This window comes from Myiozetetes cayanensis, unplaced genomic scaffold (genome assembly GCF_022539395.1).
Source record: "Myiozetetes cayanensis isolate MyiCay16 unplaced genomic scaffold, myiCay2020 scf24, whole genome shotgun sequence".
NCBI classification, from domain to species: Eukaryota; Metazoa; Chordata; class Aves; order Passeriformes; family Tyrannidae; genus Myiozetetes; species Myiozetetes cayanensis.
Window position 1 is genome coordinate 881,319 of NW_026087456.1, and position 144,179 is coordinate 1,025,497.

General features: G+C 39.9%; 1 protein-coding gene across 4 annotated transcripts; it reads left to right on the forward strand.

Annotated features, from left to right (window-relative positions):
- The first annotated feature begins 27,740 nt into the window (after window positions 1-27,740).
- SLC7A11 (solute carrier family 7 member 11) lies at window positions 27,741-93,139 on the forward strand. Of its 4 annotated transcripts, none has more exons than XM_050320513.1 (13): window positions 27,741-27,923; window positions 31,619-31,844; window positions 34,480-34,606; window positions 38,491-38,606; window positions 46,510-46,635; window positions 48,708-48,807; window positions 52,065-52,109; window positions 77,230-77,353; window positions 78,492-78,595; window positions 79,073-79,169; window positions 82,455-82,604; window positions 84,044-84,221; window positions 89,199-93,139. In XM_050320513.1, the coding sequence occupies exons 1-13, from the start codon at window positions 27,903-27,905 to the stop codon at window positions 89,264-89,266; spliced, it is 1,482 nt and encodes a 493-aa protein (XP_050176470.1). In that variant the 5' UTR covers window positions 27,741-27,902; the 3' UTR covers window positions 89,267-93,139. The 4 variants fall into 4 exon arrangements, with proteins under 4 accessions (XP_050176470.1, XP_050176472.1, XP_050176471.1 ...); XM_050320515.1 differs by having other exon boundaries at window positions 27,744-27,923; window positions 31,770-31,844; XM_050320514.1 differs by having other exon boundaries at window positions 27,822-27,923; window positions 31,654-31,844.
- Window positions 93,140-144,179: the final 51,040 nt, after the last annotated feature.

Sequence of the window (144,179 nt, forward strand, 5' to 3'; positions counted from 1 at the left end):
GGGAGAGTGTATGCACTCCTGCCAAGCATGGTAATACAGATGTAGCTCAAACTTCTTCTGTTTCTGCTTATGATGACAAAAATAACATTGCTAAATAGTACTGCCTGTCCTCCTGGTATGAAATCCATTAAAAAGAAAAGACAGATGCTTATTCTAGTCTTTTATGCTGAAGAAGCTAGTTGTACTGAAAGTGGAGCTAAAAGAACCTTGCTGTAGGATGTTGTGGCAGTACATGCTCAGCAAACATGAATAATGAGGAAGAACGTCAGAAAATGGAGGAGATATGGGTAAGTGGGACAAACCATATTGTGAAAGGTTTCATCAGAAACTGAAATTTTTCTCCTTGGTTCTCTTTGTGTTTTTTTTTTTTTTTTTTTTTTTTTTTAAAATTGTTTTCCAGCCACTGCATCTTATTTTCATGTATTAGCGAGTGAGAAGCGCAGAGATAGTACTGCTGATACTCAACTCCTGCTAGAGAGTAAAATCTGGAGTGGAGCTCTTCTCAACTCCCAGTCACTCTGAGCAGTGGAAAAATAAAGATGCAGGTGGCCACAATGGTGCATGGTGGGCGTGGGGGTGGGGAAATAGCAGCAGTTCCAGTGAAGCATATCTTTATACTTTAAAACTTTATTCTGTCAAAATCCCCATGCTTTTCTTATAGCTAATTCATATCCCAATGTTTTTGAAGTTACGAGATTATTATTCTTCTAAGATGGCAAATCAGATATACCTTGGCATAGAAAAGCGTTAGCCCTGATGTGTCTCTTCACTAATTTTTAGTCTGCCGATTATCAGCCAAGTAGAAGTACAGGGGTAAATTCAGATTAATTATGCACTAAGTATACTTGCACAATAGTTTGGAAAAATCTGTTCAAATCCCCCTTGAAGAACTTGATAACCTCTGAAATAAAATGTTCCACTTCTCTATTTGGATCTGCTCATTTTCACTTCTTTCTTTTGTAAAACCCCCTAAATGAATAAGTGGTTGTTTGTTGTCAGTTAATTTAAACTATTAGCTAGATTATTTCATTATCCCAGATTTATTGAATCACTTGGCTTCTAGCGTAAGAAATGTTTGATCAGGTTAGTATGCGTAACTCAGGCAGGTCTCCATTTAATGTAGGAGTTGGCATGGGTTTGGGCCAAATTTTATTTTAGATTGGGGTGGTTTTTTTAGTATAAAAAGATGTGAATAAAGGTCATCAGATATTCAATCTGTTTCTATCTCTGAATTGAGTGCTAGGCACTGCATTAGTCAGGTGTGGTGTTGGGGTGCTTACTCCTTCAAGTGCTTTCCTTGTTCCTGTCCTTCCAAGTAGGGTGTCTCTTTCTTGTTCTGCCTAAGATTAATGGATGAAGATAACCAAAACACCTGCCAAACCTCCCATGGGCTTGCATGGAGTTTAGGGTGCAAAAGGCACCACAGCCATGGACAGGCTTGCACTAGACTCCCAGCAGACTCCTCCAAACTTCTTTTCCATAAAACCCTTGGTACACAGCGAGTCCCAGCATGTCTAATTACACTGTACCAAGGGATTACAATCCACAATAATGACCTGCCTTGGAAGGAGAGCGAGGAAGAGAGAAGGCATTGCTATTCCCAAGTCCTGAACTGCCCAGCAATTCTAACTCGTTCTGTCCTATCAGTCTTCCCCAACTTTTGTTTTCATACATTCAACTTTATGTTTTTTCAGCTTCTTCTCTAAGAACTATTGCTGGGGGGCTGCAAGTGAAGTTGTCAACTAAATGTTTTCTTTATCATCTCTGAAGCTTTTTTTATTTCTTATGCTCCATTCTTTTCCCCATTCAGATCTGTTATTCTGAGCATGTGCCTCAGGGAAGTGTTACAATAACATACCGATTTCTGCAGTTCCTGCCTCTCTCCTCTCTCTAACAAGCACCTACATGAGTGTGAGACCCAGAGCTGTCAAACTTTTGGCTTTAAACTGAAAGAGGGCAGGTTTTGATTAGATACTGGGAAGAGGGTGGTAAAACACTGGCACAGGTTGCCCAGAGAAGTTGTGGATGACCCATCTCTGGAAGTGTTCAAGTCCAGGTTGGATGGGGCTTTGAGCAACCTTATATATTTGAAGATACCCCAGCTCATTACAGGGGAGTTGGACTAGATGACCTTTAAACCCACCTTTCTAACCCAGACTGTTCTGTGATTCTGAGGTGATTAAGCAGGAGGAATTTGGATTGTTTTTGTCTTATTCAGGAAAGAAGTTGTGAGTGCAGTGCCTTCAAAAGTCATGAAGGAACAATTATATCCTGTGCAGGCAGAATAGCAAAACTGTTCAGTCTCTGATGGTTTAGACTCTGTTGTGGTGTCTTGGAAATAGTATGGGTATTTCTGCTAAGCACTTTGCATCATTAAATACTGTAAGCTCTTTGCGTTATTAATTGTCCTCACATTCTGTGAAGCAGGAAAACAGCCAAAGGTGCATAATCTTAATTCCCAGTCCCTTTATATAATTTAAATAGTATTCAGTGACCTTTAGCTGGAGCATGATTTTTCAAAAGCCTTTTCAAAGTCTATTTTTACATGACATCCATACTTTCAGTCGAGATTTTGCCAAGCTTAGGGGAAGGACAGGACATTATATTAAAGAGATCATCTTGCTTCTAGGTGCACTCCAATAAAGAAATAAAATAGATCAATAAAGCATGTTGAAACCATTATAATCCAGATTTTGGAAATTCCTGTTAGCAGAGCACTTGTGGGTATTAACAGAAAATATGTTTTCTTTAAGGATGAGTGGCTGCAATATCTGCTTGTCACTCAGTGACTGAGAGCTTTCTCAGAATGCAGATATCTTGCCCAACTCAAAAATGTGTTGTCCAGGTGGCAGTCTTGATATGTGCCTTATTATGGACACACTGGTAAAAGGAGAAGTATGTCAAAACTCCAATTGCCCTTCAACTAAGCTAACCCTGTTTTGGAAGCTTGGAAATTTTTCACTCAGGTGTTTGTGTCTATGTAGTCCTGATTAGAAAAAGCCATTTCCCCGTCTATTAAGATAAAATGCCAAATTATTTAAACTCTGTTTGCTTGAACATACTGATGGACAATAGGGGATACATAAATAATAACAAAATTATCAAATTTGGTAATATGTTTTCAGTGATCCAAACAGCAAAATTAACTTCTCAATAAAACCAAAATTCAGAGCAAGGGAATTACCCAGGGAAAAAGAAAATCCTGAAAGTGCTTAATGCTTGACTTGTTGTGGCATATTTCCTATTATAATAATTAAAATTATAATAATTATAAAAATTCCAATTTTCATCTGAAGTATGTTCTAGCTGTTTACCTTTTATAGACATAAATCTTCAAGAGTAACTTCAGGAAATTGATAGAACCAACAAAAAGACATCAGTATTTGCTTGTTGGTTTTTTTTTTTGTTTTACTGTGTTTGAATGGATCCTGTATAAAATATAGACCATAAGTTGACCATATTGAACTACATCCTAGGCTGACCATCCATATTTCAAAGAAATGGAGAAGAGCATAGAAATGTGGTTAAAAGTAACTGATTTACTATTTTTTAGGAAAACTATTCTATCATGCATTACTCAGGTAAGAAAGAAAATCCTAGGTGTGAAACAGCTGCAACACAGTGAAATTCCTTAGCTAAAATAATTTTCAGGTATTAAATGAGCTTAATTTTTCCTATAGAAGGTGTTCTTTAAATTCCTCCCCTTGTGATGCTCACAGAAGCAAAACAAATGACTAATATCTGGTGAATTCTAAAGTAGGCAGACAAAGCTGTTATAACACTACACATGTATTTGTTTACTCTGTTACTAGCCAAAAGTGTTTTGCTGAGCAGTGGCATGTTGGGTACCTGGTGTGGTAGGGCTGGTGTTAGTTTTCTATAGCTCTGATAATTATAAGGGAATGAGGTCTATAGAACAATAAAATTACTTCTCCTGCAAGGTGGGGATGTTTTCTCCTGAGCAGATGTTACAGTTTGTTTTGGTATTTAATAGCTGAAGGATTGAAGCTTCCAGAAGAGACCATGGAAGTCTGAGTAGGGTCACCCCCAGTTTGTCTGTGAGAACAGAAGGAACTAAGCAAAGTGAAGTCAGCCAGCCCCACTTGAGCACATGGGCTATGGGCAGGAAGTTTAATGTATTTTTCTGTTCTCCAATTCATCCCATTATTCTCTCTCATTTTTCATTACTTTTTGAATTTAGTCATTACACAGAGGAGTAGTTAATCCTAGTGGACATCTGAAGGGTCAGGCATTATATGACGTGTGATGTCAGACCTTGACAAGTATGATTCTGTCCTTCCTCAGGAGACAAGAAGCACATGCATTCCTTTTCTTTTTGGTGGTGTGCTGGGAGCAAAATACATGACTTGTATGTTTGAGTTCTAATGCTAAATTTACAGGACTGACAGTTGTTGTAGAAGCAGTGCTGTTTGCAGAGTGATCAGACTTGTTCTGGAAACTATTGTCATGGATCTCTAGCTCAACAGTTTCTGAAGTTAATTTTCTGAGTGAAGTCTCAACATAACTGCAGGAGCCATTAACTTACGAAGGGATTTTAACTGCCAATGAATTTGTTACAGCTTGGAGACATTCCTAAAGTAAATGCAGTCTGATTTCACATGATGTCACATCCAAAGCATATTCCCTGAAAATAATCAGACTCTAAGCAGAGGAAACAAATACAGATAACTGGTTTTTGTTCACCAGTTATTAATAATTTTAACCTCAAATCTCAGATACTTTAAAAAAAAATCTGATGAAGATCTCCAATGAAGATCCTCAAATAAATATTTCTTAATAACTATTGTTCCTACCCCCATAAGCACCTAAAGAAGATAGAAATGAAACTCATAAATGCCACAGAGAGAAGATCAGCAAAACCTTTCCTGTTTAAGTCACCAGCTGCAAAATATTTCGCTTTGAAATCGTATCCAAACATGACAGCAGTTCCTTTCTCAATGGTTTAAGTAATCTTTTTTTATTTGAAAGACTTTATTTAATTCTGTACTGTTAGAGGGTGATTTGTTACTTTTCACTATTTGTTTATAGGGACTTCTGTTGCAGGAAAGTTTTTAGTTGGATTTTTTTGGGGTAGGATTTTTTTTTTTTATTTTTGTTTTAATTCATTTCCAGAAATCTTTAAGTGTGCGGTCTTGTAAATTAACCTGTGTTTTCATAAAGTGATATGTAGGATTGCAGACCTCCTTTTTAGAAGTGAGGTATAATGATCTATACCTGTAAAGTTAACAAGCTGTCCAGCTTGTTAAAAAAAATGAAACAATTATTTACCTTTAACTATCCAGTGATACTGAAATACAAGCTTTGCACCAGGTTTTTAAAAATCCAGTTCTGCAGTCCAAGGGGCATTTATCTACTTTTTATTGTTGAATATTTTTTACCATTATGAAAAAATCTTTTTTTCCCTAGGCATTTAAAATATAATTGAAACTCAAATATATGCCTGAAGGCATTCTGACAGCAATTAGTCACTATAAATAGTACATTTGTGGGCCTCACTTGAAGTTGAATAGTATGAGATTATTTATACTCAACAAGTAGGAATAAGATGTTATTTTTTTTTATCTGGAGGAGCATTCCTTGGGAAGGTGGCTTTGTGAGCAGAGATGTCTGGAAAGGAGAGTTTACTGTCCTGAGTGCAGCACTTTGCTGCTCCTGGGTTCCAGGCTATTTTTGCTCTGTCTCTCTCTGTCCATCTTGGTCACCACTGGCTCAGGGACCTCCACCCAGTCCTCCATGGGACAATGCAAGTTTGCCCTTTGCCTCTTTGGCTGAGGTTGATTTGCTCAAACATACAGCTTGGTGATGTGTACCTGAGTAAACTCCATTTGCAAGCACCAAAAAAAAGGATGAATGTCTGGGGCACAGCTGGTCTCATTCTAAAGATAGATATGTGAAAAAGATCAAATGACCAATGGCCCTAAAAATGTCTCTTTTTCTCTGTGGTCTGTTTAACAGAGCCTATGATGCAATCTACAGTTGAATATTATGAAGCCTACCTTTTGTGACCTGCCAAAGCGTAGTCATCTAAACTGAAATGTTGACAGATAAATATATGTTTTGGGGAAATTCAGAATGGTCATGGACCTGGGAGAAGTAGTAACCTGAGGAGCCAAAAGATGTGAGTATGAACATTCACCTACTGGATGTCCAGGCTTGCTTGAAAACGCTGGCCTTTCTTGGTTTGTCGTATTGCAAACAATTTCTGCTCTCCGTAAGAAAAACCACGTCTACAGCCACAGTCATGTAAGAAGCAAACATGAAGGTATGGAATTAAAAATAATTTGATACAAAACCTGACACATCCTGATTTTCCTGTGTCTTACTGTCTATGCCTACAAGACAAGTGAATATTAATGTCGTAATATAATTACTACATTAGCTATTTCTGAATATACACTATTCTTTAAAACGAATATTTGGTCCCTCTTTCCCTTCACTCTCTTTGAAAGCATGTGTGTGTATGGGTCATAAATAGCTCCAACTAAAGAAAAAGGCTGTGCGTTGCTTCTGTTTCGGGATGCATCTGTGGAATAAGACGTCTGTGTGTTATTTGTGTTATAATGCAGCTCCAATGTATTGACCTTTTGGCTCTAGGCAAGGTTAAAGATGTCTAAGAGTCCGAAATAAAAGAGGCATAAAAATGTCTAGGAGGCTGAATTGCCTCTTAGGTGCAAAACAGCAGCAGTGTCTCAAGCTGAAAGCACATCACTAATAAATGATCAACTGTTCTCTGTTAATAGAAGCAGTTTGAAGCCCTTCATCCAATTTGATACCTGTAATAGAAGTTCTCAGTTTGGCCATTGGTATCTAGATCATGCAGGATGAAAACATGTTAAAAAATAGTGAACTAATGCAGCTGCTTGGGTTGGTGAGAAGGAAAAATTAATAAGAGACTATGGGATCAAGGCTGCCTCACCATGATTGAAAATTAGAAGTGTTGAGCACTGTGATTTCTTTGGTGGAGATGGAACAAAAGCAATTTTGAAAGCTTAACAAATCTGTCTCCCTGGTGCTCTTTGTAATTCAAAGCAAGTGTCTTTGCTGGCAATATCTGCCAGAGTCTCCTGAAACCCCAGTGGTTAGGGAGAATAATTCTGTTTGTTTTCTAAATTCTAATCTTTCTTTCTTCTCACTTCTTCCGAACACAGGAGTCAGGGATAATATTAGGCAGGAAATGCACTTTGAATGTTATAAGCAATGGCATCTAGGTAACTTTCAGAGGAACTCTGCAGTGTGCCTTGGAGTCATGGATCCCTTTCCAGATGCCTAGGGGAACATACCACAGCTGCTGTCTAGTCCAGGTGCCTGGATTTCCTTCTTGTTGGACAAGGGATGCAGTTGGAACACCGCTATGGAAGCTGCAGTACGGTTCTTTAAATTACGCCTTGTTCTGAAGCACTTTGCAATGAGATCTGTCCTTTTGATACATAAATTTGAGGAACAAACACACCTCAAGGACACTGCTGAAATGCTGTGTGCCCTTTTGGTAATACTGCATTATACAAGTGGAAGAAGAGGAAATGTCACATTTTTCTAAGACAAAATATTGAGTGTCCCAGTGCCAGTTGACTGTGATGGATGATGCAGTATCAGGAGTAGTACTGCCACAAGGAATGTTTTTACAAGCTTGCAGTTTGCAGGCAGTGAAAGAGATAAAAGGGAAGTGATTCAGGTACTTAACTGTAGTGGACACCTATATTTGCTGATAAAACCTCTGTATGGTTGGCAGATGTGATACAGGATCTATGGGATACCCATGCACATCTGGAACATCAGCTGAGGCAGGAAGATACCTGAAAGCACTGCATATGGATGAGACATCAGTGTCTAGGCCCATGAATTCCTCTTAAAGCTGTGAGAGTTTAACAGTGACCTCCTGGCCCTTCTTCTGCTTTATTAAGATCTTTTGTATGACAGGTTCTGATATCCTCTTCCCTTACTGACAGAGTAGTACTTTACATCTGCCAGCACTTTTAAAAAAGTCTTAAAACATCAGCAAGGCCAAATTTGGGGATAAAATTTTGGATACCAGCATTATAAGAGAAGAATACCTCGGTTAACACATTTTAACTGTAGCCTACTTCAAACTCAGAACTCATAATTTCTCTAATAAATAGAAGATATTCAGTTTGTATGGGTTTTTAGTTCATAAAGAAGGGGCTATGTGTTCTTTAAATTGTTCTGTGTTTTTTCTTAAGATGATCCTAACTGAATACATAGGAAAAAATTGCAGTAAGGTTTTGAGAAGTTGTTTAAATGGGCACCTCTTTGGTTCCATGTTGTATCAAAACTGTCTTAAAATATGACAGCTGCTACAGCTGATAAAAATAGCAATAGCTATGGTACAGAAAAAAAGATCATAAGTTACCTAAGTACCTATGCAGTAGTTAACTGCTGACCAAGAACTATTGTCTGCCACAGGTGAGTAATAGGTTAAATGCATGGCCAACACAATCATTTATGGCTTTGTATAGTCAAAGCAAATAAGTCCATTTTATTTTCAGAGAAAGAAATGCATAAATATGTGCCCGTTTTCAAATTAATTGTTTCACATTGAAACAAAAACTAATGTATTGCTTCCCTGTATACAATATTATTTTCCCTCATAGGACATAAGGACTCAACCTTGCAAGACTCTGTAAAGCTGGGTGACATTTTTCCATGAAAATCGGGGAATAAAGGCAATATGTGACATAAATAATTCCTGGTTTTGAACAAACTCTTTGTGTGAGGACTCCTGTTAGGCACTGATGTGACCTAAAGTTATCACACGGGAAATTTAGATGTGTGAGGGCCTCATCAGAACACAGTTAGAACTCTCTTCCAGACCAAGTCAGGAAAGGCAGAATTACTCAGGTAAGCGAATACTGCTTGGAATAATACCTCAATAACTCTGTTTGCTGATGAGGTATGAGTTTATTGGCAATTATTGTTGTTGTGCTCTCAGCCCCCCCATTTCGAACCTTCTTTGTACTTCCCAGTTTTTCTTTTTAATTAATTCTCTTCTTTGGTCCTAACATGTAGAAGAATTAAACAAGGCTCTCCAGGCTGCTAGTAAGATCAAAATCTCTAAAATGAACTGGAAGATGGAAACAAAACTCAGTTTGAACAATAAACAAAGAAAAATAATTATGAAGAAGATCATAAGAAGAAGATGAATCCTCAATTACCACAGCAGTCTGGCCATGAAACTATAATAAGGGGGAGGGAATCCACCCTAGCATCTCTCATTTTAATTAAATTGTGCCATAAATTTTACAACAAGATTTGTAAATCCTGACTTTGTGCCTAAGTCTGATTCCAGATTAGGTCATGCTATGTCCCCACAAGTTTCTGTGGATTTATTCAGAATAATTCTGATGTAGGAAAGGACTTTTGTCTCCTGTGCAGACCAAACCAAATACAATACAAAAAGCCCTGCAGTTGAAAGAAAGCAACTGTGGAACAACAGAATATCAGTGAGTATGGTAGGTGTTACAATTAGACTTTTTCATTGTATGCACCTTTCCTTAGTGTGTCTGTGGTGATGTTTTGTTGGTAGATACGAGGATGTATGTAGACATGAATAATTTGTGCAGCCCCCCGGAACTGGGATGTGCTAGAAGCTCATGAGCTCTTCTGTCTGGAGCTCAAGAAAGACTATTTGTAAAATTAGAATATTAGAAAAAAATACACAGTAAAAATTTATGCAAGTTATCCTATTGGGAAATTGTCTTCTTTTATTGAAAGCTTTGATTTTAGGAAGAGTTGTCCACAGGACAGTCTGAAGATAATAAAGGGCCTTCTGAGAGAAAAAAACCTCATATTGGTGTGCTTGCTTTAACTTAACGAGTCTCCTCAGCACATAGAAAAACTGAACTGTACAAAGTCAACTTTGCCCTCCCCTGAAATGCAATAGTCTCTTAAGTGTGTGTTAAGAAACTTGCAAGTTTTGGCAAGTTTCACAAAAGAAATGGAGAAGGGAGGGAGGAAGGTGGGGTAGCAGGGGGCCTGCAGGAGCTGCTGGTCATTGAGATGCGATTACCTTAGTAGAAATTTAATTATGATGCTGTCAATGACACAGTTAATTTTATGAAGTGGCTATGATCTTTATTGATCTTAACTGGACTTTGAATTTGTTTTTTATTTGAAAGAATCATAGAATCATTTAGGTTGGAAAAAACCTTTAAGATCATAGAATTCAACCATTAACCTAATGCTGCCATTTGCACTATTAAACCACACTGTTTTACCCTGAGGTCTGCTTTCAGGATGGCAGAACACGAATAATCAAGATTTCTAGAGGGCATCAAGAATAACTTCTTGCTCCAAGCACTGGAATGATCAGCCAGGGTGATGCACTGATGATCTACTGATCATTAACAGGGCTTTGGCACCTGTTTAATCAATCATAGAATGGTTTGGATTGGAAGGGACCTTAAAGATCATGTAGTTCCAACCCCCCCTGCCATGGGCAGGGACACCCTCTACTAGACCAGGTTGCTTAAAGCCCCATCCAAGCTGGTCTTGAACAGTTCCAGGGGTGGGGCATGCATAACTTCTCTGGACCATGGCTGTGGGGTCCACAAAACAGTGGCGTTCAAGATCCTGAAAAGAGGGAGGGAGGAAAGCATCAGAGAACAGATCTTGGACTCTGCATTTTCATCAGTGACTTAGATGAGGGGGTAAATGCCTTCTCAGCAAGTTTGCTGATGACAAAAAGGTGAGAGGAGTGGCCAATACCCCAGAGAGCTGTGCAGCCCTTCAGAAGGACCTAGAGAGGTTGGAGACATGGGCAGAGAAATGTCTGTATTTCAGCAAAGGTAAATGCAAGGTCCTGCACCTGAGGAAGAATAAATTCATTACTAGGACAGGCTAGGGGTGGGCCTGCTGGAAAGCAGCTCTGTGGAGAAGGACCTGGGGGTCCTGGTGGACAAGAAGCCGTCTATGAGCCATCAGTGTGCCCCTGTGGCCAAGGAAGCCAGTGGTATCCTGGGGTGCAGTAGGAAGAGCATTGCCAGCAGGTCGAGGCTGGTGATTCTGCCCCTCTGCTCAGCTCTAGTGAGGTGCACCTGGAGTGTTGTGTCCAGTCCTGGGCTCCTCAGTACAAGAGAGACATGGAGATCCTGGAGCAGGTCCAGCAGAGGACAACAAAGATGATTAAGGGACTAGAGCATCTCTCTTATAAGGAAAGGTTGAGGGAGTTGGGCCTGTTCAGCCTTGAAAAGAGATGACTGAGAGGGGACCTCATCAATGTCTGTAAGTATCTGAAGGGAGGGTGCCAATAAGATGGAGCCAGGTTAATCTCAGGGGTTCCAAGCAGTAGGAAAGAGGCAATGGGCAGAAACTGATGCACAGGAAATTTCACCTGAATATGAAAAAGAATGTTTTTACTGTGCAGGTGACCACACACTGGAACAGATTGCCCAGACAAGTTGTGGAGTCTCCCTCGCTGGAGATATTTAAGGACAGTCTGGATACAAGCCTGTGCCCACTGTGGTCACTTCCAACCTTACCCATTCTGTGATGGTGTGACTTCAGGAAAGCACCCAGCTTCTTCAGCAAAGGGACAGCTGAGATACCTTTGGGAAGTAGCTAGAGGGGCAGAGGAAGTCAGGAAGAGAAGCAGAACCTATCAGGAGATGTCTGTGTGTGGAGAGATGCAACACAACATTAGTTCTCTTACGTTTTTGCTTACAGATGAATACATTGAGTTGATACAGAGCAAGCAGAGCTGGATGTCTGTAGCAATAATAGATGTTCAGTCTGTTCCTCTGGAGATTTGAAAAGGACATGATATCCCAACAACTGTCCCGGGACTGGGATCTAGATGTTTCCATAGCAGACAGGGTGGTACATGTCTCTTCCAAAGTGGTGCCTTGCCTGGGCGAGAGAGGCAGAACAGCAGACAGGTTGAGGGCAGGCAGCTGGAGCCAGAATCCTGAACCCCAGAGTATGCCCAGGGCTGGATTTGTGGTGATTCAAGTCTTTGCAGGGCCATGCTTGCTGTGGCTCCCAAAGCAACTAGCTGTATAGGGTGGAAATTTTTCCATCTTTCTCTGTTGGATTTGAAAAGTGGCACCATCTCTCTCTTGCATCAGTGATGAAAAAGCCTGTTATAACTGAAGTGCAGATGCAGACTTGAGCAATGACTTAATACCCACCCTCATCTCCTGTTATATTACCAGAAGAATAATGTAATTGAACTATAACATAATTTTGGAAACTTATCAGTGGGATTAAAGGGAGACCAGAAATATTTTGGCTACTGTGTGGCTTTCAGAGATACTCCACACGTTGCAGAAAGTTCTTCACAGGTTATAGCTACGGAATGCATTTTGAAGGAAAGGTAACTGCATAATTACTTGGCTTTCATGAAACTGCTGCTGCTGTGAACTGTCTCACAGTAATCTCAACACTGCATTGAAGCAGAATGTAGATGGCTTTACAGTCCTACAACTTGAAATAGTGGTGCAGTCATTGCTTGATATGGCTCTTAACACAAAAAAATTACTGCCTAACATAGTGGGGGAAAAAAAAAAAAGGCCAAATGTGTTAGAAACACAAAAGCTATCCACGGGATACAAGATAACAAGTGCTTATTGGCATGCCCTCATTGCAAGGGTCATGCCTTAGCAGTTTCCTGTTCAGCAAAAAAACTAGCCTTGGCATCGCCTGCCAGAGCAGCAAGGTGACTGCACAGCTTAGCCTTTACTCTGGTCGTTCATATGTAGCTATTCCCTTGTATGGTGGATTTTTCTATATCTTTTCTTACTGTAGTTATTACACTTTTAGAAGTTGCTGAATGTTTTGACCTCAGTTGCAGCCTAAGCTGATCCTCTTTCTTTACATTCTATTCTGGTAATATTTACTCTTCTTTAGGTATACTACTGGGCTGGGGGAGACAATTTTAAGTACCAAAGGATCAAGCACTGGGAATGTGACAGTGACAATTAAATGTTCTTTAGGTTTTTTTATTCTGCTATTCTTTAAACTATCAAAGAGGCTTCTGTGAAATTGCAAATATTAATCTTAACATGACATGGATGTAAAACTAAAAAATGTATGTACAATATTGTTTTGTTATCCATAAAGTTGATTAATAACTCTTTAATATCTTCATTTTGAGATGATTTTGAGTGTGTGATGGACAAAGCACTGCTAGAAGCAAAACTGGAACAGATAGAAATGCTTGCTCATGGACCTGAAATTCATGACATGCAGTGATATGCAATTTCCAGAAAGAGGACCCAAGTATGAGGCAGTTAGGCAAAAGTGAGGAATGTATCGTGTTATTCTCCAACCTTACAAATTGTCCGTCTCCCACACTTATTCATATATAGAGTTTCAGCAGAGGAGCAGTGCAGAAGCTATGCAGTGAAAAGTAGACTTTAAAAGGGAAATGTTAACTGCTCGCCTGTTTTATGTGTATTTTTGAAAGCAGGCTCTAAAAACAGGATGAACCAAGCTTTAAGCAGAAGATCTGTTCTGCAAAGTCATTCTTTAAAATCCTGAGGAATACGGGGCTAAGTTGTCTCAGTTTCTGTTAGTGTGTGATTGCGTATACAAGATCAAAAGCAGATGTGGAGTAGATGTGGAGCTCCACATCTTCATAAAGCTGCAAATGGTAATAAAAAGTGTATTTTTGGAGATGTTCAGGAATGACATTCTAAAGTATGTTATTGAATATTCTTCCTCTGACCTCTTTTATGCACTGAGTAGAAGTTCCCACTGCTACTTATCTGCAGTAACAGCATAATTTTTCTCATGTATTTTGTCCTGAGGAGTTGAAAACAGTAATTCATAAGAGAGCTCTGTTCATAGATGGCTTTCACTTAGATAGGTTTCTCTGGCACTGCAATGCCTCCTAGTTTAGTACTACTGTGACTTTGGAATTTGTTTTTTCTTATCATTTGTACTGCTTCAGGGCTGTCAGTAATTTCTCCATTTTACTCCATTTCTCACTTCACGAGTAAACAGAGCAAGGAGCATTAGTGTTATTACAACTTCATTGAGTTTATTGTAACTCAGTGATCTTCTGCCTTAAAAAGTACTCTTTTTCAATTTTTAATCTGTAACAGAACTTTCCTTTTATTTTTCTTAATTACTGAACTTTATCTCATTGAATGGACAAAATCTGTAAAAATCTTTTGGAAACTTTGAATCTATATTCCAGCTTCTGCTTCTGTTTTAGGAATTTCTTGCAGTTATCTAGTGGAGGAGGACAAATCTCATGCTCAGAAATTTCTAGTGAGATTTCTCACACAGGAATTTTCATACTGTCTACAGCTCAAATGGTTGTCATCCTACCAGTCTTAAGTAGTATAGAGTTGTGTTTTTATGTGTAGAGTTATGTTTTTATTTATATATCCTATATAAAATACCAAGGATTGAGAGTTTGGATAGAATTCTGTGCACAAGCTGGGTTGATACTCTGAAAAGAAAACACAGAGGATTCATTGCAACAAATTAGTTATCTCAGCATCCACCCACAGGTGAAAACACTGCAGTTTTCTGATACATTACAACTTTTCTCACTGTCACCTCTCCTCTTGTTTTTCTGAATACATCTATGGTGTTGTGAAACTAAGCAGTGCTTATATGGGTAATGATGTTTTGGGTTTTTTTGCCACCGAGAGTAGCTTCTTGCATTTTTCTTCCTTCAACTTAAGATCTTCTGCCAAATTTTGTCCATCACTGTGTCATAATGATACACAGTGATACTTATGTGTAGCTAGAGGAGCTTGTCATAGACTTGATTTAGCTTAACAGTGTCTCGACATACTTTACTTTTACCCTCCTTGAAGTGTTAAGGGGTAGTTCATCTGGCAAAAACCTCATTCTGCTGCCTCTTCTTCTGGAGCTTGCAATTTACTCCTCCCCTTGATGCACATGCTCGAGTCTTAAATGCGTTACTAGCCAGTCATTATCTTGAAGTGGCAGGTGGTAATTGCTATACTAAAATTCTGTGTAACTTATTTGCCATGCAGGACTGCAGCAGAATTATATGTACCTCACCATTAAGTTGATTAGAGATGCCTTAGGCATCATCTTTTCCAAGTTTTAAAAAATTAATCACACATAGTTTTCATATTAACTTAGAACAGGGCAAAGGTTGAAAATGAGACAGTTCTTGCAGCACGCTCTACAAGTTCTGCCTCTTTTTTTGAGCCCAGTCTAACCTCTGTCTGCCTCTGGTGACCCATACCTGAAAGAAGAAAAGGAGAAACATTGTAATGAATCCACTTTCACCACTTTCTCCAGGCAGGGTTTCTATTTCTTGTAAAAAGATGCAAATGAAAGAAAAAAAAAATACTGGAGTTGCTGAGCATTCCTGCTGACCTTGCCAGCACTGGAATGGCTAAGGTAACATATGTTGCCGTGTGTCATGGTTTGAACACGGTGGAGGTGGCAATGCTGTCTAGCAGAGGTGCAGGGTATCAGCGTAGTCCAAAAAATGACAAATGACATAACCTAAGCTTGCAAAAGTACTTGGCTGTTAGTGAATCTCTTTCTACACCAGAGATTTTGCTATCTGTATTTGGGCTGACAAAGTCATATATTCTCCCCTCCACTGCCAGTGGGTGTGGTTGTGATGGAAAAAGCATTTTGTATAGACAGTGTCCTCTCAAAAGAACAGGAATTCCTCTCAGAAGTACACGAATTACAGTGGTCTGAAGAGCTGCTTTTGCACATTAGTAATCATTACTCTTTACATAGCTGATTGCACTAATTTTAGTGAAGAAGTGGTGGTGTGCTCAGCTTCCCATGTTGTTGAGGAAGTCTTTGGTTAGGTCCCTCAGTAGAGCTGGACAAGCAAGTGTGTTGTACCTTGTGGCTTTATTTTCCACTGTGTTGTGTCCAGCTGGGTTTTGAGAACTGACCAAGTCTTGTTGATGTGCTTACATTATAGGTGGGAAAGATGCTTTCCACATCAGCAAAGAGCTATGATGGACACTGGCACTGTAGCAGCCACAGCAGCATGCGTATCCAGCATGAGAAGATGCCTGGGTGTGCCCATGTACAGAGCGCTCTGAGGAATCTCTGTTGTGTTGGTTGATTTTTATTTGTAAATTAAAGACCTGATCTGTCCTTTAAAAGGCTTTGCAGCCTCAACTTCTGTGTTCAATTTTGGGCCCTTCACTACAAGAAAGACGTTGAAGTGCTGGAGCATGTCCAGAGAAGGGCAGCAAAGATGGTGAAGGGCACGAATCTGATGAGGAGCAGCTGAGGGAGCTGGGAATACTTAGTCTGGAGAAAAGGAGGCTGAGAGGGGAGACCTTCTCTCTCTCTAGAACTACCTTAAAGGAGGCTGTAGCCTGATGGGAGTTGGTCTCTCCTCCCAGGTGACGAGAGGAAACTGACTCAAGTTGCACCAGGGGAGGTTTATATTGGATATTTGGAAATATTTAGGAAAAATGATTCTATGATTCTTAATGCTGCTGAAATAGATGGGACTAGCTAGGGGATTAAAGTTAAGCATAGGAGTGAATAGCTGTGAATACAAGAAAGGGGATGTGAGAGGTAGGTGAAAACAGAAGTTGCAGGATCCTCCTATGGTCCATAGTTATTTGAAGGCTAATAATTGTTTTCCTCATTTCAAAAGCAGAATGAAAAAAATCCTTTTTTTTTCTTTGTTACTTACATGGGGAAGGTTTTGGGAAAATTAAAAAAAAATTTGCATTAGAAAACCTGACATAATCTAAAATAAACCCCTTTTGCTGTTTATAATTCACTAATATGCAATGATTTTCACAGCAAACAGTGATACCACAAGCACAAGGTTATGATGAAAGTTATGAGAAAAGCAATTAATTTAAACAAATTACTTATTAATAATGAGTATACTGAATCCAACAGACAAAGGAGGGTGGACTGCTTTCTGTTTAAAACAAAATAAATTGCTTGATAGTCATGTAAAAACTGTGATCAGTGCCATCAGTGTCTCTGCAGCTACATGCTGAGATTAGTCAATGACTTTCACAGGCTGAGATTTTGGAGTAATCATAGTTAAATCACATAGACTCAGACATGCATTTCTTTCTGCACTGCTGTGCAGAAAGTAAATGTAGTGATTGCTTCCCTTTTCTTCCAGGCAGCTTGTGTAGTATGATAAATAAATTTATGGTGTTCCTGATTACTGCTGCCAACTGGTAGAGTCACTTTTGCTGTGGAGGTGGTTTATATTTTCGGGTTCAGCATTTCCTTGATGGTTCATGACAGAGGTTGTCATGCAGCCAGCACATATTTCTTTTGAGCAACTCGATGCAAGAAGCTGCTTATGGACCTTCATCCCTTCCTCCTTCCAAGAGAACATGAAGCTGAATTTTACTTCCCCTTTATTTGGTTTCCATCTCTTTTTCCCGTGTAGCCTGCATACTGGGAGTAATAGTAGATTTAGGTATTTCAATGTATAAACATAATTAGCTTCAAAATGAGGAACTGCCTGATTTGCTTTGATCCATAAAATCTGTCTGATTTCTTTTTGTTGTTTAATTTGCTATTGGATATATATTGAAAAAGTTCATGGATGATAATCTGCTGAAGTGGTGCTTCTTTTATGTAGAAAACTCTACCTGAATAAGGAGTTTATGATCTCTGTGAGAACTGAATAGCATTCAAATAGTTAAGGCTTTAAACACAGCAAAAAAGTATCTTTTGAAGGATATTGTATGCTCATCAAGGTCTGAAACATAGATAGGCTCTCTGATGTAAGGTAATTGAACGAAGAATATATTAATTATAGGAAATGGAGAAAAATCCTGCTTATTTTATTATGACATCCAAATTACTCCAGTTTTGGAGCCATATCTGAGAGCAGAGTTGGCCCATATAAAGTTCACTTGCAGAAAGAAGGGCAAGAGAGGAAGATATTGCACCAAAGCATTAATCTGTTGATTTACAAGTATAATGAAATCAGTCTCTCACTGTACTAATGTACCACTTTCTCCTATCTGAGCTCAGATTGGCTCAGCCAAACTTTATACTTTGGTAGAGATTTACCAAAAAAAGCCAAATACTACTTATTTGAGGCTTTTCTGGTGGAATTAGTTTGAAATATTTAAGCACTACAAAGGTTTCTGACCTAAATGAACAGTGTAAGAGACCCAGGGGTCTCCTTTACCTTTGGCACTTTTTTTCACCTGGAGAAAACTTAATGTAATAGATAAAATGTGCTATAATCTGCCTCTCAGAAGTCCCATTCAGAAATTTATCTTCCTCATCTTTAGCATTTAAGCCTGACTGCTACTTCCTGAGAAATTTGAAGGGGAAATGTTGAAACGTTCTTAGTTTAAGTGTGTACAGATGTCAAATTGCTTTGTGAATGATATTCAACTACGTTAATGGGGGGAAAGCATCCTATGATAAAAATTAGTGAAGATCAAGATGTGGGGGGTTTTTTCTTCTTTCTTTTTTCACGTATTTCCTTAAAGTGGTTGAAAAATACATCTAAGAAAACTTCCCTCTAAACTGAAAAGAAGCAATTTAAAGAGCAGCACAGTGTGGACTTTTAATGTGAGTTGATGGTCTAACATAAATGTTAAGCAAAAATAAAGAAAACACTTTTTTTTTTTTTTTTTTTTTTTCCTCTAGGGTTGAAGTGTGTCTCAAAAGGTCTTATGCAAATTCATGGTGGAGGTGTGTTCTGGCAATTAAAATAGTGGTAATTCAGATGCAATTTTTGCATCAAGAACTCTTGGGACTGCAGCTGGAGCCAAGTCTTTCTATCCAGCAGGTGAATGGTGTTTGCTGCAGATCCACTTTGCCAGGCTGTGAAAAACTGCTGTGATAGTGGCATTGAGCTGGTGTACAGCAGTTAATGAAGGAACTAGATATTACTTCTTTGTTATGAAAAGAGATGTTCCTAGATGGGAAAGGTGAATTATACCAACTCAGCATTAAACTCAGACCTCTGGTCTCACTTTTTCCACCAGAAAATAAACCTTGGTATTTTTTCTTTCTTTTAACTTTTAGTTGAGAGGTGCACCAAGAGGACACCAGGTTATCATGGAAAGGCTTCAACATGAAGAAGTATGAGACTAATTGATTAAACTACTCAAACCTGGAAAAAATGGTGAGATCTGCTAGTTACAATGTTTGTTTCTCCGATTTTCTTGCCATACTCAGACAACCTACTGTGTGTGAATAATACTTGTAGAACTGGGCCAAACCGTGATGTCATTAATTTTTTGGAGATGTAGATGCAGGTGAAAGCTGGCCAGCTGATGGAATGAAGCTGCAGTGTCCAAAAGCAGCGGTGCTGCATTCTGCCTTGATGAAGGTGTCACTTTGAAGGCTGCATTTTAGTGTGATTTATCCAAATCCAATTGTATTTCATTTCTGTCTGCAGTGGCTTTGGATGCTAACCCAAAGGTGTTTTTAAGACTGAACAGGTTTTGTTGATATACAGACTGGGGATAGGAGAGAATGGAGAGATAAGCATGCCACAGCTGAATTGTGTAAATGAGCAGTTGAGAGCCTGAGTTGTTCCAGTGGTTATGCGATTTAATACTCTCTGATTCGAGTGAGATTCACTTCACTGTCTGCATCCTCAGAGTCTTGTTGTGCTAGGTGCATCTGTTAAATGACTTGCAGCTTCCTTTGTGTGCTATTCCAAAAGGGAGAAAATGTATAGAATAGAAGGGGGGGGAGGGGAAATTATATTTCAGGATAGAAAGAAAGGAGGATTAAAAAAAAGGAAAGAAAAAACCTTGGCATTTGTTAGTTGGCTGTTCATGCTAATCCTCTTTCACACACACGTGACTTCAGCTGGAAAACCTCTCGCATTTTTCAGTCTGTTGTGAAGCGGTGAGCTTAGTGACAGTCATAAGAACCTTTAAAAATCTCTAAGCAGTTTCTAGACCTTCTCAGTGTCACTCTCTGACTCCCTAGGCTGGCAGAGAGGCTCTGCTCAGAGACCTAGGACTAAATGATGAATACTAACCCCGCTTCTATATATTTCAAGTACTGTGACTACTGGTTCAAAATGACATGCCAGAAATTGATGTGTGGATTTTAATGCCATTTTTGAAAAGAGACTTGAGCAGAATTTTTATTTTTGAAGTGGAATTTAATAATTTGTAGCATGTGCCGTAGTAAACATACCCTGAAATTCCTTGATTTCCGCTGCTAAGGTACTTCAGGGCAGTTACTACAAATCCTGAAAGGACAAAGCAGACCATAACGATGCAAACTTTTCCTTTTGACTGACCATAGAGATAACAAATAAAAGAAAAAAAAGTAGTACAGTGGAACTTTTTGTCTCTTACATTGTCAAAGTTGGAGTAGTACATTGTCATTTTGCAGTGTTTATCCAGATTAATTTTAGATGTCTTGATGAGCTGGATTTTACTGCCATATATGCCCAGAGCTACAGACATGGGCTTATTTCAGTTATTTTTTTCTGTAACTGTGGGCTGACTGGGAACACTTTCATAAATAATTATGGCTGATATGGTCTAACAGTATGGACAAACTATATGACAAGGGTTTTAGATCTTAAAATGAAACTATTTCGTTTTATAATTCAGAAGAAACCTAGAAAAGGAAGAAAATGGTCAGGTTTGGCTTTTTTATTCCACCATTACTTTTCCAGTATTATCTAAGCATAAGAGCTGAAGAGAACAACTGCCTGCATGAAATTATACTTTATGCTGAGCTCAAGCAAAATTTACTTTTATCTCTTTGGTGGAATCATACTGTCTTTATTTTGCCTAAATTTTTAAAACAGTGGTACTGATGAATTTTCATTTTGTATGATTCCTTTCATGTTATAAGAAAGGAGATATGTAGCTGTCTGGAAACACCAAAAAAATAATTTAGCTCTTTACAGATCTCATCAAGTATGAGAACTTGGGTTTTGCTGTGTATAAACAGTTCAGTTAGATTGGTTGGGAGTAAGCGTAGTAAACCTATAGAAATTGAATGAAGGGTAAAACATGGAAAATATATCTGAAATGATCTATTTTGTGAGATAGTTTTGAGATAAGATGTCATGAATTAAGTAAGATGTTGTATTTTGTTATGCCAAGGTATTGTCTTAAATCAAACTGATTAATTCATGCTGACAGACTCTTCTTGCTACTTGATTTCCAAGTCCTAGACAGTATTAATAAATTCAGTGGCAATTTTAAGACTGTGCTTTATAAATGTAAGTGTGTCATCTGTGGTTTCATGCACTGCTTCTTTATCAGCTCAAAGGTCATCTTTAAAAATCACATGTGCATATAAATTTAAAAGAAATTTAGTTTTTCCATTAAAATGATGCAGTGGGAGTGATTAAAAAGCATCCTGGCAAGTGAGACATCATAAACAGAGGAAAAACACTTTGGGAATGTGACCTTGAGAAGTCTGGGAATCTGGTCCACAAATCCTACTGCCACTAAATTTCTGATGGCAGGTAGTAAAACTCAGTGCAAATGTTGAATTGTATTTGAAGTTATTTTTTTAAAATAAAGTAACAGTAAAGCAGTCTATGACTGCACTGAGATAAACCTTCAACTAGGTGATATTTGAAAGATAAACCTTACGAAGGGACAATATATGAATGAAAGCAGCCAGGCAGGCTGGGGGAGTGGCCATCAATTTATGCACACAACTGCATTTTCAGCATAATTAGCTGTCTAATTGAGCATTATAATTTAACTGACACATTTAAACATGTAATTTATTTGAATGCACACTGCTTGTAATCTATTTATAATGTTTACTCTTCAGAATGGCATCAGACTTTAGAAGATGAAATTATCCTTCTGAAAAACAGAGAAAGAACCAAAAGGAGTATGTTAAGGAGCCCTGAATGCAAATAAATTTCTATAATTTCAAATCAGAAGAGGAGCATGGAAGCAGAAAAGCCATGCAGAGAAAGTTAAGTACTGAGCATGACTGTAAAGACATGACTTAATTTTAAATACAGTATAGAGATGTACTGCCCTTCATATTATCAGGTTATTGTGCAAATCTGACTGGTTCAGCTGGCAGCTGGGTAAGAAGGAGATTTTGGTCACTGAGAGGTTTTAAACTGCACATCTGTCTTGTCCTGAGGAAAGAAGCATCCTTTTCTCAACATGATGGATATTGCTGTATGGATATGGCTGGCTCTTTTCATACCTGAAAAGGAACAAGGGCATGTCATCCCTAGACTCTGTCAATATAGAGAGATAGTAGCCTGTCAACTACTTGCAGAGAAAGAAGCCTAAGTCCCTTCATTCACGGTTGTACACTCCCTGGTGAGACAAGATTTCATTCTCTGGGTGATAGACCTTTATTATAATCAGCATTATTAACTAATGCATAGTTGGTTTTCTTCCCAGATATTTTTTCTAATTTTTTATTTCTTTTTACTTTCAGGCAACTATTTTCTGAACAAAATAGTTGTAGGTTTCCTTTTAACCCAGTAAACTTTTGTAGTTACACCTCATTATGTATTTTATGGTGCTGAGTTTGAATCTGCTGCTTCAGTTACAGAAACTGCCAATAGACATATGAAAATCCAGAACACAGAGGCTGGAGCGTTCCTGCTTTTTAGCTTTGGAATTACTTCTGCATACTCTAACAGTTTCCCCTTAAAAAATGAAGCATAGTAATACCTACGGTTATGGAATGCCAGACAACTAATGCAAAATTTTGCTGCCAAACTAGAGAAGAAAACTACTTTTTAAAACCTGAGGTTGGCACAGTTCCTGGCTTGTCTCCTCACCTTTCCCTCTGTGCTCTGCCCTCCCAACTCAGTGATTACCAGAAAGGAAAAAGAGGAATTAAATGCAAGGCCATGCAAGAGGAAATAAAAATGTATGAGTCTTTTACCCCAAGATGAGTTCACTTACTAGGAGATCCTGAAGTTGCTTGTGCATGCCATGGAGAAGACAAGAGGAAAGAGAACTCTTCCAGGAAAACTTCATTTACCCTTCATGGGGAAATGAAAGTAGAGTAAGGAAGATGGACTGTGACTCAGAGCATCGTTTCTCATTTCCAGTTCTCTGATAGACAGTTGTCGGGACATTGAATTTCTATTTTGTTGCCCAGTGTGTTCAGAATAGCTCTTGTCAGGAGAAGCAATATTAGAAATATGATGCTGAATACATTATAGAAAATAAAATTCTTTACTACTTAAACCTTTCAGTCCTTTACACTGTGCTTCGTGGTGATATCCTCCATTCTGTGAAGATTAGCAAGGCTGGCCATACATAGAGGAGAGTGCTTTGAAAAGCTCTCTACTCTGGTTATGGGATTTGTTGGAACTTTTGTTTTAGTGCCTCTTTTATTCTTCCTTGATGATAAAGCCTTTCCCACTAGGAAGGTGAGGACCAGTGGAAGGGGAGAATCAATGGAATTACTCCCTAGTTACCTGTAATAGAGTAATGACATTGCTCGTTCTTACTGTGCTTAGAGCAAAACGAGAATTCCTGCCTTGTACTTCAAGTCAAGTTGACTCTGTGCTGGTGGGAAGGAGATGTGGCATCCCCCAGAATAGGTTAAGGAATGGCACCAATACCAGAAGTCAACCTGGAAACTGCTGTTGGCTCACCAAGATTTCTGCTTGTCTACTTGACACACAGAACTGGCTCAACTGACTGATCATGTCCTCCTCCAGAGTGTAAAACTGGCCCGAGGGGCAGGCAGGACAGGAAAGGCTCTGAATTGAGCAGCTTGGCTTGGTGTATAGGCTTAGTTGAGCTATGTAGGATAATGATAGGGATCTGGATCAAACAGTGAATTCTATATTATTCCTGAAGATTCACTGAGACTTGAGCATTTATTGCCTCTGGAAAGGGATGTGGAAGTATGTGGAAAAATAAGAAGAAATTTGGAATGGCTCCTACTTTAGTTTAGGCTTTAGAGAGTGTGCTTTAAGTTGGAGAAAAGGTGAGAAAGATCAAAAACTAAAATAGAGAACTAATGGCAGGATATCCTTTATGTACCAGATTCACTGCTGCCATGTCTGAGGAGATGCCTTTAAATCTATGTTGTCTTCAGGAAGCTGAATTGGGCTGTTTTCCCTAGTTTCTCTGAAAGGGTTTTATAAATTGAAGTTGTTAATAAAAAGTATACTCAGATGATTAGCATGATCTCTCTGCTTAGCCTATTCTCCTCTTCAAGTAAATATTTTGTTATAATAGCCTATGTTGGGTAACCTGAAGAGAAATTGATACAGGAGCAGCTCAAGTTTCCCCTGATTTAAATGTCTGTGGTACTTTGACCTATTCTCCAGTAAGTGTTCACATGATTTACAGTGCAGCATCTTTCTATACTCTCTCTCTTCAAGCCTTCTGTATGCCACAGGAGTACCTGTTACAGGGAGATATTGTGCTACTTGGAAATGACCTCAGTTAACTTCATGTGCTGTTTTGACTTGAGAGGAGTGGGTTTCTTTTGTTCTGTTGGATCCCTCTCTGCCACCATCCCTATGAGGGGACAGTGAGGGCCTGGACCCCCTGGAAAAGTGTGAGCAATTCTGATTATATCCATTTGTCTTAAGGCAAGAGAATCCAAAGTGTGTTCTTTTAGTCTTCTCAACTCTTCTCTTTGAAGTGCAAACAAAGTGCTAAAAGGAATGAAACTGAGGTCAGTGTCCATTTTGTTGTAAAAGAGCCTTTGGTAAGAGTAGAGGCATATGGTAGAAAAGCTTTCTGTCTTAATCTTTGAACTAGATTAAATGTGTGAGGGATGGTAAAGTGCTGGAACTGGTGCGTTATGAACAGAGGAGTTGAGCTGTTGGCTATTTTTAAGCTTATACGTGAAGAATGGGTTACAAATATACTTACAAATTCATGGCACTACTTCTTCTTGTCCTAGAGACTGGACTTCTCAGACTCTGGGTAGACTGGATCATCCTACTGGAGAGGGGACTCCTCACGGGGGAGGGGAAAGAGGGCAATTTCTGACATAGTAGTTGTTTTGGACAACATTTTAAAGTCCAGAGTAGACAAATCAGAAATACCCCCATCAAGACTACACACAGTGTGCATCTGCTGTACATTGTCTTCAAGATTTTCTTACTAAATATCACAAAACATGGTAAAATTGCTATGCTTGAGTAGACAGTGTCTCTGAAGAACAGATTGTGAACGTGGAAAAACAGGAACTTCGCTTTCAAAGAAGAAACAGAGGCTGACCTCAGCACTAAGATACTCCTCTCTATTGAAATGTGAGAATAATATATGGAACTGCACTAGTACAAACTGCTGAAGCACCTTGGCAGCGCTCCAAGCAAGTGCTTTTTCTGAAGGAGTTCTTAATACTTCAAGAAGACATAGTATGGGCATTTAGATGCCAATGAAATGATTCCCTGTAGGATCCATAGGCTGCATTTCAGTGCTAAATTATGACGGCAGTGTGAATGATTGACTGCCAATCATTGCTGTGCACACACGGGCTTTTGCTTATCTGCAGTTTAAATCCCTTCTTGTGGTAAACTCTGTCACTGCTTCAACCCTTAATTGAGATGCTTCTGTCCATCTTTATCGATGAAGATGTTGTGCCATTGCTCCTGATGCTAAAGAAGCCCTGACCTGATGCTTAAGAAGGAGCTTATTGACTGGAACCTGACCTTATTGCATTCATGACCTACACAAGGCCCAAGCCAAGACTTGTTTAGTTTCCAGACATAAAAAAAATCTACATTACATGAATAAAAAAGAAATCCATAGGTGCAACTATTGCTGCATATGGCAATTGTGAGAGGAATGAGAACTAAATGGGACCTAAAAGTCTCATTACAATTATTCTTGGGTAAGAGTGTAGTTTTCTGTTTAGGGAAAATCAAATAACTTTGAATATATTCTCCATCTAATCTAAGCTGTATGCAACAGAAGCGGAATGATCTTGCTTAATACAATGGGAAAGGCAGGTGACCTTCTGTTAAGGGTGGGCATAAGGAACTGCACTTCAGATCCAAGGGATCTGAAAGATTTTCCCGTTGAGTGCTCAGTGAATTAAAACTTCGCTTAAGTTCTTGAATTCTCTTCTCCAAAATTTTGCATGCATTATTTTCGTAGCAGAACTCAGTGGCTGAATCTACCTGCCACATCTGTGAATTGGGATAAGGTAACTCTTTTAAAAAAATAAAGGTTTGATTTATAGTGACAAAAACATGACTCACAGAAAGTTCAGTGCTTGGATAAACAGAAGAGTAATGCAAATGGATAGATGGCACTGTGTAAATTGTATGAAAAATACAGTAAGAGTGAATAGGAATTGGTTAAAGAGCCAAGTTAAAATGGGATAATCTATGTAGCTGTTGTATGTTTTCTTCACACTATAAGCTTTCCATCTATTGTGAAGAATTCTCACATGAAAAACAGGGAAATGGGTTAAAAAACATGTTCAGTGCTAATTCTGTCTCTATCTTGATTTTTTTCAAAGGCAATTTTTCTCTGAAGTGCCAATTAATTCTGTTCGCATGCCCAGCCTAGCCTGAGTCAGCTCAAGTAAAATCCTGATTCCCTGAAGCTGCCAGCAATCTTGTCATCGTGCCAGGTATCCAGCACATGCAGTTTTGGTGGAAATTTACCCTGAGGTCTTGGTTTCTTGAGTGTCATGAGGTATCTGAGTGTTTTCATCCAAAAGCTGAGGAACAATAACATAGGGACTCTGAAAGTTGTTGTCTTATTCTGCTGATGAGAAATGCAAACACAGAAAACTCAAGAATAATATTTATGTACAGCATTGCTTAGGTTATGATTACATATGCCCTGAATATGAAAAATGAGGTGGTACAAAACACACTCATGTTTTCACACATACAGGGCCTCAGTAAGAATTGGCTTTCTCTCATGAGGACTTTTCTTGCTTGGTACCAGGTACTAATGATTCCTGTCTGCTTAAAAAAGATCCATTAAACTGTCAAACCATCAGGGAAAATCATCATGTCTTTTGAAATAGAGCTTTAACAGTGAGAAAAATGGGAAGGATTTCTGAAATACCTTTTTTTCTTCTTTTCTATTCCAGCTGAAAATTGACTGGCAGCTATCAGCAAATTGAAGACAGGGAAACTTTCAAAAGTATTTGCCTTCTAGACTGCTGTTGTTGTCTGCAGTCTTCTTGGTACCAGATTTCTATTTGCGTCCTGCATTTTATTGGAAGTTTTTACTGAAAATATAAGAAATAATGTTTGAATTGCTTTTGGATTTCTTATAGGGGTTTTATCTTACTTTTTAAGCCTGTGAGCTGGATGTGTATTTTATTCCTTCTCAGTTTTTGTTTTGCTGCTAAATATCATCTTTTTATCCAGCACAAAGTGGAATGCAAAATAATTAAGCGAGTAATTTGTAAGTCTGTGACTACAAAATAACACTCCCCCTAACGTTCTCAGTAATTCCTTTGTAACTAAAGCCTTGACCTGTAGTAGAGATAATGACAAATTGTTTTAATCTTCTCACAGTTCTGTCTGCATTATAACTTTAAAAACCCATCCCAGTCTGCGGAGATTTTTGTTACTTCATGATGATTTATCCTCACTTAATTCCCAATGACACCTTAGTTCTAAAATGCTTACAGATTATTTTCCCCCCCTAAAGCTAGTTAAACTCCTTCTGAACACTACAGAGGGAGCAAAAATCTCCAGTCAAAACTTTTTGATGCTAGATTATCTACATGAAACAAATACTTTTAGATTTTTTGCCATCCTTTGACATTTGAAACCAGACTGCCGCCTTCCTACAGGGTTGCTTTCCGAGGCTCACAAACAACTCGGCATTATACAGAGAAGACTCAGATCAGTTTTCTAAACAACATTTTTCATGCCACACCACCCACATAAAAGAGTTTGGGGCTTTCCTTGCCTCTTCAGTCTTGCTGTACTTCCTCTTATTCCCGTGTCTCCAGTCAGCGTGGCAGTGTGTGGCCTGGAGGCTTGACTTGTGACTCCTTGGATTTGTTGGATGCAATAAGCTGATATACAAATGCCTGGAAGGATTGTCAAGGTATGCTCTCTGCACCGAGAAATTACAGTTTTTGTGGGCTTGAGAAGTGGGAACTCAAGTTCAGGCTTGAATTTTAGGTCCTTCCCTTTGCTGCATTTCTTGTAGCTTTACCATAAAGGGGAATGCTGTGTGTGTGTGTGTGTGTGTGTGTGTTCTTTGCGTTTCCCGGGGGAGACATCAAAATCATAGCTTCTTTTGAAGGATAGAGCTGTGTCCAGGTGTTGGCACAAGCTCTACTAGTGTGGTAAATGGGGGTGACCCTGTGTCAGGACCGCTGGGTCTGTGAAACACTGTAGTACCATTATTCCATGTGATGCCCAAGCATTGAGTAGCGAGGTGCAGCTGACAGGTTGTTCACACCGTGACAGGTGTGTTGTTCACCACAGCCCACCTACGGCGGCAGGCAACCAGCCTGGGGAGATGAACCTTTCTGCTGGTGGTTTAGCTCTTTGCTGGGTATAGCTGTAGGAGGACTTGTATGAATTGGGGGGAAAAAAAAACAAACGGAGAGAAACAATAAAAGGCTGTGCAGGATGCCAGCTGCTATTAGAGGCTGAAGGTTTATTTTCAGAGAATCATTTTCAGACACATTGCTTCAAGTAATTTCAGTCTAGAGAAAATGGCACCTTATACCTTTTCCTGTCTTTAGAGTGAGTTCTTATGGAAGAATGGGGCTATTCTGGGTGTTGGACAGGTTAAGCCCTGCATTTTCAGAAGAGCTCTCTGAAAAGACACTGAGCCTTGTCTGTTGTGTTTGCATAGTAGTTCTTACTCTGTGATGAATAATTCAAATAAAACTGATGGTGGGGTACAAATAATCAGAAGAGACTTTTGTGAGTATACTGTGTAATGGGGGCAGCAGACAGTTATGAGCCTCTTCCAGCTTCATGCCCTCCTCAGGACTGGGCTCAGGTGATGGAAAATTCTCATGAAATTTCCAGAATATAACAAATAATCCCCCAGCACGAAATAAACATTCTCTACCCTGGGTGGAACCGATAATTGGAAGTAAAACTGGAACTCAAAGGAGAAAAACTGCTCCTATTTTTCTTATTTTTAGTGGACAGCATTGAGAAGCAGTGTGCACAACAGTACTCGTGGGGAAGGCTACAAATAGCAAGGTCGACTAGTGAGCTACTAGTAGTTAGGAAAAAGAGTCTTCTGCATCCAGCCTTCCTCAGGTCCCACCTTATAAATTTCTCTGGGAATTTCATGTGGTCCTAAGCTTTGCATGCATGCCATCCTGATACCACACAAGGAGCAGACACCCTTTTTGCTGCGTGGGAGAGTGTTAATTGATATGTCCAAAGGGCTAACATGTATTTTTCTGGCTAGTGATCAAATGATACTTGAAAGCCCTTATACTGCCCAGTACTTGTACTGGATGGCTCTTGCAGACAACTGGATTGCTGGGAGCTACCTCAGGATTGTCTGGTTACTGAGCTTTTAGTTTGATCTTGGAACCATCTTCCTGTGTAAATAAAGGATAAACACTAGTTAGAAATGATTACCTTAAAGTATTAGATGTTTGAAGATGTCATGTGTTTCTTCATTAAAGAGCCTTTGAAAATTAGAGGTCGTCAGCCCGGTCCATGTCTGTAGTTAATGCTTTTTGCTGGTTTGATTTGATGTAGTTGCCTAATCTCATTGGGGGCAGTGTGTGGAATGTGCATCAGGGGAAAACAGCTTGCCTTAGCATGCCACCTGGTCCTGGCTTTGCATGTAACTACTTCCTCGAAAATTGGCTGTGGGGTGGCCAGAGAAGATCCTGCCTGCAGTTGGTCTGTGCAGTCACCTATGGCACATACCAGAGGGACAGTCACTTCCCAAAAAGGTTGGGCACTCAGAGCAGTGACAGCAAGAGTGTGGGCTGTACAAGGAAATGAGGGATCAGCTGCTGAGCACATCAGTAGATGAGGGAGAAGTAGATATGTTCAGAAAATAGGCAAGCACTACTTGACTGCTATGCAGTCAAAATCTACAGCCACTTTACTTTTTACCTGTGTGCATTTAAACCAGATAAGCTTTTTTTTTTTTTTTTAATGCCTTCTTTTATCTCAGTGCCAACTATTACAGGTGAGTTATAACTGAAAATACGAGGCTTTAAAAACACTGAAGTTTTACAGCTGCAGCATGTTGATAGTCCTGGATTTCCTCTTTCTCACATGAATTTGAAAGCACAGTTGTGCTCTGAGCTCAGTGCCTGCTTTTTGAATGATAAAATGGTTTAACTTAGCTTATTTTCCCCCCTCAAACCTAGGTACTAATTAAGAAATACCTGTAAGAGCAGTAACTGCAGCAATAATTTCTCACTTCACTGATCTAATCTGAAGCCATGAGCAGCTGCAATAGCTATGCCACGAAGGATCTTTCCCCTTTGACATATATTGCACAGGCTGTCCCTTGATTAGGTCACAAGTGTTTGAAGGCTGTAGATCTTTGCTTTCTTTTACGGAAATGCACCTCTTTTTAACAGTTTAATTGCTCAGGTTTGAATTTGAATGATCAGGTCTTGAAAGAAATGTACGTATGCATCTGATTACTTGTTTATGGGCTCAGGGAAGCTCTGCGATAACAAAAAAATCCCATGCTGATTCCTGAGCTGCTGGAGATCCTGTGCTCTAGGGTGTTGCCCTCCTCCTGCCGGATCCCACACTCCAGTCGGCTGTAAACTTTAACAGTCTTTTTTTAAGGAGAAGTGGTGTTGCTTACCGACATCCTGGAAACAAGCTGCGCATATGAAAATCACTGTTCTGTGGAAGTAACCCCTGGCAGTTCATTAGGCTGACTGGGGGGTGTTGCTAAGCAACTCGGGGTAACACGGGGGCTGTATGTATCCTTTGGTGGGTCCTGGTCCCTACACAGATTCCCAAAGCAGTAACATAAACGTGAGGAGAGACTGATCAAGGATGACCAAGAAGTTTAGCCCCTGCAAACTAACTTTTTTGTTAAGAGTTTTTCGAGAATGAAATTGGATTAGACCCAGCGATGACGTATCCTGTTTGATTTCTTTTCCCCTTGCGCTCTGACGAGCTTTGTGTTTAAGCAGGCTTTTGTTTCTGGCTGTGAGTTGCTTTAAAAAAAAAAATTGGGAGTGTGTCTCGGGGTGTCGAGGGTGATGTGCTTAGCTTGATTGGCTAGGTTTGGCTCGGTCTGCTTGCGAGTCCTTTGTTCTTCCCACCACCCTCAGGTCAGTTGTGCAACATGCCCTTATGGTTTAAGGAGGAAAAAAAAAAGGGGAAAAAAAAAAAGTGAAATGCTGAGTAATGCCAGAGTTTTCTCAAATGGCTGATGCAAACCTGGAGAATTTGCATCATCATTCAGCTGGAGTAACTTGGTATGACAACAGCTTAAATACAAGTCCACACGGAAGCTGAGCTGGTTTCCAATGATAGGGCAGTACCAGCTCGCAGTGTGAAAGCGCAGGTACTCCTGAGCCAGGCTCAGATCGCAGGAAGGGCTCACATACTCTTTAGGAGCTTGTTACCTGTGTGTAGGAGCAGCTGGAAAGATAAGAGAGGAGAGAGGAAGAGACAGAGTAGTTGGCTGCACAGAAAGGGGGGAAAAAAAAAAAAAAAGCCTTGAGTTCCTGCTGAAAACTTTTCTGCCTGTGCTTGCCGTCAGTGTGCTGGTGGCACTGTAGCATGCCTAGGAAAGCTGCTGTGCCCACGGTCTCTAATGGAAGCTACTTACAGGGGCAAGCTAATGGCAGGTTGTCCTCTCTGGACAGTGGACAGCCAGCCCTGGAGGGAAAAGTTGTGCTGAAGAAGAAAGTGACGCTTTTGAGGGGGATATCCATCATAATTGGCACTATCATTGGAGCTGGCATCTTCATCTCTCCCAAAGGCATCCTGAAGAACACAGGCAGCGTGGGCATGTCCTTGACTGTCTGGACAGCATGCGGTATCCTTTCACTTTTTGGTAAGTCCCTGAAAAGTTTCTAATTGGTCCGGAGGGGCGGCCGGTGGATTATCATGATTATTTGTCTGATTTCACTATTGGATAGCAAGCCACAGAGCAGAACTTGAGGGCCAATGGAGCTACAGGAGGTTTGTGCTGCGGAATGGGTTTTGTGAAGGGTGCAAAGATCTGCAACCCCTGCCCACCTCACCCCTAGTACCTGGCTGGTGAAAGTTGGAAGTAAATTATTGTTTCTTTTGGGTCTCTAAAGGAACAGGAAAAGCAAATGTCCATTTTATTCCCTAGAATGTGCTGTATGTATAATATTTTTGTCCTGTCCTACTTGTAAGAGGTAGTTTACGATTTGCTTGTAAGGCCCCTGACATCTGGAGATACAGGTCATGTGGCTTGAACACCACTGAAATGTTTAGACAGGTCGACTTAGTTCCCTAGAGGCTAGAGCAAGGTCTGAGAGGAATAATTCCCAGCTGTATTGACATGAAAGGGAGCAAAACAATAACACTAACAACCCCTCTCCCCACTGTTTTACTTCATTCCTCCCTCACGATGTTGCTTTCAACGATTGGGCTACCAAAAACAGTGTGATGGAAGTGAATTTGTCATGGGAGTTTTATTGCTGGCCTGCTTATTGTGAGAGTTTTTACTAATTCTCTGTATTCTTGAAGAGTGTTAAATTCTGAAGAAGTCCAGTTTAGTTGTTCAGTACACAAAACCCCCATTCAGAGTGGAAAACCCCACCCTGGCCTCTGTGGAACAGACGGTTCATTGACCTATTTAATGAGTTAATCTCAAAGAAGCTGAAGAACTAACATGAATATTGGCTTTATTTAAAACAGAAATGACTTGTTTACTGACAGGAGGTAAAGAGGACAAATAAGGACTAACATGTGCCTGCTTAATAGGTGGAACAGGCAAATGCCACCTTGTGTAAGTTGGCTCTGAGTTTTAGGGAAACACAGGCAGTTTACAGGCTGAGCCCACCCAGGCCAAATAGACAGTCTGAGTGAGTTAGGAGCCATTTGGGTCAGATGTTAAACGTGTTGTTTTAATGTGCAGCATAATCTGTTGTACAAACATGGAAGTCCTGCCTGTAATCAAAATTCTCTTACCAAGAAAAACCTCAGAATCAATCTGAAACCTGTCAGAAGACCTTGGTCTTTTGATTTAGTCAACACAGAGTTTGCTTAAGCACTGCATTTTTGGCTGTAACTGTAGTAATAGTGATTTTCTGGCTGTGAAGTAAAGTCTGTGCAAAAAAAAAAAAAAAAAATAAAGAAGAAGAAAAGAAAATCTCTTTTATCAGACAGAATTTGTAGCTCATTTTCCAGACCTCTAGATATGAAGAACTGTAATTTGGTCCAACAAAAGATACTTTCTCCTTCTCTGTGTGGATCTGTTACAACTGGGTTTTTTGCTGTCTTTTTCTTTTTGTTTTCTCCATGATTGTTTTTAATTCCTGCATGACTGAATTATAGTTAAATCACACATTAAGGTCACTTAAGGTCTTGCTGAGGCTGTGTGTGTAACAGGTATTGAAAAAATTAAATTTCATTCATGAACTTCCGCAGAGGAGGGTGGCAAAAGAAAACCCAGCAATAGCTTTTTTCAATGTGGTTGTAGGGATTCCTTTAAGTACACTTTCAGGTAAACTGGAGAATAGATAAAAGCTGCCATGTTTTTGCATAGCCCCAAACAAAGCAAATGAACTGGGATGGAATTTGTCACAATGTGGTTCAGCTTTATTGGGCTTGTACACGTGATGTGGCTTTGACAACTCTAGTTTGTATCTAAAAGTGTTGTGGCATAAAAGCATGCAAGGAACAGAGCTGAAATGAGTTTGTATATGTTGCTGAGCTTAACTCTATGTTGTGCAGTGCTTACAAACCTTATCTACTGTTTTCATCTGGCTTCTCAGACTCTTCTAAAAGGGCTACCTGTGTTTGTCACCTGTGGTATTGATGCATCCCACCCATGGAGCTGAGAATCCCCTGGCTTGGTGACTGCATGGTGTGTCCTGAGCTTTCACTGCATTTGGAGCACACAAAAACACTCCACCAGTGTTGAAAAGCCAGGGCTAAGCCATCTCCTGAATTTTGTATATAATATATAAGGAGTGCTCTTGAGGAAAATTCTTAATTTGCAGTTCCTGCTTCCGACTTTTTGCCAGTTGGTTGCTTTTGCCCATGGCTGAGGAGAGGTAATAAAGTCCTTCAGGATTTTCTTCAGAGGTTGAGTCAGGCATCTCTAAGACTGAAAGGAGCTGAGCAGACTTTGACAACAAGCAAATGTGTCAGAAAACTTTCACTTAGTGGTGCAGTTTGACTGTCTGGGAAGTAGGGTAGCTGGTGTGACACCCTGCTTTGTTGTCCCTCTTCACAAGATGAAGATGAGTAACAACACTCGTTGATAGTAAACAGCTTGTCCAGTGGCTTTACAAATAAATGTAACTGTATATATGTACAGTTTAGTTAACTGCATGTCTAGCTGAATGAATTAAAACTTACAAAATTGATTGGAAAAAAAAATATATATAAAAAGTAGGTACGATACCACGGCAGCTCTGTTGTTTAGCCTATAAATGTTTTGAAAGGTATTTCTGGATGCCTCCCGTGATACCGCAGTTTAATTCTCACAGGTGCCCTCTGCTATGCTGAACTAGGAACATGCATTAAGAAATCTGGTGGTCACTACACCTATATCCTGGAGGCCTTTGGTCCATTACCTGCTTTTGTGAGAGTCTGGGTTGAACTACTCATTATTCGGTAAGTGTAATGTGAGTTTTTTTGTTTCTCTTCTGATGGCAATATGCTTTTCAGTCATAAAGAAAAATGTCCAATATAAGACGGGCAAAACAAATAAAATATATCTTGATCAATTAACTGTGTTCTTTTGGTATCCATTTAGCATCTTTTACAGTTCTTTACTGTATCCATTAATGCCACTAATAATACCCATGCCTACATATAGTATAGTGGAAGAGGGAAGTCACCTTTACATTTTCTCAGTCTTAGCAGTAGCTTTTAGAGCAGTTGCTGTTTTCTGTGGATAGAGGAATAACTCCTGCTGAAGCTATTGCCCAGGAGTGTTCAGAGTTAGGAGCACCATGCGTGCTTTATATGTAAGCCTGGGTCCCCATTTTTTGCTTTTGTGGGGTGTTAGAGAACTTAACTCTTACTATGAAAAGCACTAGCTGACCAAATAAAGCAACATTAAGTCTTCACATATCTAAAATGGCCAAAGTACTGTTTTGGTGTGTAAGCCTTTGATATGCAGCCCTTGACATTGTATAAATGAACTACAACAGAAAGATGCCAGATCATATCAAATAAACTTCCATAGTGCAAATGGATCTTTATATCAAACTCACATGTGGCCCTTTGAATTTTTCCTTTTATTTTTACAGTATTGCTGAGGTTGGAGACCTTGATACATGTAGAACAGAGCAACTCACTTATGCATAATGACTTTGGGAATGCTCCATCCCCACCTCAGGCTGGTTAGCACTCCTTTCCCCTCTCTTCCGCAATCAGCAGATTAGTCATGAAAGCACAAGCCTCATTTCAGATCACAACTATGTTTACATAACATTGACAAGTTCTAACATAGACTATTGAGTTTAAAAGTGCTGACAGTGCTGAGTCATTATGAATACATAAATCCTTATGTTGTTTCCGGAGGAAATAATTTTGTATGTCAGATGGTCCCTCACATCCTCCCCACCCACACATAACCTTTGAATTAACTGCGTAATTTCCATCAAACGTGATGAAAGGGCAGATGTCTCAACTGTATTAACTTTTTGCCAAAAATGAAAATCAGGCAGAGGAATGAGACCTATGTTTTCACAGTGCAGTGAACAGCTATACTATTTCATGTCACAGAATCAACAAAAGAGAGCAGTGTTACAAATATCCCTCTTAACCTGCACCTTGTTAAGCAGAGGGACCTTATTAACCTAGGCAGAAATACCCACAAGAAACTAGGCTTCATAAATTCCTCTCCTCACAAAATAATTATTTTTTTACATATGACAGTGTCCCAGGAATGTCATGAAAATGCTCTTAGTCATCGTGATCTGCCCCACACCCAGAAAATAATCATCTTGCATGGGAACGAACATCAGTGGACTCTTTAATCACCTGGAGAGGCAGCAAGGTGTACATGTTATAACTTGTGATGATCAGAGCAGCGCTGCTGAACCTCTGTGTAGAGTTTTATATCTGACTCCTGCATCAGGAAACTAATTGGCTGCTGCTATCAAAGAAATTGAGACCAAATATGTGTCTGTGTTTGTTTTCGGCAGATGAAGTTGCACAGACACTTCTCAGCTAAGCTGTTTTTCCCTCTGAAGGATTGCAGGATTATCACACTCACAGGCTGGTGGAGCAGTTGCAACCAAAATAAACACTTCCTACATGTATCTCTGCAGACACTACTTTGCAGAGTAGTGAAACTCTGCCTGTATGCTGATTAAACTGTACCAGCATCACCTACTGTTTAGTTATGCCTTGCACTGCGCTGCTCCTCATCCAGTGCAAGTGGGAACTTTTTTCTCCCGAAAAGTCAGGTTGGGAGTATTTTATAAATATACATACCTTTAAAAAAACCCCAAACAACTAATTTTCAAACAAGAGAAGACTGTGTGACTGCACTATCTGTAGTCTGTGGTGGTTATTAAATGCAGGCTGGGTGGAAGTGCGCTGCCAGGTGCCTGACTCACCTGTGGTATAGGTTGGGGCGCTGACCTGCTCCTCACCTGATGGCTTTTTGTGTCCTTCACCCTTAGTGAAAGCTGCTCATGTGCTTTCCATCTGCTCCTGAACACAGAGCTGTTGAGGGCTGCCAGCCTGCCTGTAGGATTGTAGTCAGAAGGAAAAGCACAGAATCATTGAAGTTGAAAAAGACCTCTAAGATCATTGAGTCCAACCATTAACTCAGCACCACTGAATCCACCCTAGGCTGTGTCCCTAAACACCCCATCTGCACAAGTTTTGAACACTGCTCCGTTCTTTGAACTTCCACATCCACTGATTGACTGCACTGCCAGAAACATCTCCTCCCAGACATGAGAATGCCAGAGACAGAGCTATTTATTAGAGCTGTAATTTAGGAGCTATGATTTTAGAAACAGAGTGGTGCAGATAGCAGTGACTGCTTCTTTAAAAAGGCTTTTCTTTAAAGTGGGAGGGGGAAATCCAAGTTCTGGGAAAAGAAGCTGAGACTGAGGAAAAAAGTCTGCGACATCTCCAAAGATCTGATCTTTCATCGCATCTAGGGCACTTCAAGCTACTTTTGGCAGGCTGCAGTATTTAAAAACTGGAAGCCTGGTGATTTTCTTATGTGAGTTAGAAATATTGCACTGAGGTAAAGTCTGTAAATGTCTGTAAAAATCCAGGCAAAATTTGCAAAGCCATTTGCTGGCCAGTGAGAGGAACATCCTTGTGCATGGGAGATGCACGTGCAGCAGCCCTTGCTTGTCCGTGCAGAGACTTTCTGAGAAAGATACTTCCGCCCTTTGCTGCTCTGCAGCTTGGTCCAGCACTGTGTGTGACTTCTGGGTTGAGTCATAACACGAAGAAAGTGGGTTTTGTTTCCAGGGTGAAATTCCCTTGTGGAAAATTCCTTTGTTGTTCAATGGAGAATAACAACTTCTCTGCAGAATTTTTACCCTCCTCCATAGCATTTTTATCAAAGTTCTGTGAAGTGAGGTTTTATTTTATTAAATGCTGTATATCTTTTCACAAGAAATTTGCATGGACTCTGGTTTAACTCAGAAATCCTTTGAGACAGAATCATATACCCTATTGTCCTTACAGTCTGTGAGGTGTGTGATAAAGCACAGATACCACTAGCTGTCCTAAGAAGGGTGAAAGTGTCCTCCCAAATGGAACGTGAATAGATCACTGGAAATATAATATGGAGACCGTGTCTGATTCAAGGCTAATTTGCTATTAATGTGTGTCAGTGCTAAGGCTTCTGGCAAACAATTAGCTTGTCTCAAAGAGAAAGGCTGTATGAATATTATGAGCATTTTGAATTTGTAAATGCAACAACTGTTTGCCTTTCTTCACATTTCTTGATTTTATGGTAAGTGCTTTCTGTGCTCTATGGGTTTTTGCTCTCACTTGCAGTGCTAGGAAGTTGTTAGTCAATAAAAGGAACAAATTCTGTTTGCATTTTAGGAAATCCAATTTTAATTAATTGTTTTGCATTTTCTCAGAATTTAATAACAGACTTGGGTAGGTTTTTGGTACTTATTTCAGTAAACCAGAATTCTTGGCTTGATTGAAACTAATTTCCCTGTGTCTCTGAGGGGTGAGATATACTTGGCCACTAAAATTCAAACTGACTTTTATTCAGGGTTTTGCCCATGTAAGTCAATTCTGGCTATGTTCACTTCATGCGAGTGAATGAAGATTTCTATTGATACTTTTGCTTTCTGATTATGGCTGCTTTGCAACGTGGATGTAAGGAGTGGTAAAAGTTGTTGCTGTCAAGATCAGAACCACTGGGCAATGCTGCATCCAGAAACCATGTCAGCATAGTTACCAACAGGCTTACGTGATAGTGAAGTTACAGCATGATCCCACATAACATCAATGTACTATTGCGGATTAATTTTGTGACTTTGTTGTTTTTACTCTAGCCCTGCTGCCACAGCAGTGATATCGTTGGCATTTGGACGTTACATTTTGGAACCTTTCTTTATGCAGTGTGAAATCCCAGAACTTGCGATTAAACTTATTACAGCTGTTGGCATCAGTAAGTATCAAAATTTTAGGTTTCAGGAAAGGGTAAAGATTACAGAAATTAAAAAAAAAAAAAAAAAGACTAATCACTCGCTGAACAGGTAGTTGTTTGATGTGAATCACTAATGACTGGGCATCCAATGCCAAGGGCATCCACATGACATTTTGCCTGGGTAGGTGTGTTTGTGAACAAACGCATTAGTAGGAAGAACAGCAGACTTTATTAATGGCAGGGAAGATCTATTGCCAAGGTTGATTCTGTTGCCACTGGAATTAATGGCTGAAGTCTCATTACTTTTGTGGAAGCAATTTCAGTCCCTAAAAGATGGTGAGCTGGTGCCAGAGATATGGAAGAATGATTACCTGCGTTTAAGTGCTTTGCTGTACCTCTGTTTTAGGAGGAAATTGAGTGCCAAGTATGATGCCATGAAGAAATGTAGTTCTCTTGAGTGCAGACAGGCGACATGAGATCATCTTCCCTAGTCCCACTCTTTCTGCCATGGCACTAATCCTTGTTGAGGCACCTGTGATTCAGGAGGCAGCAACCCAGCTGTGGGAACAGAACATACAGCTTGGAGCAGGGTTGTTACCAGCAAGTTGTCCTGCTCTTGCTAATTTTGCAGTTAGTGTAAAAGGGACCTACTTAGGTGACAGAAAGCTAATATTTGCAGTGCGAAGAGGGAGGCTACCCTGAGTGCAAGAACTTTACAGTGTACCTGGGATGGTGTGGAGGGGGCATGAAATGGGAAGGCGCAAAGGGTGAATGGGAATGGGACTCTGGAGCCTGCACCTGTAGCTTTAGAGGCTTGTTTCCAGTTCTGCCTGGTCACTGGTGAGGATGCTTCTTGTGGGCACATATTGGCATTCAGCTGTGCTGGGAGGGGAGTGCAGAGTAGACCTGAGTAATTAGTAACAGATTGTTCCTTTCAATTTGCTCAGTGCACATAACAGAAACAAAAGGACTGGAAAAAAGAATTAAGACATGCAAAATGATCAAAGGCCCACAGGAGACCCTTTCAGTTTTGCACAATAATAGGTTCAGATGACTTTTTCTTTCTTTGGGGTAAGGAGTTCAATTGACATTGAAATTTCCAGTCTCCAGGTTACTGTGGCTTTTTGTAGGAGCTCTCTTGATAAGTTTTCCCTTCTGCTGGGAGTATTAAAAAATCAGTATGTGACTGCATTTCTTTCTAGCTTAATTATGCACAAACTATAGGTTTCATAGGAATAATTGAATTAAGGTCTTGAATTTTGAGGTCACTGACTTTTGGAGCTACATCTGTCTAAAACATTTCAGTGCAAGATAAAGGTGAAACAGATGTTCAGTAATAGTCAAGGTCAATGAGACAGAAGGAATGTTAAGTGAGGACTCCATCAAAGCATTTTGTTAAGTGCGTGTGATTCAAGCACAATAGGTGAACAGTTTGAAATATGTTTTTATTGCTTTGAATTTAAGTGAAAATCTGTGTGATAAGCCAGGACTTGACAAAATAATTAAACAAAAAAGTAGCACTGCAGGGGAGGTGGAGTTAGGCTGAAATAATTACAGCCTAAAGGGAGAGAGGGGGTCATAGCAGACTACTCCTGTACAGAGTAGGTCTGTACAGTACAGGTAAGTTGAGCTGGCACTTTACTGAAAGAAGGGATTCTTGTAGAAAGCTTGTAATGGTGAGTGGGACAAAGCTAAGGAAAACGGTGACATGATAGACTGAGGTTTTATCTTTGTCCTTTGCAGTATTCTCTACAGTGGAGTTTCATTTGCAGTAGTTTTAGAACTTCTGCTACGCTTAATCTCAGTGTCTGACTGCTATCCTTGTATGGTAAGAATCAGCTGTTGTGGTAATTGTTATGAATGTTTGGTATTGTGCATGTAGGCAGAGTGATAGGTAAGATTAAGGTGGTGAGCTGAATAGACACTTTGGAGCCCTGAAGATCTCATAATCCAATTTAATGGTGCCAAAAGTAGTGTTTGCTTCCACTGCAAATTTTAAGTTAATCAGAAAGTGAAATGACATGCCTTTTGTACTCTTATCCGTGCCTGGTCCCTCCTCTCTCCTTGTCTGATGAGCAGTCCTTGTGTATCTGTCTTTATTGTATGGGGAAAAGGCAGTGGGAAGCACCATTAAATTCTGTCCTTGGGTGAGACTTTGTTCTAATGTTTTAGTTTGTCATTTCTCATTATACTGGAAAGGGCATGGAGAGATTTTGAAAAATCTTGAGGTGATCCCCTGATCCCAAACACAATCAGTGCTATCTAAACAATTTCTTACAGCTATTTGTATAAACTGGTCTTAAAATCTGCAGTGTGGGAGTTTTTAAAGGCTCACATATTATTGCAGCCCAGTTTTTTCTATTTTATCACAAGACAGCTTTTCTCTTTCCTTCTCCCCCCCTCCACCTAAACCTCCTTTTATGCATCATAAGCCTATTATTAAAAGGTTGCCTGAGGTGGATGTGGCAGGATTGTGCTGGGGAGTGGCAAATACTATTGCTCCTCTACCAGCTGTGAAAAAGTATTTCTTGTAGTGGGGCTACAGCCCATTCTCCTCCCCACTATTCCCCCTCTGTGCCTCTCCAGTGAAAAAGGAATGGTGATGCAGGTAACATGTAGATCAGATGAGAGTTAAAATGGAACTACTGGAAATGATGACCTTTAAAAAATTCCTTATTCTTACTTTATTATTTATAGCAAAAAGCATATGCTGGGCACAGAACACCCCTGAAAACCATACCTGTTCAGAGCAATCTCGAACAATCTGTAGAGGCAAATTTTCTGTTCTACAGTATGCTGCTTTCATTTCTAGTTGTCATTATTACAATTTTTTAAAGTCACAGCTTTTTGGACCTCTAAAGCAAAACCTGCCTGTTCTTTTCAAACTTAGAAATCACTTAAATTCACTTCATGCTTCTTAAGCGAGTCTTCATGAGGAGGAAAACTTAGACAAATACTGGATATGCATATCACAGTCTGTCGGTCCGACAGAAACATTTTCTAAATTCAGTCAATTTTAACTGTACCTGAAAGAAGAGAAGACATCTCTAAGACTTTTATTACATCATGCATTTCATAGACTATCAGAGTCATAGAATGGTTTAGGTTGTAAGGGTCATTAAAGATCACCTTGTCACAGGCAGGGACACCTTCCACTGGACCGGATTGTGCAAAAAGCATCCAACCTGACCTTGAACACTTTCAGAGACAGGATATCTAATTACTACAATTTTTATGAAAATAAATGACCAGAGAAGCTGGATGTGCCCCAGCACAGGGAAGGACAACTGAAGAAAATGCAAACAGGAGACCAGCCCTTCTAACTGCCCAGTTTTGCTCAAGTAGGACAAAACAGCCCCAGGACACAAAGCAAAAGGGATGTTGTCCACCTTTGTTCTGATGCTGTCCTAAAAAGATAGTCTTTTTCGGAGAAAGAGTTTAAAATTAATTTTTCTCTTTCAGTGAAAACTGGTAGACTTCTACATATTTATTGTTTCTTCCAATGAAGAAACATCCTATCACCGTGCCTATCATTACAAAGCATTGTGGCAGTGCAAAAATGCCCTGTATTCATATGTTGCTTTATTTGTATCTTTGAATTCTTTTCTTAATGCTAAACTTAAATATAATGATAGCAGGAAGGGACAATTGTACTGTGAAAGGTATTAAACTCTTCTGTTGATATGTAACTTGACTAGAAACACAATGTTAACTGAGCCTGTTCCAGTCTTTCCACTCCTCTGTATCAGAAAGTAGATAAAGAGGTTTCAGCTATTAAAATGAAATGAGAATGAAAGCTGGTTGCCAACTCACACATGTTTTTACACTCATTTATGTGTATTTTAGGCATTTTCTGTAGCAATAATGTGTAATTTCCCACTTTTTAATTTTTTTTTGGGGGGTCTGCCAAGGAACTCAAATATCCCTATCTTTGGCTGTTGGTGGTAAAGTTATGCTTGAAAACTGAGGCCACCTATACAGATCTTTCAGCACTTACTGGCAAATGGTCCAGCCCCCAAACTTTATAGGCAAGTATGTGAGTCTATAGTTAGTTGCCTTTTTTTTTACCCCATCATGGCAGATGTTACAGATGCCACTCTCTACTGCTGAAAATTTTCAGACAAGCAGTTTAAGTTAAAACATCTCTTGGCTTGCAGAGATAGCAAAAGCTGCTCTGATAGGTGCTTTTGTGCCTCCTGTGACCTTTAATTGCTGCATTAGGATCTGCAAATTGAAGGTATTATTTGCGTTTTAAAAATGCCTTGACCCTCAAAGTCTGACAAGTTAAGGCAGGGCAGTTTTCTTGGTCTCCTGCTGAGGTAATGGTTCATATATTCTTGAAAAGTAGGCCAGGATGTAATGCTTACTGCTGCTTCTCCCATCAGATTTTATCTGTCTACCGCTGTGGCTGTGGGAGGGAAAGAGATTGTGAAAAGCAACATGATTGGTGTTACCATTTTGTTTGATTGTTCATGAACCCCATTTTGTTCTCTTTCCATACTCCCCTTGGTTTTCATCCATCTGGTTTTTAGCTAGTTGCTTATTTTAAGGTAATTTTTTATGCTCCTCATACAGTTGGTGGAGAAAGAGGGAAAGAGACATTTCCTGAAGGCATCTCATCTTATCTGGGATAGGCATCTCAAAGAGGTATTGATATTCATCCTCTGGAGCTAACTCTTTCTTCACTGAGGGTGCAGCCACACTAGATGCCTGACTTCTAGTTAGCAAAGTTAGACCTGAGTCCTCCTTTCACTGCCCTTTTCCTGGGAAACTGCTTCTTCCTTCTGATCTTTGCTGTGATCCTGTATCAAAGCGTCTACAACCAGTTTCTTTAAATATCTCCATCAGGCTTTGTTCATAGATGAGAGATGTTGAATGATGGTCATAGTCCCAAGATATAATGGGACTATATATGAGTCCTAGCACAGTTGTCATATTCTTTTCCTGCTTTAGCTGCTTTCTTCGTGACTCTGTTTCCCTGTTGCCTTTCACTACTCAGTTGCTAACACAGCTAGTCTGGTGTTGGTATATGATAGCAGTGTAAGCCCCACATTTCTAGACAGCTGTTATGCAGATAGAACCTTAAGACTAAATATTATATTATAGAATACTAAAATTATTATTAATAGTATACAATGAAATTGTGTCTATATACTATATTTTTATAGAAGACTGTAAATTCTTATACCATAATAGGTACAATAAGATGAAATTCCAAAAAAATATAAAACTGATCTCAGATATTCTACTCACTTAAGTCTCAGCCCTGCAACCTGGAGTAATACTGGTGCAGTCCTCCAACTCTGCAAGGGACTTACTCCTGTGGAGGACCATCAAAGGACATTTGCATCAAGGGACTTTTAGTGATAGGACAAAGGGAAATGGTTTTCAGACTGAAAAGGGGCAGGTTTAGGTTAGATATTAGGAAGAAATTTTTATGATGAGAGTAGTAATATACTGGCACAGGTTGCCCAGAGAAGTTGTGGCTGACTCATCCATGGAAGTGTTCAGGGCCAGGTTGGATGGAGCTCTGAGCAGCCCGGTCTAGTGAAAGGTGCCCTTGCCCATGGCACAAGGCTTGGAACTATGTGATCTTTAAGGTCCCTTCCAAACCAAACCATTCTATGTTTCTGTGCAAACTAACAGCACGTGCACAGGACTGACTGCAGATGTAGCATCTCTTCAGTTTCCCAGTTAATGAAGGTCCTTGCAGTGTCCCTTTTGCTTGCACTATCTTATTAGAAAGCCTCAGATGAAATGTTTGACTGACTTGAACATGTGGTTGGGGATGGAAGAGGTTTTAACACAGACTGCTCACAAGGTTCTTTTTCTTTCAAGCCTGTGTAGCTCTTACACAGATTTGGTGTTTGTGATCTGTGCATGGCTGGCCATCAAGGAAGGTTATCAGTTTCCCTGTGAGTTGACATTACTGTTCCTGCTGGTTCACCATCCAGTGACGTTTTCATGTGTTTCAGGAAGGTGAAACCAATGCATTAGAAAGCCTGGAGGAGGTCTCTCTGAGGGCTGGATGCTCATGTTACCTACTCTGACCTGTGTAAGGTAACAGACTGATTGCTGCAGTCAGCTTGAACTCCGAGTAAGCTGGATATCAAATTGCAGATACTCTTACACAATAAACTCCTCCTTGACATTTTTTTGTGTCTGGTCCATGCCTGGACTTCTCCTTCTGGGCAAGAAGAATATAATATCCTGAGTCTTCTAGGAAAATTAAAATTAGCCAGTACTTGACTATTGATCAAATGAATATTTTAAATATATTTTGCTTGAATTACAGTTGTTAGTCTTGCTGGTAGTCAAGCCCCAGGAAAAGAGGAGGAACCTCAAAGAACACTACTATTCAGCAGCAATCTAAAGGGATCTTTCAGCATTTAAATTAGTCAGGATATGTTAGTGTACTATTAGAACAATAGAGTAATGAATCAGGCCCCTCAGATCTTCTGTTGCCTGCCAGGTGTAGGTATACACGGAAGAAAAAAGAAAAAAAAAAAGTATTGGGATCTCTAGTGATAATTTGCAGAAATTTGAGTGATTTCTCTGTGACTTAGGAAACAACACCTCAGCTCTGAAATATGGTGAGATACAGAACTGATTAAAGGTTTTGATCTTTAAGATCTTTGTTTTGTGGAAAATATCATGCTAAATGATGTTGTGAGTTCATGTTGGGTTGTAAATTCTTTGTTTGAGAGTGGGACTCTCTCTTTCCCAAATATAATTCCAGAAAAATATTTTTTTCCTTTCCTGGAAGTTTTATTTTATTAAAAATGTCAAAAAACCCACACTGGTATCTAGATTACTTGGAATTTTCTCCCTTTCCCATTGAACCAAAACTACTTTAAACTGAGAAGATTTTTTTTTATTCTATATTTTTAGCTTTGCCAGTGAACAGAAACTGTATAAAATACTTGGGATAAATCAGTGGGGTTTGCTTCCAGAAAGCCTGTACTGTGCCAGGTCTACAATGCTAGCTAGTACAAAGTAGCAGCTTGTGCTTTTATGCATCCTGAGATGTGTGATATGGCTGATGACAAACTTGTGCTCTTGAGAGAGCTTGAAGTGGGGGAGGATTGAGATGAGGAGCTACTTCATTAGCTCCATATGATGGCAAGAAAGAGAAGATGAGTGAACAGGCTTGACTACATTTCCCTTTCCCTGAAGCAGAAGGAGAAGGGGGCTTTTTATCTAGTGAAATGGCTCACATTTTACATTCTTTAGGGAAACTTTGTTGATTCTGTTTTGTCAGGGTAACTGTTTAAATAAACTAGAATAATTGGCCCTCAAATGATAAGACCTACTACCTTTCTCATTTCTTCATCAATTCCCGACAATTATGGGTACATCTTCTGCACTCTGGCCCTCCTGCATCTCTGGTGGTACAGCAAAAAAGGGAGGAGAAAGTGTGGAAAAGAAGAGCAGGAGTAAATAAGGTAGCAAGTAACAAATTTATGCAGGGTCTAAAAAAGGCTGATAAAATTTAATATGGTTATTAATTACTACCATTTTGTGAAAAATGCAAATGTCTACTCAAACCAGCACAGACAAAGAAATCTGGAGTGACAAGGGTTGGGCAATTAATTTCTTTCATCCAAGGCAGGGTCCTGCCAGCCCATTGTCTACCAGAAGTTGACAGTTCTGAGTCAATGAAGCTGTAATTTGGTGTGGAGGGAGCCAGGCAGAGAAGGGACAAAGGGATGGGCCACGCAGTGGGTCAGGCAGAGGGGCTCAGCTCAGGCCTTTCGTGTGGCACCGTGAAGCGGAATGGGAGAAGTAGGAGGATGACAGCTGGAGAAGGTTATTGGGGTGTATTTCCTTTAATGCATTAGGATCTACTGGGTGTGTGACCTCTCTGCTGGCAAAGAGTTTTGTGACAATTATTTCTTTCTGACTTTTCTTTTTCCCCTCACAGCGCTGGTGATGGTCCTGAATAGCACAAGTGTCAGCTGGAGTGCCCGCATTCAGATGTTCCTTACCTTTTGCAAGCTTGTAGCAATTCTGATAATTATAGTCCCTGGAGTTATCCAGCTAATTAAAGGTATGAAATGAAAAGTAAATGCTTTTAAAGAGCTTTTATCTTTACCCTCCCCAGTCTTTCCCCACCTGCCTTTGCCAAATAATGCTTGTAGCAGCAAAGTCTCTTAATTAGTCTGTGCTTGCTTAACTGAGGCTCTGTCATGTAATTGATTAGAAGTGGAACTACACTGGGATGAACTGGTGCTTCCTTCAGCATGCCAATGAGTCTGTTTCAATCAGATTCACTCTCAAATGAGCAAGTGGACTGTGCTTCTCTGTAATTTGCCTTTGGCATGAACTTTGTGAAAGGAGCAGGATGGGTTTTAATGACAGATGGACATACATGCCTAGTCCAAGCAGAATGTCTCCTTTAACTGTGCTAGTCCCTAGTCATGGTACAGGGTATGTGGTGGGAGAAGGGCTCTGATTTCACAGAATCACACAGTCATAGCCACACCTTCCATTTGGGTTGGAAGGGACATTAGAGACCATCTAGTTTTATCTCCTCCTTCCATGGGCAGAGATACCTTCTGCTACACCAGGTTTCTTAAAGCCCCATCCAGCCTCGCCTTGAACACTTCCAGGACACCCACTGCTTCTCTGGACAAGCTGTTCCAGTGCCTCATGACCCTCACAGAGAAGAATTTCTTCCTAATATCTAACTTAAACCTGCCCTTTTACAGTTTAAAGCCATTCCCCCTTTTCCCGTCACTACATGCCCTAATAAAGGCACTCTTTTCACTGACAGATGCTCAGCTACCTGCAGAGACTTTTCCATTACAGCCCTCTCAGCAGTTGGTGAGAGATGGTGACAAACCCCAGCTCACTCTCCTTACAAGTACACAGCACAAGCAGCCATTCAGTGCAGAGGGGCAGAATAGGGAGCACTCTTTAATGAACTGGTGGCAGATTTTATCTAACAAAAACTATCACAGTTGTTGGCTCTGTCCCTGGGGATGCTCTTCTCTGATGACTCACAAACCCTCCCATCCTAGTGAACAGCACAGCGTTGGTCTGTGCAGTGAGCTCGAATTCTCAGGGACAGGCAGCTGTGGTTAATAAAGACTCTGAAATAAAGGTTTTCCTGTGTGGCATTCTGCTGGTTCACTGTTTTTGTTTTCTTGTTTTCCACTTTCTCTCTGGCAGTTGCAACACCATTTCCCACTGCACATTACACATGAAATGGGCAAAATTTCTTTCCATTCCCATCCACACCAGTTTTCCTTTGGAGCAGGTCAGGCCCAGGTTTGTTTGGGGTTACTGCCCTGAAGTAGCACAGATAGGGTCCCTTATTCCCCAGTGGGACCCTTCTGTGGTCACAGCTTTTCCCTTAACCAAAAAGCCTCTGTTTCAATGGGAAATTTTGACTGGGAGCTCAGTAAAAACAGAGGAAAAGGGTAGAGAATTTGACCCACTGCTGGTCTGAATGAATTCTGCTCCATATCTGTGGAGAGTCACTGCTACAGAGGAAATTTGAGATATTGTTGGGATGTCTTACAAACCATAGAACAACTTACAAATGAATAAGAGCATAGCAGTAGTCTTACATATTTGCATTTTATATATATATATAGGTAATTCTTATGTGGTGAAATATTAGTACAATATTAATTATTGTGATAGAGAGTAACTAACTTCATTTTTCAGTGGTAGAAATGTTTAATATTTTGGGTTAATTTATCTTATAAATGTTGCTTCTGAATGAAATGCCAGTAAAGTTACTTCTGATTAAAATGCTGAACGAGTGAAATTTTCCACATCAAAAACTACAGAGCTTGTTTTGCTCTCTCATGTTGATGTAAGTCGTTGCTGGAAATGACAGAGTAGTGAATGTCATCAAACTCAGAATGCTTTGAAACAAAACTAATAGGTCAAATTCTGCTATTACATGGCTATGGACAGCACAAAGCCTTCTACAATTGCTGTCAGATTATGACTTCAAGGGTTGGGTCAGAAATTAAGGTCAAGGGCAGAACTTGAAGTCAGTGAACTGTAGGGCAATTAAATGTTCCATGGTGTGATATATTTATTTGTTTGAATGTAGTAGGTGACCAAAGAGCTTATTTTTCAATATTCTTTTTGTTGATGTTGCAGGAGAAACACAGCACTTTAAAAATGCCTTTGCGGGGAACGATGCCAGTGTTTTGGGACTACCACTTGCTTTTTATTCAGGAATGTATGCCTATTCAGGCTGGTAAGTGGATGAAACTTATAAGTATTTGTCCTGAAAACAAATACTAATGTGGTCTAAGAAAAAAATTTATTTATATGAAGTGAGTAGCACATTCTACGTATTTGTAAGTGTAATTCTCACCACTGTTATATGTGCTCAGTGATTATTGTGCAAGCAGCTCTACAAAGGAAAGATTTTTCTTCTCCTTTGGATAAAAATGCACTGAACACTAGAAAAATGAGACCACGAAATTAAATTTTCATTAAGTATTTTGATAGAAGGATAAAAGAAATAACAAAGCTGTAATTTTTGTTGAACAAGTCAGTAATTACATGAAAACCAAATCTATGATTCTATTAGTTGTGTGGCCCTTAGCTTTGCTAGGTAAAAGCAGTATTTGAAGAATAAGAAGCAAACTATGATAAGATCAGTGTGGACCAAAAAACAGGGTAAAAAACTAGATTCTTATGCTTCTTGCTCTGAGAGAATTGGACCTCACTTGACAAGAAGCGCAACTGGCTTCCACAGAAGTCAAGTGAGATTGACTGTGAACAAAGGCATGAGAATCTGCCTTCAGGTATCCTGTTCAGAACTTTCAAGTTATTTCTCTCTTTCCCCAGCAAAGCACACAGCAGCTGGTTTGAAAGGTGCTGCTGCTCTTCGAATCTGCCTTTACCATTTATTCATGCTTGTGAGGGCTCCACATTGTGCAGTGCCAAAGGGCTTTTACAGCAGCAGTGTGGGGGGAAAAAGGAGACTACAATGCACAGAGTGGGCTTATGTTGAGATAGCTTTGTCTGCAGGCCTTCCCTTTGCTTTCCATAGCCTCACAGGCAGCCAAGTTCTTTACCTCACACAAAAGGAGAGGGCTGAGAGATAAGGGGTTTATTTATTTAATTCGGAGGGACAATGGGCCGAGAATTGAAGTTCTCTGCCCCTCTGTAACTCCCTGGTTCCAGGAGGATTATAAACATGCACACTGAAGTATGAACAGAACTTTTATATTAAATAGCAGGAGGGGAGGAAACCCAAGAGAGTCCAAAGCCTTTATCTCGGATAGATATGTAAGAAAAGAGCCTGTCATTTTGAAGCCTCAAAGAAAAGGAACTTATTATGTGGACAATCTCTACTTTCTTCCCTCTCTCCCCTATAACTGCCTATGTCCTCTCATATCTATACATGTGATGGTTTCTCACGTTTAAAATATTAACCTAACTACATGTTTTTGTATGAAAGCAACTTTAAAAGCTCTTTAATATTATTCAGAGTTCAATTGCTGTAAAATGTTGCAACATAATAATAGTATTTTTGATGTTTCTTTCCCATTTCTTTCCATTTTCCACATAATGTTCCAAACCCCTACAATAAAAATAATCTTTTTTTTTTTTTTTAGCTTTACACCTTCTGACTTTCATTTCAAGGTCCTTATTTGCCACTTCTAAAAGAAATTAGCAGGAAAAAGACCTAATTTGGCTAGTGGTTCTTCCCAACTGCCTATTTGTCTTTGTCACCAGCTCAAATTGATTGCCTTGGAGCACAGAGGAGCAGACCATTAAGTGGAGTGTCAATACCCTTGCACTATCAGTTTCATGGGGCTAAATCAATACAATAAGCTGAATGTGAAGGAGTGTTGCAAGTGTTGGTGGCGTGTCCCAGGATGCAGGCAGAATTTTATGCATAACCTACAAGACTGTTAACTTTTAATGATACAGCTTTGAAGAAGAAAACAAAGGCAGCATCTCTTCTATTTGTTGGTTCATCCTGCCAAGAGCAAGTGTAGACTGTTGGGTATATAAAATGCTGGGTGAAAAAGGACAAGTGAAAGTAAAGGGACTGGTGCTGGGCTGTCATAGAATCATAAAATCACAGAATGGTTTGGTTTGGAAGGGACCTTAAAGATCATCTAGTCTCACCCCTTTGCCATGGGCAGGGACCCTTTCCACTAGACCAGGCTGCTCAAAGCCCCATCCAATCTGGCCTTGAACATTGCCGAGGATGGGGCATCCACAACTTCTTTGGGCAACCTGTTCCAGTGCCTCACCACCTTCACTGTAAAGATGTTCTTCCATATTTCTATTCTAAATTTCCCTTCTTTCAGTTTGAACCCGTTTCTCCTTGTCCTTTCACTACAGTTGCTGATCAAAGTCACTTCTGTCTAGAAGCAGGACAAAGACCAGAAAGAAGCAGTTGAACATCTTACTTGTCAGAAGCCATCTCTCTTTTCAAGTATCCCAACCTCTTCTTTTGTGCTTTGTGCACTAGAAAGTTTAAAAACAAGTACTGAGGTTGTTGTATAAGATGGCAACTCTGGCTTTACAGAAGTTCATGTACAGTCACAAAATCAGCCAGCGCTCAGATCTGCTCCAAGACTTGTGATGGAGCAAAGCTTTCTGCCAGATCAGTTACCATTTGTTTATTCACTGTAGCACTGTTGGCTCAGATATCATTTGTCTTTCTGTACAAGAGCAGAAAGCCAGCATAAGCACTGTATTGACTGCCCTGTTTAATTAGCCAGGATCTGACTTGGTGCCTGTCTCCAAGCCAGGCACAACTGTGATCCAGCGATGCACGGACCTAGTGCTAATAAATGCAGAACAGAGGGTTCAGTGACCTTGAGGCTTATGTTTGCTGTGTATGCAGGGCTGTGCCCAGTGAGTAGTTCCTATGATTTTCCATACAGAGCTGTCATTTGAATGCTGAGGGAATACAGCTGGAGTGCAACCTGTGCTGGAGGTTGTGCAAGAGCATGAAGGGTTAGCAGCCTGGGTTTGTGATTCTATACAACAAACTAGTGTCAAAGTTCTTGTTTTAGAAGGGTGTCTTCCATGGTTTTGTTTATTTTTATTGTTAAGAAGTCCTTACTGAGTACTCTGATGAGACTTTTTTCCAATGTAACTTGAAATTGTAAAAGGCTACAACCACAAATGAAATATGAGGCTTCGGGGTGCATATGTGTGTATGTGTGTGTGTATGGAATTAGGGTAAACAATAATCTGTCTAATATGTCACGGGAAAGCAAATAATTTAGTTCCACACTGACTTTACATTGCTTTTGTCTTTTTTTTCTGCTTTGCTGTCTTTTCTGAAAATTCCCTTCCTGACTGTGGGGATGAAGGAAGGTTAAATCTCACATTCTCCTTAATCCAAACATGGCTCTGCACAGTCTGCTGTGATTAATAGCTGTGCTTAACTAAAAGCATCTTCTTGATTCTTTGTGAAAGAAATATAGAATAAAAATGTACCAAGTCCTTATAATATGTCTTATAATTCTTTTCTAGGTTTTACCTCAATTTTGTTACTGAAGAAGTGGAAAACCCTGAAAAGTATGTACCTAATGTTTTGCTTGACTTTTGAAAAACAGTCATAAAATTTAAAATGTTACAAAAGTAGTGATCTTCAGAAATTCTGCATGCTGGTCAAGCTGCTTGCTTTCCAGCAGATCTGGTATCTATTTGAATTGCAACTGCTTGAAGATTTAGTGATTTTGGTCTGTTGTGACCTCCTTATGTATTCTGCTTTCATGTGCGAAGAAAGCAGCAAACTAAGTAGATCTCCAGGGCTCCGGTTCTCCCCCTCAGGATACAACTAACTATCAGTGGCTTCTTTCAGTGGAAGTTACTGGTATCCTGTCACAGAAATCTTGCCCAAGAAACTTATCTGCTGCAGTATTTGTCAGTTTTGCTATGTTTAAATATTAATCAAATACTTAGTTGTACTTGTTTTAGATGTCTCAGAGATGCAGGATCTTGAATACACGTAGCACAGCATCCGATCCAATTAAATCGAACAGAGGATATGGGTTGGAGCCTGCATCAAACTAAAGATGAATAATCTCACAGCACCTGTCTGTAAAATGTTGAAAGAAAAGTTGTCCTGTTGGGTAGAATTTTGATTTATCCCAACTATTTTGGTAGATATGTTTTGGTACATGGGAACAGTAATAAAAAAAATCTATTAACCTTTTCTAAAAATTACAGAAAATATGCCTTGTCAAATAAATTTGTTTTCCTTAAGGAAATGAACAATTTACTTGATCAAAAATTAATGGCTAAATATAATTTTCTTAGGTTTTTAAAATAAGACAGCTGGCTGGGTACCAAATAACTTATTGTTTAGAAGCACCCCCAGTACTGTACACTCAGATAATATGAATCTGAGACATGTAGAGAAAGAAAACCCCAAACAGCCATTGACTGGGAGCATGCAGAAGGTTCTTTGTTTGTTTCTTCAAAGTCTGAACCAAACTTGGTGCTGTTTCATTACAAGGAAATTGATGACAAAACATGAGGATGGCAGAAAAACTGGCAGATTTCCATTGTTTCAGTGTCTTTGAGGTGTCTTAGGTGTTAGCAGGTTCTTTATTATGATCAGGATATGTAGACTGAGGACTGTATGTATGACTGGAAGCTGAAACCAGACAAATGCAGGTAGAAAATAGAGCATTAGTATTTATGACTAATCATTAGTACAGATAGCTACAGGTGCCAATGGGTTTTTCAGTGTTAGTCTTCAGTTCTGACAAAACATGTTTTTAGGAGTTGTGCTTTAGTGAAATGTGAGTCCACAACCCTGGATGTGTTTAAAAGATGTGTAGAGGTGGCACTTAGGGACGTGGTTGAACAGTGGACACAGACTCAGCAGTGCTGGGTTAATGGTTGAACTCTACTGTCTTAGAGATATTTTCAAACCTAAATGATTCTGTGATTCTAAGTCATTTGTCTCAGTGAGAGCAGCTGGCTAAATCTTTCCAGACCTGGTACGGACAGGAATGCAAGATGGATGACCAAGTAGCAAATCTGAGTTTAATAATCAAGGAGCTGTGTGCTTTATAAAATCAGGATAAGAAGACATTTAAGATTAAAAAAAACCAAACTTTTTTTTTTTAAAATTTTGAAAACTTGTTCTGTGGCAGACTGACTTGAAAAGTGAAACTAAACCAAGGAATGAAAGGATTCTGATGCAAGACATCTACTGCTTCAGGAAATTCTGGGGAGATAGGTTAGGAGCCAGAATCTTGGTGATGTGATCAAAAGCATTTGCTAGAAGCAACATAATTTGTAAATTATCATGTGGTTATCATCAATACCATGTGATGTTTCTAAGCACTCAGATGGCTACCGTCCTTCAGGACTTTTCATACACTTTTCGTACACTCTCTCTGTAGTTCTCTTAACTGAAACTACTGTTAATTTTCATTACAGCTATATTATTTATGTTGACTTTTTATTTTTCTTGTGGTTTGAGTCAGAGAAATGCCTGTTTTTGAACATTTTGCTCTCTGTTGCATGGGACAGAAAGGCATAGTTCCTCTTTTTTTTTTATAACTAAGCACCCTTTGAAGCATAATGTATCACAGCTAAGAAAAGTCATGTGGGTTCAATTTTAAGGTTTTTTTTTTTTTTTTTATTGCAACTGGAATGTGAGAGGTCTTTTCTGCCTCTCTTTCAGGAGAGCTTTCAGGTTACTCCAAGTTACTCTTGAAGTTATTTGTGCTGCAAGTGAGGAGGTAGTACTGGAGGACAAACCACATAACCTGGCTGGTTTGGTGTATTCCAGGATGGCTCTGGAAAAAAACCCATCAATATTACATGTGCAATGTTATCTCAAAGCTGTTAAAACTTCCCTTTATCACTCTTCTTCTTGGAGTTGCACTTGGAGAGGATAAGGAAAATGCCCAGTGTTCACAATCTCCATGCAAAGGTACAATATAGAATAGAAAAGAGCAGGATTTTAAACACTGCTAAGTAGGTGGCAGGTGATACCAGGGAAAGTCGATTGGTACAGGCTGTGCTGACAGAGATCTCTGCACCACCTGTAAATGGGGATTTTGGACTCCCTTAATCTGAAACAAGCAATTAAATGACAGTTGGAACAGTTTTTTTATCAGACTACCACCTGTGTACTACCTGGCTCTGTTGGAAAGATGTCTTGCTGAGCCGAGGCCTTCTCCACCACTGTTCCCAAAGCTACAGGGCAAGGGAATAGTGTGGATTAATCCCGGAGGCAACTGTCTCAGCTCCCACGAAACTCAGTGCAAATGTTAGGTGAGCCACTAATCACACTGCTGTTGTAGGCATTTATTAGGACTCAGGTGCTTTTTTTTTTTAAATTTATCTTTTTAACCTAAAATGCTGTCTTTCCTTTCATTCTTGCTGTGTTAAAGGTTGCACTTAGCAGCCTGGTCTAATGTAATGTGATCCTGCACGTGGCAGGGGGCTTGGAAATACTACTTCAAGGTGCCTTCCAACCCAAACCAATCTATGATTCTCTTGTATAGCACTGCTGTGGGGGTATGATGTAGCTGTTTTTAAAAGAGAAAAGGGAAATACAGGCTTGAACCACTTAGAGCCTGTAACAGCCCCAGGTGTGCAATTTGCAATGTTTGTCAGTGGTTAGGGATGCAGATTACTTACAGGAACAGAGGTGAGCATGGTGATGTCTTCTGCCCTGCACCTGCCAAAGTAAATATTTGACTGAGAATCAATCAGAGCTGTGTACTTTCAGGTGTGTGACAGCTTTGGAAGTCACTGAGATGAATGATCAGCTCCATCCCCATGTCAACCAGCCTGCTTCAAAACCTGCAGTGAATGTACCAGAGGAGTTGTGGGGAGGACAGCACAGCTTACAGCAGAAGGAAGGCAGGAATGCTGTAGCAGAGAGCGGGGATGAGGCTTTGCACAACCTGGTCTAGTGGAAGGTGTCCCTACCCGTGGCAGGGAGATTGGAATCAGGTGGTCTTTAAGGTCCCTTCCAACCCAAATCATTCTATGATTCTATGGAGCTGGGCCCTAGAATATATCTTGAAATAATAGGAAGATGGAAACATTTACTTTTAGACGTTGATGTTTTCCAGCTAAGGATTGCATTTCTTCCTGTGGTGTTCTGCACCATGACAACCTGCTGGCATACGTAGGGAATGCAGAAGAGGGGCAGGGAAGGGGGGATGCTTGTGCCCTTGACCAACTGACAGCCCCCTTTATCCTCCAACATAGTGTCTGTTTGCAGGGGCAGAAAGGGCTTTGAAGGCTGTGGAGTTCTGGAGGTGCACCAGCCTGTCCCAGGTGCAGTAAATTGTGGACTTAGGTCTATAAGTAGGATAAATACCATGGCCCTGAGGCACTGGGATGGGGATAGGAAACCCTAGATAGAGAGAGCTGGCACAGAGACACTGGAAATGAGGCAAGCGGGGAGGAAGCGCCCTTTAAATTATAGAAGGGAGAATAGAAAGACCTGAAAAAAAATCTCAAAGTGAATGCCATTACTTTTTGACTAGAGTTTTGGAAGTAGTGTTGAATTCTCACTTCGAAAATGCCACAGTTCCTTCTTTTGTATAAGGACATTATTATAACCCCATTATCATAAGATGTAAAAATAGCTGTTTCCGTCTCCTGCTAAACCCCCTTTTGATGTCTCATTTCTAAGCCTGAACTCCTCTCTTTATTCCTCTTTGTTCAAGTGCTCCCCTCATGCAGCATTAGTAGGACCTGAAGCAACATGAAGTTAATGTTTATTTTACAAGGAGCTGGGGTTGCAGTGTTCACTGCTTTAATGTTCAATTTTTTAAAAGAACCTCTAATAATTTTATTATCAAGAATATGTGGAACAACACTGATGTGTAACAAGAAATTTCTTTTGCTTTTTTTGAAAATTATGCTTTGAATATATGTGCTGGCTCAATAGCAATTGTTGTTTGAAATGAAAATAACTAAATCATCCTTGGAGCAGGACTTCACTAAAAGAAACTTGTGCAGCCATATCACGTGCACCTTTGATCTTTTTGATTTGCTTACATTATAAGGATCAGTCCTATACAAACTGAGATCTTATTGTATTGTCTAAATAATAAGTGAATGAAGGAACAGCTGGGTCTCTGAGAGAGAATTTGTCACCTGAAAATTGACAGGAGCTGTGTTGTCTGGAGCAGTAAATTTAGAGGACAGGAAATCAAGCATGTTGAACTTTCAGACTCATTTCTTATACATAGTCTTTGAGCTCATCTGTATTCTTGAGCACCCACTATGTACTCTCAAGAAACAGGCCCAAGTTTTTTCAATCAAGACCCTAAAAGCAGCTCCTGCCCAAACAGCACTTCCCTTCTCCCTTCCCAGGCTGAGCAGAGTCCAGGATCAGTTGCTGTAGTTAATCAAGAATTTTGACTGTCTCCAGATGAGAAAATAGCAGAGGAGTGTTTTTATATTATAACAACATCTTCAGAGCCTTGTCAGAGCCAGGGCCAGATTGTGGCAGATGCTGGCCAAAGAGAATCCGGCTTTAAAGAAATAGTGCTGCATTCTCACTGTGAGCAGATGATCAGCCTGCACACTTCAAGCTATGAAGATTAGGCTCTTGTTGAAAGAGAGAGAAAAAAATGTTTCACTTTAAGGGAAAGGAAACTAAGACTCAAATTCCTTAATGACTTCAAGGCAATATGTGATCAAGTGAGCAACTAGAGAGAGGTATTAATTTACAAGCTTCGTTTAGCTCAATCACATTATTTCTTTGGCAGTGTAAGTTTCTGTTAGTGTTGTTGAACTTAGGAAATATTTTTCATTCAGTGGTCTTCAATGTCAGTGGCACAAAATGATAGACTTTCAGAGGATGTGGATTCTGAAAACATTTTACAGCACAGATCACTTTGCAGTTGCAGTTAAGTATAGCTGCTATTATGGCATAATCCTTTCTTTTTACTCTGTTTTTTCCATTTTCCCCCTCTCTGTTATTGAACCATTTCATTTCCAAATATTCTATTTCTGTTTGTAAAATAACTTGGGTCCAGCCCAGGCAATCTATCATTGTTTAAAAATTTACACAGTGCAAAGAACATATTATTGAGATGTATAGTGTTTATAAGTCTGGTCTCAGATTGATAAATCATGTCTGTGCTGTTGAAAAGCCAAGAAATTAATTGCTTTGCTATGACCTTGGGGGTCTAAGATTAGTCAGTTTGTCTATTAGATTTTTTTCCAGTGTTCTTCTCACTTCATTTATTCCTTCTTTTCTAAGGAACTGAGAAACACCAGATGTATAGCAAGTCACCAAGGCTTGATATCATCAGACATTTTGGTAAAATCAGGATATCAAAATGTTTTATATAATCTTCTTTTATATTGGTTTTAAATAATGTGAATGTCATTTCTAATTAATCTAATGCATACCACCCATTTGTTCTAATTATAGTTTAAAGTTAGCTTTGCATCTATGAGGACCAAGTTAGAGAAATGTGGTATTTGAAGTGTTTCTTTCAGGGTATCTAAGCATTATAGAGATGCAGATGGATGGGAGGGGAATGGTGGCTATGATGCTACAAGTCTTCCAGCTCCCTTGTTTCTTGTAGCATCTGATGTTTGGTACTTCATGTAAGAATGCAACCCCCTTCCAAAATCAATCAGAAACTCGAATTGCACTTGTCACTCACTGCCAATCTAGTCCCGCATTTGGGGTCAGATTCCCAGTAATCAAAAACCAGTAAAAAATATTTTCAGTGTTAATTGAGAGGATGCAAACCTTTTCCATTTCTGCCTCTTTACTTCTTTCTTTTTTTTTTATTCTTTTTTTTTGTTATTTTCTAATTTAATGACAAGATTTACTCTGAAGAGGAATATTAGTATTGATATCAGTAACTTTAGACACTAGAAAGGTCTATCTGCCTGGAGCTTGAAATCTTTCTTGCATTATTATACTCCACTTATTCATAAAAGGTACATTTGACTCCAGTTCATTTTCTTCATGCCTACAGTGCAAAATATTCAGTGCAGAAGTTACAGAATTACATTTTGATATTTTATCTGAAGATAATCAAAAGAAACAAATGCAAATCTTTCTAGTATTTTTCAAAGCCCATTTGCTCATGTGAATTCATCAGATTACCTTAAAGGGAAAGCCAGGTCAGTTAAGTGAGAGTCAAGTGAATTGAGTTTTTCCTCCATATATTATTTGTGTCTTGGGTTATTTTTCTATTTGAATACTTATTCTTCATCATAAAATGATGATAGTCTAATCAGTCTCCTCCCAACTATTTTTATGTTGCTTTAATAAGAAGTCTTATTCCTTCTAAATTTTACTGTATCTTAACAGCATAACAGTCTGCCTAAATTCCCTCAGTTATTTGTGAAGTATCTCAGATGAGGTGTTCAAACACTGGTGAATTCAACATCACTTTCTACAGTTTATTTGTGCCCTGTGTAAGGGATAAAATAATTTTTTTCAGATCTATAAAATCCTTTAATGGGGAGATGAATCTGCCAAGTAAAGAACACAAATTAATTTACTAGCTCAAATGTACTTACACAAAAACCAAGCATGGGGTTTGCTATTTGTAAAATGTATGAAAAGCATTTAATTGGGAATGTAATTCAGTAGTATTTGTGTGTGTTTGAGAGGGACAAATAGACAATTACTGACTCAGGGGAGCTGACTCACCAGCATGAAACTGTTCTTGATAAAAACGAACTTTACTTTTGCTCTCTTGCTGACCTTATTAACTCCTTGATGTTTGCATACCTCACATCTTCTGCTCATTCATTACTGTTTTTTTAGAAATGGCTAATAATTAATTTCTGAAACTAAGTATATCAGTCTTGGTTGCATGTTTTTGATGGGTTCAGATTTCTGAAATCTCAGTATGGGAACTAATTTTTTTTGCCCTTCCTAAATTTATTTTTTTTTTTTAGTTCTTGATGGAAGTTGGAAATTCTCTTATGAGTGGGAGGACACGAATGTTCTTAGTTGCTTTGCCTTTATTTATATTCTCTTTTCACTCCTAGTTTGGGAGATTTTAATTGTTGTATAGTTTGGTACGCAGGGGTTTTCCAAACTGTGTCACTTGAAGACCGTGGGTATAACTTCAGACTGAGAATTGCTTGACAAAACATTATGTGGGAGGCAATGCAAGGTGTTAGCTATGAAATGATATGCCTCATAAACATAACTTGCTCGTAAGAAAAAGTAATTATTGCTTAATTTTGCACCTGATCTCAGCTAATCTCTGATGATGGTTTGAGGCAGCTTGGATTCAAAATCTGTTGCAAAACTGGGGAACAGGAGCAGGTAGTGGTGGAGAGAGGAGAAACACTAAAAACAGAGTCATACAATGATTTGGGTTTGAAGGGACATAAAAGATCATCTACTTTCGACCCCCCTACCACATGCAGGAACACATTCCCCTAGACCAAGCTTCTCAGGGCCCCAGTGGAACCTGGCCTTGACCACTGGAGTTCTGGCTCCAACTTCTTCTCTCATCACTCTCCATCCCATCCACCATCAGATGTGCCATAAATACCCTAACCTTGACAATGTGTTGGTTCTGCCAAGAAATGATACGTTAAAGTGAGCCACATTTGAGACATTCAGACGATTCAAGGGTTTCAGCTTGCTTGTGAGCCGTAACTGAAGTCTGTCCATGTTAGGATTCAGTGAAGGTCATTGAATCCACAAAATATTTCCAGTCAGATGGAGCAAAGAAGGGAAACTGTGTTATCAGCTTGAGTTAAAATGGGAAAAGGGTCAGAATGGAATTGAAAGTGGTGACCCAAGTTAAAACCCAAGTAATTTGATGTGGTTTTTTCGTGGTTTTTTTACTAACTTAAATTCCATTGAACTGGATTTTTGGATTTAATAATGTGGATTATCCTGTACTCTTCTAGTGCAGACTTTTCTTCGTCTCTTCAATTTTTAAGAGTTCCAACGTTGTAGCTACCATATGTAATATCTCATAATTAACTAAGGGTGCGGATTCAGTCCTTCTGTTCTTGTTTTTGTCACTCTTTGTTGAACTCTCAGGCAGTTGAACACAGATTCCTCCTACCACACCTGGGTGTCCTTTGCTCCGCAGGTGCAGTGGGTCCTGCTCAACAGCAGTGCTGTGTCACAAGAGAGAGAAAACAGAGAGAGCACAGCTGGAAAGCACAGCAGTTTGAGACTGGAGTGATCCAGAGGTATGCAGAAAGACACTCTGCAAACCTGAATCCCCTGCCTCGTCTTTGACAGATGCACTTTGTGTCTGAGCAGTGCTCTGAATTCACCAGAGCAATAGATGCAGACAGCAGAGGGGCTGGGAAGATGACTCACTGCATGAATTCACCTGTCATCTGGAATAGGGATCACAGAGCAAAGGCTTTGGCAGCAGGGAGAACAAAAAGGCTGCAGATTTCACTGGGCACTATTCCTTTTCCTTACCTCCACAGAGTCAGAGGCAGCTCCTGTGTGTGCTTACTGCTTTCCAGAGGCTGCATGTTTTACTTACGCGTTTAGTTAGGGACTGACTTAGTGGATACAATCTGTGATGTTCAGGAATGTGTATGTGACACACATTCATCATATATTATTATTTCTTTTTCCTTTCCCTTGTGCAGTTACCTTTTCTTCCTTTCTCCTACCCCATGTTTTTTTTGTGCTTGTATCAGTGCTGAGTCCTGTGGTGCAATTCTACACCATGAGAGAGACAGAGATGACCCTTGGGTGCAGTTTTCAGGCACTGGTATCTTTGTCATTGGCAGCTGCTTTCTAAACACCAATTTAGCATTTGAATTGGTTCACCTGCCTCCCAGTCTTTCTATCTCCTGCTTTCACTTTATTATCTTTCAATTTCAATGTAAAAAAAAAAAAAAAGTGATCTGTTTAGAAATTGACTGTTATGAAGCGCTACCTGTGACAGGGTTTAAACTGATATGTCAGTCAAAATGTGTAAATTAGAAAAGAGACTGATGTAATCTGTAGTGTCTGTAAAGATTTCAAAGATGTACCTTGATCATTAATTAAGACAATAAGGATGTCTTATAAAATTGCAGTTGAGAAGACTAATAATTCACTATCAAATGAAGCAAGGCAAGGTCACTTGTATAATTACCTGTTCTAACATTTATATTCCTTGTATAAAATGCTCCTACTCACATAAAAGTCAAGCTGATGGCCACAGAAATATTCAGGACTAGGAAATGCAGATTTCATTGCTAAGCTTTGAGGGTGTATTAAAGAAATGCTGTAGTTTCTTTTCTATGCATTTGTTTGATTTTTGTAGACTGAATTATTATTTCATACAGTCGAAGTTAACTTATAGCACATGCCTGGTAGGGGTGCTTGAGAAGAGTAGAAAAAATGGAAGAACAAAAATGAATGCTATAGATGTTGGGTTAGATACAATCTTGCTGTGCTGGATTTTAACTATGGATATGGGAATTGAAATTACAGTGCTGTCTTCACCCCTTTTTTCCTAATTTTCTGATATCAAATCTGATTCTAATTCCTTTTATGTCTCATAAATGTAATAAGGATGCCACCAAGACATTAGTACAGAAATCAGGAAGGTAGTCAGCTACCTGAAAAATCAAAGATATTCAGGAAACACAGGTGGAGGATGGAAGGAAAAAGATAAATTGCAAGGGCAGAGACTGTAATACCGTAGTGATATATGCCAGGACACAGGGTTAGTAGTGGTTCTGTGCCTGTATGTGCTGTTGGGAGGACAGTAAGGCAGGATGGGAGGGCAGGCTGCCTGCATGCTTGTCTCCCCACTAAAGCAGCACCTATTTTAGGGTAATACTTCAGAAGCTATTGCTTTGACATGTTAGTTTCTGTTTATGTAGACTCTGAGGTTAAGATAAAAAGGACCAACTTGAAATGAAAATGACTGAATGAATTCCTTCAGAATTCTGGAGACACTTGAAACTTTTTGAAGATTATTTGTTAGAACTATTAGATAGTTGCAAAAATGCATCATTTGGGCAGGATCCCACTGCAGGAGAGATGGGTAGGAGAGGTTCCTGCAGGCCCACTGGACATGCAGGCTGCAGGTGCTTGACCTTCTTTCTTCTTTTATCCAAGGACAGTGGTTAAGGGGGATCCGGGCTAATCTCTTCTGCAGGGGACGAGAATTGAAGAACTTGGTCTAGGGAAAGGTGTCCTTGCCCAGAGCAGGGGTTTGGAACTAGGTGGTCTTTAAGGTTCTTTCCAACCCAAACCATTCTATGGTTCTATAATTTCAGTGTTTTGATTTGTATAAGTGACTCCTTGTGTCAATTTAGCAGTGACAATGGAAGGCGTCATAGCCAGGTATGGGGGAAGTTGTTGCTTGCAGTGTACATGGAAGGCAAGTATCTACATGAAAGTGGGCACTTAAGAGACAATCCCTCAAACAGGTTTTCCTCTGTCAAGCCTGTGGCACCTCCTTTGAGGAAGCAAAGTCCAGGGAACTCAGCTGAAGCATCCTGCCCTCCCCTAGAGCAGTGAAGATGTCTCCCCAGGGTGCCAGGACTCCCACAGGTTTGCAGGAGCTGTGACTGGCTGCCACAGAGAGTCCTGGAGGACCCCTGTCTCAGAGTTTCACAGAGCTTTGGTGGCTCTGAGGTGTAAGGATGTGATAAACCCACGTGCTGGCCCCATCTGTCCCTGTGGTGGCTATTTGGTTTGCGGTGCACAGCACTGCGTCACCACAGAACTGGTTGCTCCTTTCCAGCCCTCAGTGCTCAGTTTGTTTGCTGATGTGATAACCTGCTGAGTGTAAGGTGTGTTTGCTTTCCTTTTGCTGGTGTGTATTTTTGTTTGTTTGTTTGTTTTTGTTTCGTTTTTTATTTATTTTTTTTTAAATTATTATTTTATTTTATTTTTTATCATTTGCTGTTTGTTTATGTGAATCATGGTTACTATGAATCAGCTCCGCTAAGGAAGTAAAACAAATGTTTATCCACGGTCTCCCCTGGGGCTGCTGGCAAAATCCTAATCTGCTTTACCAGCAGGGTAATGTAATGTAACACAGAACAGTATAACCTTTGAAGTTTCCATTGCCCTGCGTTTTCCTTCATTTTCACCAGCTGAAACATATGCAAGACTTTTATAACATATATTTCTGTTGCACTGAGGGACATAGCAGTACCTGTACAGAAGGGTGACAGTAACCTCTTTATGGGTAGCCTAAGCAGCTCAGCAGAATATTCATTGCAGGAATAAAAATCTCTGGCAAGACTGATGTACTGCTGAAGGTCCAGAGCTGTAAAACAGCCTATATTTTACTGGAGAGATGATGGGTCTCTCAGGGCTAAGCAGCTCTTCTGTTGGCCACAGTGAAGGTCCCATTTGACATTTTCGTTCTCTTTTGGTGGTTCATAAGGAGGTGGCCTGGCTGAAATTACTAGAAGAGAGGTGAGACAGCAGTGTATTACTGGTAGATAGAAAGATGAGTAAATTCACTGTATCAGTTATAACCAGATGCGGCAAACCCAAAATTGTCTCGGTAGAGGTCAGATGAATGTGTATCTATGTGCTTAGAATGTTAGTCACCACGCTGAGTCCTTCGGGCCAGACGTACCAGGCCAAAACAGCAAACATTTTGTCTGCATAGGAATTACTGGCTCAGGAAGCAGTTTTTCATGTAACTATGGTGCATTGCCTCTTTGCATGCTGATGCAATGCCTGGAAGCCTTGCTTGTACTCGCTGGTAACTGGCGTCAGACCGTTCTTTGGGCTGACAGCTGGATAAAGGTGACAAGCCCACGTGAGGTGGTTCAGAGCAGTCACTGCAGCTCCCCCACAGCCTCTGCATCTATCACCTTGGATCCTGGGGGTGTTACACTCCTTATGAAAGCAAGCAAGTGTGGTTTATACAGCTTCTAGTGTGGGTGCAGACAAACCTCTCCTGGGTTTTCTCTTTCCCACGTTAAAACTGGAACCTGGTTTCCTCTGACGTATGTGCTTTGATTTCCGTATTTACCCAACAGCATTAGCTCTTGTGGAGGTGACTCAAAGCACTCACCCTAATGTTTTGGTCTGAGATTTAAATCTGTGTCTCAAATAGCATCAAAATCTCACTGTAAAACCCAGTCAAAGCCAAGAAATCCCTTATGGAGTTGTTGGGGTGTAGATCAGCCTTTGCTTATAGCAAAGCCAGCTGTTACTGTTGGCTTCAGCCTGTGTATAGAAAAAGAGGTCTCTCAGACATTTCTCCTGTTAATTTTATAAGCAAGCCAACTCCCACTACCTATGGGTATATATATGGCAGAGATGACTAGTTTAATTCACTGTGTGATGTTCGGATCTGTACTGAGATGCATCCTTTCCCGGATCCAGAAGGGGATGAGCCTACTTTTCCACCTTTTATTTCCTCTTCCCTTTAATGCTGAGCCTCAAAAATGAGAAAGGCCAGGGTGCTAAGGTTGTGTTACGTTAGCATGATGTTAGATCAGAGCAGGTAGCAGTGTCTCGCTTGCCATTAACAGCAGCCTTTTATTACAGCACCATCTAAAACTTCTATAGGCTGATTCTGGCACCATCTGACAGAGGTGGTGAGACAGCAGACAGAAAGTAATGCAGCATTTTTTAGTGATTTAATATACAGAATGGGAGAATAAAATACAAATAAAGCAATGTGCAACCAAAATTGCAAGGGTAGTATGCTCTTTATTGCACTCCTGCTCATCAGATTGGAGTTTTATAAATGCACAACAGTTGCTAACACGTACCATGTCATCATTAATACTTATTCTTTAGAACAGCAAGATCAAAATACTAATACCAATGGTATTATCATACACAAGAAAATAATATCTTCCACTTGGTTCATCCAACAGAATAACTTACTCAACTCTGACACAGTCTTTTTGGATGAGACATTCAGTGGGGTTGTCTTATTTGATTGTTCAGCTTTAATAGGTAGTGAAATTGCTGGCTTGTATTTAAGATACGTAATAGTCGTATCAAACCAAGACAATTTGGCTTTGTACATCTTTCCTGTAGATGAGTACATCCTTTTCTGTGTGACAGCAGAATTTCCATCAGAGGAGGATGTTTCTTAGCTAATGAGTGCTGAGATTCTTATTCGCCTGCACATCCCTTCCCTACTTGGTGGCTGTTTTATATGAGTGCTTATGGGTGTACAGATGTTCTGGGAGCAGGTTCTGGTTGCTTTCGGTGTAGCTTATACTTTGGTATTTGGCCATGAGTATGCTGGAATTTTCAACACATAGTGACAGTGATATTGTATTTAAGGAAAGACTATTGTTAACTAACAACCTGTAAGAGTTTTCAATCATTTAAATTACAGTACAGCCTATATTCATGAACTGTAAACTAAGAGGATTTATATAAGATTATAATGGCTCCAGAGGAGCTGTGAAGTGAATAATCTGCATTTCACAAGTTGCACTGCTGTGGTCTATTATGTCAATCCTCATTCACTTGTAACACTTGCTGTTGAGCAAGTGCTGTTATTTGCATATTCACCTTGTCATTATGTTTTTTCATTGTGAAAAAATGGACCATATTATAACAGTATTTAATTATTTAAAATATGATGGAATGTAAAATCCCTTGTAAGAGTAGTTTTGATAGTATTACTTGAAAAGATCTAACAGCAATTGAGAGATCTCCTCCATATATCATGAGAATGGAGAGTGGAGTACTCTGGTATGACAAGAGGTTCAACATCTGTGTAGGGCTATTTTGGAAAAAAGAAGAATTAGTTTCATACTATGGTGTAAAAGAATGACAGGCACTTTTATTTTTTCATGTTTGTTTATAACAGGGAAAAAACCAGTTGCGAAACAAAACCAAATAAAAGTAAAGAAGGTCATGACATTCCTTCTCCTTAGGCAAAACTCCCATTAGAGAATAACCTGCTTGTGTATCTAAGAATGAAATATTTCAATAGGAGTGAAAAGTAAGCAGAATTGCTTTAGGATTCTTGCTTAGTGATTGTAAAGGCCATGAGAAGACGCCCTTTTTTTGTGTCAGGCTATCCCAGACATGAATAGGGTTAAGCATTGTCACAGTTAGAGTCACGATGCTGTGCTAGAAGAATGACCCTGGAGTGTAATGAATTACATATTTTCTCTGCTTCTAAGAACATAATTTTGCCCACAGTGGCACAAATCCTACCATCTGCTTTGTGCTTATTTTTGTTACTGAAAAAAAAAAAGCCTTGCAAGCATTGTTGCTAAACTGACACAAAAATTTGTCCTGTTCCCCAGAGCTGGTGTTTTTAAAGGGGGCCTATAAGAAAAACAGGGACAGAATTTTTAGCAGAGTCTGTAGCAATAAATAGAGCAAGGGGTTTTAAACTGAAGGAGGGTGGATTTAGATTAGATACATGGAAGAAGTGTTTTACAGTGAGGATTGTAAAACGCTGGAACAGGCTGCCCAGAGAGGCGGTAGATGCATCATCCCTGGAAACACTGAAGGCCAGGTTGGATGGGGCTCTGAGCAACCTGATCTGGCAGAAGGTGACCCCGCTCTTTGCAGGGAACTAGGACTGGATGACCTTTGAGGTCCCTTCCAACCCAAACCATCCTATGATTCTCCAGGTTTACTTTCAGATTCAGATGTCAGGGAGGCTGGTGCTGGGCAGGGTAATTTGGAGTGCCAAGTTGTAGGGCTTTTTTGATGGCACAAGTACATGTTCTTTTCTGAAGTTGATTCTGTGGGTCAGGATAAGGGGTAGTGCGGTAAATTCTGTATAAACCCTTGTTATTACTTTCATTTTGAGATTTTAGCATGGAAGAGTAGTGCTTTCAGGGTGCATTGAACAGTGTGCAATTGGAAAGATGAGTCAGCCTTAAAATCCCGAGTCTCATTGATTGTAGTGTCCAAGATAATTGAAATAGACTGATAATTCTGGCTGTCTCATGTTGCTATCCAAACTGCGAGGAATTTGATTTGCAGAAGGGTTTCAGGATTAACTCCCTAAGGTTATGTTTAAGGTTGTATTTGAGAATTCTCAATTTTGACACAGAAGAAGGAAAATCCAACCTTACTGGTGATTTTGAAAATTGTGCATATTTCACTTCATGACATCACCTCATCACTTCTTAAAAAAAAAAAAAAGATAAGCTCTTCTCATGTGCATATGATTGTAGTTCAAGCATTATGAAGGCTTAGTGGGAGAGGATTTCGACTTACTGATATTCCCTTTCTCAAAGCACTGAAGCTATACAATAGAAAAAGTTGATATTCTCATTTGAATTCCATTCAAGTACTTGCAGTTACTGCATGCTGCAAAGGCATATTTCAGCTCACATTTGGAGCTTTATGGATTTCTCTTCTGTGTTGGAGGTCCTATGGAATTATTTCAGTGTGCTATATGGGCTGTCCCACATCCATAGGCACTCTGCTGAGCTCTCCTTAGCAAAAGCCTCATTTCCCTGCGTTCTGCAGAGAAAACAATTCTGCCAGATGGCCTCCTTCATGGCAGCGTAGTATTGTTAAGACATCTTCTAATTTCATTTACACCTTTTTATATTTTTTAAAATGCTAATGCTTCAAGGCACTTGCAGTTACCATTTTTCTCATTTTGAATTCCTTCAGAAGAAGAGTCCATCTTGGTAAATGATATTTCAGTTTTCATGGTGCTCTTTATTATAAGTAGCTGCTCTTTTTTCATCACCGAATGGTGCGATTTTCATTCATGCTGAAATATCAATGGTAACATACAGCAGCAAATTGTTCCTGTATGATCCTTGGCATTGTGGAAACTCTCCTGCTCATAATTAAATGTCAGGGAATTTAATAAGTATGAGAAATCTAGCTCTTTTTATGCGCACACACAGAGATACATACGTTTCTCCTTCCATTTCTCTGAGCACCTAAGCATTTGTCTTCCTTTATTAGCGTAAGGAGTCATTAGTATGCTATCAACATGCTTCCTAAAAAGTTTGGTTTGGGGGCGGCATTCCCTCCCCTACCTTCCACTGGGGTCGACTGAGGTGTTTTGTACTCAGGCTGCTTGTTCCCAGACTCTGAACTTGTAGGGGCTCATTTTGGGAATGATAGCAGCCTTGCCAGCCTGCTCCCCTGCATTACTCAAAGTGTTGCTTTGTCATTTGCAGATGACCTAAAATCAGTCCTCAGTACAGACAGTAGAAATACACACAGATCAAGGCAGGACTCTGTTTCCACCCCAGCCCGGCTTCCTGAAAACGTGCAGGTACTTGCAGGAGTGTGGGGAGGGCGCTGTGACAGGCAACATAGTTTTTGGTGGGATTTCTTTCATAACCACCATAATCTCTTTCTCTGTCCATGATATTATTATTTTGTAGCTGGTGGCTTAGGTTTCTCAGCTCTGTGGCCTGATCAACACATTTCCCTTGTTTATGATTCTAAATATCCCTCCCCTCACCCTGCCAACTACTGCCAGTGCTCAGTCTTCCCTAAGAAAATGATTCTGCCTGGAGAAAGTAGGCCCTGTTCATAAATCACGTGCTCAGGGAACTAATAATTTCAAATTCCCAGGAGAACCCCCTGCAATAAATAAAACTACTTTTAATAAACAATTACATCACTCCTTTCTTTTTACATTTATTTTGTGTCTGGCAGTGAGTACCTGTTGGTGTGAAGCAGTTAGGAGGAAATTAGACTCACTATCCCATGCTAAATAAAGCAACTTGTAGGAAGTGCTTTGAATTGAGCCTCTGCCCCATTCCCCTTCATATCCACACAGGAGCTTGGTGCAGGCAGGTGTTTTGTTTTTACAGCCCTGTGTCAGGTTTGTGGTTATGGCTTCCTTGCCTTCAAGCAAGCACCGTGATTTATGAGTGCTTCTCGCTGTGATCTACGCCACTGGCAGTGCTGCGAGCGCTTCCAACAAATAGACCTAGGAAGAAAATAAAATGCTGGAGCTTGTGAAAGAGCAGAGGTGCTCCTTTCATCTCCTGGTTGCAAGGGAGCTGGGCAATAAATGTTAAACCTGAGGTTTTGCCTCTCTGGTGGAAAAGGTCACAAACTTCCTCGAGTACATGAAAGTTTCCCACAAGTGAAATACAGTGAGGGTGATGTGAAACAGTGATGTTAGGTAGACACATGGAAGTCGTTCATCAGACTCAAGAGTGATGATATATTTGTATTTGAATCCTCTGAATTTAGGCTGTGTTGCTTTTTAACAGGAATGCTTTTGTGCAGAGACACCCTTTTAATTACAGGTCCAGCCTAAGCCTCACCTTTATTGTAATATCCTAGATAAATAAACATTGTCTTCTGAGCATCTTCACTGACATTTCAGGTTCGGAAAAGTTCAATGCAAATCTTTTGATAGAAATCCTGCTGAGCTGGTGCCCAAATATCCAGGCACCTGGCTGTTCTCTGGATAAGCTTCCCAGACTCTCATAATAAGCATACCTGAGTTCCAAGGATAAGCCTAGCTCCATTCAGATATGACTATTGCAAAAGGAAAGAAAAACCAGAAAAGACTTTTAGGTTCTTGGGAGGAATGTAATTTTGGGTGAAGTTACCGTACAAAATAAAAGCTGGGTTTGATTTTTCACATCTTTTGGAAGTAGTTGTAAACCTTGTACTGTAAGTTTTGCAACAGAGTTAACATGAAGATGTTGAATGCTGGCACTTGATGGGCATATGGAAGTAGATTTGACTGAGAAATCACAGGGGATGATTGATATTTTATGTTTCAAGTCTGTATTCCATTTCTTTCTTTTTAAGAGATTTTAAAAATTAGCCCCCATAGTTGCTCTGTGTGCTGCCTCCTGCACTCAGTTTGTGGCTCCTAACAGTGCTCACAGGCTTGCTAAACAAGAAGAAATGGCTAAGCAGAGACAGCATGACTAATATTTAGTGCTGTAACCTTGGAAGTTCTTTGTGGATTTAGCTGTCATCCTTGATATCTTCTGTGTTGGCTTAGTTTTCTTTGGGAATGCCAGAAATGCGGTCTACTCCATGTGAAAAAATTCAGGATCCTGCATGAACATGAGGAGTGTCTCTGGCTGGTAGTCCAAGTTTTAGAGGAATGCATTCTGCTCTTCAAAGAAGGGTGTTTCATAAGAGGTATTGGCTTGACAAGGTGGGGCTTGGGCAATTACGTAAATGAGTGGGGCACTCTGGTGGCATCTGGCTTGCCAACCTGATTTTGTACACAAAGAGATCACAGCCAAGTTTAAATCTCTGTTAAAATAAAACAAATCCCTTTGTGAGTGTAACAACTGTTCTCAGTTTCTCAGGGGCTGTGGGCAGATCTACTTGAGACTTCAGCTGGGAGGGTTTGCCTGGAAGAGATGTTATGGAGAAGAGATTACCTTGTGCAATTAATACCTTTCTAAGTCTTAAGTTTTAGACAAGGGAGTATTTATGCTAATTCATTTTTGAGGAAAGACTGCTGGAAGTAGTACTGAAAACATTTGAGAAATTGATAAAATTTCCTGCCCTTCACAGCACACTGGCAATGCTGTTTGACCCTTTAAAATCAGTGGGTCATGGAAGGCCCTATTTATGAACTGTAAGCAATTATAATCTGAACCAGTGAAGTCAAACAGAGGGTAGAAAACCAGTAATTAGCACAGCAGAAACTCTTTTCTTCTCTTGGTAAAGGCAAGAAGGTTTTTAAATGCAAACTGCAGCCTGATTCATCACTCTATTATCCTGGCATAATCCTGCTGTGTCTCTGCAGAAGTCAGGAGTGTGGAACCAAAGCATGGAAATGAAGAAGGAAGCCCTTTAACACTCACTCCGGCAGTAACATCCATGGAGCATGTGATGGTGCAAATGAGAGTGCAGCTTAATAGCTAGGCTTTCCTTTTTATCATTTCTCCCCTCAAAATCAAGAAGATCAAAAGATGATGAAGAGAAGTTATGTAATTGAATAGTGTCTGAGCTGCAAGCCCACAGACAGCAGCTCTGATGTGGAATGTAAGGATGGAACACATTGGGAGGCAGTGAAGGGGGAAGAGGGGTGATCTGCTGAAGGGAAGCTTCACTACAATAAACAAAATAATAATAATAGCTTATTGTTGAAGTCAGCTGTTGCTGAGACACTTATTAGCATTTATAATTACATGGACTTGAGAGGTGCTGTGGATGATTCCCATACCTTTTGCCTCTCTGTTCCTGGCTTTGATTCAATCCTGGGAGGTGGCCTCCTTTGAAGTTTTGCATTCTCCTTTTGTCCTAACAGATGGATGAGACTGTAGTTTTTTCATCTGTTGACCTGGTGAGAACTATTTGATGCCTTTAGTGTTGTGTTGTCTTGTAGGCTGCTTTTTGCATGAAAACACGTGTCAGGGAAAAGTAAGTTTATACCAAAATGTACTGCTTTACTGTCCAGAATTTGCAATTGCCACAGCTCACAGAATAACTACCTGGCAACAGTGAGAGATATGGGTTGGACTCTGGAACACAGTCCTTATTAAGGCAAGCCTATACGTCTTCTAGCCTTGCACTGAAGTACTGGGAATATTGAGTAACCGGGGTTCTCTTGCCACTGTCTGTATTTGGTTACTTTCTTCCAGTGTCAGGTTATTAGGATAAATTTGCTCTTGTGACTTCTTCTGCCAAGATTTGGCCTTATGGCCAGGGCAGTGCATGATTAGAATCTTTTAAGAGTGCCAGAATCTAGAAAGAGTTCATTTGCAAATTTGCTTAGCAGATTGCAAATGGTGAATAAATTATTGCACGAGGGAACTATTGAAACTCCTCTGGGGGTAAATTTTCAGCTAAAGAGATATAGCATATACAGCATCATGCTCATGAAAACCAAGTAAATGCTTGCCTGGAATTAGGACTTCTCTCCCTTTTTACTGTTTTCTTTTAACATTTATGTGTAACAGAAAGTGTCTTCCACAATTTCCCTGATACAGTAAAGATATAGTTTCATCTACCTTTATCAGTAATTAAGTGCTTTATTTAGACCTTCTCATTTATGTTTCCTGGCTAGGTCCCACCCATGTAGCTTTGTCCAGAACAGTTGACTGGGACTGAGCATCTGTAAAAACCTGGCTTTGAAAACGATGCAAGGAAAATATTTTGGAATGGCCTCTAAACAACAAAGGATGTGGCAACAATGTGTTTCATCCTTGTGAACTCAGCTGGCTTGGTGGGGTGTATTTGACTGTGTGGTTGTCATTTCATAGAAAGAACAGCCCTCAGTGGTCACAGCTCTTAGTGCTCACTGTTGTTATAAAAGTTGTCATTAAACTGGGATATGTGCTGTAGATTTCTGGGAATGTTCAACTGATTTATTGACACTGTTGCTCTTATCCCTGTGTTCTTGCTCTGACTTTCTTTCTCTTTTTCCTTTTATCTTTTTTTTTTTTTTTCTCTTTTCCCCTTCTCTTACTTGCTTTGCTTTGTGTCTTTTTCTTTCAAGAATATTTGTAGGAGGTAGAGACGTACTAGAGCTGATTATCAGCAGATCTGTGATTCTGCAGCACTGAAGGTTAATCCAAAATCCAGTGGTTATCCCGATTAACTGAACCGTATTCCGTAGCTCTTGGGCCCCTTACAGGCTCTAGAGGAAGGAAATTTGCTTCCAAGCCATATACAGCATTGCTTGGCAATGCATTTCAGCCCTGTATAGCACAGGATGGGCTAGGTATATGCCCACTGCTGAATTTTTCTGTGATGGTAGGCTCCTTGGTGACTCTTTCTCTGGGAATCATAAGGTAGATGTGCTCTTTGTTCAAACTGTTGCAATTATTCATTACAGTTGCTCTGTATACAGAGGAAATGGGGAAGATTTAGCTTTGAATAGTAGCTAGGGATAGCTACTAAGTCTTAAAAGGTGTAGAGATTCAATTCAATTTTAGCCAACATTCAGATGCATGGAAATTATCCTAATTGTCTCTTATCTGCTTTTATAAAGACTTTTTAACTATATTGTCAATATTTGCCTGATTCAGGTTTCCTTGGATTCATTTTGGTACTGGTTTTCTTCAAAGGTTTGGGAGAAGAGAGGAATATTGCTAAAAGACTTTCTTGGCAGCAGCTTCCCCTTCTAACCAAGGAGCAGTGTGCTTGAATATCATTTTGAAAATAATGCTCAAGAAATTTCCAAATGATTGTATTATTTGGAATAGAGTTTTTCCAATAAGTTTGGAGATAATGTTAAGTAGCCGGGTTGGATGGGGCCCTGAGCAACCTGGTCTAGTGCAAGGTGTCCCTGTCAATGACAGGGGGACTAGAACTAGATGATCTTTGAGGTCTGTTCCACCACTACTATTCTATGATTCTGTGACGATTCTCTGATCAGCACCTCAAGGTCTATTCAGACAAATAGCTGTTTTGAAAAGAATTGTTCTTGATTTTGAAATCTGTTGAGATTTAACTCTCAGAGGAGTGCAAAAGGAAAGCACTGCCCTATAGTAGCCAGTAGCCACTTCAATGCAAGTTCAGGTCCTGGGCATGTTTTAAGTAAATGAGGTATTGCAGTCTCCTGTATCTGAGCACACACAGTGCAATGATTTTTAAGCCATTGACCATTCTGAGTTCTTTATCAGTTGGATAAGATTTCTGTTTTGTTCTTAGATGTTTTTTCCTAAGAAATGTCTTACTGATGTACTCAAGTTGCCCATCAGAAGTTTTAACTTGGATGAATCAAAATCTCAAAATAATCTTAAAGTGAAAAATGTGTTTTTCTTGAATTTTCTATCTCCCTCTAGTGCAAATATCTCAGCTGTGAGGCAGTTGTGAATTTGCATTATATCAGAAACGTGGCTTATCAGTGTTCTGACACCCTGTGTTGTGTGTGATTCATAGGATGTAGAAGTGAAAAGGTGAAACCTGCATCAGTAGAGGCAATTCAATGGAGAGTAGAACTTAGGTATGGTTTTTCTTATTTACAGAGAAGGTTTGGATGTCTTGGAAAATATCTAAAATATTCCAAGAAAATTGGTACAGTGATCCTCCAAGGAAAGGAGGTAATCTTTATTGATAATGGCATTATAGTTTTTATTCCAGCACAGTGACTGCAGTGCATAGCAGAGAGTCTGATAATGGGATCCTGTTGCAAATTGGGAACTGCCTCTTAAACTGGATGGATAGAAAACACACAATTAAAGCTCTCACTTAGTGGTTTTACATATGGTTTGTGCCTGTCTGTCTGTGCTCTCAGGTGACTCAAGGACCAAGTGCAAATATGAGTGGAGGTGTCAGTGAGAAGTGAACCGTACTGTATTGCTCATCCCTGAAATCTTGAAACTGGCCTTTTATTTTTGTCTAAGTCTGTCACTGAAAGCAGGGGCTAATAAGCAGCACTTGGAAGGGTTGTGCGGGCGTACGACAGCCCTCTGAAGGCTCGCTTCTACCAGGAGACAAAAGGAGGCGCAGCCCGGGAGCTCACTTCCCTCAAAAACAAGGACTCAGGAGCTTAGAAGTCACAGCATCCCTTGTGCTGCTCCAGGCACTGAGTTATGATTTGCAGGCTTTTTAATGAATAGTGCTTGCTGACTAGTTCTAGCTTGTTTAGGGGTTTTATTCTTCTCCTGAGTGTGTTTTTTATTGTTGGTATTACTATCCAAGGGGGTTAGCGCTCTTCAGCATAGCAAGGTAGGACCTTCAGTGCTAAGAAAATGGTCATGTTTGGAAGCATGATTTTCTTTTTCTCCTTAGTTTTGAACTGCTGTTTTGTTTCATCAGAAATTAAGACTGGAATTTAAATTAGATGTGAATGTGTTTGGTAAGAGTTAGAATGAACAAAAATAGTTTGTTAAGTTTAACAATGTGGTTTCACTCATTTGAATGGCTTGTGAAAATAGCCTAGATTTGCTATCTTTGGCTGGAAACATTCTTTTTAAGGTTGGAGTAAGTGCTGATTTATCCAATAGCTTGGTGGTTGAAGCATTTATTTGTGATGCAGAAGATATAGTTAAAATCCCTGTTCTGAGAGGCTTTGCATTGATGTATCCCTACCTTGAATCAGATGCTAAGAGGATTGAATTCAATTTACACCCAGGTCAGGTAAGAAGCTTAACCTAGCTGGTTGCAAAATATCTGGCAACCGACCTACAAAACCTGTTTTTGCACATAGTATCAACACAGAGAGCTGCAGTACTCCTTGAGTCTGTAGCTTTGTGGGTTTTCCAGCAGTACAGCACCTGTATTCTGGGCTCTTTGCTGTCACCATCATCATTGACAAGTACATTCTACAAGCTGACTGGCTTCCCTTTTTCCAGTTTCTTCACTCGAGGACGTGTGCATCAGGTAGCCATGGGTTAATGCAGTATCATGATATCTACCCAGATTCGGTGTTACATTACACCATGATACTCTTACCTACCTGTGTGTCTGGGTTAATGGGAGTATTTGACACCGTGGTTTCTAAGGTGGGCAAGATGTGCAACAGTTGATACTGCCCTGCTTTAGTTATTTATAAATAAATGCATTTATTTAGTTAGTTTCAGTTCAGAGCTTCTTTTCAGCTCTGTACAGGCATACTGATGTAAAGGATTTATTTGAGAAACAAGGACTGGTGGCAAAGAGGATCCTTAAATTCTGACGAGGCTGTGTTTCTTTGAGATCAGAAAAGAATGGATCTTTGTGTTGGTTTTCAAAACACCTTTTCCTTTGATGTGATTACAACAGTCCTTTAGGACTGTGCTTGTGATCTCTTCTGGAACACCAGAATTCCTAGTACTCTCCTAGTGTCTCTGCTTTCTTCAGTCTGATGGGGTGACCTTCACAAGGAAGTTCTCTAGATATGGCAACCTCTCCATCCCTTCAAAAGCAGACAACTGGAGGGAATCAGATGTGAAGCAGTGAGGGAGTTTGCATAATGCAACTCCCAACCTTGGCATTAAAGCACCAAACATGAGTTTCAGATCTGAATCTTTTTTTGGTGTAATGCAGACATCAATAATATTAAGTAGAAAGAGACAAGAGCAATACTTGAAGCATCTGGTTTTTTCTCCTGACTTGAACATATGTCTGCAGTGTGGCTTTGGACAAATTCACTGTGCCTCTGTCCCTGTTTTTTAAAATTGATATAATTCTGCTCTTCTTGACTTGAAGGACATGCTCTATAAAATTTTGGCATTGTTATTTGTTTTTTATTGTTCTGTCTTTTAGCTGTCCGGGGGTTTGTGCTATTCAAGACTGTTTGTGCTGTGATAACAGTAAAAATTTGTGCTGTTTCTGTGTCATATTCTGCTCTCATGTTCCTCTGAACATGAGAGAGAGAACTGGGATACGGTAAGGTGCACGAGGGAAGAAATGCACAGAGGAGAAAAGGGCAGCATTTCACATGCTGATATTTTGGCATCCAGGGGAAGATGTCAAACACCTCCAGGTGGTCAGTGGCCATGGAGTGCCAGTAGGTATGTTGGAGATGCCACTGTGATTGCTCTCCTGATAGAGAGCTGGATCACCTGCATCTGTCATCTCAGCCTTACTGCTGGTTCAGCCGCTGACACCTTCTGCCTTCCTATTGGTTTGCAAGTCAATCTGAGTAGGCAGCTCAAATGGGCCATATTTCTTGTATGGAAAGCACAGAGACCACAGCCTCTTCGTGTCCCCAAACGACTCCTCCCTCAAACATTTTCTCACCTCTTCATTATAAACCTATTTACTTTATCTAGGTAGCTTTGTTTATTTATTTTTTTTTTTTACTGGTGGTTTCTAATTATGATATTTTGGGATCACCAAATGTGCGTTTTCACCATCATTAGTGGCTTCTTCTCATGTCATTTTTTTCATGTTCAGGGACTAGCAACCAGATTGCAAAATAATGAGCTACCTTGTGTATTTCAGAAACATACCCCTCGCAATATGCATTTCAATGATTATCGTCACAGTTGGCTATGTGTTAACAAACGTGGCTTATTTCACTACAATCAGTGCTGGGGAATTGCTGCTTTCAAAAGCTGTAGCAGTGGTAAGTTACAGAAGAAAAATACAAAGCTGTATCCCTGCTGCAGTTGTGTTTGTTGATATATTCTTATCTTTCAGGGGAAAAAAACTGGGTGGACACATCCAATGAGGTTTTTGTGTGGCACCACTTATTACCATCCTGATGAAATAAGTCTGGTTTTTGACTGATGGCTGGGATTGCATTTAAGGCCATCGACAGCATTTATAATGTAACATTGGACTATATTTATTTAACTCTTATAATAAAGTCAGCAGGACTTAAATTTTATAGACGAGTACATGCTTGAAAAGTTCAGTGCTAAATTGTAAGCTTGGCTCCTGGGAAGTGGGAATCACAGATATTTGTGGAAGTGGGAGCTCTGAACTATCTTGTGTAGCAAGAGACAGTCACGCTGTCTCTGCACAATACGTGTCCTGAGTATTTAGGAAGGGGGTTGCTGTGAATATGGGAGTTCATTTGGGAAGGAGTTACAAGGCAACCTGGCTAGGCAGTACTGCTTTGGTTGTTCTTTATGAATTGTGGCGATGATACCGATTTTTATATTTATGGTATCTGAGTCACAATGAGGAAATAAAAAAAATTCCATTTCCTTTCCAGTAGTTGACACTGCCTGTGGCTATTTTGATTGATGTGGCTTTTGAAAAATGGCCAAATTCTGTAGCTAATGGGAGATTTAGAAAGAAAACATTTTCTAAACATGAAGAAAATTGTGCGTGTCTCCTGTGGTGTCCCAAACTCCAGTTAAGGCTCTTCTACTAATGAATTGATGGACTATACCACTGGGTAGCATCAGCTGAGTACAATGAAGGCTGTAGAAAAACAAAAATTAGGTATGCAGATCAGACCTTGATCCATTCAGACTGGGTCTTCTTTGAGTTATAAGGGTCTAAAAAGACGTAAGTTAGGGCCTGATTCCAGCTCCTCAGCGTTGCTTCGCCCAGTGATCTTCCAGACACCGTCAAGAAGTAAGGGTGGGAGAGCTCAGCTGGTGACACAAAAGAAGAGGCAACAGCACAGCTTTCAGTGAGGCAGTGCAGAAAAGGAGTATAACTAACACCATTAATAATTTAATTTGCTAATATAGTACAATTACTTTTCTGTTTTATGAAAAATCACTGTATGTTTCTCTCTCCTCTGACAGACCTTTGCTGAACGGCTAATGGGAAACTTTTCTTTAGCTGTACCAGTATTTGTTGCTCTCTCCTGTTTTGGATCTATGAATGGTGGTATTTTTGCGGTCTCCAGGTGAGCATTGCTGATATTCCTGGGGATGAGGGCTTGGGATACACACAAGAAAGAAAGCAAGGGGAAGGGGGAATAGGGTTCATTCCTTTGGCAGGATATGCAAGATGACTTCATTGCTTACTAGGTGTGGGGTTTTTTCTCATTTTGTTCCAGTTGACTTTAGTGTATTTTTGTTAAAATCCTTTGACTGGTTTGGAAATGAATCGCTCTGAGGATACCCCTTAATTAATGGCTGATTTTTTACTTGTGAAGGAGGGAAACTGGAGGAAAATATGAACTAATTCCAAACGCCAGTCAAGGGACACATTCAGAGATCACTTTGATTTCTGTATATGGGTTTCTCCTGGTAGTGTTTTCATTCAGAATACCTCAAACAAGACCAAGAAGTGCTTCTGTGCTCTGTGACTTTCATGAGCCACTTCGCGTAGTCACAGTAATGAGCACATTTAAAGTCTGTCCACATTTATTTCCCACCAGGATGTTCTTCGTTGCATCCCGTGAGGGTCACCTTCCGGAAATTCTCTCCATGATTCATGTCCGCAAGCACACTCCTCTGCCAGCTGTCATTGTTTTGGTAAATCATACAAACAAATATTCCTGCACTAGAATTCATATTACAGACTTGCTCTGGAGAATTCGAACAGAATTTGGGCACTGCATGACTCTCATTTATTAATGTGTACATGGGCTTTTGGGCAGGACAGAGGACAGGGAAGAGGAATGAGAATTGGGTGTTGTTCTTATTCTATCATCTCCTTCTTGCTTTCTTGTCCGAGCACTTGACTGCCTATCCTTGCAACCTAATTCATGTCTTATTGCTCCTTATTTCTAAGGAGCTGCTAGTGATGAGCTGTTTCCTTTTTTTCAGAGAAACAAATTCCAGTTAAACAAACAAAAATGGGTTCAGTTAACTGAAAGTGCAGCTAAATACCAGCATCTGGGAACAACACCCTTAAGGCTCTTTTTACTACCTTGTAGTGAAAAATGCAAACAATTATGTACTAAGATAATGGAGGGGGAACTCTCAGCAGTGCAGTGTAGTGGTGATTAAAAAATGAGAGAACATGTGCCTGGGAAATAGTCTGTGAATTGTCTCAGGAAAACTACTGGTGTTTTAGTGGAAATCCTAATACTGATTTCTAAAACAGCAGCAGAGGTAAATGTTGGCTGTGTGTTTGCATTGCAGACTAATTTGTATGGTAAAATGTTAGGACTAAATGTCAAAATACCAACCTCAAAGTTCAGTTTGAGTAGTGCCAGGAAGATTTTCACTTATCATGCAGTTTTCATAAGCCTGGATGTTTAGTCCCTCTTTTGGGTTCAGTGACTGTAATGAATCTGGATAGACCTCTGCCCCTTTAGGAAGTTCCAGCCACAGCAAAAGATGCATCTATGAATTCATGCTAGTAAGATCATATGCTTATACTGGGAGTTTAAATCATATTTTGCCTATAAGCTCACTTCTGAAGTATCAGCTGAAGTGTTGAATTTTATATGTGCCCATACAACCATAGCCTTCCAAATTTTGAAAATTAGGCAATATGATTATGGTGAAAAGTTTTAATGAAATTCATTTTCCATAAGTGTTCAGTTTGCATTTTATTTCTTTAGGTGAAGTAGTTACACCTTTTGGGTAAAAAACTCTGACTGTTTTCTGTGGAATGAAATGCTCTAATGTATTAATATATGATTTTTTTTTTTTTTCTGAGAGACATTTTCTGGTATTGTGTATGGTCCTGTTTCACTAGTGTATTGATTTCCTTTGAAAAAGTCAGATTTTCATATGAAGAGGGCTTTCCTTCAAAAATTTCTATTTTTTATCTTGCCTTGTTGCAAATAGAGCAGTTGCAGGACATATTCTGCATCAGTAGTCTTCTAGCATTTCCCTATTTAATTTTTCCTGCCAAGGTCTACACACTGTAAGAAAGGAAAGAGCTCTTGAGGGTAAACTGAGAAAGTGAGCATGTGTTTCAGGCTTGTTAAATAAAACACCCCACATTTTTAGGAATTAAGAAATCTGTTAATGTACGTATGTTGTTGTTAAAAAAACTTCCCAGTTTGACCATTCACGGGACTCTCTGGCAGTCACACTCCACACCAGAGACTTTAACTGCTGGAACCGAAGTCCACTCAGTCAGAACAGGGATCGATCCCAGGTTTCCCGTAGCAGAGTCTCAGATGTCTCATTCTGTAAAGCCATTCACGGCGCAGCAGCACAGAAATAGCTCGAGCTGGTGCCTCCGAGGAGGACTCCAACAAAGGAACCCCCTCACAGTCAACTCCCTTCCTTCCGAGTCTTCCGTTCCTGCCCCCCTCTCCGAGTTCATCCACTTCACTGGCGTCCCCCGTCTTCATCTCCTTTGTTATCCAGAAGGTCGACAGTTCCTGGCTCCTGCTGAGTCTCACAGTGTTCATTCACCTGGCCGGCATCACCCCTCTTCGTGCCCTTTGTTATCCCAAAAGTTGGCAATTCACGGCCTCTTGTCTCGGACTCCCACCCGGAGCTCAATCTGCATTTCAATCTGCATCTCAACCCGCGTCTTGCAAACCGAGCTACCTGGACCAAACGTATTCCTCAGCAATGCCCTGGTGTCCGATAGACGTGTGTGTAGCAACTCCAAGAAGTCATGCAGTCTGATTGTAAACGTACTTTATTATATTTTTTTATTGGTAGCTCTCCTTCACTTACTTTATCATTAAAACTTGCATTATAATTATAACTGAGATTTTAAACTTTTAGGGGCTGAGTCTATAGAGAAGAAATCTTGCCCAATATAATTCAGTGGTAAAATTTCCTTTGACATTTACATAGAAGCAGTTTGCTTAATGTCTGTGTGTAAAGAACCAAGTACTTTATAAGTCGTTAGAGGTTGGAAGCCAGAGACCCACATTTGAAATATTGATTCTTCTGGTTCAAATCTATGTTGTCTTCACTTCTTTGAAAACAGGAAAGAGAGAGAGGCTGTGAATCTAGATAATTAATACAAATTAATTTTCCTTATGTGAAGATTAAGCCCAGTGTTTTACTGCATCTGCAGTTGATTTCACCTGTTGCCTTGTTATAAACCTAAATGCTCTCCCTGTGGGCATCTTCCCTCTTGCTGAAGAATAAGGGCTGTGGGGATTTTGACTCATTCCTTCATCCCCAAATGCAAGGACATTTTTTTGTCCAGATATTACTTTGAAATAGATTCTAGTAGGCTACACTAATCTCCTAACTCAAGACACATCTCTCATTCTCTCATTTATACATAAGCTTTTGCCTGCCTCACAGAAGCCTTGTATCTTAGAACAGCTTTCTAATGAGAAAACTTATTTATTCTGGTGTCCCTCTCCTTGTTCTTCAGTTGCTGCCTGAGTGACAGCTAAATGCTTCTTTCTGCTTAGAAATGTTTGCATTTAAAATGTGTAAAAAGTCACCTTTTTCCTTCCACAAAACACCTACAAACCTCTGCTTTCATATGATCATATGTGACCAGAATTTAACTGCTCTTATTTGCATTGGTGATGAGCGAATAAAGCTGCAGTGGGCTAATACACTTGTCAGGTCCCATGAGAATGCTGCCCAGGATGCTCAAGCATTTTGGTGATGCAGTGGGCTGTGTGCCTGTGTATTTGTCTGGGTCACAGGGGACACATTTGTATTGACCATGTGTGGCCACCCAGGACAGATATATATTGATTGAACGTGGTCTCAGGGGACAGCTGAGCATCGATTGCACGACTAAGGCAAGCCTGAAGTCTGTGGCACTCAGGTGTGTGCATAAGGCTGTGCTGCTTGTCCCTGTGGAAAAATTTGACATCACTGCTGTAAAATAATAGAGATTGATCTACTAAACCCCTCTTATTTCTTTTTCAGCATCCTCTCACAATGATAATGTTATTCAACGGGGATCTCTACAGCCTCCTGAATTTCCTCAGTTTTGCCAGGTGGCTTTTTATTGGACTAGTAGTTGCTGGGTTGATTTATCTCAGATATAAACGTCCTGATATGCCTCGTCCTTTCAAGGTAACCTCTGCTCTCTACTGTTTTACATGAATCCTTCTCCCTCCTCTCTATCCTGTAGTCACACAGCAAAGGAGCAATTTGTGATGTAGCAAGCTAACCTCTGTTTCGAGAAAAGCAGAGTTAAGGGAAAATAGTCTTGCACTGTAGGCTCTCTGAGTGTTTTCCTGCAAGCTCCCGAGCTAAAGGCTTGAATAATTCTGCTACCAAAATTCACGTCGAGCATAGAACATTTATGTCAATGCCTATCCAAAATCAAATATGCCAATTTTCTGTGCAAATAAGTGGTTAGTGCTGTTATTATAATTTTTGAGACTGGCAGTGGATTTGCAGACACAGTGATTGTGAACCCAGAAAGAAAATACTAAATAGTCCAGCCCATTGAACTGTAGCTGTTTTGGCCTTGATTCTGCCATTCTTCTTATTTATTTTAAGTGCTATCTTAAAAAGTTAAGTTGTCCCATTTTGTACCCATAGAGATAACATCCATCATCATAAAAATGGAGGAATATATTTCTATTTAGATGCTGCCAAGAAGTCTGTTTTGTGAAGAACTAAGAATGTGCGCTGTTACATTCTTATAGATATATCTGTAAATAAGGAGGTCAGTGACACAACACGTTTTGCTTTGATTAAAAGAAAAAATGCTTTGACAGTGCACAAAGGAGGAACAGTAATGCTTTGAGGCATGAAAGGAAGAGAACAATCTCCAAGGAATTCTCCAGTTCTCCATTACACTCATAAGCCATGCCTGTAGGCGGTTCCTTCAGAGAGGTGCTAACAGAGGGATTGTAATGGTGTTCTTGAAAATTGAGTAAATACATTTGATATTGTTACTCTGTGTGCTTTCAACAGTTATGCTGATAATACTATCAGTCATACAGTCAGAAAGGGCTTTTTCAGTGTCTATCTGTTACATAACACTATCAAATATCTTTATCCTAGTCAAATTGGTGTTTAATTTGCTCCCTTCCTGCTAGATTTTGATTTTTACCTTAGGAAGAAAATCAATATGTTCTTAATAGTTTTAAAAGGTGACTTGAGCTCCTGGTTGTGTTTTAAAACGTTTTCTAATGGGTAATTATCAAAGTGGAAATCTTTACTGTGGTTAGAGCTGCTTACTTATCTGCTGGGGGATTAGAGAAAGGACTTTTACAATGTAACTTATTTACAGTCCTTACGTTTTAAGGGGTGTAAAACACTGAGGTGTTTTAGAGCGTAATTTAGAGACTTCTGTGGTACTCACCTCACAGCACTCTGCAGGGCTTGGCTTCTGCAGTCACTGGCATTTTGTGTGCCTGTTCTAGATACCCATATCTCTCCAGAACTGTCCTGTTGTGCTGGGCTTCATCCAGTTTACATTTCATGGAACATTAAATGCCTTAGTCATTACTTTACATTGACCCTGTTATTTAATGGTTCTTCGTGTGGTTATGTTTCAGGTTCCTCTATTTATTCCAGCATTGTTTTCCTTCACCTGTCTCTTCATGGTTGCACTGTCACTTTACTCTGACCCGGTGAACACAGGGATTGGATTTGCAATAACCCTGACTGGCATTCCTGCCTACTACCTCTTTATTGTATGGGACAACAAACCAAAGTGGTTCAGAAAGCTCCTAGGTAAGTCCTGGTGGGACTCCCCTCCTTCATGCTGACTCCAGGAGTTTCTCAGGGCTCTCCCTGTGTTGTGAAATCCTTCTGGTCAATCCTCTCAGCTACCTGAGCTGGGATGACAACACAAGTTTCTATTTGACACATGCTCTAGCATTGCTCTGCCAGTTGCAATCAATGTCTGCTGACTAATGAGCTACATTTACAGCAAGGCTGTTCTTCCCTAGTGATTGATTTGAAATGACTGATGCTTCTCCCACTGTCCTCTTCCTCTCTCCCTCCCTTACTAACATCTGATTCCTTTTAAATCACCCATCACCTTCCCCTGACCGTTGCTCTGTGTAATACAGACAGTTCTACACCTCTTGGAGAATCAGTGTGGAGCCTTGAACACAACAGTTGTGATGATAGGATGGGCTTGGTGCTCCCTGCTGAGACCATGCATCTGTGAACCACTGAAGAGTATTTTAAATGGGGCAGGTTGGTTATGGGGATATTGTCCTTATCAGTGGCTCCTGACAAAATGGTAGCAAAATATAACATGCCTGGAATGCTTCTGTGGAAATTGTTTCTGTGCTTCTTCAAATGACTTCTTTGTGATTTGGCTGTACTATTTCACATCTGAAATGCACTGAGAATAATTTGTATACCATGTCTGAAAGTTTTTGAAAGCATTTGTGGAAGTTCTGATGTGTTAGAGGAGGATTATTTGGAACATTTCAATTAGAAGTCAGTATCATTTGTTATAGCTCCTCATTCTTTTTTTTTTTTTTTTTACTCAGAAGGATAGATTTCCAAAATGAAGGATATTTCAAGAATGCTAGATATTTTATCAAACAAAATGAAAAGAACATCTCTTTTTCTGTAAAACTGTACTGTACTGTAAAACTGTGAAAGTTTCTAACTAAAAATAATTTATTTGTATAGATGCTGAATCAAAAATGCATATTGCCTTCTGTGCTGCAGTCTTAAGTGATGATTTAAAATGAACTGCTCACAAGAAAATAATAGTGTGTTATTACACTATAACCAGTTCTATGTATTTTCTCTATATAAATATGTTACATAGTTGTATCCTATCTGTTGTAGAATCTATGAATTTCCCACTCAATTCATGCTGGGAAGTCTGTAGACAATAGGGCAGAAAGTAGTTACAGAAAAATATGTTAGTTTAAGACTAGCATGCTCTTAATTTTATATCCATAAAGTTATAAATCATTTGCAGTGTCCTGGGAATGGGTAGAAACCTCCAGTGCAAATTAAAGCAATTGTATGCAAAAGGACATTCTATTTAATAGTTGGAGTTTAGTCTGTTAATTTCTCAGTCTTGACATTTAGGGTCTGGGAAATTTTCCCTTATCAAGCCCCAGGAGTTTTTTGGCGTTTTCTGTCGTGTCTCAGAGGTTTTGGAATACAGTTACTTGAATCTTTGGCCACAGGATGCCAGTGTTGGACTACATTACTTGGGTGAGAGAAAAAATATTCTCTTTAAGGTAGACTGGATAGATGTGAAGATTATTCTACCAGCTGTGACAATGAAGGTGAATAATTTCTATCATTTGAGATAACACAAAATTCTCCTTCTAGAAAGGAGGCCTGTTGCCTGTGTCATACTTATGGATGGGCACAGTGTACTGCCTCAGAGGGTAAAGCAGCAGAAGCCAGTCAGTGGGTGAAACAGCTTGTTTGCTTTGCAGTTATTTTCCCCAAAATAACAACAGTAATGACAGAAAACTGATGCTGACAGTTTTGGGGTGAAGCAGAGAGGAGACTTGTTAAATAAAAAGATTTTTTTTTTTCCCTCAGAAGAAGCAATAAACCTTTTGTGTGGAGTCATTAAACTGGCATTATTTTGTGAGTGTTAAGGGTCCCCCATTGCATAGCCTGAGAACATTTTCTAAAGGCATTGAATGAGGATAAATTCACTTAAGGTACCTCTGTGAGATATAGAAAAGTCATTGACCAGCTGCAAGCTTGATATTCTAACCTTGAAACAATATGCATTAGGTGTACATAGGCATGGAAGTGTAATTCCAGACATGAGGTAAAGGACAAAATGAAAAAAATGGAATTGTCATTTAAAAGGTAGCTTTTTGCCAGATTAACTAGGTACCTTCCTTTGAGAAGATAACTAGTTTTTCTAGATGAAGAAGAATGTGAGGCATACAATCTACTTAGATTTCAACAAAGCATTTTGTGTAACACCAGAGAGGGAGAGAGTGGGAGCCTGTTAGTCTGGACATAGCACTGTGCTACCAAGACTGTGCCCAGGTTGCTTCATCTGCCCGGATCAGTGCACGGGCAGGCTGGTGTAGGGCTTTACCCTTTTGCAAAGTCACCTTGTTGAGGAACTGATGGGTTCAGCTGCCCAGCTGTGCTGTGGCAGGAAGAGATGACTGCTCCTCATAAACCCTATATGGAACATGTGCTGTTTAAGCAAAGGTCAACACTGGTGCAAAACCACACGTATACAGACCAGCCCCACATAAGATCAGGCTCAGTATTCTGAATAAGCTTTATAGAGATCAGAGGAGAGGGATGTTGAACAGCCACAATGAGTAGTGGGATAAAATACCCAGCCTGCAGATACATAAATTTCTGAAAGGGGTTTTAGGCCAATTACGCTAGCAGAGCCCCCTGATGGATTACCCAGGGAATCCTCTCCCAAGGTTCAGTGGCTTTGTTCTGTATGTTTTGACTGTCCTTAATGGCATTCTCCTTATGAAATTACTGTATTGAACAAAAGGTGACTTCAGAGTTTGTGGGTTCCTAGGTTCTGGGCTGTATTTTGCTGTGAGAATAACATTTTGTTCTCTCCTTTTCCAAAGAAATTTTGCTGTAGCACCAGATGTGCTGGGACAAATAATTTTCAGCTAGTACAGGCTTCATTTGACCTCTGCTTTCTTGCTTTTTGTAGAACTAATGTGAAAATGAAAAAAGTCAAGCCTAGCAAATCCTACAAAGCAGATCAGTGTGTAAAAGGATGCAGCATCAGCACAAGAATGCTTCTATTTGCACTTCCCGAGTTGAAAATCCAACCTTAGACTCATATTTAAAACATCTATTTCTTTACAGTGGATTGAATTATGGGGAGCTTAAAAGTTGAATCCTATTTTTTTTTTTCATAGGCTGAGCCCTTGCTGGAAATGAGATGTCTTTATATAACAAAATGTCTCTGTCAGGGTTATTTAGCAACACCCGAGGATGAAGCTACCTCACTCAGGACAAAGTGTGATATGCTCAGTTTGCTTCTCTTTGTTGAGTTTCTGATAGGATCCACAGGAAATTATCCTAGAATTTTGTTGTGACAGATTTCATGTCCAGTCTTACGTACATGCATTAAACTCCTGCTTTCTTTCCTCACCCAAACTTTATCTGGTGCCTGTGTAGATACCTGGTCTAGGGTTGTTTTTTTGGTTTTTTTTATGGAAGTGGTCCTGTGATACCTATTTTCAGTGAATTCTTGAAAGGGAAAATTAGGGTTTAAAGTGGAGTGGGGAAGTTGTCTGTACCATCACGGTATGCTAAGTTGTCTTGTGACAAATGTGAAAATAGTCCTGTAACTCCAGGTACTGCTTCGAGAAGACAGTATTGAGATACTGACTGGACACAGATCGGAACATTCTTTAGGGGAAAATACTCTGTATATTGATTTATTCTGAGTACATTGCAACCAAAACGTGCAAAGAAGACCACCAGGTCTGCCAGCTTGTCTGCTCCCCTATGGCTTCATCCCAGCACAGAGCAAAACTGCTGCATGGAAATGGAGGAATGGGCAATGTCTTGCTGCTGGTGGCTCTGTCCACTTTTGTGAACAGGATATTAAAATCACAACTCACTCTAGAGTTGCCCAGGCTTTCCCTCTGTTGCCATGCCCTTTCCCAAGAGCTGTTACACCATCGCTCAGCTTCATAAAATTCTGGTTTTCCCTTTGTTCAGCCTCCAACTTGGAAGAGGTGGGATGGCAGAGGCAAAGCCCTGCTGTTTTCCTGCTGCTGGTTTTCCTCCTGTCTGTCATCCCAGCTCTGATGTGCCCACTGTGGGTAGGGAAGGCAGGTGGGAGGAAAATGAAGTCCCTGGAGACTTTCAGCCCCTCTGACACTATCAGTTTATAGTCTAAGGGCAAGCTGACTTTGCACTGAACTGGTGACATCCAGAGAAAAGAGCAAAGATGGTGGAGTCTGCCTTAGACAGGAGGTCAGAGAAGTGCTTTCAGTTCATATCTTCTGTGAGTTGCACAATTTTACCCTCCTTGCTTTACGCTGCTGTCAGTGTTGACATTTCTGTGTCATACAAGAACAGACAAGGAAAATCAGAACTTTCTTTTACAACAGTTTCTGCTTGTTTAAAATAGGTTACTAAAAAAGAGTGACAAGTGAAAGGAATAGTAAGAGAATGTTCTTTTTACTATTCTGTATGTAAATTAACTGTGCCATTTATGAATCATTACGCTTAAAGGAAAACCAACAAAAGCATTAGAAGGAAATAAATGTCCAGCATGACAAAAAGACAGCATGAAGTTTCTTTGGATGTGTGATATTCTTAGACCTATGAAGCTTTGTAATTATTACTTCCTTTAATTTTCTTCTTCTTTTTTTTTTTTTCTTTTTGCTTAGGCAGGTCTTGCTACAGCTAAATTAACTTGTTTGAACTCTCCCAGATGTTTATTTCAACATAGCAAATTGGTAAAAACTAAGCTGTTGTGAAGAGTAGTCATGTTTTAAGATAGCCTTTAAATGCTTGCAGACATTTATTGAATTAGATTATACATCCGTACCTTTCCATTATTATTGTATATGCATAGCCTAGGATCAGAGGCAAAGAAAACATAGTTAAAAAGAAGAAAAATTTGAATTTAAATGATATATGTATATGTGCAAATAGGTTGTATAGCGGCTAAGATAAGTTTCCTGGCTGCTTCTGCCTGCCCCATCTCCCACACAAAAAAACACCAAACCTCCCATGTATATGCTTTTGTCTTTGCAGACAGGGTAACCAGAACATTGCAAATCCTCCTGGAAGTCATCCCATCAGAGGAAGACCAGAAATCATGATCTTCATGTACAGCTTTTGGCTTGCTGTTTCATTTCAACCTGAAGTCAAGAGAGCAGGGAGATTTATCCCCCTTCCCAACATCCTGCAAACTGGAGGAACAAGTCACAGTTGAGATGGAAACCAAGCAAGTCACTTACCAGAACTGTATTTTACGATGCTGTTGCAAAATATTTTTTAACGTGGTTGGTGTAGAAAGCAAGAACTTGTGTTATGAGGGAACTCATCTCTTCAATATCTCTTTTGTTACAGAGTCCTATTTTAACAAACTCTGGGTTTGTCAAGCTAGGATTTTGGTTGCCTTGTCACTGAAAACAGGTTTAAGTGATGTGTAAGTAATAGTAGGGTCTTCTGTGAAGAATGTATCCTTCTTGCTGTCCCTGGAGGTCCCAACTCTCACCAGAGAAAGGGTGAGATAAGCCTGCTGAGTTTCACGTAATATGTTCTTCCCATCAAACTATTTGGCAGCCTGATTTTACTTCTGTTGGCTTGCTGGAAGCCCCAGCACACTGATGATGAAGCACAGCGGTTTCAACACCTTTGTGGTGGCAAGTTCAAGATTTCTTCATTCCAGAGCTCTTATACTATAGCTGACAGGAATGTCTTTTGAGACTTAATATTTCTGCCCATGGGGCAGGAAGATTTTAGCACGGGAACAGCAATTTTATGCATGTTAAAGTTTTTACCAGTCCGGAGATGATTACTGGTTTTACCAGTGTTTCTTTGTGTACATGTACACAGGAAATCCAGCAACTTGAGTAATCACCTTCAAAAGAGTGAAAACATTTGAATGTGATCTCCGTTGCTGTATGAATATTTCCTATCTGGAAGCATATGGTCCTGCAGTTATCAGTCAGGCAAACCCGATTTAAAAGTTTTGTATCAGCGTTCGTAGGCAGAAATAGATGTCACTGGTGGAATTCGGTATAGACATTGCCATCAATGCAAGGCCATTTTATGAATAAGGTATAAGGCAAGCTACAGCAGATTTGTTGCTTTGAGTAGGATATGCCCCTAATCTGTGGGCTTTTCACTCAAGCACACTCCAGTTAACTGGGTTTTGGAACACTGAGAAACAGGTGCTCTGCCTGCCTTCTCAGGGGTTTTATCTCAGCAGAAACAGAGAAAAGCCATCAAAACTGATAAAATCAAATTAAATTCACCTTCAGAACTGTTTTTGAACTGAGCTCTGGCTCATGTATGAGCTGAAGCCTTTTTTTCAAAGAGTTGTAGATAAAGAAATTTTTTAATCTTAGAAATTCAGTTTTATATTGTTAACGACTACTCAACCTTAAGATTAAGGTTTGTTATCATTCTGTTAAGAATATAATACTTAACTATTGAATGCACTACTTTTTAGCTGTCTGCTGTCAGCAAATCATATGTTTCATGAAAGCTTTTATGGAACTAAGCAGAATTAAACTTCCTAAATGGGGAGAAAAGCACAACTTGTAGCCAGACCACTGCAGTAAAGGGAGACTGTATTGTATATGTGTTGTATATATCCAGAATATCCTCTACTTAAAGGATGTACAGTAATATGTCTTAAATTTATATATGTTTTCCTTTTTTTATATCTTTGTGGTGGAACATCACAGAAGTAGGGAAATGCAAATAATGTAGAAGAGCAGTAATTTAAGACACAGAAAACATTTTGCAAACAATTTTTTCTTTAAATGTTTTCTCTTTTGCAGTAACTTAAAGTGTTATTTGAAACTGTTTTTAGGCAAACATTTTGAGACAGGTTTTTGTGTTGACAGTAGATGTGTTTAATTAGTACTTACGTTTGGGTGAGAATTCTGCCTTTGAGGTCATCTCCTGCCATCCCTGTTCATCAGGGTTTGGCCTGTGTCGTCATGGAACATGAACTCTAATTCTCTCTGAAAGAAATAAACTATCTGGCACCCTTCAGGAGTGCACCTAACCCATTCCTCCACTGATGGATACTGAGTCATGGGATCCAGAGCAAAACCACCTGAAGAGCAACAGCTTGGTGTGAGGTTTTCAACTCTGTTTCATCCCACATATTCATCCCTATTGTGCCACATTACTTGAAAGTTTAAATGTGAGCAGTGTTAACTTGTAGAAATAAAGGGGCTCCATAAATATGACTGAATGTTGCTATATTTTCCCATCGTGGTCTTTAAAGTTTAGAAATGTTTCTGAAGCCTGATTCAATAAACACATTTTTGCTGGGTTTATTTCATGGAAGGGGTTAATTTGTCCCAAGGGATGTCCTATGTCTCATTGACTGTGAAGTTGTATATTTTAGGAAGAAAGAAAAAAACCTGGAAAATAAAAACCTATTTTCTTGAAAGTGCACAGGGATTCTAATTTCAGGTTAATTTCTTTAGTACATGTAATCACAATATAAAATAATGTAATTTGGTTTCCACTGTATTATGAAAGTCTGTATTAAGGACTTTTATTACACCTGCAATCATATCCTCACAAATGGAGGAAAACCAGGTTACAATATTTTTTTTTTCCAAGCATCAAGTTATTTTTTAAGACTTTTAAATATTTGCTTCAGAGTCATAAAGAAATTCTTCTAGAATAAAGGATACATTTTATATATAATATTTCTTATTAAGGCCTGAGGTGGTCAGGCCAATGAGACTATTTTTGTGGAGAACTTCAGTGATCCTTAATTTTTTTTTTCTTACCCTACCTATATATAAATATAACACATTTTCTGAATGTGTGTGCTCCTTCTATTTGATTTTCAGAGAAAAATCAGCCTTCAATTTAGGAAAGTTTTTCAAATATTATTCTACAGAAGAAGATAGAAGTTACCTGTATCCACATGATGGGTTGTGCTGATTGTGTCGATGCAACAAGATGAAAAGGCTTTTCCATTATGCTCAGTACCTCCAGAATTTTTGATTCAAGCATTAGCCATATATCAGGATCCAGACAGATTTTAATCAGCATAGGTCTTAGAGAAATGAGTGTTGATCTTTTTTCAGGAGGAATTAGGTGTTTCATTTTTCCAACATACCTATGAAATACTGTGTTTAATGGCCTGAAGAGCACAGATGGCTTGGACAGCAGAGCACGGAGCAGGTAACACATTGGAATCCAGTGTGTAAAGTGTGTGCATGTCTGGGAAGGATACAAATGACAAAGTTTGAACCAAGGAAGGAATGGTCAAGAGGAAGGACAATGTGTGATAACTCCTGCTTGGTTACTGGGCTGCTACCTGAACCTGGGTGCTCTTCTGCAGCGACTGCAGTGTCTGTGCAGCTTCTGGCACAGGGAAGGCCAGTAACAAATGCCAGTTTGGGAACATCTTTGGAACTTCAGACATTTGAACTGGATTGTACTCTTAAACTTGCACTCTATACATAGTCTGTGCAGGTGGTTTTTGTGCAAGTGAGGACAACCATCCTAAAAAAGTACACTTGTGCCCATGCTGGCTCTCCCCTTGGCAGAATAAGTCTCAGGGAAGGCTGGTAGTGCCAAAGGGAGATGGTAGGTTGAGATATCCCTGTGCCCAGTTAGGTGTTCTTTTCTGTGGAAGACATCAGTTGCATTGGGTTTTTCCCTCTTGAACATCCTCCTGCATTCTTTGAACCTGTCCTCTGTGGTGATGAGTCTGGAGTAACGGAGGGAAGCCTCCTTGCTTTAAACATGAACTGGGGATTCGTTGAGACTTGGCAAACCGATGAAGTATTCTGCTTGCCTTCAGAAGACTGTATAGTTTTCTTGCATGTTAGTTCATGTTTAATTTGTTTTCTTTTGTCTTTTTGCCAAGGAGCTGTTGGGGAGCATGTCAACAGTTGACACCAATTCTGTTTACATGTGCTTTCTTGTTTTGTTTTTATTGAAAGAAACTTTTGAAAAATTTTTTTTCCTTGAAGTGCAAAGACCCGAGTGGATAAAACACCTTTTCCAACAAAGGCTTGACTTTATCAAGAGAGAGTTTGGATCCTATTTTACATTCCCTGTAGCAAGAATGTCTACAGTGTTGTGATCTAAACCAAAGCTTTGGTATTTTCTAAATACCATATTGATGATGATCCAACATGGTTATAAAAATGCTGTAGCTGCAGTGAGTTTTATGCTTCTGTAGCTCATTCTCTCTTCCCAGGGCAAGCTACAAAACTTTTCTGCTGCTAAGCTTTTTCTACAGGCCATTTTTGGATCCTGGGAATTCACCTACATCTTTGAAAAGGGAATGCCACCCCTTCCTTGGTGGTGCACCCCAGCACCTAGAGTTGTATGTTCCTAAGTGACTGTAGCTGCAGACTAGTGCATTGCTGAGCACTTGTTCAGGGAAAGTTGGAGTCCTCGGTTTTAAAAAGTAGCTGGCTTTTGCGATCTCCTCTCGTACTTACAATGTTATGTAAAACTGTTACCTAGAAATTTTGGTGGATTTTTTTTCTTAACTTTTTTTTTTTTTGTGTGTGTGTGGTTTTTTTTTTTCTCCTCCCCTCCCTGTTAATTATGAGAAGTTAAATGTTACAGGATCTTTTTCTAAATTTACCCTGTGCCTTTGGCTCTGCCTAGAGAAAGCCATTCAATGCAGTTTCAGCTGCCAATATCTCTTTGCCACTCAGTCATTACAGAGTAATTGGATCTAAAGTACATGTACAATTAGCTGCTAGTAATGCTGACTTGTCTTAATTATGACTTTCAGCTGATTTCTAAGGATACTAATCAATGAATATGCATAGCATAGCATAGCAGTCAGACTGGTAAAAATTGATTAATCTTCCTGAGAACCTAAACTTTCATGGTACCTACATAACAAGCTGTTTAAAAGCATCAGGGCAGGATCTCTGGCTTAAAGTGGATTGAGGCTTTCAGAAGGGCTTGTGACACAGCCCAGGTCACAATGTGTGCAAAGTCTGAGATGTTTTAGACTGTATATATGTGTGGCAGAAAATGAGGAAAATCTTAGAGGTATAAACATGACCTCCTAGGCAGATGATTGTTCTTTCCATTTCCTCAGTGCTTTCTCCTACATTCACCTGGCTGAAGACTAGAAATAAATTTTCACTGAAAGCATCGCCTTTCAGTGTCTCCTTCGCAAGCCAGCTTTTTGAGGCATCTGTATTTAATTTTAAGCTGGGTGTTCGTCTTGCCCATCTGCTTGAGATTTTTTTAGGCCTCATATTTTTCCTCATCTGAAAACTCTCATGTGAGGGACTAGAGAAAATGATTACTGGCTCAAAAACTGTGTGTGTGGAGGGGGGTAGGTCAAGCGCAGTGTAGGTGGGATGGTGCTCCGCAACCCCTGGCCCTGGAGTGAAAACAGTTTGGTTTTTAGCCTCCTGAGAACATTGTCGTGTTCTCCCTTGTGCTCATCTCAGAGAATGGAAGTACCTAAACCCCCTTTAAGAAACTGGCTAAGTGAGCTCAGAGCTTTACTCTGCTCACTGCACCAAACTTTATAAAATAAACAGTACTTTAAAAAAGTAACACAATCACAAGTTAGGGTCACATAACGCTCTAAACCCGTTCCAAGCCGCTCCTCCCTTACCAGCTCATACAGTTTTTGTTTGCATATTGGGGCTGGAGGATCTTAAAGCTTATCAGGGCAAATAGTCGAGCTCCTCTTGGGTATCCAGGATGTGCTGTGGCTTTTTAAGAGAACCCTTGCACTCCAATGCCCCATGGAAAATCCTGACATAGCCAACTTGGTGTTAGAAAATTTGGGCATGTGACTTCCCCTGCTTGAGGTTATGAAAACTCGGGGGGGATGCTGAGAGATTTGGACACTATGTGCACAACAGTGAATTTTATGATTAGCCATCTGTGTATACCGAATTACCTACGTATTTTCAATTACCAATAGCGTCATTTAAAAATATGTGTTATCCATTTCTAGGGGGACATTTCAGATTTCCTGAGTTTCTTTCTTTTTCAATATTCTTTTTTTTTTCCCCTTTTTCTCTTTTTTTTTTTTTTTTTTTGAGCATTACATTCAGGACAGTTCCCTCAGGTGTTCTACTTGAAGGCAGGGGCAGGCAAAGAAGCTTTTAAGGGAATTCTCTCTGTATTTTCACTTGACATACTGCACAGTGCAATTCAATATTCATAAATTACTTTTGGCTGCTGTTAGTATTTCACATCTCTGTTTGCTAATTCATGTGCCAGATATATTTAAAATAAATCATTAAATGCCAGGGGATTTGATGCTTGTTCCACATGCAACAACTCACTATTGAAGAAAACTCCAGTACTTTGTATTGATGCTAAACTCTAGCTACCTTTGATTTTATAATAAATATATGAGTCAGAGGCAGGATAAATCAGAGTCTGTACTGTCAGGTTGACAGAGATGATTGATCATACCTTTATGAAGGCTCTGCATTTGACTGCAAGTCTCATGCAGCCCCAGAGATCATACAAAGGCAGCTGTATGATGAAAAGCAGGCTAGTTTAGAAGACAGCATACGGTGCTGCACCAGTGTCATATTTATCTAGTGGCATGTGTATGCTGAAACGCTTCAGTTTGTAGCTCATGGCAATAATTATCTCTTGTGTTGAATCGATCATGACCCATTTTTATTCCTTTACCCATATTTTAAACAAAAATTGTTTTCAAAATCCTTTCCAAAATGGAAATGTAAAACCTTTATCTAAAGCAGACACATGCGGGTAATAAAATACCTCATCTCTGCACTCACTCAGAGTTACTGTTTTTAGAAATGAAATCATATGTTAGTCAAAAGGTTAGGTGGTCACCCAAACACTCCCCTTCTTCCTGCTTAGAAAAAACCTGTTTACTCTGGTATGAGGACCACTTTAGTCCTACAGATTTGGGTTTGATATGTTGCTGTTTGGCTCTTGGTAATGGATGTTTGCACCTTGAATACTGGTGCAAATGTTTGGGCTTGAGTATTGAATATTGGTCTGAAACCAAGCAAGTTACTTGGGCAGAGGGGGCAAGGGACAGTAGCATCTGGCTCCTTCCCTGTCCTGGCCTTGTTGGTGAGGGGTTTGTGTAGCCATTGGAAAAGTGGGACTTGTTTGGAAGCTGCACTCATGGGGAAATTGAATTTCATTTGTGTTATGAATGTGCCCACATATAAACCACAGACTCGTGCAGTATGATGTGCTGGGTTTTTTCCTCACAATTTTTCCAAGATGTTATTTGAGATGTATTTATGTTTGACTTGTGTGGCTTTAATTTGGCTTTCTTTTCTCTTATACCTGTGGTTTTCTGTACATACATATACATGTATGTATGTATGATTTAGGGCTAGTGATGAAGAGGTGCATTCCTGTGCTGCAAGTTAAAGAAAATCGATGAAGTATTATTTAATGCACGTCAACTCAATTTTTAATGCTATTTCTAAAGTGAATTGCAGCAAGCACATAACCATCCACCATGGAATAATAAATTGATATAGAATGTGTGGAGAAAAGGCTATGTGCCAGAATCATTAGGAAGCTCGGTTCCCCACTCCAGCAACACAAAGCAGTCGTAAAGCTGAGGTTGGAATTACACACAGCAAATGATGTACACCAGTAAATCTGGCCCTGGTAATTTTATTGCAAATGACATACAAGCCAGAAAAAGCATCTAGATAATTGAAATTAACACTTTTAACAATGATCTATTAAAGCAGTGAATAATAATTAAGAGGTTCTTTGAAACTCTCTGTAATAAATCTATAGTATTTCAAAATCTATTTTTCTCCGATATAAATGAGATAAAATAAGATAGACCCTCTTTTCCTTTAAGCATGGAACATCTTTTTTATCAGGTATCATAACAGCCCCTAGTTTGCCAAACACTACAACTGTGCATGGACTGAAGGCTTGTTATTTTGGTCTTGGAACAAAGCTAGGTAGAAATGGAAAAGATAATAAAAGGGAGCTACTGGAAAAACATAAAACAGATTTTTCTTTTCTTTCTTTTTTCTTTTTTGATTGATGCAAATCTGCACCTGTGTTTACTCACATCAAAGTGACTGAGCATAGTGGGCCATGAGAACATAGCCCTTGGGTAAGTAGAAAGGTTGCTGCAAACTATGAAGTCCTTTGGAGTCATTGTAACCACTAGTGTAAGGTTTTGGGTAGTCTTCTGATACTGATACTCTAAGAAAGAAAAAGTTTTCCATTTCGTATTTCATCCATACCATGTTTTTCAAAGTTGCTCTTAAAATGCAACTGTTCCCTTTCTTTCTAACTAAACTGATGAAAGAGAAGATTGAATCTGTCAGGCAATAAATCACCTTTTTAATCTTGGATCAGTTATTTGAATCATTGTTTGACTGTATTATTGGCCACTGTCTGTTATTATGCTACCCCCCAAAGCCACCAAACATGGAGACTGCTGTCTGAGAGAGCTCCATCCAGGTGGCAAGCCTTTAAAATGAACCTGTGAAGAAGTCTGGGTGTCAGTGGAAACGCTGCCCTGCATAATGTTGTGCACATGGGTAAAATGTTTCCCTGTGGATTAGAACCAGAACTCCATCTGAACCCCTTTTAAAACTGAGCTTCCCGCAGTATCTGTTGCAGCAGGTCTGAAATCAGTTTTGCTACACGTGTTCTGTGGAGAAATCTGGCCATCATTTTCCAAGCTATCAATCTGAGCTCTTTCATGAATACCAAATTCATTTCAAAAGAATCAGATTCAATAAAACAATTTCTGTAGGGGAAGAAACAGTGTTGGGAGAGCAAGTGAAATATGGGTTTGCATTAAATTCCCTTTTTTGTCAGATGATAGGGATGCTTCAGAAGTACTATTGCAAACATTTTAAAAATAAAACCCAATCCTCTAGACCTACATAAAACATTTTTTCTCTAATAAAAGTAGATAAGCATGTGTGTGAGAAAGAGGGAATAAAGCATTACAGGTGAGAGAACACATAAGAGCAATGCTCTGTGTACTAATGCTGAGCCTGTGGGGAAGGAGTGAGTGCAGCAAGGAAGTTGTGCTATTGAAATTTTGGGATACCACTCTGTTGTGGGTTACCCCTGGCTTGGATGCCAGGTACACTAAAGCCACTCTCTCACTCTGCAACTGGACAGAGGAGAGAAAAAAGCCAGCTAAGGATTCATGAGTTGAGATAACAGCTGGGAGAGGTCAGTTACTGATTTCCTTCATGGGCAAAACAGACTCAATGTGGGGATAGTACTTAAATTAATTACTAACAGGATAAGAGCCAATGACTCTTTAAAACACCTTCCCCCCCACTCCTCCCTCCTTCCATGTTCTTCCTCTTCTCCCCCAGCGCTGCAGGGGGACAGGGAATGGGGATTGCAGTCAGTTGTTGTTTCTGCTGCTGCTCAGAGAGGGGAGTCCTTCCCCTACTCCCATGAGGTCCCTCCACAGGAGAGAGTCCTTGATGGACCTCTCCGGTCCATCCCTTGGGCAAGAGTTCTTCCCAGTCTGCTGTCCCGTGGGTCACTCCTCCGTGGGGTCAGTCCTTCATGAATGAGCTGTACTGGTGTGGATCCCCCACTGGGCCACGAGTCCTACCTGGAAAAAACCTGCTCCAGCGTGGTCTTCCCTCTCCATGGGCTGCCAGTCTCTAGCAGGAGCCTGCTCCATCTTGGACCTCCCACAGGGTCACAGCCTCCTTCCTGCATCCACCTGCTCCAGCATGGGCTCCTCCATGGGCTGCAGATGGATCTCTGCACCCCAATGGTCCTCCATGGGCTACAGGGTCACAGCTGTCCCACCATGGTCTGCACCATGGGCTGCAGGGCCTCAGTTCCAGCTGCTTGGAGCACCTCCTGCCCCTCCTTCTGCACTGACCTTGGTGTCTGCATTGTTGTTCCCATGTTCTCACTCCACTCTTCCTCGGCTGGAATTCTTTCTGAGCAACAACCTTCTTTCCTTAAATATTTTATCACAGAGGTGTTACTGTTATTCCTGATTGGCTTGGCCTTGGCTAGTGGCTGGACGTCTGTCCTGGAGCCAGCTGGCTTTGGCTCTGTGGGACCAGGGAAGCTTCAAGCAACTTCTAACAGAAGCCTAGCACCCCCTGCTACCAAAACCCAGCCACAGAAACCCACTGCACGCTCTAATATTAATGTTTCTTCTCCCAAGCACCTCCAGCGCCAGTCTTTCAGGTGCTGCCACTGTGGAGAAATTTGTTTGGAGTGGCTTTTTCCTGTCTGGGTGGTGGAAAAGGGAGGCACGAGCTGCAGAGCATCAGCAGAAGCAATGCACCTGGGAAAGTCATCAGCCCCTAAGGAGAGGTGGCACGTGACCTGTGTGGTTCCTGTCCTCCCTATACCCACTGAATTTAGTGAGAGCCAAGGCTGGGGAAAAATGGGTGGCTTTTGAGAACCCATCCAGAAACCCCTGTTTGTGACAAATGAGAGCTACTGGAAGCTCTTAAATCATGAAGTCTTTTATACTGAGGTACAATAGACTGTATAAAAGAAATAGAGCCCCAAAGCGAGCATATCAGTGCTGCCAGTGTGGTGAGTATTTCTGTGCTCCTGTCTCTGGAGGGGATAATTAATTCAGCTCCCTGGAGAGGCAAACACATCTCAAGAGGAAAAAAAAAGAGGCCTCAGTTGCTGAGGGCAGTTGCAAATGCTGGCTTATTTTAGGAGGCTGGAGAAAAGAAGAAAGGTAAGAGCAGGAAGACAGGCTAAATTGAGGATCAGGAAAGTATGCTGACAGAGTCACCTGTAAGAAAGAATGGGCAGAGTAATGTCCCTTATCTACAGACAAAACTGATGGCTGATGGATAAAACCCTGAGGGCAGGTAAGAGGTGCCTGGGACAAGTTGTATTGACTAGGACTGAGCTGAAAAGTGTCTTTGCTGCTGTGGTGTTCCTTTTTATGAGCACAGAATTAATGTTCAGATAAACCTTTCAAGTTCTCTATTTGCCTTTTGTATTTTCCCCCATATTTACATTCAGGAAACAAATGCATTTGAGTTTGGATGACTTCTGCTATGAGCTTTGGTTTATGTATGTGTATGTGTGTGTCCTAGGAGCCTCCAGCTAACAGATGGACCCAAAAAAAGAAGAAAATTGAGACCCAGGAATTCATATGATGAAGGGGACACACAGCCCAAGACAGGTGGTTCTCCAGACAGGCACCCATCATATTCTGCTGTAGGTTCTTGGAAATGGTGCAGAAATAATTTCACTTATAAATGTGGGGTAAATCTCTGGAGGAGGGGAAAAGGGGGGGGGGAATATCCCTGAAGTACTGTGGTTTTTAAGTTGCTCTGTCCTGCCTTTCTTCATTATGAAAATTTAGTCTGGAAAGATTTGTGGCTTCCCATCCTGTGCTCAATGCATGTGCAGTTTATGCAAATTAATTTCCTGATGTGTTTTGTTACTAACACATGTACAGTGCATTTTTTAATGATACTTTTGACAATTGCATCTCCTTTTTCTACTAATATTGTAGTAATTAACAAACTGTGGTTTTCTGAGAGTCAGCTGTTATTCAAACATATTCAAGAAATATTGTTTTGAAATCTTCAGTCTACAGTTGAGGAATTATATCCATAAACCAAAATTGCGATTGGTTAAAGAAGGCACATAATATTGTTTCTGTTCTTCCAAGGCACCCATTGACATTGTGGATGTCCCATTCCTGGAAGTGTTCAAGGACAGGCTGGATGGGGCTTTGAGCAACCTGGTCTAGTGGAAGGTGTCCCAGCTCATGGCAGGGATTTGAAACTAGATGATCTTTGCCAACCCATTCTTTGATTTCTGTTCAAATGAGAACAGAACAGAAGGGCATCCACAAAGCACTTCAGTTACAATTAAGCCTTTGAAGTAATAAAATAATATATAAAAAGACAGCAACAGGTTTTGGTTTTCTGTGGTTTGAAGCATCTAATTTGATATACTTTGAACTCAATATTAAAATTTGAGAGTAACTTACAGAACCCTAATTTAGAAGTTGTAGACTCTGTTTGGAGCAGTAAATTTATTTATTTTTTCCTCTCAGCTGTGTTGATACTTCTTATTGGTTTCCAAAAGTACTTTGAAATTTTTGCCTGCTAAGGCTGCAATTCAAGTCCATTCCTGAAATATTTTATTCATTAGAAAACCCCAGAAAACAAACCAAAAAACCTACTTTGTTTTTATTTCCCACACTCTGGATACAGTTCATATTCTTGCATTCTTGACAACGTTAGGAATAGACCAGGGACTATCATTCCAGAGGCAGCTATCTGAAATCTAGGCAGAGTTATGGATTTTACATTAACAGCCTATTTTACAGAAATCCTTTATTCCTCATTAACAAAATACAAGTCTGAAAAGCATCAGGATACTGCTGCTTTTTCATTTATGTTTCTGTTATTTCAAAAATTGATTGTAACTCAGTTCAGTTGGTTTTCCTATCTATTATAATGTGCTATATTCAGCATGCTATTTTTTAGACAACAATTTATGTTTAGAAGTTGTAGTCCAGAAAATCTTATCTTTCTTCATTTCTTTCTGGTTTTCATTAAGTGTATTTGTGTTAATTGGCAATCCTCTGAGTCCTGCATTTTGGTCTGCAGTTGTCTTGCTGTCAAAAGCCTTCAGCATTGTTCCGCTTTCCTTGGTAGTTAGTATTTATTCTTGTACACTGTTACAGAGTTTTCTTACAAAGAGATTATTGATAGGACAAGGGGGAAAGGCTTCAAGCTGAAAGAGAACAGGTTTAGCATAGGTATTAGTTAGAAATTCTTTACTGTCAGGGTGGTGAGACACTAGCACAGCTTGCCCAGACAAGCTGTGAATGTCTTATTCCTGGAAGTGTTTGAGGCCAGGTTGGATCTGGCCCTGGGCAACCTGATCTAGTGGGGAAATATCCCTGCCCATGGCAGAGAAATTGAAACTAGATGATCTTTAAGGTTCCTTCCAACCCAAACCAGTCTATGATTCTTTGATTACCTCAGCAGAATACTTTTATAAATGAAATTATCTAGGAATTCCATTTTCTTAATGACATATAACTGATTCTACCATTCAAAATAATGGATGGTCCTGTTATATATTGCTTTATAAAAAAGGCTAGGAAAGACCTGTTATTTTGCTGTATTATAATTTCATCTCAATTTTTCCTATTTGTTGTTCTAAATGTCATACCTTGGGATATGAATATTCAGCCATCTTCCGTCTGTGATGCCAATAAGTCTTCTGGTAAGTCTAATCCCAGAGCAGACTGAATACCTTACTGAATATCTCTATATCAAAATAATTGGTATCACTTCACAGATGATACACTGGCTTCAGGCTGGGTTACAACAAAACCCAGTATCTTTTGTGTGGTGATACAGGAGTACCTCTTCATATTACCAAAATTTTACACAGTCAAAACTCATGGGGGCTTTTTTGTCTATGTACTGTTCTGTCTTTTTTTCCCCCCCCAAGAATATTTCTCCTGGCAATTTCTCTTGTTTTATTTCTTTATATTCTAGGAGTCAGACAGAGAAAGGTAAAGCTGTGCAAGGGCTCTCTCCTTTTTGAATACATTTATTTACACGTATATAAATGTCCGGAGAAGTGCTTTCTTTTGCCTTTTTTTTTTTTTTTTTTTCCTCTCTTTTAAATGGATCAAGCTTCAGCAAAAAGTTATATTCCAGCTGCATGAGCAGCCTTCCAGGAAAAAATACTATCAGATTAAGAGCTAACTTCACAGCTGCAGATGCTGGATCCTCAAAACTGTTTTCATTTCACTTGCCTCTAACCATCCGAAAACTAAGTATTTAGTGAGTGCAAGCGTTGAAGATCTCTGCAGTCACTGGAGACAAACTGGTTCTTCCAGGAGGCGGTGTGAGCTATTCTGGTGTGTATGTGGGATGAATTTCTATCTGCCTGCCTTCTGCTTGTGGTAGAGTTGTACTTTCTTGTCTCTCCAGCACAGTTGGAGTTTGCTGCCTTTCACACCTACGTTTTTTGACACATCTCAGCTCATGGTGTTTTGAGCACAGTGGATTTTCTCTTTGCTCCCTCTGGAGGAGTCTGGTTTTCCCCACTGACCATGGAGAGCAGTCTTAGGCTACAGAAGAACATAAGCCTCACATAGAACTTTAGGGCAGCTGAAAGTAGAAGAGGTAAATCCCACTGTTTGAAGCAGTAGTGATAAACCCAACAAGATTATCCCTTCAACTAGTAGAGCATATGCCTGGGTAAGAAGCCAGGATAGTGTGCAGAGGGAGGAAAACATCTTGCTAGCAAGGGAGAGTGCAGAGAAAAGGATGCTTCAGCCCCACTCCAGAAGGTGTGTTGGTGCCTGTCACTGGGGCAGATGAGGTGACCTGCCTTTTGCAGATTATATAGCCAGAGAGTTAGAGGAAAATAGTTTTTTTCTTTTTTGCAGAAAACATCAAACCCAAAAACTTTAAAGTAGAAGTTGCCAAATATACCATGGCCAATGCCAGTGAAGGAGCCTCCAGTTCATATCTTCTGCAGTGCTGCTGGGGACTCTCTCCATCCCTTCTCCTGAGGCTGCTCTGCTTCATCCAAACCCGTTCTTTTGTCACTGCAGGCAGTGGGACCAACAAGGACCCCAAGAGGAACACTTTTACAATCAAGGCCATAAGGGATTTTTACTCCCATTCTGCTTTTCTTAGGTCCCATTCAGTGCAAAAGGGTGCAGGCAATGGACCAATGGTTTGTTTTCTGAAACAGATAAGCACTGTTCAGAGAGAAATCTACTGTTTTGTACAGAAGAAAGGCAGCATTAAAAATATGCAAACAGTGAGGAAAAGAGGAAAATCTACTGTTTGTTAGAAAAAGAATGCTTTGCAGCTCTAATCAGTTACTAAAGATTCCCATTCATCCTTGGCCATGAGATCAATTTGTGCTGAAAATTTAGTCTTATATGTTTGAATTGAAAGTGATCTTATTAGTGTTTTACTACATCAGGTCTGATAAACTCCCTTATCTATTTCAGTTAAGCTTCTATTGATCCACTTAGAAGATCAATTTGACTTTCATTATTTTTTGGGGGGCAATTTCATTTGTCTCAGACTGAACTTATGAAAAAAGTGTAATTTAGCTGCTAGGGGATGCATGCACTCTCTCACATAGGCATGGAGAGAGAGACACCTACATATTTATGTAGCAGAGGTGCATCCATGATGTTTTGGATTTGCCCTCTTGGTTCTTCAGTTCCTGATACTGTAGCTGGGTCAGACTTTGGTGGCTGAACTGCAATATAGCTGTGGAAAGAACAAGTTAAATGGTAACAGAGATTTTCCTAAGTTCAGCTGCAATCAAAGCTCCGTCTGCAAGTTGGAAAGGGCAGTACAAGGGAAAGGCTTTCTTTCCAGAAGAAGGTGAATGGTGCTGAAGAAGAGACAGATAGGTGTGAGGTCTAAGCCCTGGATAAATGTCAACTGCAAAAAAGTAGTTGTTAATAATGAGATTGCTTTCTTTTCTACACAAAAGTAGTCAGAGGGATGGAGCACCTCTCTTGGGAGGACAGGCTGAGAGAGTTTGGGTTGTTCAGGCCTGGAGAAGAGAAGGCTCTGGGGTAACCTTATTGCAGCATTTCAGTACTTAAAGAGGACCTATAAGAAAGATGGGACAGACTTTGAAGACTTCCTCCAGAATAAAGAGGACTGTTGTAGTTGCTCTCAAGAAGGTTTGATTAGTTTTATTCATAAATGAAGGGATATCACCTGTGGCCAGGATTTAGTGGCATGGTAACAGCAACTTTATACTTTTCAAAACTTTTAAATTAAACCAGGTTCTGTTTAGATTAGATATAAGGAAGACAATTTTTATAAGAGTGATGAAACACTGGACAAGTTGCCCAGAGATGGGGTACAGGCCCCATCCCTGGAAACATTCAGGGCCTGGTCGGACTGGGCTCTGGGCAAGTTGATCCTGAAGATGTCCCTACTCATTACAGGGAAGCTGGAATAGATGACCTTTAAAGGTCCCTTCCAACCCAAACTATTCAAAGATATTTATCAGCTATGTTAGGCAATGCCCATAAGTGGAGGGGAATAGGGAGGGAAGGACTGTGAGAAAACTCCCTTTCTCTAAAGTATCTGCTGGGTCTTTTCAGTCTGCCTTACACCAGTGAAAACAGAAATGGCTCCTGGGCGTGTGGAATAGAGACAAAGTCTTGGCCCACATGAGGATTCATGTGTTCCACTCATATGAGGTATGTAGTCCCCATTTCCTCCTGGCAGTTCATGGAGCAGGACTGTGCCCCTCATGGCCACCAATACCAGGGGAAAGAAATTGTGCAGACAAGAAGGAGACTACGCTCATGGTGAATTTGAAACATTTTTCAATACTGACATGGCAACTGGGCATCTCTGTACTTCTCTGAAGTGCATGAAGTCATTGAATAATCACAAAAAGAGGTGTGAGAAGGCCATAAGAAGTACCCCTGCTGTGGTATTTTTCCTCTGAAAAGATGTCATAGACTAGTCCATTTTATTTATAGCTATATTAGCATAAATTCAACTTCAATTTTTCAAAAGCTGTTGTAAGACTACTGTGTCTTTACCATTGTCATTCGCACTCCATAGTCAGAGGGAGTTATTAACAGAAGGCCTATAAATTCAAGTCATTAAACTGAGTATCTGTCATTCAACTGCAAGTAATTCAGAGTAATAAATTGAAAACATTAAAAACTCTTCCAAATTGAGAGACGACCTCTTGTTCAGAGATCTGAAGACTCTGAGTCACCTAGCTAAGGTGGCAGCCTCCGTGCACTGTCTCATTTTCTGAATTAAAAACTGTGATCACATTTTTCATGGCTTCCACTGCAGCAAAAGAAGATTGGTGGGAATGAGGTAGCTGACCCAATGTGCAAGGCTTTCAAAAGTTTCTAAGTGACTCAGCAGCTGACTCGCTGTGGTCCATCTCAACATTTCCATGGATGCAAGTATCCTTGCCCATGCAATATGGTTAATATTATTGTCCTATTTCTAAAGACAGCAGATGTGGCAATCTTGCAAGCTGTCTTCTCTTGGGAACAGGGGATATGGAAGTTGGGGATATAAAAGCCAGAGTTTCCTTGTTGAAGAAGCTTTTCTGTTGCTACAATCTCTGCTGTAAGGCTTGTAAAACAGCATACGGAAACCTCTCTTTTTCAGGAGAGCCTGGCACTGACACAGATGCAAAATTCCTTGAAAGTTGCTTATTCTCCACAGTAGATGAAAAGTCTAAAGAAGAGCATGAAATATCTTGCTTTTCCAACACTCTAATTCCACTTGGAGAGACTCCTAGTAGCAGACCTGAGCATGGTCAATACTGCTGCAAGGATTGGTCACGGATTCAACAGGGAGCAGGAGACCTCCTGGCATGGGATCTAGCAATGCCACCTTGCAACACCTAGCAAAATCATACTTGGATGAACCTGAACTGTTGAAATAACTGATATTTAGAGCTCTTTGAAGCATGTATTAAGCCTGCCTTCCTACTTGAAATATTGCACTTCATAGTGCAAACTTTTGTCAAACACTTAATCTCAGGAAAAAAAGCCTTTCAAATCAAAGCACTGGGCTAAATTATTACTAGTTACTCATAATTTCTATTGATTAAAATACTAATAATAGCAATTATCATTACCCTGCTGTATCTTTTCTTTCCAGTGCTATGGCAATTTCTGCACCACATGGGTAGCTGTTCAGACAGTTCCTCCTAAAATACTTAAGTTCACTGATAAATGTGCAATTTGCAAATGCAGTCCCCAGCTAAGTAGTGCAGTCCTAGTTAGAAAACCACTTCTGCCTCCTATAAATAAGTACACGCTTAAGTGCTTTTCCAGGTGTGACTCAGACACATGATATTGGACAGAGCAAGGGTTTAACATAAGTGACAAACCAAGTTAAGCAAAAGAATGTTTCTGTCTTGCACTGCTGCTAGAGCTAAACTTTGCAAAACTGGCTCGATAGTTATCAAAACCAGTGTTTTAATTAGAAAAACGAAAGGGAAGACAGAAATGTTGTAGAACTATGCAAAGATAGGTCATGTGGCTGCTATGAAAGAAGAGTTCTCTTGTTGGAAGTCAATTAAAAAAATTAAAAGAGAAAATCAATGGAATAAAGTCTAAAAGCTATCTGGTCCCTATATAGGAGAAATTAGTGTATAAATGCAACTATCTCCCTCAACCTTTCATCTCTGGGAAAGATGGAATTTTAAGACATGATATCCTCCATTACTCATCTCATTAGTCATCTTACTATTATAATTGGTATTGCTAGGCTAGATGCCCTCATTCCAGCTTTTAACCTACCCTGTTGAACAGGGAGTGACATTAATCAGTTCTCTTAGGGCTGGCTGTCCTTCTGTGAAATGTCATAAAAAAATCTGAGCATATTTTGTGAGAGGGGTGTTATAATCTGGTTATTAAAATTACTAGGGAGATGTCTCTCCCAAATTAAGGTGCAAACGAGACCGTATGCCCAAGTCAATAGTATGGATTTTTATTTAACAAGAAATGTGAGGTAGAGAGAGAGAGAAAGAAATAGGAAAAAGAGGGGGGAGAGAAAAAAAAGTGACAGAGAGACAGATTAAGGAGAAAAATATCCCCAATATGTGGATTCCAAGAATATCCTGTTGGTCTTCTTCTTGTGGTCTTAATGGTGAGGGTCCCAGTCTTGTCAAGGTGATGGTCACAGTCTTGATCCGTCGGGTGGTGGTGGAAGACCATGAAACACAAACATTCCATGAGTTATATATACTCAGGTTCACGTGGGAATGCTCAAGTACCTCCCCTAGGATTGGGAGTTTTTACACTGGATGATGTAATACTTTGGATCACAGGACACTTTGGTAGTCTTTGATGGATGAATATCTTCAGGCTGCGTGTGAATGGCCAAGTGCTTCTCTGGAGGGGAGTTTTCACAGCTGAGCCACTTGTGTAAGGACTTAGGCATGATAAAAAGCACTTATTGCACCTTGAAGGATTTTCCTCTTATCAGCCTCTTATCTTGTTCAACCCCCAGCTGTAGCCTCCAGTGATGGGTTCAAACACCCACCTGCGTGGTTACTGCAAGTGGTGGTCGATTGGTTGAGTCATTAACCATTAACAGTCCAGTCTTTCACAAGGGGGAAAGGATATTCTTGAAGACGACTTTCAGTGTTAGTGTATTTTATAAATTAGCCTCAGGAACTGGACATTTCCCTAGTGATGTTTATGAAATAATTAACCATCTCAAATGGCAGAGGAATTCATCTCAGTATTAACATTGCCCTGGTTTCTTCCTTTCCTTTATACCACTGTTTATTCCTGTGTTGCTCCATTCCTTTGTAGGGCTTTTATATTTACATACCAGAATGACACTAAAAAAAGGGTTGGAAGGGACCTCTATAGATTGTTAGGCCCAGCCTAGAGAATCTGGCTTAAAGGCTGATACTGAGTGTGTGAGTAGGACAGGGAACTGAGGATGTTAGACATTGTTACCACTTAAGGTCTGTGAATATTTAGGCAGTATTTGCAGTGCTCAAAGACAAGGCAAACCTCTCCTACTGCACGGCATGCCAACACACACGGGACCAGCAAATAGGAGGATTAAAATGTCAGAAATAGCAACTAAACCTCCTATCAGACTCAGGATAATAGTAAAACAAAAATTTATTTTTAGAATTTGGCATGTATAAGCAACCTTATCCCACATAACGAGCAATAGGACAAGAGGAAATGGCCTCAAGTTGCACCAGGGCAGGTTTAGATTGGATATTAGGAAAAAAATCTTTGTGGAAAGAGTCCTTAAATACTGAAACAGGCTGCCCAGGAAAGTGGTTGAGTCACCAGCTCTGGAGGTATTTAAAGGATATGTAAATGTGGCACTTAAAAGCAAACTTGAAAACAGGCAGTACTGGGTTAATGGTTGGACTCAATGGTTTCAGAGGTCTTTTACAACCTAAGTGATTCCTTGATTGTCTTAAAAAGGTGCTACTGATGATGGAATATTTAAGAAGAGTTTGGATCTTAAAACTGGAAGAGACCATAGTTTTATTTGTAAATATACCAGTCAGCACCACCCTCTCACCCCAGTATAAGTCAGATTTTCACATGTCTTGAAGTTTTGGCTTGTTTAAAAGCTTTCTTTTTTTGAACAGACACATGTTATGTATATAAATGGTGAATTTTTTTTATGGAAAAGTTTTGATCAGGAACAATGAATTACTTTCATCCCAAGGCGCTATATAATGACCAGGTGTAGAGAAATGTAGAACTTAAACTTCTGGTGCTCCTCAGCAAGAAAAAGTATATATTTAATCACCAGTTGTTAAGATTTATGGCACTGAAATCAAGAGCTAGCTAAATGCTGACTCAGCAGAATATACTTAATGCTTGAGCAGAAGAATGTCTAAGTTATGTTTGAGAGGGGAGAGTATGTTATCTAAATTAATGTAGAGGAATTGCCTCATAAGTCACCTCTACAGTTTCCCTGCACTACACTAGTTGAGGACTGGGTTTCAACATTACACTCATTTTGCAGGTGTGGTACCCATTCATCTGGTTTGGATCTTCATGTCGTTTCACACAGGTGAGTTATTCAGGTTATTCAGAGAACCACATTAGCTAGACCATTAAACCCACCATTAAATCCAAGCCTGCTCTTCAAGGACCCTAATTCACGTCTTGTGAGACTGTCCAGTGTTGCTGATGACTCCAGTGGAAAATTTGAAATATAGTGTATCCCATCAAAAGAGAAACAAATGTGAGAAATACATAAGAGCAGGTAACGTTGCACAATTATTACTGTGCTTTTCCTCTACCTGTAGGGAAACCAAAGCAATTTAATTTTCAAGCGTACGCTCACCCTGAGTGTTGCATTGTGTAGGCCTGCATTTCCTACTTACTGTGAGCTCTCTTGAGAAGTCAGTATTGGAGAACAGAGCAAGTGGAAAGCAGAGAGTTCTTTTCACAGTCTTGAGGTATTCAGAAGCCCTGGAGCTTTGGAGGCATTTATTTTTCTATTTAGGAGAAAAAAAAAAAGATGTCTGTTAAGTTTCTGATGAAAAAAACTTAGGATCGGCTTCTCCCCCCAAAAAAAAAAAGAAAAAAAACAACCAACCAACCCCCCAAAAAACTAGGGAAAAAGAAAACTTCTTGAGAAATTCGTGGAGCCCCTTACATGTGGCATCCTGCAAGTAGGATCTGGTCCTAGGCTATGAATCATAGAATAATTGGCTCTCAACAGCAAAGGTGCTTTCAGGACAGACTCTACATTACTGAGGATTAGTCCATCTGACTAGAAACACTCCTCAGAGGCCCTCTCACCAAGATCAGCATGTTTAAAGAAATTAATCTTAAATTAATAGAGCTGATAAAAATTAATCAAAATTAATATTCTATCTTTGAGAAACCAAATAAATTTCAATGAAAACTTATTTTGCTGGAATTTTTCTGGCTTGCTTTGCTTGGGGAATTCTCTCAAACAAGCACTGGCATTTATTAAGACACTTCTCTGGTCTGGCTTTGCTCCAGCAAGGCATGGCCTCATTCCAATCTGCTGTTAATGACAGTACTGGAGTGACACACACCAGTCTACTCAGTATTGTGCAGAGGAAAGAAACTGCACAGAATAGTCTATTTAACAACAGGGAAAATAGGTAAACTTAACAGGGTTCAGAAGCAGACTAAATATAGTTAGGCACTGGCAAGTGTAAGAAGCATAATGTAATCACAGCACAGAATTAATTTGAGAAAGAAAAGTGGAGAAAGATTCGCTCCTAAGTGGTATCTCTTGTAAGGAGAAAGCTGATTTCTCCAGAGGGTTGCTTGATGAGGGATTGATATTTTGTTCCCTCAGGTTTGGTTTTTCTTTTTGGGGTTTTTTTGTTTGGTTGTTTTTGTTTTGGTTTGTTTGGGTTTTTTTTCTCCAATAGAAACTCTTGCTGTTACAAATTATAACCTTCCTTTCCTAAGCAGATGTTTCATTCTTTCTGGTAGGTGTTCAACGTTTTAGCACTCTGTGACAATGCTTTGAATACTAAGAGCATTCTCTTTAGCTCCCAGCATATCTGTTTTAAAATTCATTGCTTGCACTGTTTGTATGCTGAGCTTAACACTACCAGAACAGAGCTGAGATGCTGTTGACACGCTTGAGCAAAAGGAAATCATATAACCCAGGATACTCAGTGCAGCCCTGAAAATGACTGAAATCCACCAGAGAAAGCAGCAAGCTCTTTTAGAAATGGTTTGCTTTTGAGGCTCCTTTTCTCAAAGGACTGAGCTGCCAAAAGACCAGGAAAAACAATGTTATGAGTCAAAGAAAAGTCATCTCTACAGCAGTTCCAAAAACTAGACTAATTCCTGTGTGCTTCTTTGTGGGCTAGTCTCATAACAATAGTTTAAAGATGCTATATAAATACTGTAAGAAGTGCACAGAAGGGCAAGAAGTGAGTGTACCACAGGGAATTAAATGAATGTGTTATGTATGAGAAGATTGGATAGTACAGTATCTCCAGGCCTAGAAGGAAGGTGACAGAAGGGAGTCTAATTGCATTATATAGTCCCTAAGGAAGTTCATGCAATAATGAATGACAGAATATGTTCACACTTGAAGAGAATGGATAAATAATCCATAGACCTTGTTTTAAAGGTAGAAATTAAAAGTTCAGACTACCCATAAAATCCCTAGTGTTCCTCCTAGAGGGGCTCTTGGCATAAAACCAGGCTAAAAATGTAACTAATTTTACCACATTTTATATACATATATGTGTATATAGACATGCATATAGGTATATTTCAACATTTGATATATTAAATGACCAGAGATGAAAACTATTTGTTCATCTATCATAAATAAGGCACAAGCATAGGTGTTCCTGTCTACATTTATCAACAGTTTTTCACTTCTATTGTGCTTGACTTTCCTTCTTTCCCTTCTTTAACTTTCTTAAGCAAGGGAAAGGGCACAGGAGGCTGCCCTTTCCACATGGTTTCATGGTTTCCACAAAGTTTCATCACTTGGTGCCCTTTTTCTATTCTAGTGCCTTGGAAATGCTGCAGGACTGCAAGAGAGGCCCTGTCTACCTCCAGGGAGAGGAGCTTTGTAGTGTGGACACCAACAGTCTCCAGAGGAGGCTCTCCACTGCCTGGAGCAGGAAGAGAGACCTCCTGGTCGATGGTGACAGTCTTCTTCATGATGATCCTGTGTATCCATGCTGTTCTTCCAGTGCTCCCAGGTGTAAGTCAGTGCCTGAGGAAAAAGCAGACCTGTCCCTCTGAACAGAGGCAGTACCAGTTGAGCTCTAATGGCAAGTTTGCCTGAGTAGAGTAAGGTCCTCGGGACTGGCAGAGGTTTTGTTATAGGCTCTTTTTGTTCTGCCTGAGAGGAAGAAAAAAACCCAAACATGTGTCAAACATGCTCTGTGGAGGAGAACAATGGAGCCAAGGCACTCCGGGACAGTGAGGTCACAGCGTTGCAAACTACACATTTTTTTCAAAGTGTAGACAAATTGCTATGTAATTATGTTCAGCTGCAACAATGACAGATATGCTTACAGATGAGATAACAATGATTGCTGCAAGCAAAGCAGCTACACGGTTGAGATTTTTGCACTACGAGGTTACCCTGACTTTGTACAAACCAGTGTATCCCCCAAAGTCCAGCTGAGCCCAGCTGGTACATTGTGTTTCAGGCAGAACAAGTGCTGTAGCCAGAGGCACACCAGGGAGTGATTGCACTTGGCATGGCATTTGCTTTCAGTTGCTTTCCAACATAAATAAACTTTTTAAACATCAGACAGGTGAACCTGTGCGCTGCAGCTGTGATGCCTCCCCGTCCATGAAGTACAGAGCTTAGTGGCAGACTGCAGCTGCCTGGCTTGTGCTAGGGGCTGTGCTTGCTCAGCTCCTCTGGTGGTCAGCCTCCTGTGGCCCAAACCTCTCACTGCTTGTGAGACTTGCACTTCAGCAATGCTTTTCTTCCAGAATCTCAAAACACTCACCTCGTGTTGGTAAGTGTCCTGGTTCTGGCTGGGAGAGAGTTTGGGTTCATCTTTGCAGCTGGTACAGTGCTGTGGTTTGGATTTAGCACGAGTATAACACAGATAACACACTAATGTTTTGGTTGTTGCTCAGTAGTGCTTGCCTAAAGTCAAGGACTTTTCAGTGTCCCATCCTCTGCTAACAAGGAGGTGCAGAAGAAGCTGGGAGGGAGCATGGCTGGGACAGTTGAATTAAACAGGCCAAAGGGATATTCCATACCATAAAGTCTCATGCCCAGTATATAAATCAGGGAGAGTTACCCAGAAAGAGGCCAATCACTGTTTGTGAATGGGTTGGGTATTTGTCAGCAATCGTGTTGGAATGAGCAATTGTATCGTGCATCACTTGGGTTTTACTTATTTGTCTTATTTTTTTTCCTCATTACTATTATTGTTTTTATTGTTGTTATTATTATTATTTAATATATTTTATTCAGTTTCAAATGTTAAACTGTTCTTAACTAAACCCCATGAGTTTTTTTACTCTTTTTTTCAGATTCTCTTCCCTATCCCATAGTGGGGGAGACAGATTGAGTGAGCATCTGTGCAGTACTTAGTTGCTGGCTGGGGTTAAACCATGCTAGTAACACAGCACTCATCAGCTCTCTCTGAAGGCTTGTTGGTATAGGCAAAGTAGAATAGCAATAGAAACAGGGAGCTTTGATGTTCTTCCCTGAGTGTTCTCCTAGGATATTTTAAGATGTTGTCTGTGGCACAGTGACTCAACTCACTAAGACCTCCAGCCTCCCAAAGCAGTAGGAATTTGCCAGTCAACACTCCTCCTCAGATTTTGCTCCCATTTTGTAATTGTTGAACTTTCTGTGCTAGTGGATGGTCTATTTTTTCTCTTTTAAGAGGTCTAATTGGTTGAAGTAGCAGAAATAACCTTGCCAAAACAATGACTTGTTTTCAGATATTGTGAGAAGCACAGGGAGGATGCTGCTAATGTTGCAAGTCATTGGATAGTGCATCTAAATCTAGAAAGCTCAGAACTCATTGACTGAGAATCATTCCTGGCTGTATAATACCAGCTGACACCATATTGTCAGAAAATTAACTTTTCATCCAAAAGCTTTGAATGTTGCTTTGACATATATATCAAGAGAAAGTGTATATCATCTGTCACTGGTGTCCCTTTCCATTGAGTAATTCCTGTTCCTCAGAGATGTCACTGCCAAGTGTTCCTGTGCTGAGTGAAGAGGACCCCAGTGCCTGGCCAGAGGCCCACTGATGGGGCACAGCTACCATGTGTTAGATGGGTTGCTGCCAGGTTATGTGTCTGGCAAAACTGGAAACCTTCTAGTGGGACATTTAATGTTTTTGGGATTAAATCTGAACTGATGGACTGATTGATGGGGGTTGGCAAAGTGGTGATTGCTCTGAGTGACAAAAAGGAGTAACTTATTCTCACACTGAAAACACCATTCACCCATACAAAAGCTGTGCTTTATCTCTGATGATGAGTTCCTGGAGATGAAAGCCATCCATCCCTGTTTAGATGCCGCAATCTTTGGATATTCCCTGTTTGAAAAAGTGTGAGGTAACAGAGGTGTCTGAGCGTGTGCAGAGTGAAAGGAGAACAAAAACAAGAGTGTTTTTTATGGTGTTTGTTGTTGTTTTCCTGAGGTGTATTCTGGTCATAAATTTTGTGCCTTTATGTTTACTCTCTGCAGAGTAGAGATATGCACAGAAACTTGCCATGGGAAAGGTCACGTATTGGAGAAAAAAGGTCATGGCATGGGAAGCAAGATGCCTAGGAATGAACTGGTAAAAGGGTCTGCTCCTCATGGAAAGAGCAAAGGCCCTAACAGGACCTTCTCTATCCCAGTACCCCTGGATGCCTTGAGAGAGCATGAGTGGTGGATGACTTCCAACAGCTGGAAGATGGAGTAACCACTGGAGGAGATCTGTGTGAATTTGAATTTGAATGGCTAAGGTCACTCTGCAGAAGACCAGACCTAAGCATGTTTTGTCTCAAATGTTCTTACTGTTATGACAGGAAGATATGATAGGAGACACGGAGGTGAGACAGTGCAGTTCTGAGCCAACTTTCTGCTCTGCCTTGAGGCTTGTGCTCAGTTCCACCTCCCCACTTTTCCTACCCTGCTTCCTGGAAAAGAGCTGGCTGTGCAGGTGTGAACAAAGTGGTGAAAAGTCTAATTTACATAAGAGGTGTGTACCAGGCTAACTACAAAAGGGCATGGATTGGGCCCCCCTGCTCCCTCTTTTCTTCTCTTCTCTTTCTGCTCTCTTTTCCTCTTTTAGCTTTCTTTGTCTTGCAACACCAGCTGTGGACCATCCATGTGGCAGGACCAATGTGGGATCTAAGGATGGGTGAGATTGTTTGTCTTCTTCCCTTGCTTTGGCTGACCAAAGTACTGCTATCATATTCTTTGAACTCTGTATGGAACACTGTTTTGGGAGGGGGGAGATTGTGGAGGTGTGCTGTGGCTTGTATGCCAGCACCTTTGAGGAGTTTGTGGTGGGAGTTGAGAACTTAAAGTGCTGTACAGCAAGACCTGAGTTCCTGACATGTGTCTGGCATCTTTGTTCAGCCTGGAGAGAATTTATAGCAAACATCACGTCCCCTACTGGTGGGTCATGACACGTTCCTGACACATTCCTGTCTGCCTTCAGTACTGGTAAGTTCTTGGAATCTGTGATGGCCATAATGAGCAGAGAGAACTCCTGAAAGGACAGTATCTATCCAAGCCTCCATCCTACAGACAACTTTGTTCTCCTGCACTAATCCCCTCATGTATTTTTATGTAACCACATAGCTGAAAAACACACTAGAGAGCATGTTTGAAATCCAGGTAACAGAAAGGCAGATTGTGCTGGGAAAAAGCCCAATAAATGGCCAGTCTTCGCGAGCGAAGATCCAGGGAAGGTCTTTCCACCTTCCAGCCTGCGCATTGGATTTTTTAGGTGAGACACAGTGTGCGCGGAACTGAGCCCACCCTTTAATCCTAAGGTTCATCTGCCGGGGCCAAGCGAGCTTGGACGGTGGCAGCGAGGTCCTCAGGATGTAGATGGGTTGCCTTTAAGGGCTAACGAGCCCCACCTGCCCGGGAGTGGCCCTGACCGGGAATCGAACCCGGGTCTCCGCGGTGATAGGGAAAAAGCCCAATATAATTTAAAGAAAGTCATGCTGCTGTAAGGTTTCATCACTCAAAGTCACGTGATACAATAAAAAATACAGAGTATTTAGTTTTAATTTAGTAGAAGTAATTTTGATTTGAGGTAGGCTGCATACTGTCTCCTGAAAAAATAATTCATAGACTTTAATTGGAAAAAGGAGAGGAGCCTTTTGCTTCAAAGAGCCCATCAGCAAGCTGTCTTTCCTGTTTTATCAGTAAGCAAAGCTGAGAGCAAATAACAGATGGGTATGTCCCTTAGCGCCAGCAGTGAATGTGCATGAAATATAGCACAATCTACCTCCAATGTGTTATGTTTTTTAACAGTAGTAGTAGGTGTGGGGAAGGATGAATAAATAGCTCAGATCAAAGATCCTTTTTTCCTACTGAGAAGATGGCGGTGGCTGGCATTTGGGAAATGACCATATTATTTCAGTGTGATTGTTGAAGCAGAGACAAACAGCTTCAGCACACACATGGAACGAGTTTTAGGGGGCAATAGGAGTATGAGAAAGATTTTTACGGCTGGATGGGGATCCCCAAAAAAGAACAAAAGCTCCAGTTATCTTGTTGCATTGTCAGAAGGCAAATAAGCCTGTTCTAGCCGTGGAAGAACTAAGATTAGATCGTTAAGTGGGCTTAGAGCTGCGATGCAGGGATGATGCAGCAGGAGAGCCAGTTTGCATTGCTTGGATGGCTGGATGGAGCACCAGAGGGATCTTGGCTGTGCTACAACAACCTCCCCAGGCACACACAGCCTAGCTGGGTCATCAAATGGGTGCTGTGCTAACACAGCCAGAGCCTTTCTGATACTTGTGTTGGCTTGAATAGCACTGTCTGGATTTGTAAATATGTCTTAAAGTGCTAAGACTGGGGATTGTGAAAACCAGCGTGTTGAGCTGCTGAGCCTGCCCAGCAGAAAGGAAGCGAAGGGTTTACTTAGTAATACCTTACTCAGAAATGAGGGAGGAAAAGGTCTCTCTGGGTGTTCAGGGTGCACAGCTGTGAAAGCTGGCCAACCCCTCCCTGCTCCAAGCAAGCAAATGAACAGAAAAGTCTGATGACTCAAGGAGTCACAGAATGGCAGGGACACCTTCCACTAGCCCAGGTTTCTCAAAGCCCCATCCAACCTGGCCTTGAACACTACCAGGGATGGGGCATCCACAGCTTCTCTGGGCAACCTGTTGCACTGTCACCACCATCACTGTAAAGAATGCCTTCCTCGTATCTAATGTAAACCTGCCCTCTTTGACTCTGAAGTCATTGCCCCTCGACCTGTCACTGCCTGCCTTTGTAAAAAGTCCCTCTCCAGCTCTCTTCTAGGCTACCTTTAGATAATGGAAGGCTGCTGTAAGGTCTCCCTGATGCCTTCTCTTCTCCAGGATGAACAACCCCAGCTTTTTCAGCCTGCCTTCATAGGAGAGGTGATCCAGGCCTCTGATCATAACCATAATCCTGGCCCTCCTCAAAACTCACTTGGAGAGGTCATCAGTGTTGCTCCAAGCTGTCTGAGAGCTTGAAGGGATTTTGGTTTCTACCACTACTGTGAAGAGAGAGAGATGCTATCTCCCTGAGCTGGGATTCTTCATTGATTTAAAATTGAATCAGTCTTTGCAAACAGAGCCAGTGCAGCAGCAAAAATTCAGCATGTCCCTGAGTGATGACGGAAACACTTGCTGATGAGAACTCCAGGGGATTTGCCATGGCACAAGTGCTGGGTAGGTCTGCGTGTGTTCTGGCCTGCAATATTTCTGTGTATTAAGGAAAATTACAGTTCAGTATTTTCAGCGTCTAAATTTCAGGTGAAGGTGCTTTTGGTGCTAGGTGAAGAACTAAGTCTCATCTGGAAAATCTGTTTCTTACTTTGCAGTTACAAAATGTACAACTGTTTTTCATGCATCCACTACCTGTTAGGTAGAATAACTCCACTGTTACTCTAGCTATATTTGATAGAAAATACCAGAGGGCCATTAACTATTGTCAAACAGTGTAAATTAACCAATTCCACTGACATCAGCTGATTTTCATAAGCAAGAATTTCGGCCCATTAGAACGTGTCCATAATCACACTCCTGAATCAGTTTAATAGAAAAGCAATGATGTGAACTAGTTTTGCTTGGTATTCAAGTTACCTTGCAACTTACAGGTATAAGTGAAGCTGTGCTTGTTTTACCATTCTAAGACCTTCCTAAACATTTCGGATCACTGCACTGATGTTACGTTAAATGCAAGTTGAATTTCACTTGGTTTAAAATTTGTACTATTATATCTGGAAAGAAAAAGAAAAGGAGTCTGGATAGAGGTGATGCAAATTCAGATTGAACTCAGGTTCAGATAGAATTTCACAAGGGTCAGATCCTTTATGTGCTTGGGAACAATAAAATTCAAGGACATCACTCTCCTTCAGATTAGACTTGAAGGAATGTTTTACATAAACCTCTGTGAAAGCAAACAAAACCTCTTTGAAACCAAAAGCACTGGCTTTTTAGTTCTCCCAGAATGGAAGAATGAAGAATGTTGTATTGACCTCATGTACCCATATAAATAAAAACAAGATGATATATTTCTAAAAGTGAGAGTGCGGCATGTTTTGAAGCATAATCTTGTAAAGAAGCCATTGTGGAAGTAAGAAAATAAAACCCAAAACCTAAAGCAAGTACCAGTATCAGAAGACCTAAATATAGGTTGCATACATTATCTTGGGCTGAAAATTCTGCTCTGGAAAATAAATGTGAGATGCTCCAGTGACAATAACTAAATACAGAAACAACAACAAAAGTAACTGCCAGAAAAAGATAAGACAACAACATAGAAGAGGCAAGAATATCTGGGAAATTCGATGGGCAGATATTCACAAAAAGATCCTCTGACCTTTGTTTATACAGAGGTTTTTACACTTACATTATTGAATGTATGTCAGAATGGCTGTAAAGTCCCTGTAGAACTGGGTTCCTGGGAATATTTATCATCCTGTCAGGGTGAAATCCTTCCAAATTTATTTTAGTAGCTGTTTGGTTTACTTTAAAGTGTTTTGTTCATTGAAAGGAATATTAACTTCTCATTCATGTGTGCCAGTGAGTAACTTGGATAAAAAAACCAGTTCTCCCAAAAAAGAAATAAAATCAGAGTTTTTTGGTTACTAGTACTGCATAACTGAATATTACACTATTATCTATAAGAGTTATTTGTACTCATTATATATAAAGAACCAACTGAGGAATTATGGGGTTCTCATAGTAAAGAGAGAAAAGCATGAGTGGTTTATGATATCTTCAGACTCCCAGGACACTTATATACCTGTATCATGTTTTTCTATTTTCAACACTTTCATTATCCTATACCATTGTGAGGAGTAACATAATTTTTCTGCATTTATGGCTTGTGGTGGCCAGTTATACACAGGTTTCTGAGAAAGAAGGTCCCCATCAGTGTAATATTTTGCCTATTTTGCCTATAAAAATGTCATCTCCTTGTGTGCTAAATCCTAATGTTGGGAGGAACTGGGGACCCTGAAGATATTTCTTCCAGAGCAGCAATCCTCCTGAAGTTTAAAGGGACTTCAGGAGAAAGAAAAAAGAAATACTGGTATTTATATATATAAAATATCTGATTTCACCCCAAGAAAGTGATTTTATGTTGTTTTCATTTGCAATTGTAGTGATAATGTTTAAGAATTTTATTGGGAGCCTGAATAGTAAGAAATACTGAGTTTTGATTGCAGAATGGGGCTGTTTCTCAGTGTCCAAAGACACAGAGCATGGATCATCGTTTGATCTCTGTGGATGACAGACTGCTGACTGCTTTTAAAGAGCCCTGACTTGATTTTTGCTCAAAGAAAACATTTTCCAGCAAGTCTTAATGCAGAGCTGGGGACCTCTCTGAAAAGGAGCAAAACACCGACTGTTAATCTTTTCGCTCTTTTTACTGTGGTTTAAGTCAAATTGCAGGTGTTTTAGAGAGCTGGGATGATGCTGAACTCGCCTCAGCTGCTTTTTCCTGCCTCCCTGGTTTCGTTCTCCCAGCGATCCCCACTAGATGGTAGCATCAGCCCAGCTGCGAATTCCAGATCCTCCGGGCGTCCCTGGATGCGCCTGCAAAATGTCGCTGCGACGGGAATTTGCCTCTTCTTTTGTGGAAGGGATCGGTGTTCTTGCTGTTCTGGCCTGCTTCGTACTGCGTTTGGGGAGGGGTCTCAGCATGGAAGGTGATACCTGCATTTACTGTGGGGGTTGGGGCAACCACCGGCATCAATCCAGGCTGGGGGACGAACAGGTTGAAGCAGTCCTGCTGAGAAGGACTTGGGGGTTCCGATGGATGAGAGGCTGGACAGGAGCTGCAATGCGCACTTGCAGCCAGAAAGCCGGTCGTATCCTGGGCTGCATCCATACAGCGTGGGCAGCAGGGCAAGGGAGGTGATTCTGTCCCTCTACTCTGCTCTGGTGAGAGCCCACCTGCAGTGCTGCATCCAGCTCTGGGGCCCACGACATAGGAAGGACATGGACCTATTGGAGTGAGTCCAGAGGAGACCATGAGGATGGTCAGAGAGACTGAACACTTCTCCTGTGAGGAAAGGACTAGACAGTTGGTTTTGATCTGCCTGGAGAAGACTCTTGGGACACCTTATTGCTGCCTTTGATTCTTAAAGAGGGCTTATAAGAAAGAGTGGGACAGACTTTTTAGCAGGGCCTGTTGTGACAGGACAAGGGAAGATGGTTTTAAACTAAAAGAGGGTCAATTTAGATCAGATATAAGGAAGAAGTTTTTACAATGAGGGTGAATCACTGGAGCAGGTTGCCCAGAGAGGTAGAAGGGGCTCTGATCAACCTAATCTAATTGAAGATGTCATTGCAGGGAGGGGGTTGGACCAGGTGACCTTTAAGGGTCCCTTCCAACCCAATCCATTCTATGACTCTCTGACTAGGGGGTGAGATGATGCTCGGGACTTGGAATACACACATGGTTGCTTCATGCAGATCAGGATGAAGATGAGAAAAATAAAGGAGATAAGAACCATTAATAGTGTCTCTGAACGAACTACATTTTAGCAGTTGTCATTTGAAACATACAGTCCTTACTGGTGTTTAAATGTACTGTTTGCTCAGATGCATTGTTTGGGTCAGAAAACCTGGCCCTTGTTCTGCATGTGTGTTATACTTCTATCACCATGACTCTTTAAAATCAGTATTCTTTCAGAACAGTACAATTTTAAAATGGAGGCAGGAGTGCAAGCTCCTGCTTTTTCTTCTTGGGGTTCAGAGAATACCTGGAACAATAGAGAAATGGACTTCTGTTTCCCAGGCCAAATGTTACTGTTATTTTTTTAAAAATACATTTTCCTTTAGATATTCCTTTCCATTTTTGCTGTCCTCCTAACCTTCTTAGGTCATTTAGAGTGGCACGTATAGCAAAATATTTTGATGATGAGGTTTTTGAAGATGTCTGATAAGTTGAGCAGAAACTGTTAATGTTCCTAGGGGAAGGCAGGTGTTTGTGGTTTTTTTGCCTATGAATAAACAGGTAAAGCAATAATTTACTGAAGAATAATGAGGAATAAGGAAGGGTTCTTGTGTGTGCAGTCTGTATATTGCACAGAGCATAGTGAATGAGACAGGGATCAATGTCCATTCTTCCAATTATGTCTTTCTGAAGTGTTTTAAATTACATGACCTTCTTGTTTTCAGTCATACTTTTCTTAAGATAGCTAGAAAATTACATAAAAACTAACACTGAGAGTACATAAAAAAACCCAGATATTTTGCTCAGAAGGCAGGTAGTGACTAAATTAAAGCTTTATCTCAACCATAATAATGAGAAGCAATTGCATTGCAGTCTTTAATTACATGATCGTTTGGCCCAGATCTTCAGTGCATATAAATTGACTCCCTTTCTTGAGCAGAGTAATTTTCCAGAGAAGTACATTCATTGGCTTGAATTAAAATAAAGTATTTTAATCTGGTCTACTTAGCCACAGGTGTAGGGGGTTACACAAAGTTGCCGAGGGCAGTGTGTTGTTATTATATTGCATCATTATGGACTGATCATATACTTAAAAACCAGTATCATCATCCATATGCACAAGGGGCAGAGCTCTGGAACTCGTTTTTGGCTGGTGGTTACCAAAATGTGCAGTTTCCCTGTTCATTTAATGTGTAATTTTATAGGGTTGCTCTGGAGACCCCTTCAAGTATTATTGCAGCATTTCTTTCATGTAACTCAAACACGCCAGGATGCAAATATATTGCTACTAATGCCTCAACCTATTTTTGTTTTGCATCAGCAGTTAAGGGTAAAAAAAGCTAAATGTAATATTTCCAACTCTCCCCATACAATTACCTTGATTATAAATATATAATGGGTTTGGATTCCCTGTGCTAATTTGCTGCATGTTGCCTGTGAGCACTAAAGGTTACTATTAAATGCTGACCAGTTTTAAATGCCCCAGCAGGCGGTAGGCTGGCATGAAGGTACTGACTTGGCCACATCTCTCTGACAGTGAGTCTGCAGTGCTGGGTTTAAGTAGCAGACACAGCAGAGAGGAGCCAGGTACACCCTGCACTTGCTGCCATATGCAGGCTCCTCCTGCCTTGATTTTTCATCAAACTTTTGTGTTTTTAAACTTCCTGGAGCTTAATTAATAAACATGACAAGGAAGTGAGAGTTGGCACAAAGCCCTCCTCCATCCAGCACATGGGCATAGTAGGGTAATTGTAGTTATTTACATTTGGCATCCAGCTGACTGAACTAACAGCACAGTATCTTTTTTTCTCCCTTGGAGTAGAGAGGCTATTAAATTAAACAGGTTAATGTAGCTGCAGCATTTCACCCCCTGCTATCCCTGCAGCCATAGTAAATCTGCCACCTGTTTATTTCCATAAAAATTCAATTACAGTACCGCCAGTTTATTCTTTTTATGTACGCTGTTAACTTCAGGCAGTTTCAGACTCAAAGTGCATGGCCCCTTCCTTTCCAAAGCTGCTCTTTCTGATGCTTCTCCTTAGCTGGTAGCTTTTTATTTTGTTAAGTTCTCAGCCCCACACCACATGAAAATGAAAGAACAGATTTCTGCCCTAGTGCCTTGCCCTGAGTGTGTAAAGCACACACACATCTCTTCCCAACCAGCAGGTAGGCATTGTAAGGCACAAGCAGAGAAGAACTGGCTGTAGGACCCCAGCAACAGCAGTCAGAGGAGGTTAGCAAAGCAGGCTAATGCCAGCTATGTTAAACCAGACGTCTTTTAAAACCACACATAGGTTCTCTCCATTCCTTCCTGTTTCCCGACTTTCTTCTCTGAGAGAGACAAACACATCTGTCTGTAACAAGGAGGTGCTGACTGATGACCCCTTTTGCATTTGGGCCGTGATACGTAAAACACAATCATTGCAACATCATCCTTGAGACCCTTTTAATTGAACCAGATGTAGCAAGGGACTTGGACTGGCTCTGTGCTGGCTTGCAGGTGCTCACCTGGGTGGGACAAGAACTGGAGGTGGGTGTCAGAATGAGGAGGGAAAGGGGAGGCAGTAAAAGTAAGTTGCCTTGAAGACTTGTTTCATATATCCCTTTCTGCCTTCAGGATCTCAAATGGAATGAAAGCACTGCTTAATTTTATACAAAGGGTTAAATAAAATATGAGTACCATTGTGGGTTGGGTTTTTTTTGTTTGTTTGTTTGGTTTTTTTTACCACAGATCATACCATTCCTGCAGCTCACTGTTTCAAAAACAATCACAGCGTTTCCCTTATTTCTAGTGGGACGAATAACTTGGAACTGTTATTCTTCCAACAGTCTAATCTGGTCAGATGCCTGGCTTTTTCCATTTCCTCACTACTCTCTCCTTTCCCTCCTCCCTCCTTCTGATTTTGTGGTTAAGAGCTTTTGCTTCTGCCAAAAGCAACAGTTTTAATGGGGAGTCTGAAGGTCAAAACTCAGAGAAAGAAACAGTGTTTGACTCAGAAATATGCTGTCATCCTTGATTCTGGTATTGCTGCCAGCAGAGGCATTATGGAAATTAAAGGACCCTTTTCTATGTGCTGTTGCTGGGAGAACATTTAAGGCTCTAAGGAGATAAGGGTGCTCTGACTGCTGAGAATTGAAAACCATCATTGGGTTTTTTCAAGGCCAGGGGATGGGATAGCTTCATTTAAAAATTGCATTAGCTGAAAGTGCCTCTTCTAGGACCTATATGGAGATTCAGGGGCTGATTTTGTCCTGCTTCATGTCTTGCTCTGCCCTGGGACACTGTAAGTGGTCACCAAGCCCGTGATTTTTCTGTTACATCCCCTGTGGCAGCATTTGGCAGAGGTACAGGCTGTTCTGCACTGAGCTGGGCAAGGAAGGTTTGGGCTGGTGAAGCTCTTGGGAATGACTAATTAACCATGCTGCTGTGGCAAAAAGGCAAGTGTGTTCTTCCAAAAAATACCACATTACCAAAAGAACATTGGCTTATGAAAATATTCACTCCTATTGTTGCCTGTTGCATTATTGGTTTTGATTTTTACAAATATAGACCCACCCTTCTTGAAAATGTTTTCTGACTGGCTTCTTAAGCCTGAAGTCAGTCAGAAGGACACGCTCCAAGGCTACTGCTTATTCTGCAGTGGCCTGAAGGCTGCTGTGATGGGGAAACCTCTCCATTTCACCTCTCTAAATGGGAGGATGCACTTGCATCACCCTATTTTCCATGAAAATACTAGTGACAAATCAATCATGCTACATTTGTAAGGGAAAATTGGAGCACAAGGAAATTCTGCTAATACCAAATAATATGGTTTCTAGCTGATGTGTTCAATAGCCTTTGACACAGACTGTGTCTACTTTAATATACTTTTCCTTAGTTTTGCGTAATAATTATGTGTGACCAATGCATTGCTCAGGTTGTGTTATACTAACAGTCTTTGGGAATCTCCCTTATTTTTTATTTTACTGTTTTCCTCTCCAGAGTTATATGCTTGGGAGAACAGTTATGCTGTAGAACTTTGTGAAACTATTTAAATTTGTAATGACAATGATATTTTCAAATGACAACTAAGAGATGATGAATGGGCTTCATATCTATATTGTGGTATTTTGTCAGAACCAGACACAGGTACATTGTATTTGGATACCAAATTATTAAACTTCAACACAGTTGAAGTAGGTTTTTTTTTTCTTCTGACTGATAAGAGTTTTTCAAATAAAATTCTAATTAATTTTTTGAGTCTTGATGATGACCTTTAGCAAAATTCAACTAGCAGTTTATGCCTCTGCTCACATTTGAGCATGACAATTGACTTGAGTGCTATTCCTTTGCTCACCAGAGTTGAAGTTTGCCTGCTGGTTCAAGGATTTGCATAGCCACATTGCAGTCAGAGTAAATGTTTGTGGAGGAAGGAGTTCTTGGCAGGAGCCAGAGCATCAGAATCTAGTCTTTCTGCAAAATGCAAGATAGCAAAATGCTGCTGGTTTTGTTGTTGAACAGTAAAGGTTTATTTAAAAAAGGAAACCGTGATGGTGTGTTTGCGCTTGCTGCAGGTAATCTGGTGTGGCATGGACTGTTATGAAAGTCCTGGTGTCATAAGGCCATGTTATTTTCAATAATTGACCATAAGTTATATTATAAAGATTGTTGAGGAAATGATTAAAAAAGCCCAAAGAACACGGGACAGTTTCCAATGAAGGATTGAGATTCCAAAGAAGGAGAAGGATTTTAGGGTTTAACTGACAGTTTAAATATTACCTCTTCATAAGAATCAATAAGTAATTAGTTATTTTACCAGTATAAGCAATAGTTATTGTAGTGGAGGAGACACTTTCCACATGATCTCTAAGCAAAAAAAAGTATGTGTTTCTTTAGGTACGTTACTTGTATCTTTTGTAAGGAACAAATGACCAAGTAGCCCTGTGAAGCTTTAAAAACTCAAAATTGTTTGCAAGCAATACACAAGTAATATTAATCCCTGTTGACATGTGGCCTTTGGCAGGATAAAATGTGACAACTCTTCGATACAAAACTAAATGACCATCTAGGGAACATAGATTCTAGGGGCTGTAGTAAGGCAATATGCAGTTACCCAAACTAATATATGGTCAAAGAAACCAGAGCCCCATTTTTTTCTAGAGAAATTCTTTGTCACTATGAAGAGTGACACAACTTTGGGTTAGTTTTTCTTTTTGTTTATTGTATTTTAAATATCGTGGTTTGATTTGGTTGATTCTTTTGGCCATGGAACACCATAGTTTTGTACTCTTTTTATGCCCTTTTATATACATTATATTTCTCAGCCATTATCCTTCATGTGTCCTAATCCCCTAAAGAAAGTATTAATGCATTTAATAAAAGTCCAGTGTTAAGTATGGTTTTTATTCTAATTCAAACAGGAACTGTGTCCTCCAGGCATTCTGTAAGGTGGGATGGATGTGCTTCGCAAGCAGTAGGTCGCAAGGACTGAAACGATGAGACAAATTTTGAGGAAGCATAAATGTTTAATTTCGTGTGATCAGCTTCCTGGAAGGGGTAGCGACGTGTGTAGGAAGCTCATATCTAAAGTTGTCACAGGGTATCTGAAAGAGTAGGAGGAGCTAATGTGACAGCAACAAGTCCAGCAAGCTTTATACCAACTGGAGTTTTAATTTGTCTTCCTGTGGAGGGCCAGAGAAAGGCAATGGGACCAGGACAGTGATTATGAAGAAATATTTTTGCCCTAGCTTGTATAGTATTTTAGTTACTTATATTATCTTCTGGACAATACTTCGCGCAATACAAGTGTGATGCATACAATTTAATCAGAATGTTTTTCTTCTAGTCTTATAAAACTACAAGTAAAATCAGTTTTCCTATGGAAAGTTTTCACTTGTATAACTCTTAACTGGAAGAGATTCTTGTAAATGCTATTATGGTGTCCAAGATGCAGGCATATTTATCCCATGAGAGAAGTGCATAAGTATAATACAGGAGACACTGACGAACAACACCAAAACAAACATCTCTTCAGCTATCAAAGGTGTTAATTGGAAAAGCATAAATTTGTTTGGCAATTTTGGCTTTGGATTATTTTTATTTTTCCTCCAGGGAAAGTGGTCTGCAAGAGAGAGTTAAACTAGATTCTGGAATGTCTGGATAGGGTGCACATTAGCCCTGGGACATTAGCCCTGGCCCCTCTCATCTAAGCTGTACCCTTTATTGCAACTGTGGCCTTGGAGCAAAACTTACTTTGGGGGTGCTGTAAAGTAGAAAACATGTTGTGGTAGCTGTGGTGCAAGGAAAGAGCCTGGCTCACTTCAAAGATCAGGACTTCCAAAACTCTGATTCTGTGAGGCACTGCTGTCCCACAAAAATGTGGGATGTACTGGACTAAAACTTTCTGGGATAATTCACACGAAAAGGATGTGTTTTGACAGAGAAAACTAAGATGCCTATTTAGATTACAATAAGAAAAACATTTTTCTCTAATTTCAGGATTTTTAGATTAGTTTGTTTCATGTGAAAAAACAAAGCAAACAACCCCTCATTCTAGTATTTAATTTTTCCTTCAGTACCATTAGACTGTTCTGTTTGCTGTGGCAGAAACACTCACTTAAGCTCATTGAAATACTGACTTGATCTTTAGTGACTTGATCTTTCTCTTCTTAATATTTCAGCAGGATAGCCAGGTGGCTATATAATAATTTACTGCTAGTTTCATTTTTTTTTTTTTTTAACAATCACCAAACAAAGAGCATAGAAGATATTTAGAAATGTAGTTTTGATACTTATAGCTTATTAAGAATCCTTATTAATGGATTTTGGGAATCTTTGCAGGAAATTTACTTTGTTTGGACTTATACATATATCATTGGAAACATACTTCTAACACACTTGGATGTGAAGTATTTGTGTAAGTATTTTGATCCATAATTGTCCAAAAAGGCAATTTCCCAGAGGAAAGAAGCAGGAGCTCGAATTGTGCTGATGAGCCATACCTACGATTTGATTGCCAGTTAATTTTTACACAGGGATTCATTCACTTAGAAACTAGGAAGTTCTGTTAAAACCATTGTTTTTTTCCTTAAGCATGACAAGTATTTTTTTTTTCCTTTTTGATTGCTTTAGAAGCCTCTGCCAAGTTTTACTGTGATTACTATTCTTCTACACCTTATACATGAAAATCACTTTTAAATGAATCACTAAAAATGAAAGGGTAAAGTGCCTTTGAAAAATACCTACTTCAAACTATTTTTAAATTAACTTGTGTACATTTTATGCTAGGTCTGATCCTTCTATTTTGTTATACATTTTTCATTTAAATGGCACGGTGCATGAGATGCTTATAGTGATAACTTAAAAACAATTTTTCTATTCTTTCAAATGACTTAAATAATTCTATAGAATTTCTATTCTAGGTAGGTAATTTTAAAGCTGCCTAGAAGTAAGAGTTAGGAAGTTATCTATATTTTACAGATCAGATCATTAAAAGAGAACGCTTGCTTTGGTCTTGGAAGGTGTGAGAAAGTCTGAGTCTCAGTTAAAAAAATTTAAATTTGAATTCTAATTTCTTCGGATATTTTAAATGTTCTGCTCTCCCAACAAATGGTTTATGATCAGAAATTTTTCTTTCCTGTCTTGGATGTGATTGTGCTACAGTGGAGCACACAGTAGAAGTGGAATGACTCCATAGAAATGGATTTAAGCAAACTAAACTAGGTTACTCTAGAAAAAGTTATCCTAGTTCATCCCACTGAGATTTATATCTTTGTGAATTCTCATCCAACATTTGTGTGAAAATTGGTGGTTACTAATGTAAGAATGTTTTGTAGGTATGTAGAACTTTTTATTTTTAAGAATATAAGCTGAAGGGAAACGTTACAAAGTCCTATTAGATGTATTTGAAGACACAATAATTTCACATGTGCTGCAGCTGGCACTTGCAGTGTGACAAACTGTAGTCTATTTTGAACTGGTAAAAATCAGATGTGTTTTCAGAGTTGTCAGTCTTCGTTGAGACTCTGAGAATATGTCACAGTTTACTTGTTGAAGCCCTGGTGCTGAGCAACAGATTAAGGTCTACCGTTTGTTTCATGATTTTACTGTTTATCATTGCTTTTAATAAAAGGGATCTAAACAGCATACTTGTACTCTTTGTTACCAAAGTTAGTTACCCTTTGTAAGGTAGATTCACGCCATCAGTTCCAATCATCTGTCTCCTGCTACATTTTATGGACTACTTAGAGAAGAAACAGCAGCAGTGTGTGTGTGTGTGCTCATTATTTTTAAAGGTAGTTTGCAACTCTTTTATTGATGTAATTAAATTAAGTGAAGAGTTGTGGAAAGGCTATTCTAGATAAGGGCTGCAGAAGCCCATAAATGAAGATGTTCAGTGAGGGATGGGGGTGGGGTAGGCAAGGGATTCATTACAAAAGCAGATATCCTTGCAAACAACTCTATTTGGGCTTTACAACCTGCTAGCAAACAAATCTCAACAAACGAAGGGGCAGTGGAGCTGTGTGAGAGAGGTGCAGTCATTTAGCCCAGGTGTTTGAGGCCTGAGCAGCTCCCTGGAAGAGAGAAAGCCACAGAGGAGGGTATTTGACCACTCTGGGGAAGAGAAAAATGAAAGGATCATATGAGTTTTTCTGCAGAAATGAAGTAATAGCAGAGGTCTGCACAGGTAGGGAATGCATGAAATCTCCAAATGAAAAATGGGTCCTTTCATTTTAGGCAGAGCAGATGTTTCACTGCTTTTCTTAGGGGGTGCGTAAAGTCCAGCACTGTGTTGACTTCTGCTGTTCTGTGAGCTGCAGGAATAACGTGCCAATAAGCAACTTCTTGGCTTGGAAAGTTTGGATACAAAATATTTACTTTCTCGCTGACAATAGATGTTCGTTGCTTTCTCTTTTTAATATTTTGAGGTTAATATTACTGATATTATCCTAGTTACTTACAAACTACATATAAAAAGAAGCTTAAATATTCTAAAACTATTTGGTTTTGAAAACTGGATACTTTTCTAAATTTGAAAATGATTGAGAGGCTTTTACAGATAAAGAACAAAAACTAGTAGAGACAGGTTTTTGATCAAAATTATTACTTTATACTCTTTTTTTCTTGCTATTATTTGTCCCAATACATTTTTTTAGTCAAAAGATACATTTTCTGTCTCTGTGTGTACATTATCCTATCATCCTGCATTCTTTGAATTTGTTTGGACGGGAGGAAGGAAGAAGTGTGAGGGTGCCAGGAAGAGAAACAATTACAAAATAAAGAAATGGGTTTGATACAAGCCTTCAGGCAGTTAAAATATTTGTTCTACTGTGAAACAATTAAAGGCTAAGGCTGCAGGAAATATTTAATTGAGTATTGATTTAAAACAAAACCAGTGTTCACTTAAGTAGTTGCCTTCTGTTGAACTGCCCTCATCTTGGCTTAATATAGACTTTCAGACAACAGAGTTAATTAATCTGTATATGACATTTGCCTGTTTTTTTAACCTTTTGGAGGATCAAGATAGGGATCTTTTGGAGGATCAAAAAATGGCAGTGTTTGCAAGAGGATAATATAAGGTTACAGGTGTCAGCTATGAGAGTTCTGATCAATTATATAATGATAATAATAATAATGCAGTTTCACCTTTAAAGCACTAAACTGGCATCTGTATTACCCTTAAATTTCAGTTGAATGTCCTTTGTAGTGTTTAAGTATCTAAATGTTAAGATATGCGAGGATGCTCTTGAGTATGTACTCAGTGTCCTGAGTTGGAAGGAACCCAGAAGGATCATCAAAATTCAGCTTTTAGGATGTTGCATGAGAACAGGGAGTGATGACACTACTGAGACACAGGATTACACTTCTATAAGTTCTGTTCCTCTTAGCTCTTGTTTAAGTACTTTTTCATATGGATGGAAAATAGCAGAATGAGAGACCACAGACATACTTCACAGCAACATCATTATTTTCTGAATTGAGAGAATTGTGCCATTATCTCCGACTATTTTTTTCTGTAATAGCTATTCCCAGACCTGTAGTTGATGAAACTTGGGGAGCTTCATACACTTGGTACAGTTTAAAGCAGCGTTGCGAAATAACAGAGTACTGAACACTCCACCTCTCCAATTCAGTGAGCAGAAAATTAATCATCCACACACTTCTAGATCAGGGAACAGAGTCCTTAATTTTCTGCTTTCTTACTAGACTTGGATTCTTCCTTGCCACAGATATTGGGTTGCAAAGGAAAGGGAACTTGAAATAGGAGTCCCAGTGGAGAAGTTTTCTTGGAGAAGATTCCCATGTATGAAGTCCTAGAGAAGCATCTGGCTGAAACCCAAGACACAAAGGCTGGCTTCCTGACAAACTATCTCTTTTTTCCAGGGAGAAGAACAGCAGGTTCTTTTTCTACAGCCCATTTTTTTTGTGTGTGTGATCTGTTTGTCTTCTTTAGTTTTTCATTGTTTTTTGTCAAATCTCTTTGCACAGCCTTATCTTGTAAAGCTTATCTTCTACTTTCAGCTAAGAAATCAAATATATAGTTTTAGTCATAAAACAGAAAAATTGATGACAAACACTAATTAATGTTGATTATAGTATGCACATGAATCCCAAACTATTTCTGAAGTAAAGTATCATATTTGGAAAAATATTGCCCAGTGGCATTTGTAAATGTCAATCAGATTGATAGGCTTTCTGTCTGTCTCTCTTTTCAGTGTCCAGCTAGATTTTAACAAGCTCACTCTATCTTTCCTTTTGCTGCTTTTTCTCTGAATTTCATCCTCAGTGGTAAGTGCCAGCACAGATGAAAATGTAAACTATGCTCCTATGGAGCTCTCTCCAAATTCTGACTTCCTACCACACACAGTAGCCTGGCCCAGAAGACATTGCCTATCCTAAACTACAGACAGCTAGAACAGTAATTTTATTATTAAAGAATTGTATGAAGTGCAATCTCATGATGCTGCCCACTTAGAAACACTCTTATTGTGTGCACATGACTGGTTGCTACCCTACCCAAACATCTAATGATATTTAATGACATTTACTATGTTTACCACTTGATAGATGTGAAACTCAAGCAGAGTGGCCCAAAATTATGCAGCAATATCTGAGCTTAGTGTTACATCCTCTTCCACTGAACAGTTTAAATAAGGAGTGTGTGTGTCTGTGTGTAAAACAGACCCGTACAACTTTCTGTAATGAGCTGTCACAGGACTGAGGGTAGAACAGCGAAATTCTGGTGCTCAGATCTCTGCTGTAGCCATTTTAATTTTTCTTGTTAATAGCAAGGTGAATAATACACTGATTTCTTTTGTTATTTCTAATTCAACAGATGCTACAATATGATGAGTGTTGCTAATTATGATGAATTAATATTAGGCTAATCCTATCTAAACTGGCAAGTCAAAAGACTGAAAAAGTACAAACTAACTTTTAGACAGACAGAGGAAAAAACATGTAGCAAAAGTAGAAATCTCAGACTTTTCCTCACATTCCATTCATTTTCTCAAGTACATTTATACAGTTCTTTTACCTTCAACAACTCCAGCAAACTAAGTTTGACCTGACTGAATTAATTTACAGAGTTGAATATATGTTGCTGTCTTTAGGAGTTAGATATCTTCCTGCCTGGAGCACCTGTCAGGCTTGTTATGCCTAAGTTGAGGGAGACTGAACAATAATTTAACTCGATCATGAGCATTACAGATCATGAGCATCATGAGACTACAGCTATTTTGTGATCCTGAATATTCTGTAATTCCATCAGCCTTTTGCACATGCAGCTTCAGAGTAGAAAAGCTTTCTTTGCTATAGAGTATGTCTTAAGTTTCATGGAAAAAGTGTTTCATTCTTATTCACATATTTCCACAATACTTCGAACTATTTTATTTTGGGTGCCCACTCTATTTCTGTAGCAAAATCAAGAAATTCAGCATAAATGATACTTGTCCAGGAAGACAGTACCTGTTCTTCTGCCCATACATCCATGTGTTCTTTCAGCCTAGCTTTGGAAAACAGCTGTGCTGTTACAGACTGAGTGACAGAGAATGACAAGGCCATGGAGGAGAGTATGTCTGATGTCTTCAGATCATCCAGGACTATCTTGCAAGTTAATGTGGGAGCACATAAGAATGCTAGCGACCTGATGCTTTAGAAATGAAAACTCATCATTTATACTGGAAAATACGTGAATGACGAGTTTGATAATCTGAATATCACTTTGCTTTAAATAGTCTAATATGATAGTCTGATGACTGGACTGTTAGGTGGATAAGAAAGTGGTTGGATTGTTGCATTCAGAGGGTAGTGGTCAATGGCTCAGAGTCCCAAGGGACATCAGTGACAAATGGTGTCCCTCAGGGTCTGTGTTGGGACCAGTGATATTTAATATCTTCACTAATGACATAGATGAAAGGATTGAGTTCACCCACAGCAAATTTACAGAAGACACCAACCTGAGAAGTGCAGCTGACATAGCTGAAGGACACGATGCCATTCAGAGGGACCTGGGCAAGCTTGAGAAATGGGGCCCATGGGAACCTGGTGAGTTTTAATAAGACCAGGTGCAAGATGCTGCACTTGGGTTGGGGCAAACCCTCATATCAGTGCAGGCTGGGGAATGAACAGATTGAGAGCAGCCCCGCTGAGAAGGCCTTGGTGCAGGTGGGGGAGAGGATGGGCATGAACTGGCAGTGTGAGCTTGCAGTCCAAAAAGCCAGTCACATCCTGGGCTGAATCCAAAGCACTGTGTGCAGCAGGTCAAGGGTGGTGATTCTGCCCCTCTACTCCACTCTGGTAAGACCCCACCTGCAGTGCTGCATCCAGCTCTGAGTTGGAGTGAGTCCAGAGGGGGCCACCAAGATGTTTAGAGGGATGGAGCACCTCTGTTATGAGGAAAGGCTGAGAGGAAAGGCTGGGTTTGTTCAGTCAGGAAAAGAGAAGGCTTTGGGGTGACCTAATTGTGGCCTTCCAGTGCCTGAAAGGAGCCTATGAGAAAGATGGAGAGGAATTTTTTACAAGAGCTCAGAGTGATAGGACAAATAAAATTCAAGCTGAAAGAGAGTAGGTTAAGATTAGATATTAATTAAAAAAAAATCTTTACTGTAAGAGTGGTAAGGCACTGGAACAGGTTGCCCAGAGAAGTTGTGGATGCCCCATCCCTGGAGATGTTCAAGGCCAGGTTGGATGGAGCTCTGAACAACCTGGTCTAGTGAAAGGTGTCCCTGCCCAGAACAAGGGGAGTTGGTTGATTTTTGTGGTCCTTTCTAACTCAAGTCATTCTGTGATTCTGTGATCTATTCCATGGTTTTTCTTCAACCACCTACTTGACATGTAACAGATACATGTCTGTAGAAAGACAGAACAGATTTTTGATTGCTTATTTGTGACAAAAATGCTCTCTTCACTGGTACCAGCAGCACTATATGAAAGAAAGAGCCAGCAATGTTTAGTGTTAATGCCTCAGCACAAATTGATGCAAATGGACACCTCAGTGCTGCCCATGGGGAAATGAAAATCACAGGCACAGGTTGCCTCAGTGATGTATGCACTGCCAAGGGGTTGACTGTAAGTACTGTTGGTTGTGGCAAGCATTGGGGTCTTTTCTCTCTGGGTAGATAGATTCCACTTTCTAACATTGGACATATTGGACTTAAAAGCAATTTTATACTGTAAACTTATAAGAAGTTTTGGCTGGAGTGTTCATGAAGTGCAGTGAAAGAAAACTATGTATATATGCACTAATTGTATTGTAATACATCTCATGTGTGATAGAAATACACAACTCATGTTTGCTTTATTCCAAAACAGTTCTGCTATAACTTTATAGATGCAATTTGGCTGGAAAGGAGTTGTATAAGAAACAGATTGTTAAATACCTTTTAAAAAATGTTACTTATTGCTTTACAAGCTGCTTTGTGTGCAATTTTTCTAGTCTGCTGAGAAAGAAGCATAAATTGGACTTGGTGTTTGTTTAAATCATTTAATTACATTTTGCTATTCTAACTCAGTGTAGTGATGAGGAAACATTGCATCTTTATCTTAACCTGATGTTTCAGTTCTTTGACTGGCATATGAGCACAGCTAATTTTTACTGTAAGTAGAGCTGGATTTGCTTTTCGGGTGTGGAGTGGTTCCTTTTTTGATCAGGTTTGTATTTTCTCTTAGATTTATCCACCTGTCAGAAGATATGGAGCCATATTCCCCATGTGGGTTCTCTTCATCTCTGCAAGATTTCTTGTGAACCCCAGAACTGGCCTTCAGTGCCCTCAGGTTCTTCACGTCAGGAAAATCTGCAGCCTTCCTTCCCACCTTGTTCTGTGATCTGACAGATTTCAGAAGCTATTGTAATCACTGCTTGCCCAGGTCTGTGATTGGGTGGGGGACTTTAAAGACAGGTTAGAGAATGGCAGAACAAATACTGCTGGGTGGTTTGGAAGTCCTGATTCACAATGCTCAACAAGTCTCCTTCAACCGTATGGAAGTTGTGGGGGTTTTTTTCGTTGTTTTTTTTTGGCCAGGGGATATGCTATTTTAGTCAAAAGGCAAAATAAATGTTATTAGTTGAAGTAATTTCTGACCATCTTTCAGCTTTAGAGGATTATGTACCTCTAGGCACTGGACCGCTTATGTTTGGGGAAAGATAGTCTACAACCAAATTTCTCCTCTTAATTTTGTATTACTGTGTTGGGAAAAACCAACAATGTTCATAAAGAAGCACATGCTAAGCAGTTTATCAAGTACTTTGGGATAACAGATGTTATTAGAAGTGCAGTATTTGAGAATATTAGTGTAATTTTTTTCTCTACTTGGTGTCAGGAGCAAAATAGATTAAGAAAATACCATAGTTTTTGTGAAAAAAAAAAATTTTTGGTGTGGTTTAGGTTTTTTGTAATTAGTACCTCTTTTTGGTAAAAGTCTAAAGGTATCATTCATTTAGGGGCGTGCTCTCTAACTTTAGATGAAAGCCTTATAGGTCCAGTTCACCAAAATTGGGTGTCCTCACAGATTCTTCAGTAGGGTTTATTGTTTTGATACCTTTGAAGACCTGAACTTGGGCTCTTGCACCTCTTCCACATTCATATTTTAAAGAACAAACATCATTATGCTGGTCTAATCAATACCAGGAAAACAACAAAAAAATACTCATAGTCCCTGTGAGTGCTGGAGTTCAGCAAAGGAGTCCTTGTCTTGGGTCTTGTCATACTGAGGTGAACATGTGGGTTGTGGGTGCTGATGGTCCATATGGGGATGTGGCGTCCTGACTTGACACACTGCATATGGGATCCCTGCAGAGCTCTGACGCTGTGCAACCCTCCACTTACAGCAGCCAACTGAGCTAACACTGGCAGCTCTGAAGTTTGTTCAGCTTCTAATGGAGCTCTTAAATCTGTACTTCATTTTGGTCAAAGTGAGCAGAAGATCGAAGGGAAATGAAAATGAGGTAGAAAAGTCAGAGTGGTTTGGTGAAAAAGATGGATATCCATCTGCAAATAACTCAGCAGTGTCAGAATTTAGGTGATGAGCTATCGTTACTACACCCTTTCCAGGGTTTTCATTCTTTGCTTGTTAGATGCTCCGTGTCATGGCTTGATATCTTTTGTCAACAACACGTTCTGTCATTTTGGAGAGTAGTCAGTGGGAATCAATAATTACAATGAAAGCTCTCCTTAGACTAAAAGCATGCAAAGTTTTCTGCATTTGGTGATGGTAGTGAACTCAAAGTTGGTTTTACTTTCCTCCTGCTTTCCACCCCTTTTCTCATAATCAGTGCCCTGAAAATTAAGATAAATGTATTTCTTGTAATAAAGGAAATACAATAATTTGGGGAAAAGCCTTAAAGGTATTTTCTCACATCATTCTAACAATCTATTGCACATCATTTGAAATTTCAGAAAAATTTCACCTTCTCATTTCACATCAAAATGTTAAAATGAAGGTGACACTTAAACAGTTGTTTCTCTCCTATAACCTCCAACAGAAGGAAATAAACTTTTGGAAAATAGTGTTCACTTGTGTTCTACAATGTTCAGAACTACATTATCCATCTGATATCTATATGCTTATATCACACTGTCTTCTGAAATCCATATTCATTTTTCTGTGCAACGGGACATATTCCTTGCACTGACAGGATGGTTTTGGTATGAGATTCTAACCATAACCAGATGATGTGATAAGCTTAGACACAGACTGACAAACTTACCCATTGAAAAGTTTCCTTAACTCTTGTGATGACTTGGATGAATATAAAGCAGTCGGTCAATCATTGAATCTTCATATTTATGCTTTTCTTTAGTAGAATATATGCTAAAATTCAGAAGTTATTTCATGCAAAGGGATATGCCCGCTAGGTATGCACATTGACCTATTTTGGGGAAAAATGGATTTCAGACTAGTCCTTAGCTTAATATGCTTCACTGAAAAAACAGATTCTAGCAGTCCACAGGCAAAATAGCAATATTTTAAAAGAGGCTTTCAATATGTATGAATCACAACCAGAATAATGGGAGTTTCGTGTTATACTTTATGAACTGTGTAAATGTTTTGTTATTAGGCTGTAAAATAGGTTGATCTAAGATTTAAAAAAAAAAAACCTGAGAGGTAAGGTGTGGTTTCACTGGCTCATAATCTGTGCCATATTTTGCATCACCTAAATAGCAAAGCTTCGTAGGTGGTTTGTATTTAATTTTGGAGTGTCTAGTGCCGGCAAACACAGGAAAAACCTTTGTGTATAGCTCAAAGATGTGGTGGGTGAGCTTTGTGCAATGGCTGCCTTGGTTAGAGGCGAGGGTTCGAGATTGGACTGTTTTTGGCTTTCTTTTTTTGATGGTCTTGTTCAGCAATCTCAGGCCAGGATGCTTAGCAGGGAGAGAGAGATATGTTCTCTGCTTTCCTTTTGTAAGCATTTTACTTATTTAATTTGGGACCCGTAAACTTTATGTCAACACTCAAAAGGAGTTGAGGGTTCAAGTGCATTTTGTGATCTTATGAAGGAGAAAGCATGGCTGTAGGTGCAGGGGGAGGTAGATCCCAGGGGAGGATGTGAGAAACTTGCAACATGCCTATGGTCTCCCCTGATGAGGAATTGCACATACCTTATCAGCTGGTCTTCTATGTATATGCTGGAGCTTCTTTTATCAGAATTGAATCTTTCTTTTTGTTTTTTTTTTTTTTTTTTTTTGGTAAGTCCCTGGCATTGTGGACTATGATTTAAGCTTTTTTCCTGTGCACTTCGCAATATCTGGAAGCAAGGTCACACACAGCCAGCCTCATCACTACGTCCTTTTTACTGAGCTTTTTAATAGGATATATACACACTTCAGTCTCTCTAGAAAGAAAGAAATATTTCTATGCCATAGATGTTACTGGGGTCAAATCACACATAAATTCCTCTTTTCTCTAAATAGCCCTGAGGAATTCCACTGTATATATGAAACACGTTAACAATGACTTAAAGGCTGTTGCAAACCAAAATTGTACATGTCTGGTAACAGGCAAGTTTACAAAAGTCACAGAGGTCTTAAGTCCTTTAACGAGTTTCTACCTTCCCAGTAGCTTTTGTTATCATGAATTTGGGTCCTGAGCATTGGGCAAACAGGCCTGTATGACAGGACTGTAAGTTACCACTTGAAACTGTGCCGTAGTAGCTGCTTAAAAAACTACACCTTTCCTCAGTGTAACTTGTCTGTGTGTGTGCCTTCTCTTCCATTTCAGAGATTCTTTTAGCTATGAGAACTTGGTGATATTTCAGGGAAAGTTTACAATATTTCTTGCTTTACTTGCTCTCTTGAACAAGGGCAGGTTAAAGCCTGGTCTCTAATTCAGGTTCCCAAAATATTTAAGTGACCAAATCCAAAGGAGATAAATTGTATTAGGTGCTTACCTATGCTTGGCAGACTGTCAATCATCAGGTATCAATTCCCATAGTTGCAAGATGAGATCTGAATCTCAGCCATTCCAGTCTTAAGTTTCTAGGCCTTATAAATATAAATCATTTCTCTGGCCCCTAAAATAAAAAAAAAAGAAGTAATAGAAATAAAGCAACTGATTGTGAAGAGCAATTGATGCAATGCTGTCCCACTCATTTTTACCCATGTCTGTCTCAGTCACATGGACAAGAGATGGATATAAGATAAACTTGAAAGGGCATGCCACTTGGAATATTTCAAAGGCTTTGGTTTGTCTGGGCTTGGGTGTGTTCCTGTGTATTGTTAGTGGGGAAATCTTTAACACCTTAAGACATGAAATTGGCAGATCGAAATCTTATTGCCAGGGCAGGAGAAATTGCATTTCAAATGGTTCATGACAGAGATTTCAGCTCTTAATACTTATCGAGGCACTGATGATGGGCCATTTCTCTATTCCAAACTAACAAATTACATTGGCAGTTGTAACTGTGGGAAAGTAAGTGAAGCATTTTCTGTTTGAAGTGAAAGTTGTGCAAGTAGCGAAGGGCAAACTGCTGATGGCCTTCTCTGTCTGAAGCATCCTCTGTAGCTTGAACAGACATTAACTATTATTCACAATCTACCTGTGGGTGTTTTTAAATATTTATTACTTTATACCTCTTTTAAGTTGAAGCCTGCACCTGCCCACCACAAAACAAGTCCTTTAAGAATAGCTGTGGCTTGCTGGCTCTCTGCAGTTGGTATTTAGCAGCAAAGATAGAAGCTTGTGTCTGCAATTAGAAGTTAAATTCCTCATTCCCCCTTGCTGTGTGGGCCATTCTCATTCCTTCACTCTTGCCCCCTCACCTTGTTCATTTCACGGCTGAGGTGTGTGGCTATTCTGAAAAAGCCTGGGACTCTTGAGACAGACACTTAAATGTTAAAGACAATAATTAAAAAAGGTGTTCAACTGCTAATTCACTTCAACTTGCATTTTTAAGCACTGAATACACCTTGTCAAGCAGCTAAGGACTGAAGATAAATGCTTGCTATAACCACCATTTTATTTTAGGGAAAGCAGAAACGGACAGTTAACTAGTGAATAGCATCAAGGCTTCTTGGGAGGAGCAGGTGTAATGACCCCCTTTCTGGTATCTCTTGATATGGAAATCTAATTATAGGGCATTTTACATAGCAGTTATATAAGAAGACAGATTTGCTTTTGACCCATTCTTTTCCGTGGATCCAGTTAACTCCTCCTGATTCATTCTGGTAGGTGGCACCTCAGCTGAAAGTTGGATAAAAGATCAACACTTCTGTTATGAATTGTAATACCTTTTTTTTTTTTTTTTTAAAGTTATAATGAGGAGGAAAGTGAAAAAGCTGAGTTACTGATAAAACTGAGTGTTTGCACTCAGATTAAATACAGGTTGCAACAGACTAACTGCTACTTCTTAAGATCTGCACCTATTGCTGCAGTATTTAAGTAAAGTCTCAGATTCTGCATTACTTAAGCATAAGGCTTAAAGCCCTCAGTGGCATGAGCTTTTCCAAAGATCAGAAAACAGCAGTTTCGTGGCCATTAGCCCCAGGACCACAACGAGTAGCATTAGTGGGGACATGTGTTGCACCATTTGAAACACAGAGAGAGAAGCTGCTCTGCTCTTTGTTCACCTGGAGTGCATGGGGCTGCCTGAGGCACAGCTACTCCCTCTGCACGGCCTCTGATCACAGCTGTGTTCAGACTCTTAATCCAGCACAAAAAGCTTGCCCGCAGCCACAAAGTGAACCTGGGAGGTTTAGTCAGCCTCTGCTCTGCCTTTGGAGGAATAGCAATGGCAAAGGGTGAACTTCATTCCTTTTCCACAGGGAAAGTAAAGCAGTTTTATAGCACTTGCTGTCCCAGAGCTTTAGTGCATTTCTCCGCTTAGGTGCCACCCTGCGTCTAATGTCACATTTTCCAGTGCCACTTGCTGGTTGTGCCTGTGACTGATGCCTCAAGCTGCTGCTTCTCCAATAGATTGGCAGAGTACCCTCTCCTTCCTGGCCCTGTGAGTTGGTGTGCAGTGATTAGGACTGTTGCTGAAAAGTCCATTACAGCCAGAAGACTGGGAAAGGTCCAACTGAAGACACAGAGTTCAAGTGTTAGAGTATATGTGGGGAGCAAATAAGCAGACCTGCTGGGAGGGCATCCCTCTTGCTTGGCAAAGGTGGGGAGTGCTCATCAGCCTCTGGAAAGCAGAGCACTGGGACTAGTCCTTCCAGTTAGCATCCTCTGTCAGACAGGGATCTGCAACAGAGCAACTGTGCTGAGCAATTTAATGTGATTTTCTTATTTCCTGCCAGTTTGCTTTTTGGTTGTCACTTAGCTGTGTTATCTAAATCTGACTGTATAGTTAGATTGCCTTGTGAAAAACGCAACAATTCCCTTTCTTTTAAAATAAGCCCACTGATTTCCACTTTCTTCTCCAAATCAAATCCAGTGGAAAAGCAATTTTGGACTAGTAATTATTTCATTTTAGTATTGACTTACTTCTACAGTAGTAGATAATTAAAAAATACTTTGGGGGAAAATATTGAGACATTTGTTCTGGAAATGTCAATAAGAATTTTATGATATTACTATAACACTAGTCAATTTTTCTTCTTGATTCTCTAAAATAAAATTTTGGCAAGGGTTCACTGATTCAGTTTTACAGGGCATCGTTAGGTTGTAATTATTTTTTCTTTGATCAGCTTTCCGTATTAAGTCTCTTTTGCTTTTTTCTTGCATCAATATCTGAAAAGAATTATCTGTCATATCTATTTTATGTATTTCCATGCAAATAAAATTATTTTATTTAAAAAGTGTCTAAACTTACCCTTCAGAGAGCATCTAGATACTTTTTTTGCTCTAAAATCAACAGGCAATGTAATAGATTCACTCTCCAGTGTTCGAAAAACATCTTCCTAAGCATTAACAAGACTGCTCTACAGAGACTAATGCAGTGTCCCCCTAAGAGCTGTGGTAGTGATGATGCAGGTGTCTCTATGCTAATCTGTAAATATGCAAACACCGCAGAGTTAAGAGCTCCTTTCCTGTGTGTGTATAGGCTGTGACATTTCTTATATGACTAGTACAGTGTGTGATGATGTGTCTACAGCAGCTGGACTGAAATGTAGTGCTTGTTGTTTTGTGCAGAGGCTTTTGCAGTGGTTAAGTGCATCTTCTCTGCTAGGTTTGCTTGCCCTTGCACTGCACTTTACCTGCAACTTGGTCGGCATCATGACCAGATAGACGTTTTTAGAGTATCCAGGCAAATTTTCTTTTCCACTGAATAATTATCAAGTGACTCTATGCTTTAACTGAAAAGATAAAATAACAGTATGGCTGTGTCTGACAGCTTTTTAAGTTAAGACATTTTTTAAGTTCAGACTCATACTAATGTTAAATTAACTATGTGAATTCTGACAACACAAATCATACTGCTTTACCTGCAAGCCCCTCTGTGTATAGAAGGATCATTGTGGTTTACAAGGGTGTCAAGCATAGATTTGGGCTGTGCATTATTCTTGTCTGTTTGAAAAATGTAGGTAATAATGAAGCTTATGTTGTTGACTTAGAACTGCTTCTCAGGAAGGATATATGCCAGTGATCAAGGTCAAAGCAAAGTGGAGGAAACACATCTTGATTTTGGTTGGGTAAAAAAGCTGTTTGTGAAGGACTAAGGTTCAATAAAAAAATGTATTATATAATCATCCCAAAGTGGCCTTTCCCCCCCTGTGGATGACCCATCTATTTTGTTTTACCTTGGCCCTCTGTAGCACTACCCATGTGAAAGTATATTTCTTGTATAAACTGCTGGGATGTTGACATTTGGTGTCATTCCTAGTTACATGCTTACTTTGTCTTTATTTTTTTGAGACATCTGGGGATAAAAGTTAAAACTTCCACAGTATCTGGATCATAAATCAAACGTTTTGCTGGAGGATAATGGTGTACTTAAAACAAAAAAGACACAGAGAATTCAATCAATGTAATATCTAAAAAGCAACAGCTTGTCTGCAGCTTGAATTGTAATTCATTAATTAGAGTAAGCATTTACATATTCATTATGGTGTACTGGTTTTGAAAACAACAAAGAATGAATTCATCCTTCCAATGCATTTGATCAGTGTATGAAAATCAGAACAAAAATTTTTTATCCTGTTTTTATTTTATTTACATAATTTGAGTAATGTACACCCCTGGGTAAAGCTTGTGGGGAATTTCTAGAAAAGTTAATTCTACTGTTCTGCCATTTTTGTTCCCTTTCTGCAAATGTTTGAGAAGAATTTGTTCTTGTAGTCACTTACTAAAATCTCATATTGCAGGAGCCAAATGCTCCCCGCTTCCATCCAAGCATTCCCATAAAACAGCTTACATGAGATTGAACCCTGCAGACATTATTCACTGCAGGACTATGTTTCAAGGTGGAAAGACCTTCCCCGGATCTTCGCTCGCGAAGACTGGCCATTATATTTATTATTATGTTTTCCCATGCTCTCTAATACAATCAAAGGAATTAAATGAAAGTGAATAAGAAATATTTCTATGTGCTCTGTGGAATTAGAACTCTAAGCATTGAAGCATCAGGTGTTTGGTACTATTGTTCCCTCTAAGCAGCTACCATCCTGAAGAGTAGCAAGACGGTGGCATAAGACTTGGGTGCATCTGTATTGCAGGGTGGGCAGGGTTTGGTTTAAACAACGTCCCCTTTGAATACTGATCTGTATTGTGAGGAACACATCTGGTGCAGGTAGCTCAGTTGCACGTTGAGATGCACACTGAGATGCACACTGGAGCCCAAGACAAGAGGCTGTGAACTGCCAACCCTTTGGATAACAACGGGCATTGAAAACTCAGCAAGGTGGATGGACACTGGGAGAGAGCAGGAGTGCAGGATTCAGGAGGAAGAGTGAGACTTGTGCGTGTGGGTAGAATATGAGGATATAAAAGCATAGGGATTCCTTTGTTTGGGTCCTCCCTGGGGGCACCCAGCTGTGGCTGTTTCTCTGTTTCTGTGCCCTAAAGAGATTGCTTTTTATGGAACTAGACATCTCAGACTCTGCTATGGGAAAACCT

What these genes read in the sequence shown, in the direction of transcription:
- SLC7A11 (XM_050320511.1), top strand. Translation starts at nt 31,568, where the DNA reads ATGCCTAGGAAAGCTGCTGTGCCCACGGTCTCTAATGGAAGCTACTTA. An exon ending in TTTCAAAAGCTGTAGCAGTG is followed by an intron (nt 77,354 to 78,491) that starts GTAAGTTACAGA and finishes CTCCTCTGACAG; the next exon opens with ACCTTTGCTGAACGGCTAAT. An exon ending in TGCCAGCTGTCATTGTTTTG is followed by an intron (nt 79,170 to 82,454) that starts GTAAATCATACA and finishes TTTCTTTTTCAG; the next exon opens with CATCCTCTCACAATGATAAT.